Genomic DNA, 144,179 nt, shown 5'->3' on the forward strand with positions numbered 1-144,179 from the left:
AGTTCCAGTTTAAAACATTAATAACAAATCTGCTGGAAATATTTTTGGAATTTTAATTACTTTTAGAAAATATTATTAATAAACAATGAAACAAACAACTAAATAATATATAAACTTAAGAATGAAGCCACTTCATATGTTGGAAGAAATGTCATTTTAGTATTGCTCCACTTTAATCAATTAACAAATGAATGAATTAATCAATGAAATTCTGAGCCAAACCTGCACTGATTGCTGCATCAGTAACACATTACTTGGCAATAATAAAGACCATCCTAAAACCCACATTTCTAGTAATTTGAGATACCACCACTCCCCATCACCCCCCCCCCCCCCCCAACCCACATACATCACACACACACACCCAGCACTGATGCATTATTAAGAGGGTGCACTTCTCTTTGCACCCCTCTCCTAACATCACCGAAAATCCCTTCATTATTCATGTCCCGTGAACGCGCAGTGCTCTCCAAAATACGTATAGGATTTCTGCGTGTATTGTGCACGCGCTGACCAATGGCGGAGGCGCGAGCTGGGGGTGAGTGGGTGCGAGTGCGCGCGGGTGACGAGCTATAAATAGAGCAGCTCCCTCTTTATGGAGGAGCACGCGCATTTCATGCATAACGAGGTAAAGGTGGAGCAGGACAGTTCAGTTCATCTGCTGTAATTGTTATCATAAATATTATTCATATATAGAATATTATTATATATGAATAATATATTATTATATTAGGCTATAACTTTATATATGAACAACATAAGTATTATATGTTTATAAGAATTATTATTAATTAAGAATTATTATTAAGAATTATTTATTAATTATTAAGAATATTGATAATAAATGTAGGCTATTTATTATAAATATTATTACTATATAAAATATTACTATTAGGGGATTGATGGAAGATCCGTTTCAAAGCTCATTCTGTTTATTATTATTATTATTATTATTATTATTAGTAGTAGTAGTAGTAGTAGTAGTAGTAGTAGCATAATTATACATACACAGTCCCCTGTTTTTGCTGTACATTGAAGACATGAGATCAAAAGATGAATATGAGATCAGGATTTTGGCTTTCATTTCCTCATATTTACATTTAGATGTGTTAAGCAACTTAGAAAATGCACATTTTGATTGAACCCACCCATATTCTCAAGTGATCAAACATACTGATGTTTCTTGCTGCCCAGGTGTGCCCTGAATATCTACTCTTGGTTTGAGTGTTGGGTTTTGCCTTTGAATACTGCATTTGTTCTTAAAAAGGATAAACCAACATGGAGACAAAAGATCTGTCTATGGGGCCGTTTACACAATTTACACAACAACCTGCAGTGGTGGCTTGGCAGTTAAGGCTCTGGGTTACATATCAGAAGGTTGGGGCTTCAAGCCCCAGCACTACCAAGCTGTCACTGTTGGGCCCTTAATCCTCTCTGTTCCAGGAGTGCCGTATCATGGCTGGCTCCAGCTTCCTGACATGCTGGGGTATGTGAATAAAAGAATTTCACTGTGCATATGTATATGTGATCAATAAAGACTCATTATCATTATTAAAAATGGAAAACTTTTTATGCAGTTTGGCTGTTTGTTCCCATGACAACGGCTTATTGAGGCCTGAAAATGCAAACTTTTGAAAACGGGTTTCAAAGGTACAATTTTCTGAAAACGATGCTGTTATCATCTCCGTGTAAACATACAAAATCAAGAATTTGTGAAAACGATGACGTCATGGGCACGCGTATTACATGTTCAATCTATAAGCATGCACGAGAAACATTCAAAACTATGATGGTGGACTACAGGACTGTGTTTGTTCTGCATCGATACTATGACCAACGGAGACGCAGTTGTTACATACACCAAATTATTAACCCACATTTACGCCGACGAAGGGTATTCAAAATCTTATAATTATCTTTGTAATTGTCTGTTTTATCTGTATCCTTTTATTGCTAATAAAATATAGAAAGCAGACTGACTGCTAGTGTCTCACTATTTGATTTGTATTTTCCGATTTTGTTCCATTTTGGTACAATTATGGTCAATTATTAGTACTTAAAGATGCACTATTTTGATTTTTTAATTATTTAAAAATGTTCGAGCTTTGTTAACAGAATTCTTACCTGGAGCACAAGAAAAGCTAAAAGATGTACATTAAATTATATTACATTAGGGACATCTCAGTATTTATTAGCCGAGAAAAATAAGCCAAATCTATGCTTGACAAGTGTGAGTTTTCACAATTCCTTATTACAATGAATAAGTTTCCAAGTCTAACTATCGAGATTCTAAGTAACGTAGCTCATAAACCATTGAAATTATTTGAGAAATATAAATGTTATTGTGCTCCCCCATTTACTTGTATTTGTTTATAGAGCAGTCTTGCCTGGATCAGTATGCTGGACACGTTGACGTGAATGCTTATGTGCGCAGGCGTGTAGTGTTTATTTTCAAAGGGACATTGCCAACTAGTGGCCTGGCATGCACAATACAGCGTTTTTAGTCGTTTTCGTAGATCCATGTGAACGCGATCGTTTTGACAATGATATTGTTTGTACGCAAAAATTTTCAAAAACACAAAGGAAAACCATTTCCGTTTTTAGTACGTAATTGTTGTGTAAATGTACCCTATGGGACAAAAGTAAGCCATTTTGAAGTAATAATAAAACACTGGTGTTTTATTATTAACAACCAGACATGGAGCAGGACAGCCAAGGAAAACAACAACAGTTGATTACAGAAACATTGTGAGAGCAGTGAAGAAAAACCAAAAAGCAACAGTCATCACCAACAACCTCTGCAGAGCAGGGGTTAAGGTATCACAATCCACTGTTTGAAGAAGACTTTGAGAGCAGAAATATAGAGGCCATACCACAAGATGTAAACCACTCATCAGCAGTAAGAATCAGAAGTCCAGATTGGAATTCGCAAAGAAATACCGAGATGAGCCACCAAAGTTCTGGAACCAAGATTAACCTCAACCAAAACGATGGAAAGGCCAAAGTGTGGAGGAAAAAAGGATCTGCTCATGATCCAAAACATACAAGCTCATCTATGAAACATGGTGGAGGTAGTGTCAGGGCTTGGGCTTGTATGGCTGCTTCTGGAACAGGCTTACTGTCTTTATTGATGATGGAACTCATGATGCTCACAGCAGAATGAATTCAGAACTTTACAGGAATGTTTTGTCTGCCAATTTACAGAGAAATGCATACAATCTAATCGGGAAGAACTTCATCAAGCAGCAAGAGAACATTCCAAAACACACTGCCAACTCCACAAAGGACTTCATCAGGGGCGAAAAAGTTGAAGGTTTTAGACTGGCCAAGTCAATCACCAAAACCACAGAGCAGTATTTCAGGAGGAGACTGAATGGAGACCCCCCCCCCAAACAAACAAACAAACAAACAAACAAACAAACAAACAAACAGACAGCTGAAAAAGGCTGCAGTAAAAGCCTGGAAAAGTATCACAAAAGAAAAAACCAACAGTCTGGTGATGTAATTGAGTCACAGGCTTGATGCAGTTATTGCAAGCGAGGGATATGCAACTAAATATTGTGTGTTATGTAAGTGTTATTTACTTTCATTTAATTCAAGTCTTATCTGTTCCTATAATTTTGCTCACCTAAAAATTGGGCGGTCTTATACAAAAGGTTCTATGTTTTATGTTGTTTAATACAACTAGATGTAAATACCAGGAAATGAGAGTATGTATGCTGTAGCTCATATTTGAAAGAGAAAAAAAATCCTTTAAAGCATCATTTCAAATAGTAAACTTTACTAGCTAAAGAAACTAATAAAAATTAAAGAAGTAGAATTCCAAGCCCACCCCCCCAAATTTTATTTATATAGTATTGAAAAGAAGAAAACTATTTACATTTATATTCATATGATTTATATGCAAAGATCACAGTTTAATGTATGATGCATTATTGATATTGCTGCTCGTATCTCTTTAAATGGGATCGGTCTGTTTTTGTGCACGCGGATGAGAGAGAGAGAGAGATAGAGAGAGAAAGAGAGAGAGAGAGAGAGAGAGAGAGACTGTGTGCACACACAGAATGAACAGACACTAGAGGCCGTTATTTTTAGCCTCCATCATCGCGCCGTTTGTTTTTTTGCGCTTTCGCGTGATCTTTTATTATAATTATCATAATACCAATAATACTGCTAATAATATTTTTTAAACAATAACGAGTTCTTCAGATCTCTATGGCAACATCGACACGTCGTAGCATCATTGATCGGCGACGGGAAGGGCCGCTCTTATCGCATATTTATTTATTTCCCTGGGCCTCGTGCGCGCGCGCCGCGACGTTGTGGGAAACGTGAACGCGCCGGGCTGGAAGGCTTTCACCCACCCATCATGGATTAGTCCTCGCGCGCGCGCAAAAAAATACTACATCATAAGGTAAGATTGCTACGCGTTATAAACCATAATGATAATCATAATAGTTATGATGACAACCAGAGTAATAACAACAACAATAACAACAAGGACAAACGTGGTGTCAGAATGACGTGCGCGCGAGACGCAAGGATGAACCGAAAACGTTCGCGTGGAGGCTCTTTCTGTTTACCGGTAATAACGGTGCTCTTCTGGGAAACATATTTATATTATACATCATGTTACATTATATGCAGATAAATCTGGTCGCCCATCCTGGGGAAGGAAATGAGAAATAGAGAACCGCATCATCATTCAGCTCTTTGTCTATTTTTTTTTTTTTTTTTTTTTGCATCACTCTGCATCATCGATGCAAAAAAAGCGACGCTGAACGCTCTTTATGACGTCATCTCCCGCTATTCCCATTCTCGAGCTCACACAGGAACAGGAAGGAACTTGGTCACCGTGATTGCAGTGACGTTTCCAGATTGATTTCCTAACACTTATTTCTTTGCATTGCATTTGGGAGTGTTAGGGATGGAGCATACGCTTTTTGGAACGAACCAAGAATGTGTTCTGAACGGCTACAAATGCAGATACGAACAGAACGCATGGTATTCGTTTGTTTGTTTGTTTGTTTTTAAGAAAGCTTGCCAGAATGACTGACAGGGCGATTGGTTGACTCGGGATTCGGATGCAACAACATTTACGCAACTTTTACGCCAGTGAGCTGTCAGACATGAAGCTTGTGGGAACACCATGAATGTGACCACGAAGAAATATGAACTTGCTGTGTTGTGTGATGCATTTACCGTGTTTGTTCATTCATCCTTAGTAGCTGCCTGCTCAGAGGAGGTTTAAATTCAGCTACTAGTTTGTTTATATTTTGGGGAAAAAAACCCAACTAAATTAGTTAGAAAATATCGTGGACAATAATGACTCGCGTGAGCGGGATTAAACAGTTGAGATCAGTTATGAACTGGAATGATGTAGCTGAAGTCAAGGAACTGTCAGAGCCAGAATTCACACACCATGATGACATTTCTACATCTCGTTCGCACCCCCCATCCACCGCAATAGAAATATAATCCTGTTTGAATAGGGCTCATGGCAGAAAGCCCCTTATCATACGTCCTTCAGCACGCTATTTAAAACAAATATGGAAGTGCATAATAATTTTATATTTCTTTTGCATACATTAATTGATTAACTGAATTCTTTGCCCATAATATATATTTTGCCTGTAATTTATATTTTTAAAAAAACCACAACAACAGACAAACAAAAAACTAGCTTACTACGTTTGCAATTAACATAGCAGTTAAATCTTTCTCACTGGGTATCCAGAACAAGTCATAATTTTAGATTTTTCGGCTTTTTAACACCATTTTTTTGTTTTGAGCACAGACATACTGTATATTTATGATGTTTACACAAAATTAGACAGCCGACAAATCACTAGCAGATTTGTTAAATGGCTTTCATGCTTCATAAAAAAAATCCTTGTCTGTAAGTATAATTCAGCGTTAAGAAAGTGTGTAGAAGGAATTTTACAATAGCGTATTTCATTGTTTACAAACTGCATGGTTAGACTACACTAACAAAAGCAACAATTATACAAACGATGGGCAGGAATTCAAAATAAAACCTGATTTTTAGCTTCAGGTAGAAATTTTATTAAATCTTACTAAATGTTTTTTTTCCTGGTATTAGTTGTTTTGTCATGGGCTACAATAACCCTAGATGCACTTACCTTGTTTATTTATTTATTTTTTTAAAAACTCAGTGATTAATTTATTACGGCGACCTCCCATGTAGGCCATGTTGTAGGTGTACAATTACAGACTGGACCCCATCTGTTGCTCTAGACAGTGTCAGCTCCTGTCTCCCCTGTACACAGATGAAAACCACCACTTTTTCACAAATTATTATAAAAAACAGATATTTGCACCCATCGCTAAGTACCACCGACATTTTCTTTTGGATCGTTCTATGACTGAACACTGTCATTTCATTTAATTTCATTTTTATTTCATTTCACTTCCGTACAGCCTTTCTTAGGCCCTGGACTGTAAGTTGTGAGCTAATTTAACTTATTATCATTATGTTGACATAACAATTCATGATTTTAGGATATTTTGCTGTTACTTCGAGTTATCTCATTATTGCAACATTATCTGATTTCAACTAATATTATCACCCTGCAATCTAATAATAAGACAAATGTTTGGAATATTGCATTACAATTCTTATTCTGTATGCTGTTTACCAGAGAGTAAGTAAGCCAGCTGTCACTTTAATGGAATTCACTTTGCAAACTTGTTTGAAATAATAACACAAGTTAAAATAACGACATAATATCTTATTTCAAAGATTAAGTCAAACAATTGCATATTTTGATAACAGATTTAATTATTACATCAAAATGATGACATTAAGTAGAAATAATTTTTTCAAAATAAGACAAAATAAGGATGATGAAACAACACGTCATCCAATTAGAGTTACATTTACTGTTGTAGAACATCTGTGAAACAAGCTAGTTCTTGTTATCACTTATGTTATAGCGGCGATGAACAATAATTCCCGCTGTCTGTTATTTTCCCTCTCAAAGTTAATTAGACAAAAAAACCCTGCAAAGCTGTTTGAGATCTTGCTGACTGTTACAAAGTGCTGACACTGGAGACTCCTTACACATGTTAAATAAACATCTTACATTCACAAATGTGTATGTGTTAAATAACAACACTTTTTTATTATTATACTTCGTTTTCACAGTGAATGAGTATAACAAGCCTGTGTTCATCATATCCCATGATTCCCTGTACTCTGTTGTCCCTTCCCCACACTCAGTATTGCTCATCTGTGTATGGAAGCAACATTCAAGCTTTTTTCCTCCTTGTTTATCATATCAGTGCTATGTTTTGTTAGAAAATCCAGCCAATTTGGCTACCCAGGCTGAGCAGGATTGGGACATTGCAGAACATAATTAAATTTTTTTTTTTTTGGACCTCGCAGTTGCTCCAGAAACATTTAATTAACCCACAAGGTTCTGTTCACTACTTAGCAAAGGATGTCCCACTATCCCAGGATGTCTCTTTGGATATCACTTATCATATATTAAAAATATAAAGCACATGATTCGGAATGTAAACAAGAGCTTAAGCTTCAGGAACTGAACACACCGTTTGGTTTCATACTTGCAAATGTTTTTGCCTGTGTATAAGAAATATTTAAAAATTAATTTTCAGGTTTGTTAGGCAAATTGAGTCACAGAAGTTTATATGTAAATATGTAGTAAATAATTTGTAATGTTTATTTTTCAAGGCTAAATTTACCCCTCAGGTAAATAAAGAAATTTCTCCAAGGAGTAAATATCACAGGTAATATTCCTACAAGCTTTTTTTTGTTGTATTAAAAAAGACATTTATTTATGCAAATAAGGCTTCAAATAATTACATACATGTATATTTACATACTAAATTAAAACCAAAATGTAGTCTTTATGTATGTGTAGTCTAAATGACATCATAATGTAGTTTTTTTTGTTGTTGTTCTGATTATAGAAAAAAAAAACTGATTTCATGAAAAATAAGTTTAAAAAGAAAAAAGAAAATAAGTTTTCATTCATTTGGTCTAGTGTGGTTTTAAAGGTTCATAAAGGAAATGGACATTGATATCATAATGATAAATTAAAAATGTATCAGGAAAAAGTTCTCTCATTATATATGACATTATATATATGACATGGTGTGATTGTGCAGAGTGGGTGGAGCTTAAAGTCTTCTTCAGAATTGCTATGCTTAAGATAAGACACTAAATATATTACTATCAAGTTTGCTGTGTTTTTTTTTTAAATTTATTTTTACCACAGTGTATGAGAAAACAAGATATAGACACAGTTTATCAGAATAGCCAAGAAAGTAAAAAAACCAAAATCGCAATTTATACCTTTAGTGTCTTGCCTTAATACAAATGCTCAGTTTTGACTGGAACACAACACAATGGTTAATGCGTTTAGGGTGCAGCTGTGTCAGCATTTACATTTTTTATTTTTTTTTAAAGCAACAACCAGAAGGATAGCTTAATATAAACACAGCACATTTGCATTCCAAAAGCATTTGGCCAAAGCTTTGCATGACAACATGAATAATAAAAAGCTGTTATGTTCAGTAATGACTTGGTTTTGTAAGTGTTAAACAGTGAGGTGATTTTAATCCCTGTCACGTGACCTCTCTCTTGTCTCTTGTTTACAATCACACCTGTGCACACACACCTGCTGTCAGGAGGTTCCCCGTACTTGTGACAGGATTTATTTCAGGACTGTTTCTTTAAATACTGTTTAAATGTCCTTTAAAATTGACATTTCTTTATGGTATAAGCAATCCTGTCTCTCTCACTGTTTTGTGTAATATAGTTTAAAGGTTTAAGAATGTTTCTGTGATTTCTTTACAATCTCACTTTTTTCCATCCTGGTAACCAACGTACTTCCTGTTAAAACTTTCCATCTCCATCTGTCTTCAGTTTCACCGCACTACACTCTAAAGGAGTGTTAACTGCCACAACACTTTAATTAACACAACTTTATCCCAACACATCTCAAAGCACGGCATTCCTCAAGTCTGTATATTAGACCTGTTTTTTATTTGGAAAAATAGACCACTGGGCGCATGTTGACTCAATTTACATGCTTGTAAAAGCACTTCCAGTTATTTAAAAGGTGTCTATATGCCTCAAGATGTGAGGACACACATCTGGTTGGCAGTCTGCCCTCTGTTTATCCTGTCTTCTGAACATTTTGCAGAATCGACCTCTGTTTTGTCATAATTTGCACAAATTTGATTCGATTCATCGAGAATGGATGAATACAGGGATTTTTAAAAAATGTTCACTAAAATGTTTTTTTTTGTTCTATTTTATGTTTTAGGATTTCCAAATTTTGAGCTCTTTTAACCATGCAATAATGATACGTTGTTATATATTTTTTTAAATCACAGCTTATATTTTCCTAGTATTATATCTAATAATATTTCTAAAAAAAAATTTTTGCATTAGATGCAGATGCTTTTCAACTGTAAATAAACAGCAGCATCTTAGCTTAGATATACTGTATGGAATAAAACAATATGACTCATTTAAATTTAAAACGATAATTTTTTCATGTGTTGAAAGCTAAACTGTAAGCATGTTATGGTCTGAGTATTGTTACATTACAAAAGTCATTTACACAATGCTGACACTGGAGACTTCTTCCATTAATGATAAATAAACATCCCATTAGAGAAAACTTCAGCACATCAACAATTATATTGTTGTGTTTTTCTTTGCTATATAAAAACACATTCTGTTTATTATTAGACAAACTGTGCAAGCTGTTACTATGGCAATGATAACGCATTAACAGCACTACTGTCATAGCTGCTGTTATAGGAAATTAATCACCACTGTCTGACCAATCAGATTCAAGACTTGGTATACAGTACATCGGATTTATCGAATACACACCTGTGGAAAAACAGTACAGATTCACATTGAGAGCAGAGGAGACCGACACAGACACAACCTTTTATTTCCTCTCCTTTCATGAAAACAGCCACTGTAATTAACAAACCCCAATTTAGACACTCTTATTGTGTGTTTCGCTTTGATCTAGCAATCCTTTTTATTAAAGTGCTCCGGTGCAGGTGCCTTATTTAAAAAACAACAACAACAACAAAAAAACGTCCAGAACGAATCTCAATAAGCACGGCATATGGATACGACGCTGGCATGCCGCCACGGCTCACTTCTGTGGCCCACTTACGAGTACAGGGAGTACCAACCGAGCCTGATTTATTGCTAGACAAGACATTTTTAAAGGAGAGATTTCTGGTTTTATGCAACACAGTGAACAGGATGGTGCAGGATTTTACTCCTTAAAAACCTACTGATTTCCAGGATTTCAGATGACACCCTTGTATAACATCATATCAGAGGTGCCAATACTTATGGTTCAGATGTAATATTTATGATTTTTTTTATTCACGTGCAACAAAACCCTGAACATGATGGCTACAATTTCTTTTGCATCTTGCTAACTTTATCTAGATGACATGAATTTGCAGACCTCTTTGTTGTGAGCCAATAGAATGCAAGAAGACAGGACTATGAGGTCTTTGGTCATTAAAAAATGGAGAAGCAGCTAATTATTTAGTAACACCCACACCATGTCTCACTGTGTTTTGTTCTTATATACTATATAGTTTCATTTTGATGGCCTATAAAAGAGTCTTTTTAAATTACAGCAGCAGTTCTTAGGTAGAAATATTCAGTATTCATGTGAGATTATCCACTGAAGAATGACTGAGACTTGGATATAAAGCAGTCAAATGTTAAACTAAAATACCTAATACAGACAAAATATCTAATGCTTCACATCTTGGAATTATAGAGATCATGTGACAATGGTAGTTTAGACAAAAAGGCAAAATATAAAATAATAAAATGGATGTTTTAAAATTTATCCATGTTAATGTTGACTAGGTATTTATTTTAGCAAGTGCATATTTGAGAGGCTGAAAGTTCATACCTTCTTGATGTAGCATGTGGAACAGCTAGAAAGAGCAAGCAAGAATGGAAAGACAGAAAAAAAAAAGAACCAAGGTACTCAGAAAAACACGGTTTAGGTTTAACTATGGGAAGACCTCGCAATGAAACACAGAAACAGCAGGGTTTAAATGAAAAAAATGAATCTACCACAGAAACTGTGAACACAGTCAGGTAACAAGCCAATAACTGGACTAAAAAAGAAACAAAGGCACATGAAAATGTAAACCCAAAAAGTACTCAAAACAAAATGACATGAAAGCAGTGCTCAGAGGACGATTGGTGACACTTAACATGTTTAAATCTTTGATTGAATTAAACTGAATGAAATCTAATCAACTGGTCAAATTTGTATGCAGAACACATTAATCAGAAGTCCTTTCATTTCCGTCTCTTTAAATGTGTTTATTTACGACTCTGCAGCCAATCCCAAGTACAGGGTGGAGTCACGGAAAGAAACGTAAATGCAATACGTAGTGATGGGTAGAAAACTACCAATGAAACTACTTTGCAATTGTAACTTGTCACGCTACTCAATTTTAGAATAGCTAAACTATCACCGAATTACCATTTTGATAAAATAGCTATGTACAAATTAGTCGCTAACTACACTGAACCTATTTTGTCAAACTAAGCAAACCAGCTGTTACATTTTATTGTGCTAATTGTTTATTGCACGAAATAAAAATTTACATAATTTATGCCATACTAACAAGATTTAGCTTCTCAATTTGTAAACCAGTCTTCGTAAGAAGCAGTTAATGTTACTTAACTGTAAAACAAATATCATTATTAAAATGCGACATGTAAAGAGAGGTTTCACTCCTCTACTCTCGGTAGTTCAGTGTTTGTTTAAATAGCTAGCTAGCTAGCTAACAATAATGGATGTACGTTAATCAATATTAATGTATGGAACTGAATTAAATAGCTACATTAGGATCTTTGCTGCAATGTGAATAATAATAATAGTGCTTGTCATTCTTGCTAGCTAGATGCTAGCTACCTGGTGGAAAAGCAGCTTGTTACCTGAAAAGCTACATTTGTTTGAAAATATCTCAGCTCCTGCCATGCTACTAAAATACACAGTAGTTAAGCTAATAGCTGTAATGATCATAATAGAATTTGGAACATCTGGAATTATGCCTCTCCTGGATTCACAAAGCACCCAAATGTTCGCTCAGTGAGGAAAACTGAATCCATTTATATAGTCGATTGTTATTTTCTTTTCCATATTGCTTTTTCTCAGCACAGTGCAGCTGGGTTGTCAATGCTCGTTTCACTTCCTTCTCCTCCTCTTATCTCAGACCTCTCACAATTGCTCTTCATTATGGAGTCTTTAACTGTACAGCACCACTGGCTTAGAGTCAAGTCTTTCATTCTGAATTCTGATTAGTGAGAAGTAACAGATGAAATGGTTCTGTACATCATAGACACAGTCCACACTGTCTGCACTTAACACTTTGTCTTTGTTTGCAGAAATCCATTACATTTTAATTTGCTTATTTGATATAAAACAAGATCTTACAGTAGTGGGTGTTTTTTAAGACTAGTCCAGTTTGGCATAAAAAATGGCTCCTCCATCAAAAACTTTCATAGAGCAAGAATGGGGCAGTGTGATTCCTTCCCCAATGGGCCTCTATTAGAGCTTGTTGCAGTTCCTGTTTTGGACCACTAGGTACAATAATAACTCTATTGAGCCAAATTTAAAAAAGTGAGCAAAACAGTGTAACATCAACTTATATATGTCAAATAGCGACTTTTTTTTCTTTTTTTTTCTTTTTTTAAATCTACAGTCACTCAAAGGAGGTAATTAGTATTTCAATGGAATTAAAAATCTTCACTCTGCCACTTTAGAAAAAAAATTTAGCTGTTCTTTGCCAGGACTATGAAACATCACACAGTTATATAATGCAGTTAAAAGAAGGTGCAGACACATTTTTAAATAATGCAATATTTCATCCCAATGTTAAACTGAGACTTTCCATCCTGCTTGTTTCTGATTGCATAAGCAGTTGTGGTGTTAAGCTTCAGATTTCCCATCATGCACCACCTGCATGTCTTGCATAAGCAGTACAGTTGTGTGTCTGTTGTGTGGATGTGTTATGCAGATGCTGTAGTGGTAGTGTGTTAGTGTGCAGGTGCACACAGATCTGGGTTTTATATTTAGATGTTTCGATATGTGTCCTAAGGCTGCTGAATCAAATGTGTGTGTGTGTTTTCTGCGTCTCTGTCATGGTAAAAGCCTCTTGAGAGGTTCATTCAGGAAAACGGATGAACGTGAACAACCTTCATTGACATTTTCCACTGCTGGCATCAGTACACTGAGCACGCACATCTGCGCTCGGATTTTAAGGTGGACTGAGATAAATAACCGCATGATGTCACAGCGTGGGTGTGCATGAGAAAATGCTCAACAGCTTTACAGTTCTGCCTGTGGGTCTGTATCATTCTTCATCATTAGATAGATAGATAGATAGATAGATAGATAGACTGATAGACACATGGATGGATGGATGGATGGGCAGACAAACAGGTAGACGAACACATGGATGGATGAACAGACAGACAGACAGACAGACAGGCAGATAGATAGGTGGATAGAGAAACAGATGGTTAGATGAATGGACAAGCAGACAGACACAGACAGATAGATAGACAGACAAGAAGATAGATAGATGAACACACATACAGACAGAGATAGATAGATAGATAGATAGATAGATAGATAGAGAGAGATATATAACTGCATGATGTCTGATGGGTGTGCATGAGAAAATGCTCAACAACTTTACAGTTCTGCCTGTGGGTCTGTATCATTCTTTAACATTAAATAAATAGATAGATAGATAGATAGATAGATAGATAGATAGACACATGGATGGATGGATGGATGGACAGCTAGATGAACACATGGTTGGATGAACAAACAGACAGACAGATAGATTGATAGATATAACTGCATGATGTCTGTGGGGTGTGCATGAGAAAACGCTCAACAGCTTTACAGTTCTGCCTGTGAGTCTGTATCATTCTTCATTATTAGATAGATAGACACATGGATGGACAGACAGGTAGATGAACACATGGATGGATGAACAGACAGACAGACAGACAGACAGACAGATAGATAGATAGATAGACAGACACATGGATGGATGTACAGACAAACAGACAGGTAGGTGAACACACAGATGGATGAACAGACAGACAGACTGACAGGGAGATGAACACATGTATGGATTAACAGACAAACAGATAGATAGATAGATAGATAGATAGATAGATAGATAGATAGTGGTGCTTGAAAGTTTGTGAACCCTTTAGATCTTTCTATATTTCTGCATAAATATGATATTCACCAGATTTTCATACAAGCCCTAAAAGTAAAAAAAAGAGAACCAAATTAAACAAATGAGACAAAATATTATACTTGGTCATTTATTTATTGAGGAAAATGATCCAATATTACATATCTGTGAGTGGCAAAAATGTGTGAAACTTTGCATTCAGTATCTGGTGTGACGCCCTTGTGCAGCAATAACTGCAATTAAATGTTTACGGTAACTGTTGTTCAGTCCTGCACATCGGCTTGGAGGAATTTTAGACCAATCAGTACAACATCTCTGGGATGTTGATGGGTTTCCTCACATGAACTGCTTGCTTCAGGTTCTTCCACAACATATCTATTGGATTAAGGTCAAAACTTTGACTTGGCCATTCCAAAACATTAACTTTATTCTTATTTAACTATTCTTTGGTAAAATGAATTGTGTGCTTAGTGTCGTTGTCTTGCTGCATGACCCACTTTCATTTGAGATTCAGTTCATGGAAAGATGTCCTGACATTTTCCTTTCAAATTTGCTGGTATAATTTAGAATTCGTTGTTCCATCAAGCCATCCTGGCCCAGATGCAGCAAAACAGGCCCAAACCATGATACTACCTCCACCATTTCTCACAGATGGGATAAGGTTCTTATGCTGGAAACATAACGCTTCTCATTTAAGCCAAAAATTCTATTTTGTTCTCATTTGTCCACAAAATACATTTCCAATAGTCTTCTGGCTTGTCCACATGATCTTGAACTTTTTGAAGAGCAGTGGCTTTCTCCTTGCAGCCCTGCCATGAAAACCATTGTTGTTCAGTGTTCTCCTGATGGTGGACTCATAAACATTAACATTAGCCAGTGTGAGAGAGGCCCTTAGGTGCTTAGAAGTTACCCTGGGTTCCTTTGTGACCTCGTGGACTATTACACATCTTGCTCTTGGAGTGATCTGTGTTGGTCGATCACTCCTGGGCAGGGTAATAATGGTCTTGAATTTCCTCCATTTGTACACAATCGGTCTGACTGTGGATTGGTGGAGTCCAAACTCTTTAAATATGGTTTTGTAACCTTTTCCTTCCTGATGAATATCAACAACTATTTTTCTGAGGTCCTCAGAAATCTCATTTGTTCGTGCCATTATACACTTCGACAAACAAGATCAGACTTTGATAGATCCCTGTTCTTTAAATAAAACAGGGCGCTCACTCACACCTGATTTTCATCCCACTGATTGAAAACACCTGACTCTAATTTCACCTTCAAAGTAACTGCTAATCCTAGAGGTTCACATACTTTTGCCACTCACAGATATGTAATATATTTTCCTCAATAAATAAATGACCAAGTATAATATTAATAGAAAATTTTTTTTTGTCTCATTTGTTTAATTGGGTTCTCTTTATCTACTTTTAGGACTTTTGTGAAAATCTGATGACGTTTTAGGTCATATTTGTGCAGATATATAGACATTTTTTAAAGGGTTCACAAACATTCAAACCAGTATAGATAGATAGATAAATAGATAGATAGAGAGATAGAATGATGTATCATCAGAAAAATAGACAGACAAATATATAGATTTGTTCTCTACCGCTATTTTCTCCTGTCTTTCGTTTCCTTTCACTTTTTCATTGTTTATCTGCCTCTCACTTTTTCTTTCTCTTTCATTTTTTAGTTTTTCTTTTCTTTTGGTTTTTCTTGTCTTACTTTCAGTTTCTTACTCACCCACATTCTTTTCTCTTTTTTTTTTATTCACTTTGTCTTTCTTTCTTTTTTTTCTTTTTATTTAACATTTCCTGACTTGTTTTGGAGATCAAATCTTTATGAAATTGTTATAGGCATTGTAGTTATAATATTTTGTTATCTTATTTCTAAGCCTAATTGATCACTCACTTGAATTTTTTTTAGAAATGTTATAATGGAACGTTTGCCTATTGTATCTATTGTGTTCTGCGCACATTTTCATTACACTGGAAGGGGAAAGATTCGAAGTCTCCTGAATGATAATAATTAGTTTGTCGTTCTCCTGCAGGCTCTGAAAGCTGAACATGTCCACTCCGAGTGAGCTCAAGTCTCCGTGTGTGACGCGGAACGGCATGGTCAAGCTGCCTCCCCAGCCTAACGGCCTTGGCTCGGCCAGCATCACCAAGGGCACGCCAGCCGCCAAGAACCGTCTGTGCCAGGCATCTTCAGTCCCCCCGAGCCTGCCATACCACTTAGAGGCACTTCCCATGGCCACTGATGCCAGGCAGTACGCTAAGCTTGAGAGGCAGCTAGCCCTCGATGAGAAGGTATTAAACCGGCTGCTATGGTACTTCACCACAGCTGAGAAGTGTGCTCTGGCCCAGGTGTGTAAAACGTGGCGTAAAGTCCTGTACCAGCCCAAGTTCTGGGAGGGTGTGACCCCTGTCCTGCACGCCAAGGAGCTCTATAATGCGTTGGCCAATGGCGAGAAGGAGTTTGTGAGCCTGCAGGCATTCGCGCTACGCGGCTTCCACTCCTTCTGCCTGGTGGGCGTCTCCGACCTGGACATCTGCGAGTTCATCGACAACTACCCGCTGTCCAAGAAGGGAGTAAAGTCACTCAGCCTGAAGCGCTCCACCATCACGGACGCAGGGCTCGAGGTAAATACTGAAAATATGTCACAGTTCATATCTTACTTTTACTTATTTTATTTATTTATTATTTTTTACATTTTGCCATTGTGTGTAAATATGTGGAAAACACATAAAGCAACTTTCTTCAGTTATTATTATTATTATTAATAATAATAATAATAATAATAATAATAATAATAATAATAATAATAATTGTTTCGATTATGGAAAATATTATGTAGAATATTAATATACATGAACGTGTGTAACATATTGTCTTTCATTGTATAAATATGATTTTATTTTTGTTTTTTCTGTTTTTTTTAATAATAATTTTTTAATAAAGTAATTAAACACAGGAAATATTCCTTATTAGAAAGTTATACTGTAGTAATATTGCTCCTTGTAGTACTGTAGGAGTAGTAGCATTACATCATTGGATAATAATAAAAGAAGAAACAACCTGAAACTACATAATACACATAATATACAAAAAGGTAATGCAATAATACATAATGAGAAATAGTTTGTGACCCTGTTGAATTTCTGTATGAATGATCGGATCTCGGTTTAAGTCATAATAACAAATTAAAGTTCTATTCACGTCTTATTGTCTAAGAATGCCCCACAATAATTCTATATATTTATTGAACAATTATTTGCACTATTTTTCATCCGATTTAGTCATTCATGATTCCCATCTGTTAGCTGAGTGTAAAGTATCACTACCAATCTGCCTCCTATGAGACACATGAAGCCATCACATGTATATATATATATATATATATATATATATATATATATATATATATATATATATATAGAGAGAGAGAGAGAGAGAGAGAGAGATAGAGAGAGATAGATAATTTAATGGAAGCCCATCACATGTTTGAGATTATATTATATTACATAATATTTATTTCCATAATATTTTTGATGTAATTAATAACAAAATATTTTCCACTTGTGTGATATGAGCTCGTAATACGACTTCTGCGCTCTAAAATCTGAACTAAAAAATCATCCCCCTTTTTAAACAAGCACACAGCCACGGTTTCACTCGTCCCACTCGCCTCGGAGCTGCTGCTATTCTGAGGCCTGGCCTTCCGTTGTCATGGCGATCACTTGAGTTGTTAGTGATGCTATCCGTGCCGATTTTCTCTTGAATGTTCGCACTGTTCTGCTGATCAGTACCTGGACGTGTTACAGTTACCTAAATGACCCAGAGCTTGGATTGATCCCATGCTATATCTGAATCAATGTACCAGAGATGATCACTTGCTCCAAATAAATCTCATAATTAGGATTTAACAGCATGTCACACTTGAAGAACAAACACTGTTGCTTAGTGACAGATATCAGGAATTAGGCTTGTTATTGGCAATATTAAATGCAACAAAAAAATACATGTTCTCTGAAATGGAAAAGTCTTTAGGAGAGACATGTTTAGTTTTTCAGAAACATGACAATGTTTGTTGTCTTGTGAACTTCAAGAGAGGTAAAAATACAGAACCTGGTGAAGGAACAGCAGTTGATAGCTGGTATAGTGGAACAGGAACTAACTTGTTTCACAGATGTAAATGTAACTATAAACAGATAAAATTACAACATGTCATTCTTTGATTAAGAAAAAGTGTAATCATTAGAAATTGCTGTTGTGTAAGAGGAAGAAACACTTCAGAATGTATTGTTATTGGAAAACTTCTGCTTCATCACACCACCCTGTCGCTGATGATTGTCCTTTAATAATTTATTTATTTCAAATAATTTCAGGGAAAGCTTGCTCTATAGTTACAGCATCAAGGTGCATTGCAAAAGCATAGTTTAAACATACACACTAAATGAAAACTTTTATATACCAAAATAGAACAGGGACTATGATTTTTTTTTCTCTGGTTCTGGTTCTCTGGTTCTCCAGGCAACTACAAAAAAAAAATCTAATAGTCCAGGCATGAAATCTGCTTTTCTCAAGTTACCCAAGTTACTGATTTGTCCACCGCTGAATTAATATCAGGAAACACATTAAACCCAGATTAAAACTGCTCTTGACGGTCCCATATAACGTGAAATAAATGAAGAGTGTGTGAGTGTGATTAATCCCTGCTCTAAAACCAAAACAGTCACATTCACGTTTCCTTCCATGTTTATCTCAGGTGATGTTGGAGCAGATGCAGGGCCTGCTACACTTGGAGCTTTCGGGCTGCAACGATTTCACCGAGGCAGGCCTGTGGTCGAGTCTGAACGCTCGGCTCACGTCGCTGAGCGTCAGTGACTGCATCAACGTGGCCGATGATGCCGTGGCGGCTATCTCGCAGCTCCTTCCCAATCTGTGCGAGCTGAGTCTGCAGGCGTACCACGTGACTGACACAGCAATGGCCTACTTCACGGCCAAACAGGGCTGCACTACACGTACGCTGCGCCTGCACTCCTGCTGGGAGATCACCAATCATGGCGTGGTGAACATGGTGCACAGCTTGCCCAACCTGACTGCGCTCAGCCTCTCAGGCTGCTCGAAGATCACAGACGACGGTGTGGAGCTCGTGGCCGAGAACCTGCGCAAGCTGCGTAGCCTCGATCTTTCCTGGTGCCCGCGCATCACAGACGCTGCACTCGAGTACATCGCTTGCGATCTGCATAAGCTTGAGGAGCTCGTTCTCGACCGGTATGTGAGACAAAAATCATAAATGTGTTTGTGTAGAAAATCTTAACCTCAGGAATTGGACTTTAACCCTATGCTCAGATTAGCAAGTGTTCATTTTCTATGTACACGTGCAACATAACAACGTTTTAATTTCAATTGTATGCAAATTAGTTATGCCACTTTAAAGACAACAAATACAAACAAACTGGTGATTCGAATGATTCCTCGGATCAATCCTATGGCATGTGGGGTTTGACGTTTCTTCAGTTCCCCGCTCACAGCTTTAGTTCCTACCTCCAACTAGTTGTATATTAAGTTGTATATATTGTATATTGTCATTAAATGTCTGTAGAGAGATTATGAAGAAAAAGAAATCTTGGAAGGAAGTAACAGAGCTCGTCAGTGCTTTTGGTGAGTGCATGCAGCTAGTAGAGTTAGCACTTTAGAAGCTATATACAGCTAGTAGCAACTTGTTGCTTGCTATTTTGAAAATAGGGTCAGTCCTGAAAGGCAGGATCCTTTTAATAATTTGCAATTAAATGACGCTTATGAAAAAAATCCACTCTCGAAACAGAATACCAATAAATATCTGAAGCGATTGTTTTTTGCATGCTGTATAGACAGCAGTGGAAAGGAAGGAAAGGCATAATTAATCCTAACATGTGTTTTAGAAATTTGCTCCCGAAGCTCTTTGGAACAACAAACAAAATATTTATGTTCATGCATATTGCATACTAAGATAGTGAACATCTATTTGAGGCACTTGATCCTTCACATAATCTATAATTCATGTTTCCGATATTCCATAGACAACATATTGATAGATAATTAATTGGCACTCGATGGCACCACAGAAAGTTGTTTTTGAAGCAGTTTCTCATATAGTCCAAGTGTATATGAAGAAAATATGGACTTCTATTGAATACAGCCTGAAAGTGACTGAAGTAACTGTGTCATTTTTCGTCTTTAGGTGTGTGAGGATCACAGACACAGGCCTCGGGTACCTCTCTACGATGTCCTCACTTCGCAGTCTCTATTTACGCTGGTGTTGTCAGGTAATTACCGTCTAAACCAACTTAACCCTGTAATTAAAGCGAGGTTCTTTGTGGGTTCTACTACCGGTACTATTTAAATACTACTTCTACTATGTTTATTCATTTGGGAAATGGATTTTCACAAACTCAAAAGCAATAAAATAAAGTCCAGAGCTTGTTACAGATTTGTTGAAGTTTTGAGTATTCACCAACGGAGCTGAGTTAAGTGTTTGTGATGAGGCTTTAATAGTGAGGCTTTTAGACAAATGTGTGGGATTTGTTCATGTGGGCAGAGTTTGAGTAAAACAGAGGCGTGTCTGGCAATGTGATGTAACCACTATAATGTATATCACACTAAAAACATTGTATTGTTGCATCATATTACATTTGACAGCAAAGAAAAAGCTCATTGAGTCCGCATTTTCTTTCCCTGGATCGTTTTCATGCTTAAAGATTCATACTTGTGGTTAAAGGCAGTCGTCTAGACAATATCCTCCAATGCAAACCACACTAAATGCAAGTGATTTGCATTATATAAATGCATGAAAAATCAACTTAAGGAGGTTCAGAACCTGACCCTCAATACAAGGAACTTCCATCCATCCATCCATTTTCTGTACCACTTATCCTACAGAGGGTTGCAGAGGAGCCTGTAGCCTATCTCAGGGAACTCAGGGCACAAAGCAGGGGACACCCTGGATGGGGTGCCAATCCATGGCAGGGCACAATCGCACACACATTTACACACTACGGACAATTTGGAGATGCAAATGAGACTACAGTGCATGCCTTTGGACTGGGGAGAACATGCAAACTCCGCACATACAGGGTGGAGCCAAGATTCAAACCCCCAACCCTGGAGGTGCGAAGCAAACTGCTAAGCCCAAGCACAAGGACCATTTTCCACATAAGTGGATCAGAGTCTCTTAGACCAACTCTAAGAGATACAGCCCCAAGTAAGGAGAAACAAGTGCAAGATAATGAAAAAAACATCAGAGCAGTTTACAGTAGTATAAAGTGCAAGTACCCAGGAATCCTTCAAACGTTCATCACAAAGCAATAAGTTAAGCTAGTCTTGTCATCATATTTATTGATTCATTGATTCTTAGTAATCGCTTTATCCTGGTCAGGGTTGTGGTTAATCTGGACCCTATCCTGGGAACACTGGTGGTGAGGTGGGAATACAGTACATCTCAGATGGGATGGGAGTTCAGCGCAGGGCACCATGCACACACACAATTACACCTTGGGGCAATTTACGGTCACCAGCCATGAACAGGGAGCTTGATTTTAGACTTGAGACCACACACCATTTTATCACTAGCAGACTGTGGATATCAGGCCAGAACCTTGGTCCTCATATGTGCTGAAGAAGTAAAAAGAGGCTGGGTGGGTGTATGTGGGAAGAAGAACTGTCTGCTAATGCCCACCACTTTAGTTTCAAAGAACGCAGCCAGGGATGTGGGTGTTGAAGATGGAAAAGGATTAAGTGGAGGTGTTAAAAGTGGAGAACAGTTTGCATGTATTTCGAGTCTTCCTGTGGTAATCGTTGTTCAGCTGTTGCAAGAAGAGAAGGAGGATAAGAGGATAAAAATCCTGCACCCTATCTCAGGGAACTAAGGGAACACAGCAGGGGACACTCTGGTCAGGGTGCCAACCCATTGCAGGGCACAGTCACACACACAATACAGACAATTTGGAAATGCCAATCAACTTTCAACATATGACTTGGGGAGGAAACCAGAGTACTCTGAGGAGACCCCCAAAGCACCAGGAGAACATGAAACTCTAGACATGCAGGGCAGAGGCAGGGTTCAAACTCCCACTCTTGCAGGTGCAAGGTAAATGTACTAAGCTATCATGCCTGCAGCCCTGAATTCATTTTTCCATCCATCCATTTTCTGTTACCAGTTTCTGTGCTAACCCATCGCAGGGCACAATTGCACACACACTCCCATTCACACACTACGGACGATTTGGAGATACCAATCAGCCTACAAAGCATGTCTTTGGACTAAGGGAGAAAACTAGAATAGCCAGAGGAAACCCCAAAGCACGGGAAGAACAAACAAACTCCAAGCACAGGGCAGAAGCTGGATTTGTACTAACTAATTTGGCAAACATACTAACCTTTAAGCCACTTTGCTCTCCACCCTGGATCCATTTTTCATCTAAATGATAATATTGGTCTCTATTGTTCTCTCTCTCCTGTGATTGGCTGTTGGCTCTTGCTAGCCACTGTGTAGTTACACTTCCTTCATTCCTACGGTTTGGGAATTAAACATTCGTACAGGAAGGTATTTATTAGCATGGAATCGGCAATTTAGTAATTGTAATCAAAGTTCAGCAAACAGGAAGACAGCATTAAATGAGTATAATCTATATTCAGAAATTAAGAAAACCAGCGAGGGTCAAAACCAGAAAGTACAACGTGAAACTAAGGCTGCCTACTTATAATCAGATGCAAATCCACTTATTGTTTTGTGTCTTAATATCCAGAACTATAATATAATCTTAAATACATCAAATTTGTTTTTGTAAAAGCTAAAATATTCCTGGAATCCGTAGCTCTCAGATGAGGTTGAACTAGCTGTTAGTTTGTCGAGACTCATGCACTCATTTTCTTCCTCTCCAAAGAACAACTAAAGACTTTTTTTTGTTTGAGATTTACATACATGCAGAATGGGCTAGCTCTATGAATGATCTATGATTTCAAAAATGTCTTGATGGCATAGCACCACTTCAGCCTCGTAGGAATAAAACGTATTATTTGTACAGTGCCTACGTTCATAGTGAGCGCCAAATGTTGATCATCTGCTGTCACTCTGGAGGCTTGGTAACGTGATAACTACTGATGAGATTTTGAAACAAGACAAAGGAACAGGACAAACTCATCAACGTGAAGCGCAGAACAGCTGAACACTTTAGAGTAATCAACCAATTACAAGGCAGGGGCAGAGAACAGGGGCAAAACCTGGCATGGGCATTCGGGGCCATAGCACCGAACATTTTTTCTTTAGCCCTGAATAATTCTCCACTTGGAGGAATTTGTCACTACGCAAATAAACGTCAGTAAAAGAAGATGGCGGTGTTGTAATTGTATATCTTCAGTGAACGAAGGCGAGACCAATCAGATAGGGTTTACAGGAAAATACGTGGAAATAGTCATGTCTTATTGGCTGAAAGGTCTCAATTCTGCTAGCTCACACAGTAATTGTGAGGAAAAATGGATATATATACGCTGTTGTTTTTTTAACCAGTAAATGGGTTGAAACTGAACACAAACATCCTCTCATGCTGAGCAGGAAGGTGTTTAAATGTATATATGGGTTCATTAATATGTATAAGTTACATGAACATGATATGAGCAGATCATAAGGACAGATAATGTACTTTGCATGGCACTGTAGCAACTAAACCTATACAGTGATAGGTTAGTTGTGCCTCCCCTTGGCTAGCGACACCAAACTAACCTAGTTTCATGTTAAATAGCCAAAAAGTTTTATATTTTATCTAGGGCTGCAACTAACGATTATTTTCATAATCAATTAGTTGGCTGATTATTTTTCCGATTAATCGGATGGGGCGGGGGATTTATGCATTTTTTTTATGGATGCACAAAAAGTACTGAATAAAACTGCACTCCTAAACTAATAATAAAAACTCGATTTCACTGCACCTTGTGGTTTCTGTTACTCGCTGCCTTTAGACATATTATTTTACTTCTGTTTACTTTTCATCATAATGTTTTAATTACGCATTACAGATCTTATTCACACTACACTCTGTATCATGGTTTCTACACCGCGCCTGATCAGCAACGCAGCCTCGTTACTAACACATCACTTCCGTTATAATAAACGACAGAATCTACACGGCAAGTGTGCAAATATAGCATATAATGACAATAAACTTAAATTAAACTAAACCTTTCAAGCAGCTTGCACCAGTTTCCCCTGCCCCTTACACACAGTGGAACATTTTGGATACAAACATGTTTGTGCTCATGCAGCACTGTTTGATTTCCACGGTGTTTAAAATGACCCCCTGCCTTAGTGGACTTGGTGGTTAGACAATTTCTTCCTCAGTCACGTGACGATTTCGCCTCCGGCTGATGGTGACTGAGGTCATGTTGGGAATAAAAGGTAACGCTGACAGAAAGTAACCTCAAGAAAGTCATTGTTGGTGACTCTGGGTGTCTGCTAATGCTAGCCTGCATATGACTTCATGCACCGTCGACTAGGAAGTGGTTTATATTTCCGGTTAGTAAAAAAAACCCACTAGTGATATATTTGAGATGATATTACTATTATTTCTAAAATCCACACACTAGACGGTGGTGCAGAGTGCATGGTGTAAGTGTACAGTACTTCATTTGGGACACAACTTTAGGATTTACTCTCCAAAGCGTGTTTTCTGAACAGAAATAACATAATGAGTAAATCTTCACCGTGCTGCGCACAGAACAACTAATCGATAATGACATTCGTTGACAACGATTTTCATAATCGATTATTATCGATTTTAGCAATTAGTTGTTGCAGCTCTAATTTTATCAGCCTGGTAGTCCTGAAAACAGTGATAACACCCGAACCAAGTTTTATGATAAATTAAAACTTTTTTGTCCAATTTTCACATTTTTTAATTAGCCCTTACCAGCAAGAAAAAAAAAATTCATGCAAACGGTCTATTAAAATAGGTTTTAAAAAGTTTTTTTTTTTTGATGGAGAAGACGGATAATTAACAGTTCAGCTAACACCCTTGGAGGAAACAGGACTGAAATCAAAACAATGGCACGTGGCGGTGTAAACATAAGCAACAACATGAACTCAAAACCAAACAAATAAGAGCAGCTACCTAGTTAATAGTAACCTAATAATTTCAAAACATAAAACAATCGATGTTTAAATTTTTCTTTTGTTAACAAAGCAATATCTTGTGAGTATGTGTTTTATTTTCAATTCTGAAACCAAAAAGTCCAACAAAAGTATAAAATGGAAACATGGACCAATTATAAAAAAATACAGGGGATTATAGCAATTAATATCAACGTCTGTGTGTGTTTGTGTGTGTTTGTGTATGTGTGTGTGTAGGTGCAGGACTTTGGCTTGCAGCACTTGTTTGGTATGAGGAGTCTTCGTTTTCTCTCTCTAGCAGGTATGGCCGCTTCATTCTTTACATTTGCCAAGCTTTCTTTGTTTTTTCTTTCTTTCTTTCTTTCTTATTATAAATTTTTTTTCCTCACTGTCATTTGTTATTATTTTTTTGCTTTTCTCATGTTTTTTTTCCTTTTCTTTCCTTTTTATTTGCTTTTCTATTTTACTGTTTTTTTCACATTTAATTTCACTTAATTATTTTTCTTCAGTTTGTTTTGGGGTTTTTTTCTTTCCTTTTGTTATTCTTACTTTTTTCCCTCTTCTCTCATTCTTTCTTTCTTTCATTCTTTTGTTTTACTTTTTTCCATTGTTTGTTTCCTTTTTTGTGTTTCTTTGTCTGTTTATCTTGCTTTCACTCGCTCTTTCTTGTCTTACTATTTTTTAAATTCTTTTTTTCTTTCTCTTTGCTTTTCTTGTTTGTTTTTCATGCCTTCCTTTGTTCTATTTCTTTCTTTTTCCCAGTCTTTGTTCCTTCTCCCATTCTTTCATTATTCCTTATTGTCAGTTATATTTTATATTTATTTTTGTTCAGAATTCACTGCAGTAAGTTGCAAGCTGGAACACCAATTCCGAAAACGTTGGGACTGTATGGAAAATGCAAAAAAACAAACAAACAAAAGTGTCATTTGAAAATTCAGTTCACTCTGAACTATATTGAAAACAGATTATTAACACATTATTGGATGTTTTACTTTATGAATTTAATTTATTTTTTGAAAATATACACTCAAATCTGATTATTGCAACAGTCTGATGGTTGGGACAGTGGGCTGTTTACCACAGTATAACATCACCCTTTCTTTTAATAACACTTATTAATTGTTTGGGCGCTAAAGACACCAGTTGGTTAAGATTAGCAAGCGGAATTTCCCCCCAATCATCCATTATGCATTTCTTCAACTGCACAACTGTACGGGGCCTTCGTTGCCTTATTCTGCGCTTCATAATGCACTACACATTCACAATCGGAGACAGGTCAGGACTGCAGGCAGGCCATGCTAACACCCGTAGTCTCTGCTTATCCAGGCAGAATGTGGTTTGGCGTTTTCCTGCTCTGCATGGCAGCATATGTTGCTCCAATACGTGTACATATCTTTCTGCATTAATGTTGCACTTTCAGACGTGCAAGTTACCCATGCCATGGCCACTGACACTCTGACACACCCCTATACCATGACAGAGGCTGGCTTTTGGACCTGACGCTGATAACAGCTTGGATGGTCCTTTTCCTCTTTGGCCCGGAGAACACGACGGCTGTTTTGCCCAAAAACTATTTGAAATGTTACTCGTCGGACCACAAAACACGATTCCACTGTGCTACTGTCCATCTCAGATGAGACCGAACTCAGAGAAGTCAGCGGTGCTTTGACAGTGTTGATGTATGCCTTCTGCTTTGCATAGTAAAGCCTTCACTTGCATCTCTGGATGCAGCGGCGAATGGTGTTGACATGACAAAGGTTTATCAAAGAATTCCCGAGCCCATGTCAGGATATCCATTACAGACTCATGACTGTCTAAGACAGTGACGTCTGAGGGAGATCACGCGTATTCAGAAATGGTTTTCGGCCTTGCCCTTTACGCACCGAGATTTGACTGGATTCCTTGAATTTTTTAATTATATTGCACACTGTAGACGGTGAAATGTTGTTCTCAAAGTGTTGGATTATTCGTTGAAGCATCTGTTGGCAGATTGGCGAGCCTCGACCCATCCTTGCTCTTGAAGGACTAGGCCTTTTTTGGAGGCTCCTTATATGCTATGATTAGACGATTGCCTCACCTGTTTCACATCCTCTTCTTATTTCAACTTGTGACATCACTATTAGTCCTAAATTGCCCCTGTCCCAACTTCTTTGGAATGTATTGCATGCATCAATTTCAAAATAAACGTTTATCTTAAAAAAAACTATACAGCTGATTAGGTAAAACATCAAATACCTTGTTTTTTTTGTTTAAATACAAGTCAAAATACATTTACAAATCACTCCTCTGTTTTATTAGCATTTTCCATACTGTCCCAACTTTTTCGGACTTGGGGTTGTATACTACGCTACAGCTTTATTGTGCTTCTGCCTTTTATGTGCAGAATTATGAGCAGGAAGATCAGGACAGAAAGTGGCTCTCATGTGTGCGTGTTTGTGTCTTTCCCTGCACCAGGCTGCCCCCTGCTGACCACCACAGGCCTCTCAGGCTTGATTCAGTTGCAGGATCTGGAGGAACTGGAGCTGACCAACTGCCCCGGCGCCACAGCCGAACTCTTTAAGTACTACTCCCAGCACCTGCCGCGCTGCATGGTCATCGAGTAGACGATGAAGAGCCTGCATCCTCCTCAGCATCGAAAAAACCTTCCTCCTTCAGACGAACGAAACCAGACTGATGACTAAACCCCCAAAATCATCTTGAAACTCATGAGGGGAATCAACAGAAAAGGAAAAGACAGAGTCGAAGATGAGGCAGTGCAAGAGGAAAAAAAGTGAAGCTGGTCGGAATGTTCCAGATATTTCCGATGTATTCGCTGGCCTCGGCTGATGTGCGAAAGTGACATGAATGTGAGCAACATGATCCGAGGCGTCAAGCTTCCATCACAACCATCAGCCTCCATACATAAAACATGAACCATGAAGTGAAATAAAACTTTTTCTTTCATCTTGCCATTTTTTTTTTTCTTGGAGCAAAAATGAACTCCGGAATATCAAGACAAGGAGAAGCTACGAAAAAGGAAGAATGTGAAAGAAACTTTCCCTCTTTGCTATATTTACACTCCGTTTAGTGAAGTCGCCTCTGAGAACATAACAATACTCAAATTATTAGCCGTGATAATAACAGCTGCGTAGATTTTTTTTTTTCCGCGTCAGCGCTGCACGCTTCCTTACTTGCTCTTCGTTGTCATGCCGTTCCTCTTGTGTTCCTTCGGAAATCTTATTTTTTTAAACCGATATTTTGACGAGGATTACTGTGAAATGACTGCCGGGAACGTTTGGGAATAAAATACGAATCCAGATTTGATGAAGGATTGTTTTTTTTCTTTCTTTCTTTTTGTTGTTGTTGTTTTCGGAGGGAGTACTTCACTGTACATACACAGTAGATATTCCATCAAGCTCGGCCATTTTCTGACTTTTGGTGATTTCTGGTGTTGATGTTAGTGATGCAGGTTTTCAGTATCAATCCTCCGCTAACATGAAGACATGAAGACTTGTTGCAATGCAGCTGCTACTGTAGAACCTAAATACGGACAAAATGCATGGTGCAGTTTTCCATCATTTTAGACTTTACTTTTTTTTTTCCCAGCACAAAATAATATTTACTCAAATGTACGGATCGACGTGGAAACTGTAGATATTTATAACTCTCAATAACCACAGGCCTGCTTTCAAAACGCTCGTTTTTCAGTCCGGTTTGACAGTTTACACTGCGTCTGTGCCTCTCTCAGGCCATCACCAGGTACAGATACTGTATACACACACACATACACACATATATGATGCTGAAAAAGTTTGTACCCCCCAGCTTGGCTTTCAACACCTGTTACCCAACCTTCATGATGAGATTTTGTGCGATTAAATCCTCTCTAATGTTACTGTAGATAATAAGAGCGTGACGAAATGTAAATTAAAAGTACGAGATATATTTTTTATTTCTTTTTTTTTGAATGAGCAGCATTGAACATTTTTTTTAAGCTCTGAGCATGCTACACTCATGCTGTGTGGCCAAAAAAATATTTATTTATTTTTTTCTGTTTAAGTTTCTCACTCAGATGCTTTGTTTCTCGTTCTTTTCCCTCTTTCTCTTGAAGTTTTTCTCTTTTTTTATTTTAGGTTTTTTCTTTTTCTTTCTCATTGTTTTTCTCTTTGTTTTAGATTTTCTCATTTTTCTTTCTGTTCCTGTTTTCATATTTCCTTATTTTGTTATATTTTATTTTTCTTTCTTTCTTTCTTTCTTTCTTTCTTTCTTTTGTAATTCTTACTTTTTAAACTTGCTTTGTCATTGCTGATGACACTTTTGGATTTCCGACCATTTTTCTCTTCCCTTTTTAGTTTCCCCTTTTTTCTTTTACTTTCTAACTCATTTCATGGTTTTCTTATTTTTTTGTTGCTATTCTTACTTTTTAATTTTCTCTCTCATTGTTTATCTTTTTGCTTTTCACATTTTTCTTTCTTTTTTTTAGTTGTTTTTTGTTATTCTTACTTTTTTCTCTTTCACTCCCTCATTCTTACTTCCTCTTCCCCCTTTCTCTTCGCTTTTCTCATATTCCTTTCTCTCCCCTCTTCTCTATTTTCTTCTTCTTCTTCTTTTCCTTTTTTAATTTGTTTTTCTTTCACTTGCTGACTGTCTTCATCTTCTTTTCGTCCATATATTTATTTTATGATCAGAATTTACGCTGGGTTACGAGCAGGAACTACGTTACTGTATGATGAAATAAATGACGCTACAGCTTTATTATTTTTCTGCACAAAATGTGACGATTGTTAAAAACAAAACAAAACAAAACAAAACAAAAAAGACACTGTGACCCTGAGGCTTCAGGCACTTAAGGTCATAAACTGCTTTCCCTTAAACCTTTTAAACCTTTGTACTTTTATGACGACTCACCTTGGCAAAGGTCAAAGGTCAAACTCGGTACTAAAGCAAAATCGTACAAAACAAACCTGATTCATCTTCAAGCTCTGAGATTAAAATTTATTTATGTATTTTACTATGTAAGGTTAATTTATTTACTTAATGCGTATATTTATTTATTTATTTATTCACTGAAGTGAAGAAGATCTTCTACGGGGTTGCGTGGTTTTTTTTTTTTGCGTGATGTGTTTGATTCCAATCAAAGACGAAAGAGCAGGGAACATGAAGAGTTGCTTCTAAACGGCAGGGTTTGATTTTTTTTTTTTTAAATGATTTTGCTTTATTTTTATTTTTTAGAAACAAAAAAGCTGACGGTTATTTCTTGTAAGGAGCTACACTGACACATGGTGGAAGAAATTTAGGGAATTGGGAGAGTTTCTGCGCCAAAATGGATGTCCTGAAATGACTTTCCTCCAAAAGAATGTTTTAAGTTAATTTTTGGAGGTTAGCTTGGATCTAAAAATTTTAAAAAACATTTTATTTTAACCATGTTGCAGTATTTACACATCCACCAGCTCTCTGTATAGATGAGAACAGATGTTCTGTGGAAGTTCTTCCATTACGCTATCCCTCCGTTCAATAAAACAAAATACAGAGATACTTATTAATATATCGCTGAGGAAGATTCTATAAAAAACTCGGAGATGTTGTATTACACGTTAAAAAACAAACAAATAATGTAGTTTTCACTGCGAACCAAACTGTTTCCTGGAGCGAGAGTTTGGAATGATGGTGTTTAGCAGAACCTACAATATTAACTTTTCTTCTTCGACCCTAATCTGTAGCCTATATAAGGAAGGCTTGGGATCTGTTGAGACATGCCAAATAAATGTTTGTGGGCTTGATATGCAAAAAAAAAAAAAAAACCACAAAAAAACGATTAATGTCTTGAAGCGATGAATTGCACCAGCTGTGGATCGTTGAAACCAGTCCTGTTATGTACAATATTAAAGGACACGCTTACGTGGGCTATGTGTACGCGGCAAGCATAGCATCAGATGTGTGTTGTGTTTGGCAAAAAAACTAAACAAGTGTGCTGTCTACTTTGTATAAGCGACTTACAAACATAACACACTCGAATATACGCAGTTAAATTCTTATATAAAGTGTGTCCCAAACACTAGAGCTTGAGTTTAACAAATAACAGTAAATAAAAATTTTAGAAATACATATTTGTGTACAATGTACAATTTCCTAATTAGCATTTCATGGCATGGAGAAACAGGAAAGCTAGCTAATTGCCACATCTAGTTACAGTTGGGTGCAAAAGCACAATAGGATTTTGAATTTCTACATATGAGATGTGGGTGTGTCCTATAACAAGACTACATTCCAAAACATGAGCCACAATCAACAGAAAAATAATTTGAAAATAGTTTTTATCACCTCCTGTCAGACTCCAGACTTGATTTGCAGATGAAGTTTGTGACAGAGTTGTAACAGACATCAGGAATAACAGGCTACGATGATGCAAGTTACAATTTTAAGGTTTGACATGTTGTTTAGATGATATTAAAGTCCTTGAAGGTGGTTTTAAACCGAACGCAAGTTATTAGAGAATATTTATGTAATGTATAATGTAGAAACTGAAAAAGATCAACTATTTTAACCTATTAACATTGACAATTTGACATTTTGAACATCTGTCAAATGTCTTGCTACTTGCTAAATTGTAATCCTTGGTTTTCTAAAGCTGTGCAAACTTGTGTACTCAACTAACTTTTTAATTCCACGATCCAACTTGCACCTTGATGCCTGTTCATAGTGTTAAAACGAATGTCTCCCAATGCATTATGGGAACACACAGCTACTTATCCGGACCCTATGTTCACACTAGCAAATGCAAAAAGTCACTCGAGTCGACTGTACCTTTTCTCTTGTGGACGTGGCCTGTCCAGAATGTTTTTTTTTTTGTGTGTGAAATTGTAGTAGGTTTATATAACTAGTAAAAACAACTAGTTAAAGACAAATTACCAAAAAACCCACTATTCAGTTTGAAAACTGCTTGATATTGGTTAAATGCGCAGCTTTGTACGTGGACAGTCACGGTTCTCACTTGCTATTGTGAACGTCGGATTCAATTTGAATTAGGGCTGCATAGATACTAAACCTGCTATTAGATATCCATCTGACACCAACATCCTATACCAGGTGATACTATGTGGCATAAGTCACAAGAACAGCTCTTAGCATCCCTAATATGAACCCTCGAAAATACTGAAAGCTTATAGTACGTACACTAGCTAGCTAAGGTGTTTGGGACACGGCCATAATCTTTCTAGAAAAGCGCCAGATGCATGAATCTGTTCTATAGATAAGAAACCTGACCGACACTGTACATTTAATCGATCAAGCCTCCAGTGATGATGGAAGTCCACCGTTCGAAATACTAATACCAGATCTGCTCTTGCTCCCACCTCAAACACGTATGTAATTCTACATTGTAGACACTAATGTAATTACTAACTCTACCATTCTCACAGGGTCTCTGATGAAAGCTTCGGTTTTTTTGTTCATGGAGTGAACGCCCCATTGCGTGACTGTGGCTAATAAATGACGTCTGCCTCACACGGACCAGCTCTCGACATCCAACATTTCTCAGTCATCAACATGAAGTGTTTGTTTAGGCTTTAATATAAAAAAAAATTCCTGTAAGTAATGCTGTAGTGAAAGAAAAAAAAACGTTTCTCATGGCTGCAGTGCCTTGTCAGACATGCATTGTCGTTTTTTCAAAATGGTTTGGTTCCAGTCTGCACCGTTTTAGTAAAGGTTGTACAAAAGGAAACATGGCTCTGTGTGGTTGATTGATATATATACACACACATACACACACACACACACACACACACACACACACACACACACACACATTAATATCTATATTAAAAAAAAAAATTCTATTGCAACATGTCCTGAAGTGATTTATTCCACTTATACCACAGCAATTTCACAAAGATGACAATGTTTTATTTGTTAAATAATGATACTTTTCACCTCGTTATAGTTACAGCTAATGTTGTGGAAGGTCTGTGAAACAAGCTCCTGTTCTTACTTACATTATAGCAGCTATAAAATGTTCCCTCAGCAGTTTCTCTTGAATTTAAAAAGAAAAAGAAAGAAAAACACAGGTTGTAAAGTGTAAACATTGGAAAACTTGCAGTTACAAAACACTAAATTAAACACCCTTACCTTCACTCAGGATACACCAATGTACAGGTCAATAAAAGAATCCATAATTGACTAACCAATAATCAATCCTGCCAGAGTTGCTAATTTTTTTTTTTTTTTTTTTTTTTGCTGATTTTCATCGTGCATATGTTTAGAAATGCCCATAAATCAGCCATAAATTACCAAGCACCAAGGCCGTAACCGACCAAACCATTTGGTAATATCTATGTAATAAAGGCCCAAATATTTATATATACAATAAAAAAAAAAACCTTTATATTTAGGACCAAAATAACTATAGTAAGGTCAGTGTGTATTACAGTCCAAAAACAAGTTTGATTCGATGGTTTATTATATTTCAGATGTACTCTCTCTCTACCCCTAGGCAGACCTTTCACCTTATTATGAACAGATATACTGAATAATATGTTCCAAACAGTAGAGCAGACCAAATATCAATTACAAAACTTCCACTGCATATATATTGCTAACTTTTTTTTCTTACCCTTTTTTTCTGTTGTCCAAAAGAAAAAAAATTGTATTATTTGATTGTCTTTTCATTGTCATGTCTCTGTAAAATGACATGACTGTGTCAGCTAGCCAAACAAAATGACTTACAAAAAAAAAAAAATTCTCACCAAGTTGTTCCAAACCTGTATGCTGTTTTCAGTGTAACACAAAAGGAGGAATGTTGAAGAATGTTTACACAGCTATACATAAAAGCAGACCATATAACACAAAGCTCTCATATGGCCATTTACTCTCATATACTCTCATTTATTGGAGTATAGTTTTTACTGGAGTGTAGTTTTTAATGGAGTATAGTTTTTATTGGAGTGTAGTTTTTATTGGAGTGTAGTTTTTATTGGAGTGTAGTTTTTATTGGAGTATAGTTTTTATTGGAGTATAGTTTTTATTGGAGTGTAGTTTTTAATGGAGTGTAGTTTTTATTGGAGTGTAGTTTTTATTGGAGTATAGTTTTTATTGGAGTGTAGTTTTTATTGGAGTGTAGTTTTTATTGGAGTGTAGTTTTTACTGGAGTGTAGTTTTTAATGGAGTATAGTTTTTAATGGAGTGTAGTTTTTATTGGAGTGTAGTTTTTATTGGAGTATAGTTTTTATTGGAGTGTAGTTTTTATTGGAGTGTAGTTTTTACTGGAGTGTAGTTTTTAATGGAGTATAGTTTTTATTGGAGTGTAGTTTCTTATTAGAGTATAGTTTTTATTGGAGTGTAGTTTTTATTGGAGTGTAGTTTTTATTGGAGTGTAGTCTTTATTGGAGTGTAGTTTTTACTGGAGTGTAGTTTTTAATGGAGTGTAGTTTTTATTGGAGTGTAGTTTTTATTGGAGTGTAGTTTTTACTGGAGTGTAGTTTTTAATGGAGTATAGTTTTTATTGGAGTGTAGTTTTTATTGGAGTATAGTTTTTATTGGAGTGTAGTTTTTATTGGAGTGTAGTTTTTATTGGAGTGTAGTTTTTATTGGAGTATAGTTTTTATTGGAGTGTAGTTTTTAATGGAGTATAGTTTTTATTGGAGTGTAGTTTCTTATTAGAGTATAGTTTTTATTGGAGTGTAGTTTTTATTGGAGTGTAGTTTTTATTGGAGTGTAGTTTTTATTGGAGTGTAGTTTTTACTGGAGTGTAGTTTTTAATGGAGTATAGTTTTTATTGGAGTGTAGTTTTTATTGGAGTATAGTTTTTATTGGAGTATAGTTTTTATTGGAGTGTAGTTTTTATTGGAGTGTAGTTTTTATTGGAGTATAGTTTTTATTGGAGTGTAGTTTTTATTGGAGTATAGTTTTTATTGGAGTGTAGTTTTTATTGGAGTATAGTTTTTTTTATTGGAGTATAGTTTTTATTGGAGTGTAGTTTTTAATGGAGTATAGTTTTTATTGGAGTGTAGTTTCTTATTAGAGTATAGTTTTTATTGGAGTATAGTTTTTTTTATTGGAGTATAGTTTTTTTTTTTATTGGAGTATAGTTTTTATTGGAGTATAGTTTTTACTGGAGTGTAGTTTCTTATTGGAGTATAGTTTTTATTGCAGTGTAGTTTTTACTGGAGTGTAGTTTCTTATTGGAGTATAGTTTTTATTGGAGTATAGTTTTTACTGGAGTGTAGTTTCTTATTGGAGTATAGTTTTTATTGGAGTATAGTTTTTTATTGGAGTATAGTTTTTATTGGAGTATAGTTTTTATTGGAGTGTAGTTTTTATTGGAGTATAGTTTTTATTGGAGTGTAGTTTTTATTGGAGTGTAGTTTTTATTGGAGTATAGTTTTTATTGGAGTGTAGTTTTTATTGGAGTGTAGTCTTTATTGGAGTGTAGTTTTTACTGGAGTGTAGTTTTTAATGGAGTGTAGTTTTTATTGGAGTGTAGTTTTTATTGGAGTGTAGTTTTTATTGGAGTGTAGTTTTTACTGGAGTGTAGTTTTTAATGGAGTATAGTTTTTATTGGAGTGTAGTTTTTATTGGAGTATAGTTTTTATTGGAGTGTAGTTTTTATTGGAGTGTAGTTTTTATTGGAGTATAGTTTTTATTGGAGTGTAGTTTTTATTGGAGTGTAGTTTTTATTGGAGTATAGTTTTTATTGGAGTGTAGTTTTTAATGGAGTATAGTTTTTATTGGAGTGTAGTTTCTTATTAGAGTATAGTTTTTATTGGAGTGTAGTTTTTATTGGAGTATAGTTTTTTTTATTGGAGTATAGTTTTTTTTTATTGGAGTATAGTTTTTATTGGAGTATAGTTTTTACTGGAGTGTAGTTTCTTATTGGAGTATAGTTTTTATTGCAGTGTAGTTTTTACTGGAGTGTAGTTTCTTATTGGAGTATAGTTTTTATTGGAGTATAGTTTTTACTGGAGTGTAGTTTCTTATTGGAGTATAGTTTTTATTGGAGTATAGTTTTTTATTGGAGTATAGTTTTTATTGGAGTATAGTTTTTATTGGAGTGTAGTTTTTATTGGAGTATAGTTTTTATTGGAGTGTAGTTTTTATTGGAGTGTAGTTTTTATTGGAGTGTAGTTTTTATTGGAGTATAGTTTTTATTGGAGTGTAGTTTTTAATGGAGTATAGTTTTTATTGGAGTGTAGTTTCTTATTAGAGTATAGTTTTTATTGGAGTGTAGTTTTTATTGGAGTATAGTTTTTTTTATTGGAGTATAGTTTTTTTTTATTGGAGTATAGTTTTTATTGGAGTGTAGTTTTTATTGGAGTATAGTTTTTATTGGAGTGTAGTTTTTATTGGAGTATAGTTTTTTTATTGGAGTATAGTTTTTTTTATTGGAGTATAGTTTTTATTGGAGTATAGTTTTTTATTGGAGTATAGTTTTTATTGGAGTATAGTTTTTTATTGGAGTGTAGTTTTTTTAAATTGGAGTATAGTTTTTATTGGAGTATAGTTTATTTATTGTAGTATAGTTTTTTATTGTAGTTTAGTTTTTTTTATATTGGAGTATAGTTTTTTATTGCAGCAGAGCAGAATCAAAAACATCAAAGGGTGGTGGGGGGTTGGCCACATCTGATTTTTAACATCTATAGTGGTTACAAGCCAAGCAATATCACGGCACAGCTGATTCACATTTAGCCATGCCTACAAAACTCCACAGAGTGAGCTGAAAGACTCCACGTTATGACTAAACGATGAAAGAGTGCCACTAAAGTGCGGCGTGCACTCAATCTTTCAGTGATGCAGCTCAGCCACTGCAGAAAATCAGCTACCATAGACACACTAAATCCACCTCCATTTATACAGTGGCTTTACTTTTGTCCTAACGGAATAGCTTTCATTTATGGACTTGTTTTGAAATCGCTTTCTTATATGAAACGACTTTCACGAAATCCCCCTTCAAATGTTGTGTACTTGAAATAAATAAGTGATTTAAACTTGACAGCGTAAATCCGTATATAACGCCACAGTAACTCATCATCAACAATTATACAATTTATCCGTCAATTTACACAAATTCAGGAGCAACGTTAGGAGCAACGTTAGAAGCAACTAACTGCATTCCCAGGAGCACCAAATTTGAGTTGTAAATACTCCTACGAAAGATTTACGAATAAACTTGTTTGTAAACAGTGTGATTAATAACGCCCATTTATATAGCTTAAGTGTAGCCAAAATCGCAAAGTTTTACATTAACTCTTTCTATGAGTCCTGTAAATCTTTTTTTTTTATTCATGTGTATAAAGTGATAAACATTTTATGTTGTGTGTTTACAATTAAGATATTAACGTCAGTATTTTACGTTTTATGGAAAATAAACACAACGTGCAGTCAACAGTGACAATCATTTAATTGTAAATCAGTGGCGTTTAACATGAATATTAATATTTGTATCGAAGACATGGTGGAGCTGTTAGTACATGTTGCATTATTATTAAAAATAAAAAAACAGAGTCTGAAAAAAAACAACAACATGGATATGTACAGTAGCTTTCATGTAGTAAAAAAAAAAAATATATATCACAATTTCACAGACAGTGAGTATAAAAATGTGTACCATTGATTTAAAAACAGTGAATATGTAATTACTGCTCTACTTGTTTTGTTTTTTTGTTTTGTTTTTTCCTGTATGTCTGTCAAGACCTATAGAAACACTACACAGCTCGAGTTAAAAAAAAGAAAATACTTTTGGTGATATTGCTTTCCTTTCATTTCAACATATTTTTCACAAGCAGTAAAAATTAGCTCTGTTAGAAAATTAAGAAAAAAATGACACTTTCCAAAAATCGAGCACGGTAACAAAAATAGTTTGTCTAATTTTACTTTTCTTTAAAAAAAAAAGGAGAAATAAAGGGAAATAATTGCTCAGCATGAGGAAAAAGTAATTTCTCTCTTCCTACATACATTTCACTTCTATAGAACGTCCTCAGATCATCATCATTTTCTGTCTTTTTATTTTTTTCCATTTCCCCCCAAAAACCCACCCATAATATGGACACCTCTTAAAAAATAGACTCATATACGAGGTTTAAATGCAGAAATGTCTTTACGTCTTCACATCTGGAAGATAAATGTTCTTGTGATCACACACGCAGGACTGATGAATTGTGTGTGTGTGTTTAAAGCTGGCTCTCGGCATTGTTCTTCTCTGCTGTACCGTTCTCCAGAGTGAGAGCGGAGAGGCCCAGTCCGCTGGTGTTGCTCTCGTTCAGCCGTCGCACCCGGTACGTCTCGTAGTGGATGTAGTGAGTGACGTCTTTCAGGTCTTGAAGGTGGGACCTGTGGAGGGTAAATAAATAACTAACTAACTAAATAAATAAAGTATCATTACTTTTAATGTGACAACACTGAAGAAATGACACTTTGCTACATTGTAAAGTAGTGAGTGTACAGTTTGTATAACAGTGTAAATTTGTTGTCCCCTCAAAATAACTCAACACACAGCCATTAATGTCTAAACCGCTGGCAACAAAAGTGAGTAGACCCCTAAGTGAAAATGTCCAAATTGGGCCCAAAGTGTCAATATTTTATTTGGCCACCATTATTTTCCAGCACTGCCTTAACCCTCTTGGGCATGGAGTTCACCAGAGCTTCACAGGTTGCCACTGGAGTCCTCTTCCACTCCTCCATGTCGACATCACGGAGCTGGTGGATGTTAGAGACCTTGTGCTCCTCCACCTTCCGTTTGAGGATGCCCCACAGATGCTCAATAGGGTTTAGGTCTGTAGACATGCTTGGCCAGTCCATCACCTTCACCCTCAGCTTCTTTAGCAAGGCAGTGGTCGTCTTGGAGGTGTGTTTGGGGTCATTATCATGCTGGAATAATGCTGGGATCATGCTCTGCTTCAGTATGTCACAGTACATGTTGGCATTCATGGTTCCCTCAATGAACTGTAGCTCCCCAGTGCCGGCAGCACTCATGCAGCCCCAGACCATGACACTCCCACCACCATGCTTAACTGTAGGCAAGACACACTTGTCTTTGTACTCCTCACCTGGTTGCCGCCACACACGCTTGACACCATCTGAACCAAATAAGTTTATCTTGGTCTCATCAAACCACAGGACATGGTTCCAGTAATCCATGTCCTTAGTCTGCTTGTCTTCAGCAAACTGTTTGCAGGCTTTCTTGTGCATCATCTTTAGAAGAGGCTTCTTTCTGAGACGACACCCATACAGACCAATTTTATGCAGTGTGCGGCGTATGGTCTGAGCACTGACAGGCTGACCCCCCACCCCTTCAACCTCTGCAGCAATGCTGGCAGCACTCATACCTCTATTTCCCAAAGACAACCTCTGGATATGACACTGAGCATGTGCACTCAACTTCTTCGACCATGATCGACCGTGGCGAGGCCAGTTCTGAGTGAAACCTGTCCTGCTAAACCGCTGTATGGTCTTGGCCACCGTGCTGCAGCTCAGTGTCAGGGTCTTGGCAATCTTCTTATAGCCTAGGCCATCTTCATGTAGAGCAACGGGTCTTTTTTTCAGGTCCTCAGAGAGTTCTTTGCCATGAGGTGCTATGTTGAACTTCCATTGACCAGTATGAGGGAGTGTGAGAGCGATGACACCAAATTTAACACATCTGCTCCCCATTCACACCTGAGACCTTGTAACACTAACAAGTCACATGACACCGGGGAGGGAAAATGGCTAATTGGGCCCAATTTGTACATTTTCACTTAGGGGTGTATTCACTTTTGTTGCCAGCGGTTTAGACATTAATGGCTGTGTGTTGAGTTATTTTGAGGAGACAGCAAATTTACACTGTTACACAAGCTGTACACTCACTACTTTACATTGTAGCAAAGTGTCATTTCTCCAGTGTAGTCACATGAAAAGATATAATCACTTTTGTGAGATACTGTATATATATATATATAAAATAGCAAGAACTTGCTCCATGGACGTTCCACAGCAGGAAATGTAGCTATAAGGGGATAAAAAGCATCACATGCCGTTCTTTAATTGTGTTAGCAAATTGCTGTGGTGTAAATGTGCTGTGGAATGAAAGACTAACACCAATTCATGTCATAGATTCTTTTCCTATAACAGTACTTTTGGAAGTTTGCCAAAGATCACTTATTAAAGAATGGTGTTTTATACTTTTTTGTCCATTTACAGTTACGTTTAATGTTGTGGAACGTCCACGAAACAAGTTATATGTATATAACGGCTATAAACAGTTGTTCTCTCATTCTCTTTTTTCTCTCTCTTCAAGGTATAAAGGGGGAAAAAAAGCGTAAATTCCTCTGCCCTGATTGTTGTAAAGCGCTGACACTGGAGACTCTTTCCATAAATGTTAATCAAACGTCTCCTTACAGAAAACTACACTATAACAGCTACACATTTTTCAGATCGGTTTACAATAAGAGCTGTTACTGTAGAAATGTTAACATGTTCGATGGAAGTGCATTAAAACAATCCTGTGATGTGTTCAGTCACTCCTGTCCAAGCTGCTGTTATAGAAAACCTTCCGACCAATCAGAATCCAGAATTCAACAGCGCTGTGGTGTAATCTGTCACATCTCTGAGCTTTTAAATTGTATTTAATGGCAATAGTTAAAAAAAAAAAAAAGCCTCACAGGAAGATAAAGATAAAGTGTAAAGGTAAAAAAAAAGGTTGATGATAAAGTGTTGTAGAAAGAAATGTAATGAATTTATATTTAATTATTAAGACCAAAAAATTTGACTTACCGAATCAGAAGATCTCTCAAGTTGGCAAATTCGCAATGCTCAATATTTTCGACTGCAAAACAAAAAAACCAACAACAACAAAAAAAACAACAGAAAGATAATCAATACCAATGGTTAAGAATGATGGAAATAAATACTGCTGCTTTAGCTGCACTCTGCCACTAGATGGCAGTTTTGTATAAGACAAAAATAACCGTTCCAAAGTGGTGGTGATGATGAAGATGATTTATTATTATTATTATTATTATTATTATTGTTGTTGTAGTCGCAGAAGAAACCTTACCTTCGATGATTCCCCATTTGGTTTTCCGACCCAAGACCTTGTTGCCGTTCACCTGGTGCTCTTTATCTGTTCCCACAACCGCAAACGGGATGTTTTCCTACAAGAACCACCAAACACACACCGGCAATCAGTCTTCATCTAAAGGGAGTCACTTTTTAACCATAACGTTACAGTTAAATTCTAAAATTTTACACAAATGTGGAACTAGACAGATTAAGCATGCTTATGTCAAGTCCTGGACTGAAGAAGAAGTAAAAAGCTAAAACAAAAATGCTGTAACATTAGCTCTGTTGCATCGTATGTTGTTTCAAGTTTCGGGTTTTACTGTCATGCGCATAAAGAGTGCTGTAAGCCTCTATATACAATGCAATTCTTGTGCTACAGTTGCACAGCCCTGCAAATACTATGCAAAAATAATAACCCTTAAGTATTACAAAAAAATAACAATCTGTAAACACTGAACACAGAGACATCGTTAACCACTGTAAACATTGCATGCAATTGCAATGCACACAGACAAATTTCAACACCAACATATTGAAATATGAAGTGGTGGCAGTGGTGGCTTGGTGGTTAAGGCTCTGAGCGAGGTTACTGATTTGAAGCTCGGGGGTTCAAGCCCCAGCACTGCCAAGCTGCCACTGTTGGGCCCTTGAGCAAGGCCCTTAACCCTCTCTGCTCCAGGGGTGCTGTATCATGGCTGACCCTGTGCTCTGACCCTAACATGCTGGGGTATGTGAAGAAAAGATTTTCCCTGTATTGTAATGTATATGTGATCAATAAAAGACACATTATCATAATGAAAGTTTGAAATATCTGAAATGACCTGTGATAAAGGGGTGAGTGAGAGATCTAACGTAAAATACAGTACGTAAAATATTGACGTGTTTTTCATGTAAGCATAACACATTTGAATGTGAATAGACTTTTGAGTTAAGTATGAGTTAACTTTTCAGTATACTTTAAAATATTTTTAGGTTTGTTTAGTTTGTCAGCTTAAACATTTTGAGGTAACCCGCTATCGCAAGCATTTTGAGTGAATTGAATTGATTCGGTTTTACAGTATAGACCCAATTTTACTATTCAGCTTTTTTTAATTTTTTTTTATTTATTTTTTTTTATTATTATTCCAGATTTTTTTTGTGATCATTGTGGTAAAAAATGCTTGGTTTTGCTGTGGCTTTTTTTCAAAATTTGTGATGCAACTTGCAGAGTTGTTTTTTGCGGAAAGCTACATGAATTGGCGAAAATTGCAGAAAATTGTTTTGTGCGCTCTTTTGCAGTACTCATGTTTAACCTTTTGGCTGTACTCATGTTCGACGCACATGAAAAGAAGAGGGCTTTAGCTGAATGCGTGTTGTGAGGACGTCACATGATGTGTCTTGGTCCAAATCTGCTGTAATTTAGAAAAATTGCAAGTTCCTCCGAATATTGTTGAGTTTGTTTGATTTTGCGTTGATTTCTGTGAAATCCTGGAGGGACTGACTTCACAATTCAATTATATCAACAAACTGACTGTTGTTTAAATAACACCTCCATGTTACTTATAGCTATATACTGTAGTTAACTTTCTGTACATCCTCAACCATAAAATAAATCTGACTAAACACACTCTAAATTTTCACTCGGTTTGTATTAATGCGCTCGTTCTAACACGTTATTGTTTTGTTTGTGGAGATTTAACATTTGTTTAACATTTATGGAAGGAGTGTCCAGTTTTTTTAGTCTCAGTCACATGACCTCCATCTTCCCAAATCATGTGAAAGGTTTTTATGTGCCTTTTTTTGGAGTCCTCGTACCCTGATCTTGTTGTTGAGTATCCGATCCTCAGCGTCCTCGTCGTATTCCTTCTGTGGATAGACTTGGATGCCGTGGGTCTGAAGATCCTGTCTTATCTGCAAAGAGAGAAAGAAGCTCCTGGTGAGATTTACACAGATGTTTACACACCACACACACACACACCACACACATGCAGGTTCTCCTCAGGGTGAAATATGAACACTTCACTTGCTCTGGCTCAAGATGTGTTTTACAGCAGTGTGTGAGAGAGGGATAACACCAGGACATGACTCGATGTCAAGACACCAGGGACTGTGTCACACTGATGCTGATTTTAAACTAAAATAAAACACTGACAGACAAAATTGTGGCTAGTTAAAGCAGGAACAGCAACTTGGGTATAAAAATAAGCCACTTAACAGCCTGGAAGCTTCAAGTGGTCGCAAAAACAAATGTTGGCACAATGGGCCTTGTTTACAAATCTTTAAGTTTGTGTTTGTGTGTAAATGTTTTCGTATACACAACCCCCCCCTTCAAACTGACAAGATTTTCTTCATACTTCATATGTAAAGTAACAAATACCATAAATTACCAACCATGTTCACAGTACAGCTAGTTACATTTAACCACGCCCACAAAACTCCATAAAAGGCAGAGTGAGTGGAAAACTACAAAATTACAACTAAGTGGTGAAATAGTGCCTTGTAAAGCACAGAGTGCACTAAATCTTCCAGTAATGTAGATAGCACATCACCTACCACAGATTCCTTTTACAGGGTGCCATTACTTTTGTCCCAATTGAACGGCTAGTCTTACTTGTCTCAATTTATGTATTTGTTTTGAATTGCTTTCTTGTAACTCATTAACGTGGTACAACATATATGAGTTTTAAAAAATTTGCATTAGTGATTTAGACTTAATCCGTATTTAAAACCGCAGGAACCCATCAACAATTCCACGATTCGAAGATATTCACGTTACCTTGTTCGCAAACTCAGGAGCTCTTGCAGGTTACAAATGCTTTTCCCAAATAACTTTTCATGCATTTCTTGAGTAAATTCTCCTGCGAACGTTTTATGTATTAATTTGTTTGTATCCAGTTGGATAAATAAGGTAAATTTGGCACATCTCCTTTTGCTTGGGAAAAAATCCGCTGGCCGAATCTCGCAATGTAATGAGCAGATTTAGCTTAAGTTTTCTCTTGGGATCAATCGACATAATTGACTTTCTTTGTGGTGTCGTTTAGTTGTTAACACACAATGACAAACCTGAATAAACATACCAATGGAATATTTTAGAGGACCAAAAAAAAGGATGATTGATTAGCAAACAAGCTACATGTGGCATTGTTAGAATGTAATTTGTGCATATTATCATTTCTCTTAAGATCACAAGTTTGAATCCTGACAATGGCGAAATCATCCCACAAACAAAACTATAGCTAATTCTCTCATGAGAACCACAGATACACAAAATAGCACTACGATCATCAGTGAGGTTTTTAAAGCGATGCTATCATATGATATCATGATGATATATGTAATATATTCAACAATGCCATTATATAACATTGTGTAAACTGAATTATCAAGTTTTATCAGTGTGTGTGTGTGTGTGTGTGTGTGTGTGTGTGTGGGAGGCTCTTGGAGAGAGATGTAGTACAGGAGTACAGGGAGGCTTCCTCCCACACTGCATCATGCTGCTGGATTCATCGAGCTGTGAACGATGGCGCAGGTTGGACGAAAAAATTAAAAATACACAGGCGCACAAGTGTGTTCTGGCATTGTTATTAGTTTTGGTACCAAAATGATCCTAAAGCTTTTCAGAACCCATGACAGGACACTAAAGTGTATGATATCATTTCCCACCATGTGGAATTCTTGTGGGGAAAAAACAAAAAACCTCAAACTCAAAAATAAATAAATAAATAAATAAATAAATAAATAAATAAATAAATATTGAACCAATCCGTTAAGCTGTATGCTATAGTGTTGTCTCTCTTGCTTACACTGCAGAATAATACTGCTCAGGTTAACTAATTTTAGCTAGCTACAAGCTAGTGATGAATGGTTTCACAGATGCTAAACAATATTTAGGCTAATTTAGTGTTAACCTGTTGGCTGGCATGCATGGCAATACCAAGAAATTACCTTTTTACTTTTGAATGCTAAATAAATGCTTAAAAAAAATGCTAAAAAAAGGACATAATCCGGTCGCAGATGAAATTTTTATTTTTTTTTTAAACAGTATTTAATTGATTTCCTTTTTTTTTTGCTAACTTTTATGCTAGTTTTTTGTTTACTTATTCCAATAAGCAGGGAAAAAGAACTTGAGGATTAAGATTATTATAAAATGTAATTAATTTATGAAGAACATGAAAGGTGGTTATATGAATGAATCATTGCTCACCCTTTGCTTGAACTCTAGCCTCTCATCCATGGTTAGCGTGTCGGCTTTGGCGATCACAGGTACGATGCTCACGATCTTCCCCAGCCGCTTCATAAACTCCACGTCGATTGGGCGCAATCTGAGGTAAACTTCTGGTTAATGCGAGTTTAGCCAAAGATAACCTAGTTCATTCCAAGCATTTTTTTTCTAGCTACTGAGTGCTGGTTAATGCTAGTTTAGCCGTTGATTAGCATCATGTTATAAGTTAAGACATTCACATTTAACCCTCAACTCCTCAGCTGTATGTTTAAATTAAAATACGAAGTACCTCGTAAACGTACTGAAGATATATGGATTCTCGGAAGACTAGCAGCTCAATGCTGCTCGGAATATTTGTACAGGTATTTATGACTTCTGTTCTCTTAGCGCAACCTGATGCTCTACTACAAAGCCGATTTACGGCTCTCTGGTTTCCGGTAAGGTCAAAGGGTCAGTGAGGGCACTAGGGCCTACTTCAAGTTTCCATCTGAAGTCAGAGCTATTACAGAGCGAGGATTCGTAACCTCTGGATCAGCGGTTAAACGTTCCTGGCTGTAAATATAGTGCAGAAAGTGACACATACCGGTGTCCTGTGGCTGGCAGGAAGTAGACACAGCAGTGGACGCGGGTGTCTGGGATTCTTCGTTTCCTGTTAATGTGCAGCTCCTCCTTCAGATATTTCTCGTACTGCTCGTTGATGTACATGACAATGGGCTCCCAGCTGAGGAGAAGCAACACGTGGAAAATTAATATCATGAACATGTCGTCATGCTGTATGCTAGAAAGTATTACGAAAAACAGACGTGCTCAAGCTTCTCTCACCAGTTCTCGTTATTGATCTGGTCTCCGAATCCGGGTGTGTCGATAACCGTGAGCCTCATCTTCACGCCCTTCTCTTCGATGACTGAAAAAAAAAGCAGGAAGAGGTGGAAATTTTTAAAAAACTAATAGATTCTAGATTGGTAGTTCTAGTTCGTTGTGAGAGTACCATCCTGGTGGGGGACCCCAACCCGCTATTTTACATCTCACTTCCTTTACAGCCTTAATTTACTGTATGTATTCACGCAACAATATTACTTTCAATTTAGCTAACAAACATAGCTAGTCATAGCCATTTTTGGCGAATGTAGCGGACATGCTATGATGAAACGAAGTTACTGTCATCACCGTGAAGCTGATTATTTTTCTATTACAGCATGTCCGGAAGAAGTTCTCACTTACGTTAAAGTAGTTATAAACAAACAGCCCCAGTGGTTTTTACATCTGTCTGTGTGGAGCATCCATTATATAAAACAGCATTACGATCAACTGCTTTTATAGAAAGTTAATCAACACCTTCTGACCAATCAGAATCGAGAATTCAACAGCGCTGTGGTATAAAAATGTTTAACGTTATGGTGTGAGAATTTCTTACAGCTTGTTTGTTAATTTAAATACATACAAATTTGGCTCGTTGTTTATATGGATAACAATGATTCTGAATATTCCACACCGAACATCCACACAGACAAAGCTGCATTGTAGAAGAAATGTACTGGGTCATAACATACACCTTTACACATAGAATGTGGCGGAAACCATGATGGTGTATTCATATCTCTCCTCTCTCGGTTACGACACACGCCCGATATAGGTAAATATTTACATTAGATGTCAGGATGTCCTGGAGTGGATTTCTGAAGACTCAAGGGGGAAAAAAGCCCATAACAATCTTTTTTCCCTTACTACACTGTTTACGATTTGCTGGACTGAGAATTCAGTGAAACGAGGGGAGATCTTTGAGGGACGTATATCCTGAACCTCATATGATCTGAAACGTGCAGTGAAGCACGAGCACACAAATACAAGCTAAGCAAGCACACACACACACACACACACACACACACACACACACACACACACACGTTGTGTCCAGGATGCCTGGAGTCACAATGTCGGTTGCAGTTTATGTATTTTGCGTGTGTAGTAACCAATGACATATATATATATATATATATATATATATATATATATATATATATATATATATATATATTCAGTCACACGGTATTGATATTTACAGCCTGTCTGGCTGAAGAAATTATGATAGGCTAAATATTTAATGTATACACATTGTGTTACTATTGTTTAAAATTTTATATTTATTCATAAATATATATATATATTTTGCTCAACACATACATTTAATTAATTTTCTTAATAATCTTTTTTTATTACTTAAAATGCAGCCCTGCTTTATTTTGCTCCACTCTTTTAGCAAACCTAAATATTATGATACAAATTACATGCAGTGAAAATGTATTTAAATATCGTTATATAATATTTATTCTACATTGTTCACATCTAATTTTATTATTCGAATAAAAACAGAAACAGGAGAAACTGTGGTTGTAAGTTCCTGTCAAATTAGCTTGAAGATGTATGAATATAAATCTAAACACCTCTTAGAAATCCTGTCAGGTTAGCTCATGTCAGCTAGCTGAATAGCATCAGCAGTTCAGATTATAACCAATTCGAAATAATACAAAAAATAAATCATATTAACCATTACTCACAATGAATATTTTTGGATTCATATATTTATTACCTAAAACCTTTGCAGTGAATCTTATAAACCTTCAGTTCTTTTACAAATCCTGTCACATTAGTTCATGTCACTTAGCGATCTATGAATAGGACTAAACAACGCTCCTAGAAAACGTGTCAAGTTTGCTCATTGGCTAGCTAGCAAACGTTATCAATGAAGGTTAGGAATATTTTTGCTTTTATATCCTCTCAGAAATCCGTCAGGTTAACATATGCTAGCCAGCTAGCTAACATCCGCAGTAAAGATTGTGAACTTATGTATATTACCTACAATCCTCTGATATATGGCATCAAGTTCATCTTTAACCTTTACAGCAAATGTTAGCTAGCTGGTGAAAAATAATAGCTACTGCATTAAGATTATAAACTTTCTGAATATAACTTAGAAATCCTGTCACAGTCACTAATTTTTACTTAGGTTAGCAAGCAAACATTAGCAGTGGATATTATAATCAACAAAATATGACATAAAATTCCTCTCAGAAATCCAGTCAGGTTAGCTCATACTAGCTAGACAGTTACTGGTTTTAGTGAAGATTCCGACTATTATGAGTAAAAATCCTCTCAGAAATCCTGTCAGGTTAGCTTATGTTAGTTAGCCAGCTATCATTTTTAGTGAATACTATGAATATTTATGCTTAAAAAAATGCAATCAGAAATCCTGTCAGGGTGCTGTTTCATTTGTACTAGCTTCAGTCTGTGAGGTAAATAGCATAACCTAGAGCTAATGTTCCCTGCTAACACCACTAGTAATATATTTTCCCCTTCATAAAATGACACCTCCTTTTTTTTTTTTTTTTTTTTAATTTAGTCCTATTTGCCTGTTAAGAAAGGCCACATGCACTTAAAAACATTACCAGTGAGTAAAATGTTTTTCTTTTTATTTATTCTTTTTTTTTTTTTTGACCTGCTCTGTAATCTTTTCCAGCTGGCGGATGCTTCAAATGCTACCAGGCTAAATGTACCTCAAATCGGTTCTGTTTTATCTTGCTATGCTGTGTTATTTTAAAACCCACACAGAATCTTGTTGAAACTACTCACCACTGTGTTACTCAGTCACTTGTCTGCGAAGCTAGTGTCATATAAAGATAAATCACACCGCAGGACCGCTAATTATTGTAGGAACACACACAATACTTCCATTTAAAGGGTTAGGCTAGGGAGGCTATGCTATCTGCCTTTCACGCCACTTTTAAATTGAGCATGACGGCGCCTTAAGAAGTGAAATTCATGAAGGTACGTGCCTTTCTTTTCGGACGACCTAAAGCACTGAAGTGCATGATCATGTTTTCTTCTTGGAACTCTTAGTACTGTGGTAACCTCAAGGAAGCCTAAACTTTTCATTATACTTTGGAATGTATTTACACAGAATCTGAATACACAAAGCAAATGGTATTGGGAATAAAATGAATGAATGACTGTGGAGTTGGTCAGGAACAGTAGGAAAAGGGAAGAGGAAGAAAAACAACAGCATGGCCTTAGATAATAACTGAGTTTTGCCAAGATGGCCAGCAAGTTGACAGGCTTTACTAGAAGCTAGCTAACATTAGTACATGAGTTTATGATGTATAACAAGCTGTATGTTCAATGTTATAGATTTAAACAAACTAGCATGTCTATGTTGATGATCAAAAGTAAACACTACTATAAACTCTTCTAAAGTGATCATTTATTTACTGTTGTTGACGTGAGCAGCCATGTTCGCATGACATTATTCGCTGAACTCGAGAGTTGAGCAGACTTTCTGAGTGGGAATTCCGAATTGAGGGGGCGTTTTTGTCTCCTTCATTTTTTTCCCTAGTCAGAGATCAGAAATCTAGTCATTGAGTCAATGCATTTTATGAAACTACTGAATGTAAAAGAAGACACGGCCTCGTGGTCAAACAGACACCAGCTGTTATCTTAGATAAATGATGCCCTCTGTTGGACCGAGAGTCATCCTCTGACCCGCTAGATGAAAAATGGCCGCTTTGGCACTCTCTCTTTCTCTCCCAGCCTCTTTGACAGGTTTTTCTTAATGACAGCCACGGCCACATCTCTCTCTCGTTCTTGATCTCTGTAACTCTGGCTGAAAACTGCATGATTGATCTTTCTTAATCCGTCCCCCATTGCCAGCATCTTAATTTGTCTTTTCTCTCTCTTTCTTAATCGCACAATGTCCCAGGTGTCTGGCTCAGCTCCAAGTCAAACACCACAAACCCTTACATTCTGTTATGAGTCAGAACCAATGTTTTTTTTTAAACACAATTTCTTGTGGTTTGGGTTCTCAAAAGTGTTTTTTTTTATCATATCGATGAGGTGATATTCGAGCTACATTGACCTTAGGTGTTGTGAAATAAATCATTTTCGCCGCTGTGACATGACATTCCTGTGCACAGACACACACCATGCTAGCAGGAGGGTCAAACTGAGGCCACTGATGCTTCATCTTTATATACATATAAAACAAAGTATCACAAAGATGACAAAAACCAACTCTTTTTACTTTTCTAGTTTCATTGCATTTTACTTTTTGCATTACTTTTTAGCCTTTCACATTTTGGTTGCTCTTCCTTTTTTTTTCAGGTCTTGAAATGTGAATGCTACAAATGTGACGTTATCAGAGACAAAGATGTAAAAAATGATAAAATGTCATACTTCCTCGCAATTTAAATATTTCTGCAGCTCACAGACTCGTCATCTATGCAACAACGCATTGTTCCGTCATTATTACAGACCATTATCAACTTGCATGGCAGAGGCTCTCATGTGTATGTGACTCTTTACTCGCATGTTAATGTTCAATTCAAGAAAAAAGTCTGAGATCAAAACAGAGTTACTGAGTGTGTGTGTGAGAGAGAGTGAGAGAGAGAGAGAAAGAGAGACAGAGACAGAGAGGGTAGACTCACTGTGGCTGATTGATTGCAGGTGGACAGTCTTGGAGATCTTCTCCTCGTAATTGGGAGTGCAGGACTTACGGCTGACCTTGGATTTAAACAGTGTGTTTACCAGCGTCGATTTTCCCAGGCCGCTTTGACCTGCCAAAAGAGGACACAAAGCAGCTTTGCAATTACTTACACTCCTTACTACATTGTTCAGAGAAGCTCTAAAGTGTGTAATTTTAAACCATTAAATGTTTAACTTAATATGTTTGCTTTCAATTTAATACGTAAGAAATAAAACACTCTGTGTCATGCTGTTAAAGGAAAACAATCAGCAACGGGGAAGTGCGATGAAGCAGAGCTACTGTTACACACAACGGAACGTAATTTAAATGTTCCGTTTTAATTTGTGACAATATTGGACTTTGTGTTTTTGTGCAACAACTTATCATAGATTTGGTTTGTCATAATGTCTAAAAGTATCTTCTTTAAATTTCTGGTAAATGGTCTGCACTTATATAGTGCTTTTTTAACCATAGCAGTTCTACAAAGCGCATTACACTGTGTCTCATTCATCCATTCACACACACACACACACACACACTAGTGGTAGCAGAGCTGCCATGCAAGGCACTAACTTGCCATCGGGAGCATGTATCTTGCCTAAGGACACTTCGGCATGTGGAGTCATGTGGCCTTGGAATCAAACCGCCAACTCTATGATTAGTGGACAACCCACTCTACCACCTGAGTCACAGCCACACAGACTTTTTCCCATGTCACAATAGAAATTTACTAATTACCAATCATCTTATGTCATAACATTACCCCCCCCCCCCCCCCCCCCCCCACGCACACACACCCTGTACTCCTGGGATAACACCTCCTGTATTAGCAGGATTCTCTACAATCGAGTAACATCTCCATTTTTGTTGTTTCACAAGCCAATCAAATCTCGATAGATAAAACCAAAGTCACACCGAAGGAATTATGCAGATTCACCCAGAAATACGTCACACTGTGTGCGGGGAAAAAAATGCGCAAAATCGTTAAAACAGTGACGGATTTAACACAATTTAAGAACAATTTATGACTGGTTAGAGGACCAACAGGAAGTTCAGAATGAAAGGAGGTAGAAGTAACTTCCAAATTGGACACTGGGTAACCTGGCAAATGTTAGCCAATTAGTTGGCTAGCTACTAACATGGATATTTCAAGGCTTTATTTAAGTGCAATGTCCAGTTACAATACTGACAAAAGAAAAAAAATTCATTCAGTTTTACACAAACAAGGTCCAGGCTCCAATCCTGACCTGGATTCATGTTGAGCTCCAAGCTGAACACATGACTTCCAAGTTGCATGTCTAGAAATGCAAATCCAGTTTGAAAGTCATATCTGATGTGTCTTTTCTTTCTTTTACAGACTACAGAAAGTTAGTTGCTCACATCGGATATACCCAAAGAGTTATGTGTAATAGCAGTGGTGGTGCAGATATTAATTTATTTCCTTAGGAGGTTATTTAACAATCCCATTTTCCCTGAATTACACCAGTCATATCTGTACATTAGTATCACATCAACACTGTAATTATTAACACTTCAGATTTCCTAATCACTTCCATCCTGTCATGTCAGTACACTGTCACAGCCTCCACCTTTACACAAATAAATGTAGTGCTTAAACCCTGTCCAAGTTCATTTACAGGATGCCCTTTGACTCACTGTGCTATTAGACCAGAGGAAAGCGTGGGCGTTTATGGAGACGCCTGGTAATAACGCCATAACCCCCCCCCTAGATAAAACGAAGGTCGTTGCACTGTAATGAAGACACGGCCATGCAGAGCGCCGAGGCAATCAGCGACTCACATAAATCCCCCGTACTGCAAATTGTCAGTGATGTAACAGGTCAGGTCCAAGCGAATGCGTGTGAGAGGTTTATCTGGCGGCCGGCCAAACGCACCGATGGCATAAAGCCACAGGGAGCTCCGGTGCTTAATGACTCACTCACGCCAGTGCTCACGGACGGAGGGAAGCTATTACTGCAGAGAGATTCTTATCGAGACCCTCTCATGCACTTCAAAGCGGCTCAGCAGATCTGAACAGCTCCTCAAAAACGCAATTGCGAAGTGGATTCAAGTGAAAATTGACAACTGGTTTCAACTTTTCTTTTTTTAAACATTGCAGAACGCAGTGTCTTTAAACTTTAAGCTTATGTTTTTAAGTTTATTAATTGGTATGATATCAGAGGAGATGACCTGGGTCACTGCTAAGGAGTGATAGAACATTCTAGAAATAGGACTGAACTATAAACAGCTCCTGGACAAGGTCCAGGTTTGTTTCAACAACGATGAATTTAAAAAGAAATTACACAAAATGTACAACGCAAAATGGTGAACATGGACTAGGTTAAGACTATAGGACAAAGTGTTGGTGAAAACCGAGTCTTATTAGTGAGCAATTATGATGAATAAAATCAGAGAAAACAACTGCAGAGGATTTAGATGCCTCACACCTAAATATGATGAACTGCACTCTTGTGCACTGAGTAATTATGAATAACCTGGTCATCATGATGCCGTGAGTCTGTTAGATTCCTAAAGTCTAGAAGGATCCATGCTAGACACACCGCAGTGATGGCGTCTGAGTCATGTGTTGAGAAAAGTCTGTCTCGCGGCTATTCTGTATGACAACAGCCTGCCATTTACGCATGCCGTTTCCAAAGGTCACGAAAGGTCAGTTGTAAATTCACAGCATGTGTGTACTTGCTTGAGGTCAACTGACACCTGAAAGCACTTTAATGATCATCATCATCATTATCATCATCATCATCTCCTGCTATGAAGAACAGATTACAAAAGTGCTTCCTCCAAACAATGCTTAAGATCGGTACCAAGAGGAACTAACAGTGCTCAAGAGTAGGACATCATTTAGTATTAGAAATTGGACTGGATAAAACAATACATTTAGGATAGAAACACTTGGGGAAATGAATCAATGTTGAAGTGAAATGTTACTGTTGCAATAACAGCATGTCCTGAAGTATACCAGTTATTCCTCTTATAACGCAGCAATGTCTTTATTTATTAAATAATGAAGCATACTTTTTATCCATTTATAGTTACATTTATAGTTGTGAAACCAAGTCCGCTCCTGCTCTCACTTAATGTCATAGCAGCTATAAACACTTGTTCCTTCCACAGCCTCTCTATTTTTCTCTCTATCCTGAAGTTAATAAGAGAAAAAAATGCAGTGCTCACACTTTAGACTCCTTCCATAACTGCTAAATAAACGTCTCCTTACAGAAAATATCACCAAATTGACGAATACACGTTCACGTGGAGCGTCCGCCTTACAAATGAACCGTTCCTATGAAAACTGAAACGTATTAGAACTAGCACACTGATATGAGCTTGTGATTTGTAGCTGTCATTATAGAAAATGAAACCACACTGCTCGACCAATCAGAATTGAGAATTTAACAGCGCTGTGGTATAAAATGTACTACATTAAAAAAAGTTATTGTGAGTGTTTATGACATTTCAGCCATCTTTAGCATCGCGATGTGACCTTTCTGTGTCATTTCTTCATATTATACACAACATGACACATTTCCTGCATTTCCACATTTCCATTTTCCTCAGGAGGTCATCGCGGCGGCAGTAATACTTTCCACATGGAACGTAGCACGGCCTGTGGGATTGTGGGAAAACCGGAGGAGATTCAGCAGTTTGAGACCTGAGGCTACGTTAAAGGTCCTGCCCTCCACTTTGGAGCGTAATCTACTGAGACCCTGCGCCTCTTTGGTACTGCACTACTGTGTGTGTGTGTGTGTGTGTGTGTGTGTGTGTGTGTGTGAACCGAGGTAGGAAAATGAGAAAGTACAAGAAAAAACATGAGATTTCCTCTCTTCTCTATCCACTTAGCCACACTCTGAGCTCATCCTGTGTGTGTGTGTGTGTGTGTGTGTGTTGATTTCTCCTCACAGTGTATCTCTTCGAACCATTTACCACCTGACGCCCCATGCCCGTCGTCCCCCCCCACCCCACCCCACCGTCTGTTGCTCTACAGGGGGTCCAGAAACATTGCACACATCCCTGAAAAAACAATTCGACGTCTGTCTGTGGGACTGATAGGATTCTGAAAGGGCATTACATTTGCTGGAACTCATCCAAGAACATGAAAAGAAGTGCTATTTAGCAAAGCAAAGTAAATGAAGGATTAGCGTGAAAGCTAAATATGAGCTCTTGACCCCTTTTGATCATTACTTTTACAAAAGAATCAATTATTTTACAAAAGAATACCCTCATATGCCCCTTTATTACCCTCATTTATAACCTTTTAGCAATAGTCCTTACATTTGCAGGTAAGTACAAGTCATCAGAATGATGCTAGCATTTTTAAAAATGCTAGACTAAGCATTTTTAATACGCTAGCTGCATTCATCATAAAGAAACCAACCCTAGCAGTAACTCATTCAGTAATCCATTCGCTTACTTAATTTAAGTTCTGCCATAAAAACATAACAAAAAGAAAAAAATTCAAAGATGCTTCATACAAGGAAGAATTGCTAACATTGCTAACAAAGAAAAAATAAAAAAATCAAGGAATGCTTTAACAGGCTAACAAGTATGTGATAGCAACTGCTAACTGTATTGCGCTTTATTTTAATAGAAAAGCTAAAAAAAAAAAAAAAAAACCTAACATGGCTAGCAATCTCTAAATATACTTTAACAATGAAAGTATTTCTGGAAAATACATTAAAAGGCTAACTTAATAGCCTGTAGTAGCTAGTGATTAAGACAGTAGACAGTTGTAAGTTACATTCCCAGCACTACCAACCTGCCACTCCTGGGCCCTTGAGCAAGATCCTTAACCCTCGACTGCTCAGTTGTATAAAGGAGATAAAATGTAAGTTGCTCTGGATAAGGGCATCCGCCAAATACCATAAATGTAAATGCTAACTACAAGCTTAAGATAGTAGCAAAGTAACTGCTTACTAATTTAATTTGCATTATCTTAACTGTTCTGTGCTAAGAGTCCTCGAAAGAGACACATAAATGGCTAACAAGCTACAAGCTCTAGTATCAACAACTTATGAATGAAATGAATTTGTATATCTCTAGTAGGACACAGAAGTTGTCCAATATCCTACACACAGGGGAAGAAACACTAGCATTGCCAACAATAACAAGACCCAAGAAAATACTTTTAAAAGGCTAACCGTGAAGTAGTAGTAGTAGTAGTAAGCTAACTCTCGATTCGTTTACTTTGCATTATGCTAACTGTATTGCACAAAGAGCCTGCAAAACCCAAAACACTCAAAAAAGAAAATAAAATCCTATCAAAGCTGACATGGCTAATTTCAAGAGGAAAAAAAAGAAGTTTTTGTCTGATAGACAAGAAATGCTTTATAATATGAAGAAAAGTTAGCACAGCTAGAAATGATCATTAAGTAGCGCTGTGTACTGAATAAGTTCATGTTTGTTTTGCTAACAGACTTCTCAAAAGACTCAAGAAAATATGAAATAATACAAGAAAGGCAAGCAATGACTGCTAACTGCTGCATATTTTCCATTTTGCTAGCTGCATTGTGTTAAGAGTTCTCAATAAATGCAAAGAATGTATCGTGGAAGGAACACAATTACAAGCGAACATGTCTAACAATCAACCTGAGCCTGTTTTAGCTAATTCATTAACCTATTAATAATTTAATTTGTATTCTGGCCACTAAAATCCCTGAAGAAAATAAGGTGCTGAGCACTTTGAAGAAATGCTAGCCATGCTAATAAAGAATGTGGTTAATTAACAAGGCAGTTGATTTTCATTGCACTAACAGACTTTTAAAAAAGAAAGAATAAAATGCTAAATCATGCTCTAAAAGCCTAACAATGAGGGTGATGTAGAGGTTAATAAACTGCCGACTAATTTAATTTGCCTTATGCTAATGTTCTGTGCTCTAAAAAGACCCAAGAGCAAGTAGCGGGTCATTAATTAGCCCATTACTTAATAGACCTTTTTTTTTAAAAAAAAAAACAAAATCTGCTAAAAGGCCACTAAAAACATGAGAAAGAAAGTGATGCAAAGATCCTTCACACTATACCTGCTAACACTGCTAACAACACATGTGACTTGAAGGCAGTGAATGAGTTAATTAGCATTATGCTAACTGTATTATGCTAATTAATAGAAGAAGTAATCCAAGAAAAGATTGTTTCACACAAGAGAGAGAGAGAAAAAAATGCTAACAAAGCTAACAATGGATGTGAGGTAGTAAACAGCAGTGAGCTGCTGAATAATTGAATTATGCTAAAATGCTGCTGACAACATCAACAAAGACATGCTTCAGTCTGGAAAGAAAAAGAGAAAAGGTGTGGGATCTCACAGGGCTTCATTTGCATTATGCTAACCTGCTAGTGACAAAAGAAATTCCTCACAGAGGAATACAGCATTAGAACATTTTTTTAAGCTTTAAGGTTTGTTTGTTTGAGAGAGAGAGAGAGAGAGAGAGAGAGAAAGAGAGCGTGAGGAAGTAGTTCAGTGATAAATGAGGTCGAGAATAATTTCCAGAAACTAGCCGAGTCTGCATGAGTCACTGTTTGATCGCTGTTTCTAAGCAATGAAAGGGAAAGAGTGAAAAGAGGGGGAACCAAAAAGTAGAACCAAAAAGGGAGATGGTGGAGACGGTTCCTTTTGATATGCATCCAGAGCAGCAGGCGTGAAGCGTAGCACCATGCTAACAAGCAGCTGAAGCTGTAGCTATCACACTTCAGTAGAGCACAGCAAATCGACAGATTGGAGGAAAAGCTGTGTCGGAATTTTCTGAGGGGAATTCTGTATCAATGTACACTTTACAGTGTTCAAAATGCATTTCACAGATTTTTGGAATATTTCATTGTGAAAGGAAAATAATAACAAAAAAAAAACCCAACAACAGTACAGTGGAAGCATTAAAGGGGCAGTCTGTCATTTTTTAAAGCCATCTAATGGCCGAAAAGGGAAGTTTAATGACACAGAGAGTTCATTTCTGTCCAGAATAAATTATTTGTACATGCAAATAAATCAGATATACGGTGAAATGTCCAAAACAAAGCCCTGGTTTTACTACATTACTGTAAAATAGCAGTGTGGTCAAAGGTGCTCTCTGCTGCTTGGATCATGAATCACAGATGTGGGGGGGGGGGGGGGGGGGGGGGGAGAAGGAAGAAGGGAGTGAAAAGGGATTATGAAGAAGAAAGAAACAGACCAAACAACAAAAACAAACAAACAAAAATCTAGCAAAGGTAAAGAAAATAAAGTTAACGAAAGAAAGAAAGGGGAAAAAGGAATTGGGTTATAGAAAAGAAAGAAAGAAATGTAGTGGAAAATAAATAAATAAATAAATAAACTGAGGTGGAGAAAATGAAAGAATGAATGCATGAAATTGAGAAAAAAAAACAAAGAAGGAAAGATACTGAGGTAGTGAAAAAAAAAGAAAGAAATGGGGTTGTAGAAAAGAAAGGTAGTGAAAAATATTAAATACACAAATAAATAAATAAAGGTAGTGAAAAAGAAAGAAAAAAAGGAAGAAGGAAGGAAAGAAATGGAGGTAGTGAGATAAAGAAAGAAAGAAATGGAGGTAGTAAGAAAAGAAAGAAATGGAGGTAGTGAAAGAAAGAAAGAAAGAAATGGAGTTAGTGAAATAAAGAAAGAAATGGTGGTAATGAAATAAATAAAGAAAGAAATGGAGGTAGTGAAATAAAGAAAGAAAGAAATGGAGTTAGTGAAATAAAGAAAGAAATGGTGGTAATGAAATAAATAAAGAAAGAAATGGAGGTAGTGAAATAAAGAAAGAAAGAAAGAAAGGAAGTGGTGTTGCTGAATTATGTTTTAAATACGATGATTAAAAGAAGAGTCTACAATTTTGTGACATCATAAACTACAAGTGCAGCAAAACATTAATTGTAAACTATCAAATACAATCAGCTTCAGAATTATTGGCACCCTGGGTATAGATAAAAACTATAAACCAAATCCAAATCCCATGATAGTTTTCAGAAAAATGACTAAAAACTGAAGTTTTGTCTTCATGTGCTCTTTAAGGGACTTGCCAGAATGTCTCTTTATTTTCACACCAGAGGAGCGCCAGAAGAATGAAAAGCACAAGCAAAACCCCTGGCCAAGAAAAAAACAGAGGGAGAGGGGGAAAAAAGAGAGTGAGAGAGCAAGTGGGCTTGAATATGCTACACTGAATATGCTCCAGTCATAAATCCCAGTCCTGGACAGCACAACAATACTGCACGGCATTTAATTAGGTTAGACACACACACACATACACACTTCATACTGGGATGATCCTGAGCTCTGATTGGCTGGGAGTCAGTAGCATGGTGATCTTGAACAGGGCAGTCGTCCAGTAAAACACACCAGATTATGGCTAGGAGCTAAAGACGGAGAGACAATGCCTGGGCCAAGAACCCAAGCTGAGAGGCAGAAACGTCTCAGAGAGCCTAACACAAGTCCAGCTGTCTCCATTTCACTACTAACCTTTATTTCTTTCAAAGCAAGAGAGACAGAATGGAACCTCCGAAAGTCGGCGGGTTCAACTTTATGCACTGTCCAAGTTATAGAATTTGATTGGCTATAGAATATGAACTATACTAGGGGTGTAAAGCAATTACAATATCTGCATATGTTTACAATATGTGCATCTGTTTGTGCTCTGAATTTTCATAGAACACATTTAAGTAAATTCAAGTAAATGTATTCTATGAAAAGGTATACTTTTTAAATATAAACATTTCAATTCAAACTACCTGGAAAGCTGAAAAAGAAAAGAAAAAAAACAGACATTTTTCTTGGAATAGGTTGAATCAGCTCCTCTACGTTTCTACAGATCTTCTGTAGAAACCGGTGTGATTCATTTGTTGACATTTTGACATTTCCCCACACACTCATTTATCAAATTGCAATGAAATCTCTAATAAACAGCTTGCTGGAGAAGATATCGTTCTTACCAGAAACCAACAACAAGGGCTTTACAGTTTGAATAAACTCCTTTATGTCTAATCACTGTTAATGTTAGGGTTCGAGAAAGAGCTGAGCTCTAGACTTTTGCTTTATGCACGCCAAGCCAGTGTTTCCTGTTCACCTGCCACTGCAGTTCTCCTCCTTCCTGCCAACATCTGAGACTTGTGTTTACCTCAGAGTTACTCTGATCCATGCGTCGCTCACACACATGTAAAAACACCACACCACAGCATGCCTTTGTGGTCCTGTGCTGCTAATTTTCTCTCTGATTTTGTTTATCAGTATGGTAAATTAGCGATTTAGCCATAAAATTAGATGCAGAAACCTCCCTGACGTTGCTTAAAAAGTAAGCTTGTTGAGCCATGGGTTTGGCACTTTTTCACACCAACCTGGAAAGCATGTCTTCATCACTAGCAGGAAGCTATGACTCAACAAATCAGTTCTGAGCACATGTAGAGGTTTTGCTGTGTTTTGTCCATGATTGCAATACCACAGTGATTCACACCTTTGTGACTTTATGCAAATTGAAGTTATGAGGTCATAATATAGAATTTGCATAAGTCAAACTCATAGCAATGTATTGTTAATCGCGATCGAAACACATGCCAGTCCACTTGGCATTCTATATACTACTCACCGACCACCATGATGTTGAACTCAAAGGCAGACTTCATGGTCTTGCGTTTCATCTGATCTAGCATGGCCTCGATGCCCACGTAGCCGAAGAGGTCGCCACCTCTGATGACGCCCTGCGTGTTGGGCTCAACGAGGCAAGGGCTCTCCTTCTCAACTTCATGTTCCTCCTCCACTTGAAGCTCCACCTCCCTCTCTTCTTCCATCCGGACGGGCTGTTTCAGCTCCAAGTCCAGCTCCTGCACCGCCTCTGTGATCAGAGAAATGCGTTGAATGTTAGCGTAACATTTAGCTAAAATCATCTTTACAAGGACTGCATGATATAAGCATGCAAAAAAATATATAACTTGTTTAGGAACATTGTAACGTTTTCTCTAAATTGTTAGTAATATGCAGGATATGCGAATCGAAAACACTTCTATGTTCATGTTCCACTAGCCAGCTAGTTAGCTGCCGATAAATTAACTCATATTAATCACACATACAAACAACAGGGTAGTTTTGTATCCAAATCTCAGTTTTTGAATTTTATCAGTGCTTTATTTAACAGTAACTAAATAAACTTAAAATATAACATTAACATAACATTACCTAGTTAGTTAGCTAGCTAGCTTTGTCCACACAGTTTTGGTTCTATACCAGTTTTACACAGATGTATGCAGACGTATTGAGAAAAGTGAAATCAGTATGAAGCAATTTTACTTAATCACCAAGCTACATATATCGCTATTTTCTAGCACTTGCACTGTTCACAAGTTTAAGTTGCAGAGGAGATGCTGCTGTCAAGAATGATATCAATGGTTCTCAACCTTTTTCAAATTTTCGCAATTTCATTTTTTCCATGCTAGGCTCTTTTGTATTAACTTTCTCAGATGAGACTAAGTCCTCTGTCTAAAAACTTATCCATTTTAAATAGTTTTATCAGCATGTGGCTAACAGTACTGTACACTAGTATATCAACAGATGTCTCTGTTTGATGTGTGTCTTAGTGTGCTATGTATACTTATTATTTCTCATTTTTATGTACATCATAGTTCAAAGGATGACAATCCCGACTTACATACAGGTAAAATTAATTTTTCAAAAGTAATGTTCTAGAATTTCTATGCAGCCCCCCGGCGCCATCCACCGGCCCTCCAGCAGGCCACAGCCACCAGTTTGAGAACCAGTGCCATGATATGACACACTCAACAGTTCCAATCAGATAATTTTTTAGTTATAATGAAATCTTAGCTAGGGATTTCAAAGATAGTGACTTTCCTGAATGCTTATTTAATGACAAATCTTTAGTACCATGAAGATTTTTTTTCCATTGACTCTGCTAGCTATTGCAATAACTGTCATTTCAGCAAGTAATATAAGTGAGGCAAAGCTTTGTTTTGGACCTAGAAAGCAGAATCTGTGCGCTCAGCTATCTTCGGATAAGTTACACTTTCCACAGATCTCGGAGGGGCTAGCATGAAAATCACCTGCTACATGCAGTGAACTTTGCACAGCAAGCCAGAGAGAGAGGAATCGATCAAAAAAATGTTTTCTGCGGTTTGAGCTCGAGTTTGTTCAGCTCAATTGAGTGCACTTGACAGATCACTGACATATAGAACAGAGTACACTCTAGAGAGCTCGTCCTCTGAGGCACGGAAGCTAATCAGGCGGCTAGGCTGGCTTAGGCCTTACTGGGAGGCAAAAAATGCATGTGTTGATGCGCAAAAAAATGTTCAGTGTGGTAAGAGGATTGACAGATCACCTGAGGTTAGCATGAGAAATCAGAAAATTTTAACGGCATACATGGCTAGCAGCTAACAAATGAACACTATAAATTTAAGATTTGAGGCTACTTTTTTCAGTTGGCCATCACAGAAGTTGAGCTAGCATTGCAGAATTAACGTTCATCTGTAGCAGTAAAGTGTATCTCAAGATCGCCTAGTGTGCTAAGAGGATTAGCAGGCAACCATCATACTGCTAAGAACCTCTAAAGTCAGCACGCTAAAGCTTTCCAAAACAAATCCTTAGTTATATCACCTTATCCTCATGGCATCCTGGGAGGGTGCTTATATAATATACCATATAAGATTCTTTTTTTTTAACCCAACAAAGAGGAGACAATGTGGTCATACGGTCTAAACCTTCAAGCTTTAATCTGAACCACGAAACCAGCATGGCCTCAGATCACAGCTGCTCTTTAACCTACATACACACTGTGTCTCTGTGTGTTAGTTCTTATGTGCATCAACACACTGCAGGATGTGTAGGATGATCTGACAAGCTACCAGGAAACGCCTGCTGCTACTGGGCCTCCACCTGAACACACAGATAGTGTAACCTTTTGTGGGTGGGGCTAAATGTGAATCAGTTATGTTGTGAATACACTCAGTAATTTGTGTCTGATTGGCATTCGTCAACAAGCCCACAAACAAATCAACGAAACTTCAAACTAGTCTTATTGCTATTAATTAAAATGCATACTGTATGTACAAACATGCATTTTGGTTGATGTGCTCTGAAAAACATAACAGCACTAAACATTCTTCAGGAAAGAGCTTGGCCCCCCCATAGTTTCTTGAATCTCCAGTGCTAAAATAAAGTGTCAGAATCCAAACATGATTATCTGCTGTATCATAATCGCCTACCTCCAGGCACAAACCCGATGCTCATTAAATGGTCTAACGTCTCTGTCTCTGCCTGAGAAATGCGTTGTGGTGGAAGAGTTTTGACGTGTTTGTGCCTGGGGCAGTGAGGAAGTGAGGACTTCCTTGATAAGGCTTTGCTCATGCTGTTCACACAGGCCTGCTCACACATCCAGAGTTTCCTTTGTGTTTAGGATTGCGAGCATTCTAGCTAATGCAATACCTGGTGAATCAAATTGACGACAGCGAATAAGATGTTTTGTAATATCGCTCGGAAATAAAGACTCACCCTGTTCACTCAAGCATGGTGCGAAACTGATAAACAGGAAACACCCTGCAAGCTACAGTCTACTGTAGAGATAGCACAGATACTCTGTTCAGTATCAAGGATTCAAAGAGAAGAGTGATGGTTAGAACAGATATTTTCAGAGACATACCCTACCCATGTACCAGTACCCATGCTGAATACGGTTACACTATTTGCCACGCTGTCCCACGGTTCGACCCCGAGCTTGGGTTACTGTCTGTTTTCTGTTTCTGCACATGTTCTACCAGGATAGGATCCACAGCAACCCTGAGCATGATAGTGTTTACTGAAGATGGGTACCAAGAGTATCAAACAAAGACACACCAGGTGTATCTGAAACAAATTGCAGCTGCTCTGATAACTTGCTGCCTTCAGTTTGTACATCCATCTGTCCATACCGCTTATCCTGTACAGGGTCATAGAGGAGCCTGGAGCCTATCCAAGGGATCTTGGGGCACAAGGCGGGGGATACCCTGGATGGGGTGCCAACCTATTGCAGGGCACAATCGCTCACACATTCACAAAATATGGACAATTTGGAAATGCCAAGCAGCCTACAACGCATGTGCTTGTACTGAGGGAGGAACTCTGTGCACACAGGGCAGAGACAGAATTCAAGCCCCCAACCACACAGGTGTGATGCAAACGTGCTAACCACTAAGCCACCATGCCCACCCCTATACTGTGTCACAAGTCACATATCTATAAAGGAAGAGGTAAAAAAAACAAAAAACAAACAGTTTCAGATAGCCTTCAAAAGCAGCATATGTTCCCATACTACCAGATTACCAACATATGCCGATGATATTCACTTAACCTAACGCCCATTAGGCGAGTAAAAATAATAAAGTATCTTTGGGGAAAGTAGAGGGAATATCTGGTGATTACACCAACTATTTCTCACTAGAAATGAAATCTTAAGTAAAATTATTGCATTTCTCCACAAAGTGCTCCAATAGATAAGTCCCACCTGTTCAAATATGCCCCTTGATTCGGAAATACTTCATTTCGCTGAGGAAAAATGTGGTTGAATCTGCATTTCATATTCATTTGAGATTGGGAAATAGGAGAATATTATCAAAAAATAATAATTATTTAAAATTTTCTTTGCTTGTCCAATGAATAGGAAAAGTGACCTAGAAAAAATGTCCAAATTATTAAGCTCAAGACCTATTTTCAGAGTTAGTATTATGTGACAGAAAATAGGCACAGTTACTTGACCAGAGTTTCAGATTCAGATTAATAACCTGATTATAGAGATGCATCGATGCTAAATTTCTCAGCCGAGTGATATCGGCCAATACCGATAACCGATAGTTCTGCCTTTTATGCCTTCTTTTAAATGAATAATAATTAATTCCACAATTCTGAAAGAAATGCAAATAAAAACTTTATTCTCTCCATTTCAACAAGTTTTTTCACAGTAACTGGTCTCATAAACAGAAAAGACATTACTGTAATTAACACATGAACTAAATTCTGAAGATTAAAGTAAGATTTCTTAACTTAGTGAACGTTATTAATTCATATTAACATTGACTGAAATCTAAAAAAAAAAAACTCCTATTCGTCTGACATTCACTCACCACAAACAAAAGTATTTCTACTTCATCACTGAACATCAAACTGGTAATATATAATATCAACTTTTTTATATATTAACATTACCTGGATATGAAATATACTACTTTACAAATATATTTTTCTGTACAATATTTACTTTTTTTACATTTAAATATTTCAGTTTCATTTAAATTTCATTTCATTTAAATATTTCAGCCAATAGCGTGAAAAGTTGCCTTTATTGGCCGATACACCAGTGCATCTCTACCTGATTAGTATGGTGTCATACCGTATATTACAATAGAGGAAAAGAAAAAGAGATGAAGAATGTAGCATGTCAGTAATATAGGAAAAAATGGAGGAGAACAGATGTGGACAAACAGGGATCGTCTCAGACAGATGGGTTTGTGGGAACAGAGGGATGGCTTGTCTCCTAGATGCATGAGAAAGACAAACAGACTGACACGACGTGAATGACTGTTAAAAAAAAAAAAAACGAGCGCCTATGCAATTAAAGAGAAGAGTGAATAGTGGAACCGAAGAAGTGCAGGCCTGTGTCTGTGTTTAATCAGCCGCCGGTCGCTCTGCCTTCCGAGGACTGACACAAATCATACATGCCACAAGGAAGACAAACACAGTACAATGACAAACACGATGAGAACAGTCCAAGAACCACGTACCACAAGTTTACATCCAAACATCTGAAAAACTACTCGAAATCAGCAACTGTGTTTGTAAGGACACAAAATTTAAACTTGCTGAACTAGTCAAAGTAGTTAATGTTAGCTCAGAAAGTCAGAGCAAATGGTCTCACCTGGATATCAAACCCATTACCGTCCCATCCAACCCATCCCATCATCAGCAATTAAGCACTTTTAAGCACTAACTATGAAAATTTGTAACATAAATTGCTTCCTTGTGACGGCCATATTGGTCAACGAACGTCAGGATAAAATTTCAAGCCCTGACTAAACGCAAAAATTACGATTGTTATGCTAATCAGCTTCATAAATGGACTATTCCTCATTCTTCTTCATTTCGACCGTGCAATTGGTTCAAATATTAACCGATTATTATGCTGTATGTAAATGTATCTACTACATTTAGTTACATTTAGATGATGTCAACGAAAGATCGTTTGGTCTCAAAATTCAGGTTTCGTCACACACACCAATTTTCGTAATATTTAGCCTTTTTTTATTAAATTTTTTTATGTAAAGATTTTGATATTCGCATTTTAAATAAGTTTGAGAACATACTATAAATACATTTAACATTCAGCTTTATGATACCTTACGATATAAGTACTAAAAAGCCAGTAAAGGCCAAAATTAATGTAGGTGTTACACACACATATACTCATTTGCTGTCTTTGTGGGGACTTTCCAGTGACACAATAATGTAATAAAACAAATATAGAAATAATTAACTAATTAATACCCACATCTAAATCTGACCCTAAGCTTAGTCTCAGTAACCCTTTCATTTTAAAGTCTATAAAGTTTGTGAGGACCACAGCAATTGTGAGGACATCTGACACAATCCTATCATTGTGAGGACATCTAGGACTTATTGGTCCTCACACACTCATATACAGCAGGTGCACAGTGTAGGGTCACTCTAGTTACCTCAGGTGACCATGCTGTCTTTAACATATGATCATACTGAAAATAGAAAGAATCACTTTTACCCATTCCTATCAAAGTTCGCTCTCTATCTGGAGTTTCAATCTTGTCTGATAGCGACAGTCAGAGACGGACGTGTTAAAGGAGCTCTTTATCAGACTGTTTTCCTGGATAACTGGGAGAAACCACTTTGATGATACAGGGCCATAAAAATTATGAGTGACAGTCAGCTTGACGTGTCTCTGTTTTTAGTTCGGTACGTAAACAGAACATTGGAAAGAAGTATGAACTCACAATCGTGTACTACAACTCCTGAACTTGTAAACTCCAGTGTCAGTGTCTCTGGTAGCCTAACTCACAACCTTCTGATTGCTAGCTTTTATGTTGCATGCTTGGAAGTGGGAAGTCGATACTTGGAATTACGTAATATTTTGACCTTGGAACATTTAAAGCTACCGAAAAAAATCTTTTGTTAGCAACAAGCTATCCAGTTAAAGCTATTGGTAACTCTTGGGGGATAACTTTGACATTTATGATGTATTTACCTTCTCAAACAGCAAGCTTTATGTTTATAGATTTATAACCATAGATTTAATCAATTACTGTTGTGGTATGTTGATTGAGCTAAAGCAAACACTACTATAGTAGAGAAGTGGTACATTTGTTGATACATGTTGATACAACTCGGGGTCACCTTCCCAAATTTCTGTGTAGAAATTCCAACTTAAGAATCGAATTTGGCTTTTCTGAGTCTGAGGTCAGAAAGTTGCGAGTTTTATTACTGTCTACCCCTGATGCTCTGCTTCTGTTTGCAGTTTCTACACTTTCAAATCCACATGTATGTATGGTCCGACATGGATACACCAAAGATTTCCACTTCCTAAGACAGCTTAAGTCTCAGAGTTCTCATCTCAGGACTCATATTTACTCTGTATTCAATCTGCTCATACCTATGCTGCATTCGACTAAAACATGCAACTGGGAAAACCAAAGAAAATGGTCCTCAGCACGGAATTCCTACTCAGGAAACTCAGGACAGTCTCCTTAACCCTAAGTTCAGCCAGTGACATCTAATCAACATGGCTGCCCACAGCATCAACACTAAACAAAAGCTGCATTCAGAAGTCGGAATTTGGAATTACGTTATTTTCAAATGCAAGTACTTGTATTTGAACATAAGCGGTGCTACTTTTGTTGCATTCAAATTTGCAGGTTGGAATGGTGTCATTTTTCAACTCGACATACAAAGTAGAAAAATCACATGACCTCCACATTTGTCTTTTGTTATCAACGAGCTAGCTAACTGTGACGAGTGATGTATATTTGCCTCCTCAAAACTCAACGGTATAGTCAGTGATCTAGACTTAACAAGCCAATATGTACTGGTATACATGTTGAATGACCAAAAGGAAATACTTGTATGTACAGTAAAACTCATTTAAAGTGACGACGCACTACTTTGTTTTGCTTCTTGCTGCCATGTTGATCTGACGTCACTCCGTAAACGGGGAACAAACTCATAAATGAGAAGACTCCCTTGGAATTCCAAGTTGTTTTCTTTGTCTTTTTCTTGTCAGAGGTCGGGAATTACAATTTCCGGCTGCAACTAGTTTACTGTTCATGCTGATTTCACCTCACATCCTGAACCTGGAATTCTGACAGGTCTTCCTAGTCAGAGGTCGGACATTACGAGTTATGACCTTTATTCGAATGCAGCAAAAGCAACACTTCTGACCTTTAAACTGGGTATACTGTATATTTGCCTTAGCTTGATTAACATGCAGACATATTTGTATGCTAAATCTGTAACACTGACTCCACAGTTCGCTGTTTTGAAGATGAAAATATACACCACGCAGTACAGTTATCCAGCTAGCTTGTTCCAACTTTGTAGCTTGAAGGCACGAAGCTCGCAAATAACATAATTCCTTGTTCTGACTTTCCACTTCCAGGTTAAGTCAAAGTTAACAGCATAAGTACTGTGTGTACACTTGTACACAGTAAAGATTTATAATCCCACTATTCGGTGTCACCCAGAAGAGGGTGGGCGGCTGTGGCTCAGGTGGTAGAGTGGGTTGTCCGCTAATCGTAGGGTTGGTGGTTCGATTCCTGGTAGACGTGACTCCACATGCCAAAATGTCCTTGGGCAAGACACTGAACCCCAAGTTGCCCCCAATGGCAAGTTAGCACCTTGCATGGCAACTCTGCTACCATTGGTGTGGGTGACTGAGAGACAGTGTAAAGCGCTTTGGATAAAAGCGCTATATAAGTGCGCATTTACCAAGAGGACAAGCTCCCTTTTTGAGGCTGGTTCCTCTCAGCGTTTCTTCCTCACATCGTCTCAGGCTGTTCATTAGTGATCTAAATCTATATGCAGATTTCTGTAAAGCTGCTTCGTGACAATATGTATTGTTAAAAGTGCTCATTGAACAAAAACTGCATTAAATTGAACTAGCTCAGAGAGTCATGCTCCTGTGAGTACAAACAATTGAAGAAGATTCCTTTAGGAATTCCCATTCTTCTGACGCTATGTTAATATGCTAACACCACCTTTTTATGCTAATCCAGTCCTCAAAGTACAAACAGTCTTAGCTTAGTGTTTTCTAAAAAAGAAAAAAAAATCCACAAAGGACAAATTTGAACCTGGAGCAAAATGGAAAATTTTGAAGTATGAAAAACCTGCATAGTCTTTGATTTGATTTTCGAAAAAAAAGAAAAGAAAAGAAAAATCCCCACTGATTGTATAATCCAGTCCAAGATTAAATAATTTATGCAGCTTGCTGATTAAATCACAGCCAAATCAACCTCTTTTGCTATAAAAGCGATAAACCGAGACGCTAATGACTTGGAAACGTGTTTATCCTTTCTGCTGGAGTTTTAGTACATTTTCCATGAATGAACTGCATGTGATCGTAAGATACATGCAGGAAACTACCCATAATGCTCAGCAATGTTTACAGCTCTCACAAATCTGCTTCTTCAAATTGCTAAACAACAAGGGAAAAAATGTGATAAAATCTCAAATAAAACTAATGCTTCATTATGTGAAGACCTCCCCTCCCCCTGTGTGTGTGTGTGTGTGTGTGTGTGTGTGTGTGTGTGTGTGTGTGTGTTGCTGCATTGTTATCAGCATGCTCAGCCATAAGCAAAACCCCAGAGAACAGACAGAAATCTCACAGGATTCTTACCTTCTCTCATTCACAAATCCACTCCTTGTGAATCAGCAGAGGAAAACAACCTGCACCACACACACACACACACACACACACACACACACACACACACACACACACACATACACACACGAACACCACAGGCACTCTACAAACACACACACACACACACACACTCCCAAACTTTTTCTCCTCCTGTTTCTGCACAAAAAACTTTGGTGTCCTGCTCTGAGAAGGTGCACTGAGTGTTAAGTCAGCATGCCACCTCCTGCTCTCTCTCTCTCTCTCTCTCACTCTGAGAATGAGTGTGTGTGAGTGTGTGTATGTGTGTGAGAGAGAAGGAGGGGGTTAACGGCCAAAGCTGTTCACGCTCATTCACATGCAGATTGCCAAGGAGCTCACACTAATCCAAAAGAGGACTTCTCTTCTCCTCCACACCACTCCTCCCCCATGTCATCCCTCCTTTCCTTTCCCCACACTCGTTTGCGTAGTGCCAAAGCCGCTGTCGCTCCCCTGATGAGCACGGAGCCAGGCGAATGAGTAATTGTCCTACAAAAGCAATTACTTATAAAAGTGCAATTTCTTTAAAGACGCTCTGGAAGTCCACGTGGAAGTTGGAGAAACATTTGGATTAGTAAACATCTATGCTGATGACCAGAGCTGAAAATCAAAACTGATGTTCTGTTCACATGGAGAACTTTTAGATCAGAAGTTAATGTTCTGACTCAAAGTTTTAGTGCTGGAACATAATCTGGACCTCTTACATACCCGGATATCGATACTGTGTAAAGTATTTCCTACACTTCTCTGAGATATTGAGGTTTTTGTGATGTATGTTTCAATAATACTACAAATTTCATTGAGTTACATTTTTCATTTACCTTTCCCATTTATTTATTTATTTTTTTGTTTACAATTACTCACCGTTTAGTGTTATATTTATTTTAAATGTATTTTAAAATGCATTATAAAAATATTAAATAAGTTTTTACATTGAAAAAAACCATTAATTTTCAGTGTTAAATAATTCATTTTATAGACAAAAATATCTTCAGCATATCAAACACAATTGTTATTCATTTAAAATGTTTAATTATTTAAATGTAAATATTGTAAAAAAGAAAAAAGTATTTAATTGTTTTTATTACCCCCTCTATATTAGTTTCTTTATTAGTTTATTAGTGTTAAACAATTTTCTTTTCCATAGACAATTTAATAAAAAAAAATGTAACATAGTTTTACAATATATCTTTAAAATTATTCAAATTTTACAGATTTTATTTTTATTCTTCCTGCTCCTCAGTGTTAAAATTGTTTTGAAGTTTTTATAGACATTAAAAAAGTATCATTAATCATTATTATTGCTTTAATATATATATATATATATATATATATATTCATTAAAACAATATTATATATATATATACATATATACATATATTTTAAAACAATTTTGTAGTGTTAATTTTTTTTTTCAGACATAAAAGTATCATTAAATACTTTAAAATCTTTACAGTCCTTATCTGATTGTACTGATTTCTCGTTTTCAGTGTTAAATTGTTTGTTTTGTAGTCATGAAATTAAAAATATAATTAAGCTTGATTTTTAAATCTTCAAAATTGTTTTAAAAATTGTGTAGACATCAAATACAAGTATCATTAAACACAGTGTTTAATGAAAAGTATTTATTAAACATAATTTCATCCATACATCCATTTTCTGTCCCGTTTATCCTTACTGGGTTTCGGGGAACCTGGAGCCTATCCCAGAGGGCATGGGGCACAAGGCGGGGTACACCTTGGACGGGGTGCCAATCCATAGCGGGGCACACTCACACACACATTCATACACCCATTCATACACTACGGACATGCCACTTTTTTTGGACATGCCATTCAGTCTATAATGCATGTGTTTGAACTGGGGAAGCACGAGGAGAACGTGCAAACTCCGCACACACAGGGCCGTGGCGGGATTCGAACCCTTAATCCTGGAGGTGTGAGGTAAATATAATTTAATACATTAAATTTATGTTAAAAAAAGTAACTTTTTAACTAGTAAAATTTTTACTTTTTTTTACTCTTCCCTCATTTTCTATGAAAAAATATTTCTTCCTCTACACTTATGACACTAAAAGTATCATAAAACACAAATTTTCAGCTTTGTTTTATGCCACACTACAGTTTTGCTAGACGTTTCTTAGCAAACCTATATAACCTGATACATCCTGAACAGTGATACGATATTTTTGTCATAACACCCATCTGACCACAAAAACCCTGCTGATTGAGTACCAGGAAGCAGAGATGTCGCGGGCTTCAGGCCTTCAAAATTCCTACATCTGATGAATAACTTAAGTTAACTTTAGTGACATAATGACTCCTTTTAACTTTCCTCTAAATTAACATCAACAACAACAATCTGCAAAGAGCACAGGGCATTTTAAAAATTAGCACTACCATTTTTTACTATGTTTTAGTGGAACAAAGTAGAACAAAAATCAGGAGGTTCTAATACTATCAACAAAAAGAAAATAGAAAAAGACAACAGTGCCCCTTCGCTGTAAATAGGAGCTAGCAACACTTCATGCTAGCAACATTTCCTTGCTAGCAGCTACACACTGAACAATTTGCTAAAAACCACAAGTAAAACTTGTAAAAACAATACCAGTAAACCTACAAGCATCTTTACTAACACATATTAGGAGATTAATCAAATTAATATACATTTGTGTAATAAAAATATGATCTCAAAGCCTCAAAGTAAAAGTTCATATTTTCTACATGCCGTATAAGCATTGTATTAGCACCCACCTATCAAGAAAATAGCAGTCATTTGATGAGTACCTAATGTTATTTTCATTATAATGCATAATTCACTATTAAGTAGAATTCTGAAAGCTAATACTGCCATTTAAGGAATAACAGACCCCCTCGTAAGAAGACAAGTGTGTGTGATGTTGTCCATGTCACTTTGGAGATTCAGTACTCAGCCCTGACCAGGCAACGGTGGGCCTGTGGGAAAAAATCCTGCACTGATGAGTTGAGGGGTGGGTGTATGTGTGTGTGTGTGCGTGTGTGTGTGTGTGTGTGTGTGTGTGTGTGTGTGTGTGTGGCGAGAATAAATATCACCACTCTTTAACTGTTTCAACATGAAGTGAAACCAGGTTCATCTGTGCAGCTTCACGAACTGCGTGCTTGACTTCACACACACTTTTTCGGTCTGTCTATAAACTTCCACTGTCCTTATATGATCTGGAAGAGAGTCGGCGCCTGAGTGCAGCCATGTATGGATGCTGTTTTTACCCTATAGGAAGAAGAAGAGCAAGAAGAACAATAACGTTCTCCTTCTCCTCCTCCTCTTCCAGACGGGCCCCTGAGACAGAACTATAGAGCTCACACTGAGATGCAGAAAGGACAGGGTTCGTTATCGGAATCTCACGTTTTTGTGAGATGCACGATGAATAATAACGATCATAGATGCCTTTTTTGCTTTTAACACATACACACACACGCAGCTGAAATGAGAACGGCACTTTCACAACTATTGCAAGTTTGAAGAAGAAATGAAAGTGCAGAGTTCTTGCAAAAAAAGAAGCAAAGATTAACTTTGTGAAGCAAAAAACAGAAATTCATGGTCATTTAAAAGAAACGAACAGAGAAACAGAAATGAAAGATGTTTGTTCTTTACCTTAACTGATACGTGCTGAGGATGTCAGTTATACAGGCCGTTTATGTGAGTGTGTGTGTGTGTGTGTGTGTGTGTGTGTGTGTGTGGTTGTGTATGACCACAGATATCACTCTAAGTGTGATGTGGGCCTCTCGTACACTCTCTCTCTCTTCCTGGTTGCATTTTTAACCAATTCAGTGCCAATTTAATTTACTTCTCGTCACGATATTATTAATATTACAATTACATTCTTCTATGAGATAATCCGAGGTACAAGACTCAGGGTTGCTAGATCTGCATGAAAAAACCATCCTATACAGAAAGAGACAAGCTTACAACGTCACGAAATGACATCTGTTTTGAGTCTCAGAGCATTACATTTCAATCATCATGACTTACAAGTGAGACACAGAGGAAAGTCCAGGAAAGTTGTTTAACAGCAAAACTGTCAATTGCTCAGAATAAATCATCCTGCTTCCACTTCATGAGACAGATATGAAACCATGACCTGACTTTCAGGTCCTCGATGAGGGAGAACCAGGAGGCATGGAAGGCTCCAGAAGATGCAGAATGCTAAAAAAAATTGTCGATGGAAAAATGACATACAGTGAGTGTTATATGACACGACTGATTTGGGGCAATGATAACAATTCATTGCTTTAGTCTCAGGAACTGAGTCACACATGGGCTCTGAATGCTATTTCTGCTAAATCTGTGGTTAACTGCCTTTATTTAATAACTAATACAGCTTTTGCTTTCCAACTGCCTTCCACTTTCTAGACAGGATCAAGACGCAGATATATAGAAATTAAGAACGCGCTATAAAAACTCTAACAGGAAATGAACAGAGCAAGAGGAAGTTCATCGTCAGAATTCAGGAACTCTGAAAAACCATCTCAAACCCCGAAGACTTGTCTTCTGCTTATGCACTGCTGACATTTACACACTGAGATTCTCTCTGAAAGAAAACATTCAACACACAGCACACAAAGGCCACATAATGAAGTTCTGCACTCAGTTCATTTGTCATCTGTTGGGGTACAAACGTCTCGTAATGCAAATGTTAACTCTGAGAACCGACTCAAAGGTCAGATTGTGAATGTAACACTGATTTCTGATTCACACTTTATGAAGAACAAAGCACGACGGTGATGTTAGGGGAAAATAATCAACGACAAAGTTATTGTTACCACAGCAGTTAGTCAACGGTTACAATGTTTAGTTATTAAAGAACGATATCATATGTTTATAGATACATTTAATGAAACGACGTCCCTGCAGTCACTTATGTTATAGCAGCTTGTCGTGTTACCAGGAATCCGCAAAATGTAAAAAAAAAAAAAACACGTTACAACTTTGTTACAAAGCGCTGACACTTGAGACTCCTTCCTAAAATGTTAAAATTATTGTCAATAATAGTTATAAACATATGAATATGCTTATACAGAGCGTACTTCAAACTGTCCCTGTTAACTATCTGTTACTATAGAAACGCTGAACAAACGTGTTAATATAAACCTGTGAATTGCTTGTAGAAAATTAATTGAATTAAGAATTCAACAGACTCCAAATGTTAGCATTATCAGCTCAATTTGGTCTACGTTAGCTAGCTAACTATCTAGTTCACAAGAACTTCCTGCACAGCCAATATGGGAATAAGTCCTAGTTTAGTTTAGCTAAATTTTATTTGTACGTAAACACGTTTCAAGAGAGCGAACATTTCGCATGTAGACTTCTTACGGAACTTCACGTCCATCATACATGTAGCTAGTCAGACTTTTACAGTATCTCACAAAAGTGAGTACACCCCTCACATTTTTGTAAATATTTGATTATATCTTTTCATGTGACAACACTGAAGAAATGGCACTTTACTACAATGTAAAGTAGTGAGTGTACAGCTTGTGTAAGAGTGTAAATTTGCTGTCCCCTCAAAATAACTCAACATACAGCCATTAATGTCTAAACCACTGGCAACAAAAGTGAGTACACCCCTAAGTGAAAATGTCCAAATTGGGCCCAATTAGCCATTTTCCCTCATACTCCCTCATACTGGTCAGTGCAAGTTCAACATGGCACCTCATGGCAAAGAACTCTCTGAGGATCTGAAAAAAAGACCCGTTGCTCTACATGAAGATGGCCTAGGCTATAAGAAGATTGCCAAGACCCTGACACTGAGCTGTAGCATGGTGGCCAAGACCATACAGCGGTTTAACAGGACAGGTTTCACTCAGAACAGGTCTCCCCACGGTCGACCAAAGAAGTTGAGTGCACGTGCTCAGTGTCATATCCAGAGGTTGTCTTTAGGAAATAGAGGTATGAGTGCTGCCAGCATTGCTGCAGAGGTTGAAGTGGTGGGGGGTCAGCCTGTCAGTGCTCAGACCATACGCCGCACACTGCATCAAATTGGTCTGCATGGCTGTCGTCCAAGAAGGAAGCCTCTTCTAAAGATGATGCACAAGAAAGCCTGCAAACAGTTTGCTGAAGACAAGCAGACTAAGGACATGGATCACTGGAACTATGTCCTGTGGTCTGATGAGACCAAGATAAACTTATTTGGTCCAGATGGTGTCAAGCGTGTGTGGCGGCAACCAGGTGAGGAGTACAAAGACAAGTGTGTCTTGCCTACAGTCAAGCATGGTGGTGGGAGTGTCATGGTCTGGGGCTGCATGAGTGCTGCCGGCACTGGGGAGCTACAGTTCATTGAGGGAACCATGAATGCCAACATGTACTGTGACATACTGAAACAGAGCATGATCCTAGCATGTATTCCAGCATGATAACGACCCCAAACCCACCTCCAGGAGGAACACTGCCTTGCTAAAGGTAAAGGAAGCTGAGGGTGAAGGTGATGGACTGGCCAAGCATGTCTCCAGACCTAAACCCTATTGAGCATCTGTGGGGCATCCTCAAATGGAAGGTTGAGGAGCACAAGGTCTCTAACATCCACCAGCTCCGTGATGTCGTCTTGGAGGAGTGGAAGATGACTCCAGTGGCAACCTGTGAAGCTCTGGTGAACTCCATGCCCAAGAGGGTTAAGGCAGTGCTGGAAAATAATGGTGGCCACACAAAATATTGACACTTTGGGCCCAATTTGGACATTTTCACTTAGGGGAGTACTCACTTTTGTTGCCAGCGGTTTAGACATTAATGGCTGTGTGTTGAGTTATTTTGAGGGGACAACAAATTTACACTGTTATACATGCTGTACACTCACTACTTTACATTGTAGCAAAGTGTCATTTCTTCAGTGTTGTCACATGAAAAGATATAATCAAATATTTACAAAAATGTGAGGGGTGCTCTTCAAGGCAGTGGTGGATGAGAACATTTGCTGAGCCGTGATAGAAGGGCCAAGAAAATAGGGCTTGGGGATCGGTCAATTATGAGACCCTTTATTGAGATTTCCTTCAAATTTGGTAGCTTTGAAATGCTCTGTATGACCTCAGGGGCTTAGAAAACAGCGTGCACGAATTCTATAGCAAATATTATGTAATAGTAATTATTAATGCTATTATAACATTATTATAATGTGACGTTATTATAGCACGATAATTTGCCATATTGTTGTACTTGTGCATGCTATATTAAAAGCAAGTTTTAGAAACATGCTGATCATCTAAAAGCGAAGCATGGCCTTTGATGAAGAATAAGTAAAAGACAGAAAAGAAAGAGAAGATACACTGAGCTCGCTTTTGACCCGAAATGACCACTAAATGTCTCCGTTGCCACTCAGCTTTAATGTAACCCGCATGTCAGCCCGATCGCTGTTGATGCCAGAGAATGCATGGATGCCAGAGAAATCTCCTAAGGCAAGTGGTGGAGTATCGCTTTCCTACTCATCAACCATCATCACCACACAGGAAGAGGTTCTGGACACGGAGGCTTCATTTAATGAATGCATCTTAACCTCGATTTAATCTTCACACAGCAGTTGGAGGGAAAGCATTCGAGACCATGACCCCGAGTGTGTGTGTGTGTGTGTGTGTGTGTGTGTGTGTGTGTGTGTGGGTATGTGTGATATTAGTGGTATTACGAGGCATCATTTAGACCATGAGTCAACTTTTCTGAATTGTAAAGTGACCTTGCAAAGTTATCATTATTAAATAATTCTTATAATAATTTGTATTTCACAATGATAATAATTATTAAAGGATAATTAATGTAATTTTCAAAGAATAATTAACAACTACAATATTTGAACAATATTAAATTAAATAGTATTATAGTAATATTGTATTGTTATTATTATAGTTAGAATAAAACTTAGATGATGTTTTTTTTAAAGAAGGGAGGAGTCAAAGTTAGATAAAAAAATGGAACAAACATATAAAATGAAACATAAAAAAATATTTGTTATGTAAAATAATATTTGTGACATCAAATAAAATAACATTGGCTATTTTTCATAGCAGAGAAATATTTTTTTTAAAGGGGAGGGGTCAAAGATGAGTACCTTAGGAAACTGGACTGAAAATAAAGCATTAAAAATGGAAACAAGCATTAAAAAAAAAAAGGGAAAGTATTAAAATATTATACAATAATAATAATAATAATATTACTTTATTATATAACACTACTATATTATATTTTAATACTTTACTATAATATATAAAATAACAAAAAATATGCTAAATTCTTTATAACCCTGAATTTTTACAAAGGGGGGCGGAGTCAAAAAATCTTTTATTAAAAAGGGGAGGGGTCAAAGGTGAACACCTTAGGAAACTGGACTGAAAATAAGTATATATATTTTTTCTATACAAAAGTAAATAATATGAAAATATTATACAGTAATAAATATAAAATATTTTTAAATATTTAATTCATACTATTTATATTATATTATAATATTGACGTTTTATGTTGTATTATAATTACTTATTATTATTACTTATTTTATTTATAGCGCAGGATGATTTTTTAAAAAGGGGGCGTGGTCAGAAATCAGCACGAAGCCGAGCATGCTCAGGAAATAGGACTGAAAATAAAGAGTTAAAACAGAAACAATCATCGAGTTCATTCAGCACACAGTCCAAGCAGATGTTCAGCTGAATCTCAAGAGGAGCTCCTGTCCAAAAACACGTTTACTTTTACTTATTTGCTGAAAAAAACAAAATGGAAATGTTTCTCAACTACTGATAAGCGAATGTTCTGAAGGAGGCGCAACAGAACCATCAGCAAAGCAGCACACATTTACAACTTGTGTCAAGTTATGGAAGACGTGAACACACTTTTATATCAAGTAAAAAATAATAATTTTAAAAAACAACAAAAAGTTTTTTTTATTGAAACTGATCTCGACGCTTTTCCTGTTTCACAATATTTAGGCGATTTTCCAAATTTCAGACGCAAGCATAAAAATGTCTGCATGAAATTCACACAACATTGACTCTCCGGTAGAGAATGTAGTTCTATAATGTCCTCCAAATGGCAGTGTGTGTATGTGTGTGTATGTATGTGTGTGTGTGTGGGATGAAGACACATTGACTCACCCTGTCCAGCGTTAAGAAGAACTGCTTTTCCTCTCGGGCCGGCCCTGCCTTCTGCTTCTGATAGGTACAATGTCCAACAGAAAAAAAATCTATCGCACACGCACAACACAACACGGCACACACACCTACTGAACACACCCCATACACGCACACACACGCTGGGATGCACGCTGACACACACAGACACACAAGTACACTCTTTCCCATACACCGTGTTTTGCCTTGTATTATGCGTTCTCTCCGTTTTTACAGTAAATGAGTAAGTGTGAGCTGAGTAATGCCGTATGTCAGGAGAGGAAGTGGAGCAGAGCGAAGAACACACACACACACTCTCTCATACACACACATACACACTCACACTCTCTCTCTGTCTCTCTCTCTGTCTCTCTCTCTCACTCTCTCTTTTCTCTCACTTACTTTTACAGCTGAACAGCACCAAGCTTTGTGTTTCCTTCACTCCCTCACTGGAATTCGTCCAAACTGGCTCTAAGTTAGCGGTGGAACGATATGAAAAATGATTCAAGGTACAATAACCAACCAAAAATATCACGGTTCTTTGATATATCATGGTATTTGTGTGTGGGTTTTTTTTTTTGTCCTCATAATCAATGTTTTACATTATTTGCTTGTAATATTTCATTATTTCCTCAATCTCTGACTAGTTAAAGGTTCTAAACCTTCATGCTGAAGTTCTACTTGTCAATGATTTAGACAGAGAAACCCAACATAGGGAGCTGTAAAGAACCCTATATAGTGTTTCCTTAAAGGAACAAACTAAAGAACCACTAATGGTTCTAGATTAAAAACAAAACAAAACCATAGAAGGTCTCATAGAATGTGTAATGGTTTTAATGGTTACAATGGGAATTGTATTGGTTTTAATGGATACTGTAATGGTCCCTGTGGGTCTCTACTAGTAATTTGCTGTCTTCTATTGGTGGCATGTTATGTCTAATGGATACCATTTTAATGGTATTTGTAGTGGAAACCATTAGAATTTCTGTGACATTTTCTATTGTTTTTTCTTCCAAATGACAATAGAGACAATTCAAAAGAATTTTATTTTTCATTTTATATTTTCTTCAGGTTGTTTGAGGAAATATGTAAGATCGCCGAACTTATAGATCCCTACATAGAGTTTAATTATTAGAGAGGGTGCCTAGACCCCCCCTTAGTACCCAGTAAGGGTCCAAGATTGACCCCATATTTCTAAGATAGTTTCCACCATAAGCATTTATGTAATGTTTTTATTGGTATGTTTTTAAAGGTTCTTCAGTTTGTTCCTTTTGGGAAACACTTAAGGGTTCTGTATAGAGCCTTACTTAGGTTTTCCCTATTAGAGAATCACTAGCAGAGCGCCCAAGGGTTCTAGATTCACCCCTTTTTTCTAAGAGACGTGACACTATAAGCATTTTTTCTATCGTTTCGTCTTTTTTATTCTTCATCTTCCCATCCTGCTCTGCTTTTTTTTTCTTTCACTTGGTTAGCATGAAAAAAAAGTGAACCGTAAATTCTTCATAAAGTCCATTCAAGGTGCAACGTTACTCCACATCATTTTAAAAACAAAACAAATATATCAGTTAATCCTTGCTAGTTGTTTGCTAACACATTTCAGGAACAGTGATATCTTGATATCTTGATAAACGCTTGATTAGTCAGTAGTCACTTTTCCAACATTCACAACACAGCTGATTTATATTTAGCCACGCCTACAAAATTCCATAAAAAGGGCAAACGACAAAATGATGATTAAACAGTGACTAAGTGCGGCGCGGGTTAAATCTTCCAATAATGCAGCTCAGCCATTGCAGCTAATCAGCTACCAATAGACCCACACAAACAAACAATATCTTCTTTTATAGGGCACCATTACTTTTGTCCTAACCAAATACTTAGTCTTGTTTGTCTTCAAGTATGGATTTCTTTTGGAATTACTTTCTTATCTCAGTTTCACAACATATCACAAGATGATTGAAATAAAAGTGATTTAAACTTCACAGAGTAATCCGTATATAAATTCGCAGTAACTCGTCAATGATTGTACAACTTAAAGCTGATCACTCAAGATTCACTTTATACGTAAATATACACAAACTCAGAGGCAAAACGTAAGATCCAGTTGTCCATGAAAAACCGGAATAAGGTAAAAAACTGGATGTCCATGAACACCGCATTTTCTTGTGTAAGTACTCCTGTAAATGAGAGAATAAACTGTTAATCTATGAAAAGAATTTAACTTATGCTAGCTAACATGAATTAAACAAACGAGGACCAGCCATTTATTTATAAAATTCTGAATCCTGGCTTAGGAAAGTTAACAAGAGAAAAAAAAACTAACAATGAATTAAATTAGCTCGCAAACTAATTTTGTTGTGACACTTTTTTATTTGTTTGTTTTATTTTCGCGACGGTGCAAAAATCTTGAGTGTCAACTTTCAACATTGACACTTTTACATAGAAGTTGAACTACAGGAATTCAAACCTCGAGCATATTTTTGTACAAATGGACTAAATGCCACAAATTTAGCTGAACAATGCAAAACCATTTGTTGTTTGGCTATATTTAATTTCACAACAATACCATTCTTCCTTTAAACTCTAACATCAGTTGAAAGTGACATCCCCAACATTAAAGAGATAAACAGACCTAAATCATTAATGTATGTGGCTTTGCTATTATGACGTATTATCAGATAAGCAGGATGCTGAACTTTCCGGAAAGCCAAAACACGCTGTACAGAAGGAAATGGCCTCTTTCGAGCACCACACAACCTCCATAACCCACTCCATAATCTGGTGTTTCAGCAACATGTAGTGAGACCTCAACCTACAACACAGGATCTATGGGATTTTCTCCTATGACACTTTTCCAGGACTCGTTAAAATTTCAAATATAGTATTGTCTCATCGTGACCTCTTCCCACTGAAACATCCTGTTTCTGAGGAACCTTTTTTGTTCTACATTTCTATTTTTAATGCTGCTCCTGCACAAAATGTAGGCATAAAAGGTTCCTGTTTACCTCCTGTTATTTTTATTCACAGAACACCGTTTATATAAAAGGAGAAACATGGAATATTTCGGAGCATGCTGTTACAGGAAAATAATTAACACAGCATGGTGTGATAAAGCGGAGTCATTGCTACCATCCCAAAGCTCATTATTTCCCTTTAACAGTATGTTATGAAGCGTAATATTCCTCTTATACCACAGCAATTTGCCAACGTTAACAATGTTTTATTTATTAAAGAATGCCATGTCGTACTTTTATCCATTTATAGGTACATTTAATGTTGGGAACATACACAAAAGAGGCTATTTCATTCAGGTTCAGGCATTGACGCCACAGATCTGAACACTTTTCTCTGTTGGAAAATGTAAAGTTACAGCTTTAACCTCTGACTGTTGTGCTGACACTGGAGACACCTTCCATAAATGCTAAATAAACATCTCCTTCACCATATCAATGATTCCACATCCTGTTTACTCCATTTTTCTGGAGCTTTCAGGGTACAAGTCCTCCTAAACAAGCGCTTACTACAGTGCAGAAACGTATAACGTATTAGAACAAGCGCATTAGTATAAACCCCATGATTTATAGATTAAAAAGCGTTTAAATTGATCAAGCTAACTAGCTAATATAATGCTACTAGAAATTAGAATGAGGTAAGCAGAGTTGAAAATTTGTTCGCTGTTAGCATGAAATTGAATCAATCTAATGAACTAACTGCTAATATGGCTTAATAATCTTGTCAGAAATCCGGTCAGGTTAGCAGTCTACCCTAAAAGGTAATCAGATTATTTCAGAAATAACTAATGTTTGTAATAAATACTATAGAAATTACAAATCTTTTCTGGAACATAGTTGTAATGACACAAACATTCACATTACCTAACTGTTCACTGTACAACTTGTTTAATGTTGGTTACCAATACCTATGTTAGCAAGCTAAATAAAATGAAACAAAGTAGGTATGTTAGCTAAATTAGCCAGCTGGCTGAAGCGCTGGTGAGGGAGCTTAGATCAGCGTTAGGTTTGTTAGTGAAAATGAATCGATATCTTGTTGTTGTGCTAGTTTCACCTTGGCTAACAGTTGGCTAACTTGTAAAAAAAAATACCCAGTGTGTGTTAGCTAGCTAATGTTTACTCAGTTTATTACATTATTCACACTTTTTAAAAAATTTAATTTCACAGCACTCTTATTTCTGCTCAATCTATGTCTTCACAGCGACTGGATATTACCTCAGATCTACAAGACATAACATGCTACATGCAAATCTTGCAGCCAGTTATAAAGAAAAAAACCAAGAAAGCATATCGTTTTACAGACTCTTTCATATTCCATTAAGGCCCTGTTTACACTAGGGTGTTTTCATTTTAAAACGCATATTTTTTGCTATGGTTTAGAACTGCAACAACTAATCGATAAAATGGATAATAATCAATTATGAAAATCGTTGTCAACGAATCTCATTATCGATTAGTTGGTCTCCAAAGCACGCTTTGGAGAGTAAATACTAAAGTTGTGTCCCAAATTACCTACTGTACACTTACACTATGCACTATCGTCTAGTGCAGTGACCCCTAGTGGGTAGTGGTGTACTTGCAGAGGGCCAGTAGGAAAGTTTTAAAAATGTTTAAATAATATATTTTTTTGTTAAATGTATCAAAACATATTCAAATGAGATGTTTTAAAATTAATCAGTTTGGTTATTCGTAAATATCACGTTAGCTGAGCTGACGTTGGATTGTTGGATTTATTTTACATTTATTTACAAATGAACTGATAATTTGAAAAATCCTATGAGTGGTAGAGAAGTTCAAGTGTCGCACTGATGGATAAAATAAACAAAAGATAATTCAGAGAGTCAAATGAAATGTCACACCAACAATAAAATGTAAAAAATAAAATCTTGAAATGTTTTGATTTCATTTTAATGTTAATATTATTAATGTTACATATTAATAAAATAAAGTAACATATATAGAAATGACTGTTTAATATATAGCCTATAATTGCTGTGGAGTGAGGGGCTCCTTGTGGATTGTTCAAAATATGCTAGGAGTCCAAAGCTCACAAAAGATTGAGAACCACTGGTCTATTGTAATATAATGACAAATGGAACACATTAGTTTTTTACTAACCTGAAAGTTTGCCCCCATCCAATTAATTGAAAAAAATAATCGGCCAACTAATCGATCATGAAAATAATCATTAGTTGCTGCCCGGTTATGCCTGTTGTCTACACTACTCCAGCATTTTTGACCCTTGAAAACGGAGACTTTTGGAAATGCCGAAGACCCCGTTTTAGTTTGAAATCTCCGGGCGCGTGTTTCAGTGTAAACAGACCAAAATGAAGATCTCTATCTACACTACATCTTTAGGGCAGGTGACTGAGTCTCATGGCTTCTCATATCATTGCTATGCTGATGACACCCAGCTCTATTTGTCCTTCCAGCCTGACGATCAATCCGTCTTTGCACATATCTCTGCTTGCCTGACATCTCGGACTGGATGAGGGAACACCACCTTAAGCTCAACCTGGCAAAATCTGAGCTTCTCGTCATCCCAGATGAGGATGGGTTCCCTTCTGAGTCGGGTTCCTCTCAAGGTTTCTTCCTCTTAAAACATCTTAGGGAGTTTTTCCTTGCCACCGTCGCCACTCAGTGGCTTGCTCAGTTGGGATAAATTCACACCTTTAATATCTGTATACTGTGTTGATATTTCTGTAAAGCTGCTTTGAACGTGTACAACATCAAGAAAATCAGACCCTACCTCACTGAGCAGGCTACACAGATACTAGTCCAGGCTCTTGTTATCTCAAAACTCAACTACTGCAATTCACTACTCTCGGGCCTCCCAGCCAGCTCCATCAAACCCCTTCAAATGATTCAGAATGTGTCTCGTCTTCAGAACGAGCGTCTTCAGATCGCCTCGTGTTCAACCAACCCAAGAGAACCCATGTCATACCCCTCTTCATCTCCCTCCACTGGCTTCCTGTAGCTGCCCGCATCAAATTCAAGGCCTTGATGCTCACATACAAGACCTTGTCTGGAACAGCACCCTCCTACCTCAAATCTCTCCTGAAGGCTTACGTTCCCTCACGCAATCTACGATCAATCCATGACTGACGCTTAGTAGTACCTACTCAGCGTGGCACAAGGTCCCTTTCAAGAACATTTAAACTAACTGTTCCTCAGTGGTGGAATGAACTTCCAGCCTCAATCCGGACCGCAGAATCTCTCACCATCTTCAAAAAACAGCTAAAGACCCACCTCTTCCGTGAGCACCTAATCAACCCATAAAAATAAATAAATAAATAAATAAATAAATTTACTCTTGCACTTACACCTCTACTCTGTGCACTTTGCTTCTCCTGGAACTCAATTAACGGATCTATGGTAGCAGTACTTGTATTGTTCTCTACTTGATATATCGCTTTGATTGTATTTTCTCATTTGTAAGTCGCTTTGGATAAAAGCATCTGCTAAATGAATAAATGTAAATGTTAATGAAGACTTTTGAAAATGAAGGCGTGGCTTCACCCACATTTGCCCCCTGATTGGGTCTTCTGGATCATTGCATATCCTTCCCTGATTCGTGAAGCCCCTACCATATGACCATTAAGCTACCTTGATCGTATACACAACAACAAGGAGACTGATCCGCAAGCTTTGCTGACATTGTTGTCATTCTTAGCATCCATTGTGCTGTTCAGTTCTGTATTTTATAATACTGCAGCTGCCTACATGCGCAAGACGCAAAGCTATGATTAGAGAAATCGCTAACAAATCTCATTTCAAGCGGCGTAAGCCCTACATGGAACGCCGGTTTTGGGTTAGACCAAAAGAGAGAGGACAATGAAACCGAGGGAAAATGAGCGAGACGTGTGGTGACAAGGTTTCTTCACCCAGAAGCCATTTGAGCAGTCCACATTAAGAGCAGCAAAAAACAACCTACGTTTAAAAGAAACGATATCCCTTATTGTTTTATTTCATAACGAGTGTATGACTGCTTAAGTGACCTATGCACCCGTTTATACCATGATGTATCGTTTATGTTTGCACTGCAATGTGCCAGTGTACTAATGTCACAAATAAAGTGAACTATTTGAATTTGTATGGAGTTTGATTAAGTACACGCTAGCCGTTATTATCCATATTTATAAAGAAAAAACATTCCAAGGACAATAGAATGACTAGAAAGTAATAAACCCGATGTTTAAAAAAAGACATCCTTGCTTTTCCTCGCCATCATGCTCATTGTTGTACCTGCAAACGACTAGCAACCAACTTCCTGTTTATACTTATGCGCATGCCCAGTGTGCATGATTGGTCATGTGACATGCCTTTTCGGTCGTGTAGTGTGGACGGAGATCGTTTCTGAAACACTGCGGAAACGGTGGTGTGGACGAGGATCGTTTTCATTTCAAAACCTCGTTTTAAAGGGCCCGAGTCCAGATTGTGTTCCGGTGTCGGCTCCAGTCTGTGTTAAAAATAAAAACCAAGTAGACATGGATTCGTTCATGTGGGAAATATCATTAATCGGAAAGCGGAAAACTGGCAGCTAGGCCACAATTTTTAAAGCCCCCATGTTCTGTTCCCTACTTCAGACTTCAGATTGAACCAGGCTTCTAGAAATGAAATAATACAACAGTAAAATCTTTAGCAGTCTCGGTTATTACCGCTATCCAGAGCCCTGCATAAGTATTCATCCCCCCTTTTCATGTGAAACCCCGAAATTAGTTCAAGTGTGACCCGTTGCCACCAGAAGTCATATAATTATTTGAATGGAGTCGACCTGTATGCAATTAAAGTGTTTGATCTATAAATACACCTGTTCCAGGAAGAGAACATACCTAAACAAACAGCATCATGAAGTCCAAGCAGCAATCCAAACAAGTGTGGGACAAAGTTCTGTAAAAGTATTCATCAATGTTTGGTTAAAAAAAATCCCAAACATCGATCAGATGTCGACATTACATCCATTATTATCCATCCATCCATCTTTTATACCGCTTAATCCTTTTCAGGGTCACGGGGAAACCTGGAGCCTTTCCCAGGGAGCATCGGGCACAAGGCAGGGTACACCCTGGACAGGGTGCCAATCCATCGCAGGGCACACAAACACACATCCATTCACACCCTACGAACACTTTAGACATGCCAATCAGCCTACCATGCATGTCTTTGGACTGGGGGAGGAAACCGGAGTACCCGGAGGAAGCCCCCGCAGCACGGGGAGAACATGCAAACTCTGCACACACAGTGCTGCAGGAATCGAACCCCCGGCCCTGGAGGTGTGAGGTGAACGTGCTAACCACTAAGCCACCATGCACCCATTAAATCCATCATTAATAAAAAGAAAATAAGACCATGACTGCTGCGAGGCGCCATTATTCAAGGGGTCATGGGTGACGCTGAACACGATGCTATCACCATCATGCTTCATAAATTCCAATGAAATCAATTTAACTTCCAGACACTATAAAACATGGAAAAGTTTTGTGGTGGTGGGGGTGTGGGGTTGGACACTTACTCAAGGGACTGTATGTACTATTTAAGTTGTTAATAGACCTGCAAAAATCCTTATAATGTACACACGCCATGTGAGAGTGTCTAAATGATTATAATATTTATAAACACTAATATCAGAGCCAATCTTTTTTTAAGGACTCCCTTAAAGAAAGCCTGGTGTGGGAATGTGTATTCTCAACAGGTGTCAACATGTAAACATGGCTGAGCAGGTCAGGACGCGCGTCTTAGTATGTTCCCTGCAATACTAACAAAAACACAAAAACACAGAGATGAGATTGAATCACACATGCCCAGAGCAATTAGCAAACAAGCCTAACAACACATTTCCCAATGCTTCCATTATGTGCTTTATCTAGCAAATAGAATTTCCTGTATGATAAACATTCCACAAATGTAAATTAAAACGCTCTCCTAAAATGTTCTCCTAAAAAAAATCTCATGAATGTCTATGTTTTTTTTTCCATTTCACACTGATATGATTTTTTCAGCCAGCAAAAATAAGCTACGGAAAACATGAACACAACCCTGGGTGACTCAGATGGCCGAAAGCCCTGAGCCATCTGCTGCGCATTTCGAATCGAAGTCCTGAGATGACGCTAAAGAGAATCTCTGTATTGTGTGAGTACTCAGGCCCCAGGGTGTTCCCCTGTCTCCAATGTCCACGTCTTTTGACCCCCATTAACAGCACAAGGTCTCACTTGTAGCTCTGATCCATGCTAATGTGGAGAAAAAGGCGTTCCGGATCAGCTGGGTTGCCAGATCAGCAATTCCCTTCTCACCCACCCTTGTTCCCTGATGACTGAATGCTTGTGTAAGGGTCATTCGGGATCAGACTACTGGTGGGATCAAACAGGAGACTGGGCCCTGGGACTAGCCCAAAGAAAGTACAATTACTTTACAAAGTCTAGTTTTGAATCATCTGTAGTTTACCAGAGTTGTTCTTCCACCTAACACTTTTACTCACTACATTTCAAAAGAAAAAAAACTTTTAAATCAAATTTTCAATCATCGCTGTATTATCTCTATATAATCATATCATTGTAACATCTATCTTCTAATTTTGTAGCTCATGAACTTTAAACGAAATGGAAAATAATATATTAATTGTGCAATTTCTTGCTTCACCAGGCATTTAACTGACACTTAATTATTGTTCTCTTTATCCTCAGTCTTGTTTAAAATGCTCTGAATCATTCGGCATGTCGTGTAAACTCCTCTTAAATAGCACATAATTAAATGATAAACAAAGAGATTGCATACCGCTCATTTCAGAACACAGACACATAACTGCCTATGTCTCAAAGAATAAAAGAAAACACTGTTCTTTTCAAGCGTGTTAATGAACTCTTTCGCTGCCCCCTAGTGGTGAATACAGTCACTGACACGATCGTAACCTAAATGTTATTTAGGGATTATTCTCAATGTAATAAGCATGTTATGAGGCACACATTCTCCTCCTTTCCTGCACTGTAAGTTTAAAAACCTGAGTTTGGTACTCCTGGATCCTTTCTGTTTGATCCTTTCGTGTTGTGAAAGTGAGTGTGTTTTGTCCTCTTGTTGGAGGCACATCTGCTGTGTGACCTGCGTTTCCTGAGCTTTATGCACTTCACTGGAGAAAATACGATGGACAAGACACACTGTGCCTAAGCAAACAGCACAGGGGGTTAAAGGAATGTTTGTGTGTTAAAGAGAAACGTGTGTGTGTGTTAAAATAGTGTCTGAAATACATCATTTGGACTTACTGCGGGATTGTGGGATTTCAGGAATGGACTGGACGTTACACTGTGCTTTCATAACTCTGTGAATAGTGTGCTATACAGTATAAGAATATAATTAAAACAGTTAAGATTATATAATTTGCTCTATTTTCATTGGTGTTCATAAGGCTACAAGACACCTTCATAACAACTGACATAAACCTACATTAATATTCACATGCATCAGCTGGCATAACAGCTGCTTTTGTGACAATATATCAATGTCACATTGACATAACCGTTCATTCAAGTTGTTGACATAAGGTTGTGTTATGACACTTTTCCAGGTAAACCTACATTACAATGTCATGACATACCAATTGACTCTGTTATGTCAGGGTCACAGGGTCAATTGTGGGATGTCAGGTAAATAATCAAAAACACCCTCAATCTAATTAAGGGTCAAGGAAAGAAAATATAAAACTCTGTCATTACATACTTAAGTGATCAGAGAAAATGGGCATCCCAAACATTCTCTACTGTGGCGAATTCATAGCAAACCAATCTGTTCTGGCTCCAGGTCATCCGAGCTACCATCTCTCAGGACCAACTGGTTCCAAGTCATCCTGAAACATTTCTACTGGATCCAAGTCATCCACAAATAATCCTAAAAATAATCATCCACAAATAATCCTTTTTCAGGACCCGTTTGGGTCCAAATCATCCAAAAAATAGTGACTAGTTTGAAGTTATTCCAACATATACCTACTAAATTCAACATATCCGTACTGGTTAAGGGTCTTCCCTAACCATCCCTATTGGGTCAAATTGTTTAAAGTATCCCTGTTGCATTCAAGTGATCCCAAACAATCTACTGGGACCTCGTTCTTCTAAATTATCCCTATCCCTACATCAACCTATCCCTACTGGCTCTAGGCCATCCCAAACTATCCCTATCAAGTCCGAGTCATCCCAAACTATCCCTACCAAGTCCAAGTCGCATACCATGACATCCCAAACCATCTTTATTGGATCCAAGAAATCTCAACCTATCCTATTTCTTTTTGACCCAATTTATTCCAAACCCTCTCTATTGGTTTGGCCAAGTCCTCCCAAACTATTCCATTTTGGTCCAAATAATCCTAAACTATCCCCTATGGGTCCAAGATATTCCAAACCATCCCTATTGGGTCAAAGCTATCCTAACCTATCCCTTCAAACGTTAGGTCATCCCAAACTTTCCCTGTTGGTGCCATGTTGTTCTAAACATCAGGTTTGTGTAACATTCCAACATATTACTTGTACTGTCCAATGTTGGTAGGAAATTTTTCAGCAAGTCCAAATCTTTAAAAATGCCAGAATTACAGAGACTAGATTCCACAAGTTAACAATTTCTTGCCTATTAGAGTGTAACATTAGCTGAAAGTGTGAGATGCTTGCCAGAATGAGTTTGATGATCTGGTTACTTTTCCAGCCTGGAGCAGCTGCTCAGCTAGGTGGGACAGCCAAGCTGCCATTCACGTCTTGGCCCAATCTGCTGACAGTTTCCATTCCTCGGGAAGTAGTAGGGAACTTGATACTACCAGAGCACAAGGCACCATACCTTTCTGACAACTTTCCAAGGAACGAAATGCACACCTTTATCTGCACATCTTCAACAAAAGTGAAGTAACTCTGAATTGTGCAGTTTAATTTGAAATCAACTTATGGACCATTTGGTATTTAGTTAAACTGCACCTATTATGCTTTTTCAGATATTACCTTTCATGCAGAGTGTTATAAAGTTGTTTGTGAATGTAAAAACTCTGCAAAGTTTCAAAAATCAAAGCGCATGACAAACGGAGTTATTGACTCCCAAAGAAAGAACCGGTTCTGAACAGCTGAAACAAGTCGTCAGTAATTCCGGACTTACCTCCTGCACAAACCTATGTAGGGGTGTAACAAAAATCTTGCATCTGGTCTTCATTGGCTGCTCGTGAACAATGTGCAATTTGACTTGCCCTCAAACACTACAGTTGAGGTTGTGTCCTGAAAAATTTAGGTTCATGTCTAGAAGACGTTGTTTTCTGCGCTGCGAAAGCAAAACCACTTTGTATGGATTCCCAAAGGATGAGGATGTAAAGCGTCAGTGGTTAGAATTAATATTTAAAATGATACCACAGCAGTTCAAGTTCGCAGTCAACGCTGGATTTGAGAAACGATTATTCATTAAAGATTCGGCCGTACCCACTTTATTGGACCATCTTGCGCCTCTGGATCACAACCTGTAAGTATGATTAATTATTTATGTATATATTTTCTACCGAATATTCCAAATACGTAGTTTTGTGTTGTATCTGTGTACAGCCAGTGCACAGCGGTTAGTCTGTTAATTGTTAACCTCTCCTAACCGGCTAACTCACGTTATTGTCAAACTACATATAAACTTACCACTGAGAAATGTCCTGTTCTCGTCATGCTTGCGATTGTGGTTCAGGTTGATCTTCCGAAGTATCATTATCAGACTCAGGCTCAAACTGATAAGGTGAAACCAACGACATTATTACAGAGCTGAAATGGTAGTAGGCGTTTCCTTTCCGACACACGCTGTAAGTGGTAGACCAATCACAACAGACTGGGATATCTAACCAATTAGAGTAGTAGGCTCTCTGAAAGGAGGAGTTTAAGTGAACGAATCCTTGAACGAGTCGTTTGTGAGAAAAAGAGGTGATGCTGCAATGTAAATTATGAGAAAACTAAAGTGCATGTAAACCTATTGTATGAGACCTTTAAAACAAAATTAGACACGTTTAAAAATTTTAGGTTTGGAAGAGCAGGAAAGAAGTTTGAAATATATGGAATTCTCAGTCACACAGACGCACATACCAGCAATATTTGCACAAGGTGGTCCTCCACGGTCCGTGGGTCAAATGCATTTAGCCATTTTTCTTTCTAAATCTAATCTTTACTTGTGTTCTGTTTCACAGCATAATTCAGCCACATAATACATTAACAAATCATGATTTCATTTGTTCATGATTTGAACAAATCATAAAGACCTAAGTGAGCTGAAGTAAGTAAGAAAAATCAGAGTACTTCACAATATTGGCTAGTATCCAAATTCCATATAATGTGTTTTTTAAAGCCCAATTAAAACAGTTTTGGCAAATATAAGGCTTAACTTAAAGGAGCTATTAACTTTTAATGATTAACAAAATGTATAATGAGTACGGCTGTAGTAATCTGATGGTGATTAACCTAATAATGAATGACATTAATACGTCTTACATCGGAGGGCATAACTGTTTCCTGTTCGGAACAGATTTCTCCCTGTAAAGCGGACAAAACAGCTTCATCCTAATTCTGTTTCCATGCTGGAGTGACTAATTGGTCAAGGACCCATGGAGCTGGAGCCTTCCTTCCCTAAAAACAATAACAGGATCCCACCACCAGATGCACGGAGTACGCCAACCCCCAACCTCCCAACCCCCTCCTTCCTCCCACCACAACTTTTTGGTCAAAAGATTCAGTTTCCACAGCCTCACCCTTACACCACTCCCTCTTTCCAAACACAAAACAGGAGAAAATGAATCGCCATCATCAGCCTGGGGCTGATCCCTTATCTTATCACACACTGCTCCTTCTTTCATCTACAGTTCTTATCTGCAGGCAGGAGGGCACCTGAATTGGAAAGGGACTATCAAAGGTGCTGTAGAGGCTCGATTAATCTTCCTGTGAAATGAGCATTAGCTTCTTCTTCTTTTTCTCCTACCCTGGAGAGAGCTGTTCCTTATAATATAGCTTTCATCTGAATAGAAATCATTTACATGCACAAAAACAGGGTTAGTGCAGCTTGCTCAGTTGCTATTAATAAAGTATGCTAATGAAATGGGCAGTCTTCCAAGGCCAAGACTCAAGGCAGTCTACAAAAAGAGCTTGTTTAAGATGTTATAAGAATTGGTGCTTGAGCTTAATCCCGTGACTGAAAGGCAGTATTGAAGGGCACAGGCAGGGGAGTATTTACTTCATCAACATTCAATAAAAACAGATTTTTTTTCCAGCCTCCGTACAAAACACTGCTGGTGTGTATGTGAAAGATTCAGTCATGAAAGAGCATTTTTGTTCTCAAATTTCCCTTTACGTGAGTAATTGTGCTACGTGTAATTAAATGGTTATTTGTTTGGTTCAGTTTGTTTTGCATGTACAATGCCGCAACTGTATTTTAGTTGTTGCTCCTGGCAACATTGATGTAAACTAGAGAGCAAAAATAATCTGATAAATGAAGTGGAGCCTTTTGACTGTTTTTTTTTTTATCCACTCACTCCTACTGAGATTTTTCAGCTCCTGCCACTAACTGATGGTGCTCACCCGCAGAACTTGATTATCTATTCATATGGTTAGATTCCTCAAAACAGAAATAAATAAATAAACTCTGATAAAGTCATATTTACAAGTGGGAAACCGTGGCTTCTGGATTTTGCATGACTGTTCATGTTTGACGCTGGTGAAAATTGGTGAATTTACTAGTCTGGTTAGGTTAGCTTTCAATCACTCCTTTTACTCACTTGTTTACAATGTTAGGTTTCATTCGCTAGGTTAGCATGAGTCAGGGCTTTCAGAAGAAAAACTACCCTCTGGTAATTTATCAAAAAAATATGTTCATGATATGAACATATTATATGTTTTCAAGTATCAAATTCAAACCATTGTGTAGTTCATTCATCACGTGACCGCCCCATTGCACTCAGCCTGTGATGTGATGAACAAACAACTAGAACCCTCGACCCTAGAAGACTCGAGAGGTGAACTAATCATTTCTTTTTCCTGTACTGCATGGTGCATTGCCTATGGGGCGGTCACTGGATCTACGAATGACTCGAACCCGAAGATTTGAGAGGTGAACTAATCATTTCTGATTCCTGTACAGAACCTATGCAGATGTTGCAGCGGATGCGTGGTCAACACAAAATGAACGAATCACTCTCTGAGACATCTTGTTGTTCCTGAGTCATATTAAAGATTCGTTCAAAATGAAGGAATCGTTCATTAAGGACACATCACTACTAAACTACGAATGAAGAGAGCGAGAGGTGGTAGCGAGAAAGCTGGTGAATGGGAGAAAGAAAATGTACACAAAAGTTGGTAGTTGTATGCTCTTGATAACTTTACCTAACGTTAGTAAGCTGTTGTCTTAACCTGTCGATAACGTAAGAGCTACGTCACTTTGCACTGAGTGTTCCGATTGGTGTCGAGGCTTGGTCTACCATTAGTAGACAGCTAGCCAGCCAGACCAGCTAACTTTACTATACCCTCGTAAGGGCGGGGGGGGGGGGGGGGGGGGGTTTCATACACTAGATTACCTTTCACTCACTAGGTTTGATTTTACTCACTAGATTACCTTTCACCCACCAGATTACCTTTCACTTGCTAGACTGCCTTTCACTCACCTGATTACTTTTCACACACCAGATTACCTTTCCCTCACTAAATTACCTTCCACTCACTAGATTACATATCACTCACTGGTTAGCTTTCACTCAGTAGATTACCTTTCATTCACCAGATTTCCTTTCACTCACTAAATTATTTTTGACTCACCAGATTACCTTTCACTCACTAGGGTAGCTTTCACTTGCTTGATTATATTTCAATTGCTAGGTTAGCTTTTGCTTGTTAGATTATTCCTCTTATTTGTACCCATTTTTGTTAGCTTTATTTGGGGAAAAGTCATATTCTGCTGCATTTTCATGAGGAACAGTACATTATCTCAGGAAGTCCTACATCAGCTGTGTAAGCACACTCCTTCCACACCTGTGTTAACATTAAAGATCCAGCTTATCTTTTAATGTTTATACCCTTGGCAGGGTTTATAATAGCTTTCCAAACTGGGGAAATACACATCCTCATTAATGTGCATGTGTTTCCTTTCTTTCAGGGAGAGCCCCAACGCAGAAAAGAAAAAAAAAGATATATATATATATATAAGACAAGTATCGTACACAGCCTCAGAAACAGATGTCCGTTTTGACGAGATGAGGCTGCTGGATATAATATAAGAGTTAATGAATGTAGGCGGCAGATTGTGAATGACATTCCGACAGTCCACCCGTGATGTCGTCTGGAGCATTGAGAACATCAGGTGATGCTGTTTTATTAGCTCCAAGGCCACGTTGTACAAAGACATACTTGTTTACAAATAAACCATTTAAAAAGCTTCTGTAATAGGATTTCAGATTTTAGCAGCCGCCCAGGAAACCTCTTTTTTTTTCTCTGTGTAGCACAATACAATAAGTGTGTGTGTGTGTGTGTTTGAGACAGCTGCAGCAATGTAGGAACTGACGAGCTGTGTGTTTCCTAGCTGTAACTCAATATATCTGCTGGAATCTCGAAACTCATTACATCTCGTCGCCAGAGGCAGAAATAAGTTCATAAAAAGTGTACGTACATCGTCTATAGGAAATCGTGTCAAATCCACCGTTTTTGTTCTAGGTGTGGTTTATCAAACACATAAAGAAATCGAAAACAGCGAGAGAGGGGAAAAAGATTAAAGTACCAAAATGTTTGCCTTCTGAGCTTTTCCCATCAGCCACCAGTCAAGTACTAAAGGTTCCAGTTAGATGGTTTCTGATCAGCAGAGATGAATTGTATTTGTGGGCGGGGCCAACCGCATTGCTCGCTGCTGATTGGTTATGCAAATTGCATCACAAAACGTGGGATGCAATTTTTATTTCACAAAATTTTTCAAAAATACATATAATTTATTTATTTATTTATTTATTTATTTTGCATTTTTTCCAATACAGGTTTCAATTGCAATCTCAAAATGTTATGCAATTTAATGTTCAATTTATTTAATTTTATTTATTGAATATAATTGTTATTAATCAAAATAATTTTCTGATCATCTCACAATGTTACTTTCATTTGTTCACATTTTCTGCAATATAGCTTTAAATTAAAATCTGGTCATTTAATGTAACAGAAATTTTTACTTTTCAGGTTAAAAAAATAAAATAAATATATATATATATATATATATATATATATATATATATATATATATATATATATATATATATATATATATATATATATATGTATATGTATATGTATATATATATATATATATATGTGTTTATATATATATATATATATATATATATATATATATATATATATATATATATATAATTTCCCAAATAGAATTGTTATTAATCAAAAATAATTTTCTGGTCCTTTTATGGTAGTATTCTTGCAACGTTACTTTCCTATTTTCAAATTTTCTGCAATACAGATTTTATTATATCTGATTAAATTCATAATTTAAAAAAGTGTATTTATCCAACTGAAATGTTATTAATTATAACTGATCATTTTTAGTAAAATCTTTATAATGTTAAACCATTTGCATAGATTTAAATTAAAATCCTTTTAACTGATAATGCTGCTGATTTTATTTTTGTGTTGTTATTGTTGTCAAAACCGTTTTTTAAAAACCATTTTTAAAAAAAATTTAAAACTGAGGTTTTGTTTCAGTACTTTCACTGCAGTTTATAGAAATGGTTAATCAGACAAAGGAACAACCCCTGTATTCTCTACTCCCTGTGCATTGTGGGTATTCTGTACATTTAGACTAAACCATACGCAGTGTAAGCAGTGCATTGTGGGATTTTATGTGACAACACTCCCATAGTAATAATGCACTGTGTAGTCAAATGGTAATTCAAGCCACTACAAACTTCTTCTATCTTGAACCTCATAATGATGTTGTCATGGCGATTGTTCCTATAGAAAATGAACTAGAACTGCACATTTTGTTGGTTCCTATTGGTTTTGGATCTATAGAAAAACTCCCTTGTATAAAATAATATAAAATAGCATCGGGTAAAAATAAGCACTGTACGTTTTCTTCTCTCAAATGTCAGGAAGTCGTGATGAAAAGAGTTTTTCAGTGACAAGCAGAGGCCAGTCATTTCATTTCACTGTGGAAAAACAAAACACGACCTTCTGTGTTACAACATTTTCAGGAAACTCAGCCTTGGTCACTGACATGATCTCATAATGTTTACAGGAAGAAGATGGTCTTTTTTTAACAGAAAAAGGTTGAACATACAACAAAAACACACATTTCCTTCTTTACAGCTGGGACTTGTAGTATCACCCCTGTCAAACAACGCATCACACCTCTCTTATTAGCCTTGAGTCACTTTGAACCTTCAGTATGAAAAGGCACTTCAGCGTTTATTGTTTCCTGTTTATTAAGATATGGTGCCTTTGAGGCTGATAGGGACTCGGGAAGAATGTCAAGTAGCTTAAACGACGGGGCCTGAAAAATAAGCGCTTTAGCGTTCGAGAATAAACAGCGCGTCTGCATTGTTCAACCCTCACCCGGCAGCCACCATTTCTGTTTAGACTTTTACGCTAGCAGAAATCTAAACTGCAGCAGAGTTCATTTATCAATGTCGCGATAATTAAGATAACCTTCTTTCACAAAGGGCACGGAAAAACGCAGAGCAAGTAGAACGCTCAAGAGAGAGACCAAGACAAAAGACCAGACTCCAACAAGAAAGGAAGCTAAATGATTGTGAATAAAGTTCAGCACATTGCTAAGAATGTTATGTTTTCGCCTCACTGTAATACCAAAACAATGAGTGCAAGAACCTCCATGTTGTTTTGGGTCACTTCCTTCATTAAGCGCATATTTCACGATGAACTGTCAAACGCTCAACAGCGACTAGCAGACGGCACCTACAATCAGTGAGTCATGCCTGAGGAATGGCGGGACTTGTCGTGACGCTGTGGACCCACTGATCCAGTTAACGCAATGATGGCGGGCACGGCTGCTCTGATTACAGTGTCTCGTGTGTGATTACATCCGTGATGGCCAACGTGAGCCCACCATGAGGCCTCGCTGTAATGATGTTTAGCACGATTGCTAACTTGCAGAGCTTTCTGCTCTGAAGAGTGCTGAGGTTTCCATCAAACCTGAGGACAGAGATATAGTTTTTAAAAATCCAATAGCATGATTAGCTAAAAAAGGAAGATGGTGTTACAGGTTCATGGGAAGATTCGCTCAAGTTAGAACTGCTCTACTTCCTATCGAGTGAATGTTACAGAAAACATTCAAATCATTATAAAATATCATAGTATGTTTTTAAATGCCCAAGAAAGATGCAGTTTTAAACGTGCCAGGATATCTCTGTGTGATATTCATGTCTTTCTGCAATCCCAATTAGCTAGCTGGCTAGTTAGTAATCTGACTGTTGCAGGGTGGCAGAATCATAATCATGTTCTCAGAGATTTATTTAACAGCCAGTCACAATAAACCAAATATTGCCATAACTACTGAGATTTGTATCATCACCAACATTAGCACAGTTATCTAGCTAGGTAGAGAGTTTGGCATGCCAATTCTGCAGGGTCCCATGTCATTATCCTGTAATAATTTGCATATTAATTGTGATAGGTTCAAATTGTTGACAATTTGGTGTTTTTAACTTGTGGGTGTGGCCAGTCTCCCGTGCTTTGTTTTTTTTTTTGTCCCGATGAAAACAGTAGTAGCTATATATAGCTTTTAAAGATAAATTTTAAACTTTTAAAGATACGTTTTAAGCTTCAATGCACTCATAAATGCATTCTTACATTGTTTCGTTCTAGCTTTTTTGGCAGATCAGCAAAACAAGCTAAATCTACTAGCTACATACACTCACCAGAGGCTGTAATAATCTCCTTCCGAGTTTAATTGTTCTTTAGAATGTCTCTATACACTTTATACCCTTCCATTTTCAAAATAATTCCCATTCCCATTTTCAGAAAATATCTCAGTCCCCACGGGAACAAAACAACAACAGCAAAAATCAGCACAAGTGTGTAATACATAAACATCCATCCATACATGCATCTTCTATACCGCTTATCCTTACTTCAGGGTCACGAGGAATCCTGGAGCCTATCCCAGGGAGCATCGGGCACAAGGTGGGGTACACCCTGGAAAGGGTGCCAATCCATCGCAAGGCACACTCGCACACCCATTCATACTCTACGGACACTTTGGACATGCCAATCAGCTACCATGCATGTCTTTGGACTGGGGGAGGAAACCGGAGTACCTTGAGGAAACCCCCACAGCACGGGGAGAACTTGCAAACTAAGCAGATTCCTAAAAGAACTGCAACAGGCATCCATGACCATATCCACCATTGAGGTCACCGAGGTCTGTACCTTGGTATTTTTTTACAAGGTGCATATTAAAAGTCATAAAATAATTGCCTAATAAAACTCTTTGGTGCCGTAAAGATCCTACAACGAAAATTCACCTTCTCAGGTGACTGCTTGCTTGAGTTGACCAATTAAATCGGTTGGGGGGCGGGCTTTGCGCTCCACTGTGCTGGACTATGACAACAAACCAGGCATGGAAGGCACCTTAATCTGCCGTTATGCAGAAACTGGAGAATTTTACTGGTCGTCTGCTTGTAGTTCATTGCCGCAATTCATCCCCACCAGGTCAGACATCATCTGACAAATAGCTCCTGTGCGTGGTCACGCTTCCTTAAACAGTGCCCGTCCATCATGAGTGAATTAACTAGCTAGCTGCCAGCTAACATTAATTCCATCCATCCAATTACGGACTGATAATGATATGCATTTCTTTCATATCAGTTTGTGTAGGGTTGAAATGCATGTTAAAATGACGAGGTACCACTACATATTTATTTTCATTGCAAGATTATCCTAACCGAGGCCGGTGACATTTGCAAATAAATATCCATTTACCCGGTGTTTCCTTTCTTACTGAGACAGACGAAAATGAAAAGACTGCATCAATTAAAGCTCAGCTTTGGGAAGGGAAGCAACAGGGGACTAGATGAGACTGAGAGAAAAAGAAAAAGAGAATATGATGGAGATGAGAGAGGAAGAGCAGTACTACCCACTGTGCCCAGAATATGATTAGCATGATGTTACTGTGCAGTTTAACACAAACAAAAACTGACCTGATCTCATTCAAACAATGTAGGCCTAATTACCACAGAGATATATGCTCTTTGGTAATCACTGTGAAGCCTATAGGTTTAATTTAATTTCATAAGTATACTGCCATAATACAGTATAGTACTATTGTATAGATATCATTTTGTATAAAACACATTTTTCCTATGTTCAGACAACATTTTTATAATTCAAATCCAAAATGATGCAAAAATCAAACACAAAGATTAAATAAAGGTGCTTTTAATTTGACTAAATTATTTTTACTAAACTTTGGCAGGAGACACAAGTGAGGAGTTACAAAGAAAGGGACAGGCAGTGTATACAGACGGAGAGAGAGCAGAAAGAGTCGAAGAGGACGGAGAGAGAGAAATGAACAGAACGATTATAATGTTGAAGGAAGAGAGACAAGAAGAGATGAGAAACAGGGAGCAGGTTATGGAGTGCAGAGAGATACGGAAAAAGAGGCTGAGAGAAGGCGCACAGGAGACACAAAAGGAAAAGACTCAGAGAGACCACACAAGCAGAGCAATACTGGAGTAGACCAGGCTGAGATGAGAGGTGATAGAGCTGATGTCAGTCAAAGAGACACATTTCTACACGAATTTGATCCAGCCCACTGACATGGTTTTAAAGCTATTATAATCCAAGATCTTAAAATGCACACATGACGATAAGGGAAATCAATATTTTTTTGCCCCCCCCCACACCCCGCTAACTTTTTCAGGTTTTTTAAACCCTGCATATGGCCATGCAGGCATGTACAGGTGTCAATGGTAAAAAAAGAAATAACTAAAAATGAACGAAAAACGTACGTTTTTTTCCCTTCCCACACAAAAATGGTGAATGTTTCCATGGAACTTCATTTTCAGTGATCTAAACTGTTGTTTTCAAAAATATCCACATACACGTCGAGTCATCTTTTCAATCGAAAAACCTAATGAGTCTTTTTTATGAATGATGACATGCCAAATGATTGCCAAGGTTTGCGTCCTGGCTCATAAATGACTCGACGTTACAGCCGGAATATTTATGGCGTACCGCAGTAAATTCTTCGGACTGCGCCTGTCACGCTGTTGATATTCCTTGACTGAGTATAAATTTGTGATTGAAGTAGCTCCTGAACTGGAGGGTGATAAATCTACAGCAGAAACACGCTTTGGCCTGCACTAGATCACAAACTCCAGACCGCGGGCACACACTCACTCACAGAGCCGCAGTCCTGCAACGTTTTATCAGAGGAAAAATGGGGAAGGATCAGGAAAACGCCACGGGGTGAAAAGCCGTAGAAGAAGCACTCATTAATGTTGGCATCCTGTAAATCACAAGCAGGGTCCAAGCACCTGAACCATGAGCTCATCACTGTCACGTTTGGAATTGGCCTATTACTTTTTAATGCAGGCAAATCTGAATGGCTGCTGCCTTTCACGGCCACGGAGGTCAATTTTACATTTTGAAATACAATTAAAACTCATTTTCTTTTAAATACACTAGCTAAATGAGTCGATATTTATTCCGTCTCCTTCTCCGAGATCAATTTATCGTATGATAAATAAAGCAGTTAATACCACGGTGCTATTGAATTCTGGATTCCGATTGGTCAGAAAAGTCTAGATTAATTCTCTGGCAGTATTGCAGCTGCAAATCGTTTCTATAGTAACGGCTCATTCACAAAGACGTGTTTAAAAAAAACGTGTATAAGCATCAAAATGGTGACTTTTATTCAACATTTGACGGTGATGTTTATTTAACATTTATTGGCCAATCAGAATCAAGAATTCAACTATTATGGTATGGAGCTAGGAACAGTAGAGTTAGGATAATGTCAGATGTTTCTCTCAAAGAACTGCACACTTAAAAGCAAGACAAATACAATGTGACTCTTACTGTATTACTCAGATATAGTGCTTTCTGCTATGTTCAGACCTCTCTTTATTTCCATGGAAGTGATCCGATCGTCACGACACGCTCCAAACATACCGAATTATCCACACCAAACACTCTACTTTCTCTTTTTTCCTGCTCCATTCGCAAAACTCCCAAAGCTGAGTCCTTCTGCGTGGCTTAGGTACAACGTGTGTTAATAAATAATAGCACTCTTAAGCCCACTTGGCATGCGTTTATTTAGGAACTGCTCCAATTTCAACAAACCTCTTTAAAGTGCGCAAAGAAAGTCAGTTGGAGCAGGACATGGGAACTTCGGTGTTCACAATGGCCTTCGTTTTTATAAAAGCCTATCTGCTTAAGTTAGAACGTCCGGGTCGTGACGTTGTTCTGTCTAAACCGGCTCGTCTCACATCCGCCGTGCCATGTGCGCATACGTCCCCCTCAGGCAGGAAACAGTTTTCCATCCAAAATTAATTACTCCAGTCAAATTGTCACATTTTTCATTACCCTTCAAAGTTTCCAAAAGCATGTAGGCTTGGAAGAATTCAGGCCCCAGGGGACAGATTTCAGTTAAATACTTTGGGTTTTTGTCACTCTCGCAGGATTATACTCGATATCATGATCAAAGAACGCCACGTTTGTCACGGTACACAGCGGGTTTGTTTCCACAACAAAAGAACAGCATGTTGATGAGGCCAGGAAAACACACAAGAACTGACACGGGGCCAAAGAAAATGCATTAATGAAAATCTGTTAAACTGACAATATGACACCAAAACTTTTGGTTAGAATCCAGTAGGGTTCAAAAGTGCCAAAAAGGGAGCACTCCATGTAATATTTATTTCTTTTCTTTAACCCTTTCATGCATATTGTCCACACTCATGGACAGCCGATTAAGCCTCTTTTTTGGATATAGTTTAGTCAAATGTTTTATATAATATAAGACGTAAATCACCTCAAAATAACTTGAGTACCTCTGTAGCTCTCTAGACTAATTACTGTTGTCAAACTTTAGTAACTTTCCACATAAAATAGAAAAATAACTAACAAACAAAAAAAATTCAAGTAACAAAAATATTTGTTCCAGACTCCATTGAACACCTTAGATTTAAAAAAAAAAAAAAAAAAAAATTATTTTATTTTATTTTTTACCTCTTTGCATGTAGCACTCCTAAACTGTGTAAATGTTTGTAGATGTGAATGTTACAACATTTTGGACATGGGAAGATTCATTTATTTGATATTATTTCAAGCATATTGTTTTAAAACTCACGGACAATCTGTTTACTTTTTAATATTTGATATTTAGACAGAATTCAAATTCTTATATCATGCCATTTTAAGTTGAGAAAAAAATATGAAGAATCTGCTTATATGTATATTAATAATTTATGGACAAAATGATTATATATATAAGAAGATTCAAAGTAATCAAGAATGTATTGATTATTTTCTTATAACACCGTTTCCTGAAGTGTTTTATTCCTCTAATAATACAACAATTCTAATTTTTCTATTTACTAAAGAAAGACACGCATTGTTATCCATTTATAGTTCTATTTCATGTTGTGGAACGTACGCAAAACAAATTAGCTCCTTAGTTTGCTAGTTACAGCAGCTATAAACACTCGTTCCCTCACCACCCTCTCTTCAAGTTAATAAGACAAAAAATAAAACGAAATAAAACAAACAAAGTAAAAAACCCTGCAGCTTGTCAAGTTACAGAGAAGTGTAAACTCCCCTGTCCTGGAAAACTTAACATTGCAGCTTTACCTTTGACACTGATACTAGAGATCCATCTGTAAATGTTAAATAAACATGAGAGTTTTGTAGTTTTGAGGTTTCGTGGTAAGCTGCATTTTGTTTTTTTGGTTTTCTTATTGTCTTTAAGAGAGAAAAAAGAAAGGCTGGTGAGAGAACGATAAAAGGAACTACTGGATGTTCCACAACATTGTGTAACTATAAAAGGATTAAAAGTGCAATAATAATAATAATAATAATAATAATAATAATAATAATAATAAATTGTTGTGCTATAAGATGAATAAAACAATATTACAATGCCTTGTTATTGGGAAAAATCAACTTCCGTGTGGGAATAGTAACTCACACTTCATCCCACCAGGCCGTCATTGATTACTTTCCTATAACAGCACAACACAGAGAATTTTATTCCTTACCTAGTCATAGTATATAAGGTATATTGGATTTGTATCTGTTTTCTACAAGTTTTCTTAAAGATTTGTTTTAAATAATGTGTACATTTATACTGGACTCCATTGTAGGTGTACAGCTCCTTTCTCATGGATTAATTCCCTTTTTTTAAACCCAATGGAAGTAGTTATCCTACAAACCGCCTCCCAGGAATCCGGTAACACGAGGTCACAGGACCGCAATGTTGTTCATCTTTAACGAAAATGGGTCCCAAGCCATGCTACTTTCCTATAACACAATATTCCGCTTGTTGAACTGTTACGAGATTCACTTCGGTTCAGCCTGAGCATGAGTGTGTGAAATCAGCCGATGGTGGAATAATGACACAAACAGAATTTATATTCAGTGAAAAACAGATGAAGAAGAGGTTGCTCATTCCACAGCAAACCCACAAAACTGTTTTTGGCCTGAGGAGCTCAATCGTCAGGCTCGTCTCTCAGCTAGTCACCATATTTCTGCAAGCTGAGAGGATTACTGGAGGTCAAATGTGACCCACGGGGACATTCTTTCCTCTTTTCTTTTTCTCTCTCGATCCCTTCTGTGTTAATCCTCACTCACGCATTCTGATTTAATGCAGCCAGCGTATTCTGAAACCTCAAATTGGATTTATATTAAATCGTTCCCTTACAGAAAGGTCAGATCTACGACTAAGTGTATCATGGAGTTTTAAAAAAGTGCACTCTTAAAAAGAAAAAGAAAAGTTTCTGTGGTAGTAACATCAAGGGTGCATGTTTTATACCTTTATAAAACCTTTATACCAAGTGGTATTTTATTTCTGAGAGAATTTTAATTCAGAGAATAACACTAACTAGGGATGTATATCATGATACTTCTTATATTTCTAAGATACACAAGCAATAGTGTTTTTAGCATTGTGAAAAACTGAAAATCTGTGAATTTGGTGATATTTTTCTTTAATGGCTAGAAAAATAATTTAGACCTTATAAATTACAAATTTGCAAAATTTTCAAGACAAAAATGGGTACATGAAGTGAGTTATTAACAGTTTTGTATATTAAATTCTATGTAATAACATAGATGTTATTATTCAAAGCAAGTATTAAAAGTTTTCGTTTCAATGCATTTGATTGCTGCAAGCTAGCTTGCTAATGTAAGTTAGTTAGCATTACTGTTTGGGTTTTCCACACATATCTGGCAGGCTAGCTGTAAGTTATACATGTATCATAAATTTGTCAAAAAATATATAAAGGAAGTGAACTGTGAGCATTTTTCTATCTGTATCCTTTGTGAAAATGTATGCACCATTGCCCATTCAGCTGAAAATGGGAATTTAAAAACCCCCATAAATATCACAATAAAGTAAAAAATAAGGTAGAAAAGTTAGTCTATCAAATGACTGATTATGTAGGTGACATAAGTCACATGTTTCTGCACTATATATAGATATATATAAACATAAGCATGGGCGTAGAGGACGCATGCAATGTTTGGACAAATGAAAAAGCAAATGTTTTTATACAATTCCAACAAAAGCAAACCACAACATCAACCATTATAGCAACAAAGTGTACTGCAGATGAATAAATGAATTTGAAATTCTCCATTATGCTGCCGTTTTGCTGCTTTTTTCTTTCTGTAAAGAGGCGAGAAACAGTCGTGGCCTTTGGGTGTTGTATCTTTTTATGTCATCTGCAGGATTTTCACACTAACAGTTGAGGTATATTCAGTCACAGACTTTAACAGCAAAATTCATTCATAAATTGTGAAATGTTTAAATGGAAATCTAGCTAATGTGCATTGCATCATTTTCAAATCTCATATTCAACTCGTATACAGAAATTCACAACAATTCACACGAGCATATGAAAAATTTTATGTTAGGATTGGGGCGAATTTAATGTTTGTACCTTTTCCTATGAAACTTGCCAAAATCCAGCTATAATGCTGTATTTCAATAAAATTTGTATGAAATGGAGTACGAGATCAGCATGCAGTTACTGCCAACAGCTGAATAGTCATGACACACTCACACACTTAAACATTGGAATCTGGATTCACTCATTCTTTGGAAAACATGCACCAAATTGGTGTTTACATTATGGCGGCTACATGTTTATTACACAAGAAGCGCTTTTGCTTGTTTTGGTTCACATTCTTAGCAGATAATATGATAAACAAGCCCAAAAAATGTCCTCCAGTGTCATCCTGTACATTCCCTTCCAATTCCTAATCAATCTCTTACAGCCTCGGGTTATAGACTATCATCTGCTTCTGGAGAGAAGAATCAGAATTTTGGTTCACAGAAAGAACTCCCAGAGTGAAAAAAAGAGCGTAGTAAATGAACCGCCATACACAGCTGATAAGATTGCATTCACCGGCGAATGTTGTCTTATCGGCTGAGGAAACACATTGCTCCAAAGTGAGCCGAGATATAATTGGAAATGGCACCAAGCCATGACTAACAGGACGGAGAACAAGGTACAGTCATGATCGCCGACCTGCTTGTCAAATATTGCACTAGATGAACTGCTCTGTCGGATTTTTAAATCCATGGGCTTCCCAATTACAAAGAGGAACAGGCTGTCTTTAATATGTTTGCAGTGCAGACGTTTCAGTAGCCGAAGATCCTTCAGACTTTGTAAGCTAAGCTGGAGGGGGATAATAGGGGGGTGGCCTAAAACATCTGCTAGGGAAGAATTTACTCCTTAAACCACTGTCATTAAACGCAAAATAAATTGTGCCGCATAAGCAAGCGATCAGCCTGCAGACAAGTGGGGACATGATGCCAAGAAGAAGAAAGAAAGAGCAGGATATTTATGGTCATTTTCTAAAATTACTTTTTAGCTGTAAAGGGTGTATGTTTCAGTGCACTGGCTGCACGTGGACCTGACTCAACCCCCTGATTTGCACACATGCTAAATGCTCATCTAGGGGGTTATTTTACCCACAATACTCTATACAATGATGTGCATTTTTAATTCCTCATTTTTGTTTTTTCAGGGCAAAAAGTTAGGGCAACCAATCCTAATGGGTTACGGCAACTTTGAGCAAGACAAGTTATTACTCTCCTGTATTTGTTTGTTGCTTAAAAGTTTGTGACATTGTTACTATAAAAGTTACTGATCAATTTGATATCATTCCTTCTACCACAGCGCTGTTGAATTCTTGATTGTGATTGGTCAGGAGCGCTCGCTCAAATTACATTATTGTAATAGTAACAGCTAATTCACAGGGACTTGTATGGAGGATGTTCTACTATATAATCTAAGACTAATATTAAACTAAATGCATTACAAATGTGTGTCATTGTTGATATGGTGAAGTTGTTTAACATAACACTCATGGAAGGAGTCTCTAGTGTCAGCACTTTTTAACAGTCTATAAATGGATAAAAAGTACTGTACTGTAAATGGATGTACTGTAAATGGATAAAAAAAAGTACAATTTGGCATTCTTTAAGAATAAATAACTGGAATTGTTGGCAAACTGCTGTGGTAAAAACACTTTGGGACATGATGTTATTGGAAAATAATCATCTCTGGGATGGTAAGAGAAACTCATGCATGGCATGCTTGGTAGTTCATGACCAAGATCTTATTCGGAAATTCCTACTTGTTCAATTATTAACATTATGTGTTATTCTTAATATCGTTTGTACTCAAGATGTTAAACAAACCAGAAATGATAAAATTCCTGTAGGGAATTAACTCTCCATTATATGTTTCAGTGCACTTTAATAGTAGGTTTAATGGTATAGCTCTCTGTTTAAGAAAGGAAAGGGAGGAAAGCCCTTTGGCTAGTTCTTGTTTTCATCCGTTTTTAAAAAAAAAGTTTTTTATTAGGAAGCAAAACATCTTTGAGTCAAAGGAAGTCGGAGCAAAACAACAATTTAGGCAGGGAACATGAATTAGCAAGACGTTTTTCATCTTTATGGTCAATCGTAACAAACCGTGATGCATTTTAAAGGCGTGTCAGTAACAGCACTGCATCTCCGTAAACGTAAGCAGATCCTCTTCAAAATACCTTTGAAATGTAGATATAAGTGCAGAGTGGTCTCCTGTATTGAATGCCAGAAAAATCCTTTCTTTTATTTATTTAGTAGTTAGACGACTGAAGTTCGGAAAACCCCTAAGGCACTGCCAGTAACCGATTTTACACTACATGTTTTGTATGCTCACAATGAACAATAGCTGCCTTATAAATCTTAAATGGCTGGATCAGACACTCTCAAAAACCTACAAACTGTCTCTTATTGTCAGAGACCAAGAGTGGTGTAATTAGTAAAACTATCAGAGCATGTACTATGAAGAGACAGACTGTAAAGCCCAGTGTGATCAACATGCTGGGGTTTGAGCAGCTGGTTAAGGATTTCCACAAACCTCTGCATGACAGAGCAGATAACTGCACTTGTCTTGGAGTTTACATTGTGTGAGGAGTGGCAAGGGTAGGGGGGAATGAATAACCTGTTTTTCCATGTTATCACGGGAAGTTGAGGAACATCACCGCATGGTGATAAACAATGGGTGTGAGTGATTATATTTTTAAAAATAATATATAAATCAACTCATGGAAAAAGAAGATGTGGCATTTCCCGTCGGTGCAGCAGAACATCTGCTTGCGTTGCATGCCCAGATATTTAAGCCAAAGAGGAAAACCAAAGATACCACAGAGCAAAACCTCGGGAAACACATGACCCACGACATGTGGTACACATCACTGACATCTGAGATTGTTTCAGACTGAGAGTTGGAACAAGCACATGTCCACCCATAACCCTACTGAAATCCAGGGACAGCTTTTCCAAGTAGTGTCTAAACCCCCTCCCCTTACCTTCCTTTGATAAATCATCCAAGGCAAATGAAGGCATACCACGAGAAAGTATGTCAAAGTAACTATGTCAAAAAAATTGCTGCCTCAATGTTAGCGTAGTCCTATAAGTTGTTGCAGGATAAACAGCACGTGGAGGGTCTGGGGCTACTAAACAATGCCAGGCACTCATAGAGATTCAGGAAAACACCCCGTGCCTCCCATTCCAGGAAAGGAGGACGGAGGGAGCAAACAAAATGGGAAAGGAAAACACACACCATGTGGGAAAGAAGCACATTTCCTCCTTCGTCCAAGGTGAATGATCTTGCATCCTTTTCTATCCTCCCAATTCCCGTTGTCTAATCCCATTTTCAACAAACCTGAAGCAAATCCACACCTCCCACGCATGCTGTTCTAGTTCTAGATAACCTCAGCAAGCTCTCACCGCTGCCTGTATTAACTTTGCCTTTTTACAAGTTTCATGATGCAGCTCTTTGTTAGCACATCTTGTTTTCATCAGCAGCTTTTCAAAGACCCAGATGTCCTGACCCAAGGGATGCTGCCAGAACTGTAATTTTGCGCACTCGGCCGCTATGTCTCTACTCCGCTTCCTTTGATGTTCCTCAGACCATGGCTGAGTTTCAAACAGACAACATATTTATGCCAGTCAGACCACAAAGCCGGTAAATTACAGTTTGTTAATGCTTCCGATGGACGTTTTTGAATCTTGCTGATCCCCATGCTGAACAGGGATGTGGGCCGTGGCAAGGCTCAGGCTGCACACCTGAGTGGCTGTTCAATAAACAGGCCTGACTCAACAGCCTACGGCGGGATTCTGCTTTGCTGTGGCTGACAGGGTTCCCTGTACAGGATAGGCAGTGATGACAGGCCTCCCTACACTGTTATCACTGTTTGCACTCGGCTATTTGTTGATATGCCAGGAATTCCTCTCTTTCTTTTTGCCTCACACTACTTTTTTTCCTATTCCCCTGCTGGATGGTAAAGAGATGGATAGGAAAAGACAGCTGTGGTGAAAGCAGCACTTGAAGCCCTGCTTCCAGACCTATCCAGCTTTGTTTATTTAACTAATGGTATTCCCTATGAAGGAAATATTTTGCGCTTTAAGTAAATGCTAAGTGCAGGCTCCAAGAAAATCATTTGTATTGTGCAAAGGTTAAATAAACATATCATTTAAAAAGTACTTCAACCAAACATTGGTGAAAATTAATGCATGTAAGCATTATGAAAAACAAGATTTAGTCAACCCCAACTAGCTTTTACTCATTGTTAGATTCTGTTTGTCTCCTTTAGAGAATACATCAACCGAATGTGGTCAGTAATAAATAAAAGCTAGTAACCACAAATTAGCATATCTGCTTTAGATAACACTAGCACAAACATTATAAACAAAGCATACCTTCTGATCTCTTCAGCTCTTTGCATTGTACTGGTGGAGACTCTTTCTTGATACCATTCCTGAGGGGGGTGACAGAGCTTGGGTGGGGCTTTGGTGCTTTAACCTCCACTCTGGAGAAAGAGGCAATCCTCTGGAGAATGGAACCCACACTGTCTTTGGCTTGAGGCTCATTTTGTGCAGGACTGCTGCTGATGTTCTCCCGTGTGGGTGTAGGCGATGTTGCAGGAGCAATCTGGACCATCTGAGGCTGCGAGACCAGGTTAAAGCGAGGGGTCTGGGCAGGGGACAGCAGGACAGGGGACTCACTTATGTTTGGCACTGGGATGGCTCCTGGAGGGGTGACCAGCTCTCTTTTCTCCATGTTGGAGGGGTGAAGCATGGGTAGATCTGCACTGTCTAAGCTACTGACAGAAGCAGAGGTGCTTTCAGATATAGAAGGGCTGATTGACACTGGGTGAAACCTTGCTGGAGGTTTAGGTGGCGCAGGGCCCTCTGTCTGGGGTCTGACCACAAGGTTGTCGAGATCAAGAGGGAATTTGTTGAGCCGTGCAGGCTCTTTGGTTTTAGGTGGCTGGTGGTTGATGGGTGAATCTTTCCCAACGTGGCCATTGTTCTGGAGACGATATGCATTCCAGGTAACAGCAGAGCTAGGGTATCTTGTTCCCGGGGACACTACACGTCTCATTCCTCCACTCTCGGACATCTGGAGGTCCAACGAGGGCATGGAGCCATGGCTGATACCTAATGGCTCTGTGGGGATCACCAGAGGACCCTCCAGCTCTGAATGGAACATGTTCCCATGGGAGGAAAACTTCTTCAAGGCAGGGCTGCTCAAGCACTGGGATTTGTACTCACCTACTCCCATGGGACTCTGTGGAGGGCTTGTGTAGGAGCTCATTTTGGAAGAGGCTTGGTACTCCAGGCTGGAAGAGGAACTGTGAAGGCTATCATTATCACTACCAGGACCCGAAGATGAACTGAAGCCATTTGGGTTGAATTTGTTCTGGAAGGAGGAGGCACGATTGATTCCAGTGTTAGAGGTGATAGTGGGCTTTCCCATGGTGCCTCGGTTAAAGGACAAACTAGACACCATCCTATTCTTTATGGATGGGCTCTGAGCAGGACTGGAGCTGAGACTGATCCTCGAGCGATAAGTGGGGGACATGAGACCACCTGGACTCCGCACCTCATTAGCTTTGTTGAGGATGGAACTTGGGCTGATGGGAGATGTGACTGTGGAGGCTGGAGAGAATGTGGGGATTTCATCCACATCATCAATGTCAAAGGATCTCTTCAAGGCTGTGGTGAAAAAAAAAAAAACATGCACAAATTAATACCTGCAATATTTCCTTCATATCTTGTTGGAGGTTTATTGTGCAATAGTAGTTCAAACGGTGTTACAATGTTAGAAATCAGTTTTATATTGGCAGCAAATAAACTGTTTTCTGGCACTGCAAAGCGTGAATCATAATTTCCATTAATGATATTTTTTTACATTACATTTGCAAATGACAGGACTTTTTTCATGATAACGATATTCAGTCTACTCTTGTCTGTGTATGTCACACTCATTAATTTCTCATTCTGAAATGAAAATGAATTACATGCAGGGAGATAAATATTAGACATAATAAAAAGCTCTTGTACTGCTCCTTTGCTTGTTTTTTTAAAATAATTTCAGATTCCGTTTGGGGCTAAAATTACTCTCTTATCGTATGGTACTACTTCCTTGCTGCATGATAAAGAGATGGAGGGGAAAAGACAGCTGTAGTGAAAGCAGCACTTGAAGCCCTAAATCTTAATAAACGATCCTGAATGACCTGTATGTATATCATTAATTACTGGGTAATGGTAATATGGATCAGTGTATGCTTCGCAAATAAAATAAAATAAATTAGAAATTTTTATCATATCTTAAATGAAATTTCCAGAGTGCACACAGAGTCAAGAGAATAGTCTACAGATTTACATATGTACTTCCAGGTCAACTCTGGTCAGGTCAACTTCCTAATTTAGTGTGTGCCAAGAAAAACAAACAATAAAATAAAATTAAAAAGCTGCTCCCGTTTTCATAATGAATGTATAAACACAATGTTCACTCTAATACTTATTTCCGAAAATGTTTTTTTTATAGAAACTACAAGGTCAATTTGTTTAAACAGACAGCCTAACTAAATATTCCTCTGTCAGATGCATTGTTAAAGGTCGAGCCATAATTACAACGTGGTCTGTTTGATCTCACTTTGAGGCTGCCATGACATCATTGTATAAAGATAGTTCAGGATTCATGCTAGTTTTGCAAGATACAAAATAAATCACAGTAAAGTAACATGGACCAATCACTTAAAGTGCTTTTTTTTTTTTTTTTTTACTACTGCAACAACACAACCATGCTGAGATAAAAATAACAGCCGTGCTAAGACATATAATAAGTACTGTATGTTTAGTGTGCTTTGTTAGGCCTCTCATAGATAATCCTGGGGCAGCTGAGACTATTCCTGATGTGCAGAGATTGAAAAAGGAGCCATAAGACGTATTGTTGATTGGCGAGATCAAATGGTTTTAAATGAACACGGTTCATTTAAACAATTTGAGCAGCAGAGTACAGAGTACAGAAAAGCAAGAATAAACACCAGAAAATAAATGCTGAATATGAGTCCCCAGTGTACAGTGGGTCTGAACTGTAAGTCTACACCTGGAGCATGTAAATTGCAGTGACACTGAATAATCCTTTCATTCCAACAGCCTGTGCAACAAACCCCAGCGCAAACACGGCTTTCCAGCCTTTCCCTTCGCAAAGAGTGGACTCCTCGTGCACAAAGAGCCAATTCACGGACGTGGTGGTGTCGCAGGCTGAGAGCTTGGATTACGCCTGCCTTTTGACATGACCCAGAATTCCTTTAGAGGACAATAAGACTGTCCTGGGATCTCTGCAGCAGACGGCATGTGGCTAGAAATATTTTGCATGGGCACCGGATCTACTCAAGGCAACAGCTGAAGTGACTCAACAGCTGATGCTTTAAGAGTTTGTGACTGCATTTGTGACTGGTACTTTCACTCTTACTTGCTCTCTTTCATCCAGAACAATGAAACCGAATACCCTGATGGCTCACTGGTTAGAAATTTTGTTGGTCTTTCAGGTGTAGTTATCCAGCACTGTGTAAACGTACTACTATCAGGATAGCGCTACCTTCCATCTTGAGTAACAGTCCTGATTTGGATCACTATATACCAGAGCTGCTGTGGCATTTCTCCCTGTAGGGTGCACTGCCAATTAGAGCCACCGTCAAATCACTAAATCAAATCCCATTTCACACCCTCCCCTTGTACATCAAGTAAACCACAGCCCCTTTGTTTCAACTCGCCCATCACAAGTCACACAGCTAGAAGAGCTAATCGGATTCCAGCAGTGGGAATGCTTTTGTTCGGCAGACACACGTCTGTCTGTTTGTGGTGGTTACACATACTGTTATTCCCTTCAGGGCTGCAAAGGGCACCATTAATGAGTCTAATAGAGTGCAAGTGAAGACACTGTATATAATCTTAAAGATGGAAAAGTGCATGCTGCTTTAACTAACTGCTTTTTCAAAGAGTGTGAGACTTAAATGGCTCACAGCCCAACAGGCTTCTAACAGATCTCTCTCAGAGTAGCACATGCAAGTGTAAACTTGCACTCCCTTTCGACCAAAAATAAAGAGGAGCTGGTATCAGGTAATTACTGGCACCCTGTCAAAGACTCAGGAAATAATTATGCTGGCAGCCAAGCGCACCATCATTGCCGCTCTGGGCTGCACACTCTCTCACAGGGGCCCGATCCTCCTTGCTTACACGTGGAGAAAATAAATCTTTCTGGACTTGATAAAAATTTCTCACTCCCCTCCATTTCCGCTCCATGGTATGACTTAGCCCGTTTGACTGAGACGCCTCTCTGTGCTTTACCTGCAGAATTGCGATAGACTGGTATTGATGGCATGCTTCCCATAACGTCAAATAGCTCACATTCCATAGTTAAAGGAGTGTCTAACTCTAGTACTGAAGAGCTACAGAGCTTAAAAAAGAGTTGAATTCTCAGAAGTGTTCTTCAGTTTCTCACTCTCGCAGAACATTATGACAGATGATTCCCTCCACTGAAGGAGCTCAAAATCTTTCACTATCCAAAGAACCCTTGAGGAACTATCTGGTGAAGCTGCTCTGCCCCAGATCAGATAAATTTGCTGTGGATTACACAATAACACAAATCTCTACACTATTAGATAAAATGTTTCCTTAAGAGTTCTTCAGTTTATCCCTCTTGGAGAACACTATAACAGAGGGTTTTCCTATGAGAGAGGATTCCAAGTAAAAAACATAACTATCTGAAGAACCCTTTAGAAACCCTTTTATTTTGTCTTCTAACAAACCAAATTAACACCAAATTAGCCCATGAAAGACTTGGTAATTAGCAAATGAGTGGAATCAGGTGTGGTAAATGAGGTAGAAAGCTAAACAACTGGAACCTGGCAACGTAATGATAGCTGAGTTGCCAAAGAACTATTCTCTAGTTGCCACAAGAGCCACAAGGGTTCCTCAGCATTTTTTCAGATTTGTGTGCTTTTTTCAGTCCACGAAAGCTTTGCTAATTAACAAATTAATCGAACCAGGTGTGATAAATGAGGTAGAATGCTAAATGATGGGAATTTGACAACAGTGTGATAGTTTCCAAAGACCTGATCTATGCTGTTGAGCTTATTTGACCCTGGGGGTAAGACCTATCTGATGGTGGGTTAAACTGCATGGGAGAAAAAGCAGATTCACATCACTCTGCAGTTGGCAGACAGACAGAGCCAATCCCCTTGGTGGTTCCTGACATACGAAGCTTCTCTGCAAAGCCTGTTAAATGCTGGCAAACTGACACGACAAAGTACAGAGCGTGGTGGATTGGGCTGTCATGCACAGCTTTTATGGGAGGTGCCCCAAGGACAGAATCAAAAAGATTCGCTCGCGTTTGTCATGCGTCCGCCTGGCTGGAGAATCATTTAGGTATTATATTATGGCACATACTGTTCAACAACTCAGGTCTTTGGTTTGTGTATAAGTACTGCATGCTTCACGTGGAAGGGCCTTGTGTGTAGCTAATGGCTGCCCAAGGGAAGAGCTGCAAGACAGAATCCTGGGGAAATCAAGCAAAAGCGGAGCATGTGGACATCTGGCTATAAACTTGTATGATCCCCAAGAAAGCTGACATTTGTAATCACTTCCATTCCTCATTGCTGACACCACAGCATGTAATACATTTACACAGGGGCTACATATAACAGATTAATTCCCTATATTGAATGTCAAAACATCTTCCAGTCTTCCAAAAAGTCTGGTCAGCTTGATTTACTACTACTAAACATGCAAAATAGCCACAATTCCTATTATGAAGCGTATGGACGTTGAGCATCTGGGAAGTTCTGGATGCTTCCTACAAACAGAGATCAGTGAGTTGGCCAGGCATGGAGGGGCATGTCAGGACTTGCGATGGAAACACCTCTCATCTCTCCCTACCACATTCCTTACAGGTACACACTGACGACCCCTTCGGTACATGGCTCAGGAGACCACCTCTGCTCCAGCACATCTGGAAGTCAAATTCCGAGCTGCTATTTGCAGCTCTGCAGCGGTGCAAAAGAAAGGCCAAGCACTTGCACCCCCAGGGGCTACAAAAAACTTTCACACTCTAGAAGACTCTGTCACACACACTAAATCCTCTGAAAGACTGTTGACTCTTTCTTTCCTCTTTTTTTTGGCTCTCTGACAAATTGCTCTGAGTTTCCTGATGGGCTAACACAGGAAAGCTGCATTTACATGTTACGTGTGGAGTAACATGTCGAAGAGTGGTAAGCGGGTTCAGAGGTTGAAGGACTAATGGGTAGATTAGCACCAGAGCCCTCTGATGAGAACTTCAATTTCGGGTGTTTATACAAGGTATGATAACCAAACAGCGGCCTTTGAAACTCAGGAAGCATTCATAAATCACCATCATTGACTAAATCCCGAAAAGGGTTTATCTAATCTTATTTTCCCTCAATGACCTTTTTTCTGGGAGACAACAGCTTGGCATGCACTTTGAAGCAGGAGACTGAATGCAGCTTGCCTAGTCTACAGTGATGAAGAGAGGCAGTTTACCGTAATTACCTCTGCAATAGCCCAGCCGTAAACACACACGCTTTCACACACACACACACACACACACACACACACACACACACACACACACACACACACACACACACACACACACACACACACCTTTATACTATTTAACCCCTCAAACCTAGTCTAGCTTTACTGGGGCCCCAAAGTCTACCAAAACTTTGTGGTGAGGAATGCATTAACTGAATTGGGGGGGAAAGGTAGGCCAGTCATGTAACCTTTTTGTTATTTCATGTTTTCAGACCTCTGGGTTAGTGAGCATGTGATCTTTGACCTTTAGGAATTACCAGGTCAGTAGTGCAGCCACTGAAAACATAGAATCTTTATAAACTTAATGTTATGGTCTTCTTAAGCACTGTTTGGATGGGATAGGATTTCTGGACATATCTGCTGTAGGGCTTGATCATGATCATGACCATAACGTACAGTATGTAAGGTATATCTGTGTATGCGTGAACTCACTAGATGTGTTGCTTCTTTTTTTTTTTTTTTTAAGTTCTCCATATTTTATCCTTCTTGGTTTCAGTTTGGAAAATAGTGAGCTCTTCTGTAATCTGTTTATACTGAAGAAAAAGTGGTAAACTTCTTTTCTCACAGAATATAACAGGATCTTTAACAATGTCAATTCAGATCAAACATTTAATACCTGGTTTTATTTCTACTGGTCATGTTATAGAAGGTAAAATATGGCGGACTCTTTCCATATGTGTCCACATACATTCCATAAAAAATGACGGATTTAGATGGCACTAAAATCTACCACCAGTGATACTAACCTCTAACTAAAAGTGTCTACAGACTTTACTCTCAATTGATCATTTGATGAGGCACACAACTACAAAGACCAACATAAAGGCACTACATAGCTCACCACACATTCCAAAACATTCCACTCATGTGTACAAGATACGGGAGGTCCGTCAAGAGTGAACGAGCGCACTGTATATCCTAGCTCAAGCACCAGCCAGTACACTGGCCCCTTGTTCAAAAGTGACCCTACTTGTCCCGTCTTGAGGTGAAGCTGACAGAATGCAACGCCTCTCTTGTGGCATCTTCAACCACTAATCGCATGGTTTGGGTGTGAGAAGATTGCTAACCAAAGCAGAAAGACAGAAAGCCTTTCAACATGGAGCTAAGTGGTGGACATTACAGAAGGTCCTTTTTGACGACTTTACAGTTGTCCCAGTGGATGGTCTTTGAATTACCATTCAAGAATCCCCAGAGCATTCATCAAATTATCTTTCCAGACATGTGTTTATGCAGTCCGGTAAAATGAATCCTATCCGAATAAGTCTTCGGACTTGACAGCACAAACATTTTGCGACCACCAAAATAAGGCATTCAAAGTGTCACGACAGTAAAGAAGGCCCGTAACGATCACCCCTCCAGAATCAGAGACTCCATGTCTCCAGTGGCCACAGTGGCATTCCTTGATGTTATTACAACTCTGGGGGGTATGAGAGCTCATCTGATATGTTTGTTTGCTCTGCAAAAGCTTGCTACTTCAACATTCTGCCTAGTTAAGAGTGGCACTTTGTATGCATTTTGCATAAACGTAGCTAAGATAAATGATGAAGAGAAGTCAAGCAAAACTATTACGATGCTTATCACGGTAAACAATTCGGAGGAAAGTCCAGCTTGCTCATGATCACATGATCATGTAACAGTGATGGTGCTGACAGAAATGTGATATTCAACAAGTCTCACAATACAAAATGTCCCCAAGAGCAGCATCAGTACACCACTGAGACCCTAAATGAATACTTAGATATTACAAAATTATAATAATGATAATATTATGAGCACGTCAAACCTTTTATTCCAAGGTCTTAACCTTAATTTGTTTATCTCCTCAGATCAGCACCTGTCTAAACACTACAATGTTGAGAGACAGAGGCTATTGTTCTGAGAACCCTGCTGGGTGCCGGTCCATGACGAATCTTACCAGGGAAGGTTTCTCTCTCTCTTTTCCACAAAAGTGTGTATGCGTGTATGTGTGCGCATGTTGAATCCAAAGGTCCTGAACTGTTCTGAACATAGATCTACGGCTCTAACATGAGGAGGGCTGGTTTATGGGCTCGGGAAGTTAATTACAGTCCCATTCTGGTGGAATGTGTTTCTGCTGAGGCTTCATGTAGAGCTGATCTTTTGTTGTTGTTGTTGTTGTTTTTGCAGTTCTAATTTTGAAGACCTACAAAAGTTGTGTGAACAGCATGAGCATTTTCACCCTTGTGAGAACAAGAGCATAGACTGTGCAGAGATTGTTTCCTATCATCAAGATTCAAGCACAGACCACACAAGGCAGATGCATGCCATCTATAAACAGTTATTAGTTTAATGAGAGAAAATTAGACTGCTTAATTGCCAGGAAGTCTTTTTTGCAGGCCTAATGGATTCAACAGAATGAAGTTCAGTTAATTACTCCTGAGGAAGGACAGAAATTGATTTCCTACCTAAATAAAAACGAATTTAAAGCACATCCGCTGAAGTTACACACCAGTGTGCATGGAACTAATAAGCACTTTATACCATCCATTTGTGCAATTAACATTTAAATGCAAATAGTAAATCAAAATGGAAGTCTTCATTGCATGAAGTGTGCCACACTCACCCTCAAAATCCGACAATATCCCCTCGAGGTGATCATTTACAGACATCCTGATTTTATTCAGCGAAGAAAAATAAATAAATAAAAAGTTTCGCTCCTCAGTTATATAACCGCAATGACTTTTTTTTTTGTGCTGAAGTTTACACACTCGCACACACACACACTCTCTGCTCTCTCCTCTCTGCTCCCGACGCAACAAGAAGAAATATCAAAGTTGCGCTTCTAAGAGACTTCGCCTTACATCCACGCGCGCCGCTTCCTCTCTGAATTGATGGTTCGGTCGCAAACGAATCGGCTCTTTCTTTAAGGAGTCGTTTGTCGAAGGTGTGTCGATTGAATGAATCGATTCGCGATGGGGGAATAAAGAATCAGGCGTTTTAGTAAAGTTGTGTCGCGATCACGCGAAAATTAAATCGAGATCATGAGAAAACAAGAAAGAAAAAATTATTCATGCATGGCCGCTTAGGGATTCCGTATAATCCTGTATTTTTTTCTTGTAAATATGCTACAGTTGGCACATGCTTGACTGTAATTATCTTACATTGCATATTTTTAGAAATTAAACTAATTATAGATGAAGCTTTTAGACTAAATGTGATGTTAAATCACAGCAGCTTTAATTACACTTAATATACTTCAAAAATAAGATGATTGTAGTAGGCTAAATGAATTGTGAGTTTACTCCAGTGTACAGGGTTGCCAGATTGGATGTAGTGAATGTTGCTTTACATTTCTGAGAAATAAATCTTGAAGAGTTCAATTCGGTTAAATAGGTTCGTTCTGAAGTATTCTTCCATCCATTTTCTGTAGACTACCGCTTATTATACAAGGTCCCGGGGAACCTGGAGTCTATCCCAGGGGGCACTTGGCAGGGTACACCCTGGACTGGGTGCCAATCCATCGCAGGGTACAATCACACACCCATTCATACACTATGGACACTTTGGACATGCCAGTCATGCATGTCAGAGGGAGGAAACCGGAGTACCCGGAGGAAACTACCGCGGCACAAGGAGAACATGCAAACTACGCACACACAGGGAAGCGGCGGAAATCGAACCCCAGACCCTGGAGGTGTGAGGCGGACGTGCAAACCACCGTGCGCTGGTTCTGAAGAATCGAATCCGTAAAATGAATCGTGGTGAGTTTTCCCCACTGTACACGGTTGCCAGATTGGATAACCCAATTCCACATGTTGGAACTCTAATTTGTCGAAACTAATCCAATCTTTAATAAACGAAAGTTAAATGCAAAAACACAACAGAATGTCATTATTGTGTAAACAAAACAAAAATAATAATGATAACCAATTGGTTATTAATAGCTTATTAATAACTGTTAATAGGTTATTATTAATCAAATACTTAGGCTAATGAAATATATAAATATACAAATTGTAACTACACATATATTTTGCATATTTAGCTTACAAAGTAAACTCTAACTTCTAATAATCAAATTCTTCTTCTTCTTCTTCTTCTTCTTCTACTTATTATTATTATTATTATTATTATTATTATTATTATTATTAATAGTAGTACTAGTAGTAGATACATAGGCCTAAGTGACAAAAAAATTTTTTTTTTTTTCAAGCTAAATCAGTGGATATTTTTTTTAAATGACGTCTACCAGTCATTAGGTTTTCCAGCCTGATGGCTTTACAAATAATCCAACATGTAGATAAAACAACCAATTTGGCAACCCCCGTTGGGGCCCAAACCATCCCACCTCTACCCTGAGGCCGCACCTGGGAGGGGTTTTTGAAAGAAAAGAAAAGAAAAACTATCACTTGGCAGCAGCCAAATGGCATCATCGTGAAGAGCTTTTAATCTTTAAATAACATCAGCCATGAAGCATCTTGAATAGGCTACAGGTACATGTAGGAAATAAAAAAATAATAAATAAATAAATAAATAAATAAATAAAATTACACAGTTTGTGCCACCATTTTTATCATTAATTTTTAAAACATTAATTACTTAAACATTTAATTATTTATTTTATCAATCTTCTACAATAATCTTCCCTCCTAGAAATATTGTTTAGTTTAACTGTTTAATTTAATTTAATTTAATTTATCTTGTATATTAATGATTTATTGCACAATGTTTTCTTCATTAGGCTACACTTACAAACTCACCTATATAGCAGTATTAAGTATTACATCTCCTAACAATAGATTTATTGTGTAGCAGACAATATAAAGTTGAGTTTCACACCCCAGGACAAAATGATGACAAAAGGATGTAATTTACACCATTAAGCCCTGTTCACAGTGGGATGTTTTTCGCAGCAAGTTAAACGGTCCGTTAAACGCCGCAATGCGCTGAATGAAAGTGTCAATTCACTCCCTGACTGTAGATGGCGCTTAATGAAAAGCAGAAATACCCCGGTATACAAGGAGGTGCTGCACAGCTTTCCGTTTCTGACACCCGATTATCACTGAGAAGAAAAAGAGAGCCAGTATTTACATATTTATGCTGTTCACACTTTTTCTGATGTCACTGAATCTCATTGGTCAGCCAGTTTTGAAAAATTTTATTGGTGCTTTGGGGTGGCTGTGGCTTAGGTGGTAGAGCAGGTTGTCCACTAATCGTAGGGTTGGCGGTTTGATTCCCAACCCACATGACTCCACATGCCGAAGTGTCCTTGAGCAAGACACTGAACCCCAAGTTGCTCCTGATGGCAAGTTAACGCCTTGCATGGCAGCTCTGCTACCATTGGTGTGTGAATGGGTGAATGAGACACAGTGTAAAGCGCTTTGGATAAAAGCACTATGTAAGTGCGCCATTTACCACACCACACCTTTTACGCCTGGGTGTGAACACTCCTATTAACAGCCACTGGGGCGTTAAACAGACTGTTTTTCGTACTGTGAAAATTGTCCCGGTGTCAACAGGGCTTCAGGACATTTTGCTTGGAATTAGATCAGCATAATTTTTCTTTCATTATCTCACATAGCAAGTCAATTGTGAAAAATTCTACATAACAAATTCAAAAGTCAGCAAATAAATATTTTAAAGCTATTTTTCTGTTGAGTTTGCCTTGTGTTTTGGATTGTTGTCTTAACCCACAGTTCAGTTTTCCTAGGAAATTTTTCATGCAGTAATCATAGGGGGTGAAAATGTTTGCAGTCAGCAATATCTGATCAAGCCAAATGCAAAACATAAAACAAGAACAAAGAGAAAGGTAGCTTTAATCAATCATCGCCTCTCTCTCTCTCTCAATGTTCATCATTTTCTTGTAACACCACATCTGGAATTGCTTTATTCGTTTTAATCTGCAGTGATTTACAAATTTTTTAATCATCGAAGAACGACGTCATACTTTTTATCCATTTATAGTTACATTTAATGTCCACAGAGCAAGTTAGTTTCTGTTATCACTTATGTTAAGCAACTATAAACCGTCCTTCTCTTGCCAGCCTCTCTTTTTTCTATCTCATTTAAAGCTATAGGACCAAAGGGCACAGCTCGTCATATTACTGACAAATGGCACTGGAGACTCCTTCCATAAAAGCTAAACATTTTCTTATAGGAAATTTCACCATATCACCATATCAACAATTACACACAAGTGTTTATTTTGAGCGACTGCCGTACAAGTCCATGTAAATGAGCTGTTACTATAGAAATGAGAACACCTTCTGACCAATCGGAATTGAGAATTCAACACTCTATGTACATAGACAACTGAGGTTGTCTAGTATTACTATTGGACAATGTTTGATGTATGTTAGAGATAAAATGATCTTGTTTAAAGAAATTATCATAATCTTCAGTGTTATTTTTGGATAAATGACTTAATAAAAACACATCTTTAGACCCTGATGCACTACTGAACTCTCACTGACTCAAACACTAAAACGCAAAGGCCATCAGACAGTTTGAAGCAGCACACACCCTTTACAATCAGTTAATGTCCGTGAAACAAACACAGCTGGTGCAGTGCGAACACACAACCTTTAAACACTCAATTTCCTGTGCACTGCATTTGGCTGAGACCGTCACCTCGGCTCACATTTCTCCAAATCCAGCAAACAAAGCATCTCGTGGTAGGGGGGGTGGTAGATGTGGTCACATCCTGGGCGTCTCAATATCGCACCGATCAGGGCTAATCTGGAGGAATAGAAAAACTTGGCAGTAAAGTCAATTTTATTGTAAGCTGAAAAAAGCTTTATGGAGAAAATCTGTAACATTTTAATAAAAATTGCATTATTTAATTATTATTTTAGATTGTGAAAAAGAATGAAACAAGAACAGTTCTGGGTACTGGAGCTGATACTGACGTATCAATAATAACTTTTTTTAATCACCACTAATATTAAAAAATATCAATGCTGTGTGTGTGTGTGTGTGTGTGTGTGTGTGTGTGTGTGTGTGTGTGTGTGTGTGTAAAAGAGACAGAAAATGTTAAAGTGATTATTTCATGTTCCACTTATTTATTTATTTAACATACAATTCATTAAAACCATCACTATGGAAATTGCAAAATTCCCATTTTTAAAAAATACAAATATTACTTATATTGTGGATCAAAGACAAACTTTACATAAGGAATAAAACACTCATCAGGCTGTCATGCTGATACAGGAAAATAATCAACGGTCCGGTGGTGTGAACACTTTTCTGGAACTCAGTATGTGTGCCTTTAAAACCCTCGATATTTTCTCATTACTTCCTTTGGTGTTTTATATGTTTACAACACATGCCGTTAGAGTTCGAATCCCTCTAACTGCATCTCTTCGAGCTTCTTTCTTTTTGTGTTTTATCATGATTTTTTTTTAAGTATTTGACCTCTTTTAATTTCTAATTTCTTTCTGTAAACGCTTTAATGAGTTAGAAAGTGAACTCATTAAACTGTGAAAAAGCCTGCATCCCACCATTAAGACAGGGGTTCCAAAAACTTTTGGGCAAACAATTACAAGCACTGACCATGAATATATTGTATTCCAGTTTTACAGTGTAATATAGGACTATTGCAACAAGCAAGTGTGAAAATTTACAGTATTACTAACCTTATGGTAAGATTTGTAAATCCATATTCAATAAATGTTTGTGTATTTTCATGTCCATTCTACTGACTTTTGTTGTTTCATACTTGTTGATGTGGTAGAGCAATTGGAGAAACTTTTCCATTTTTACTGCTGAACTCCTACACTAGTATCCAGACATACTGGATAAACATGCACTTTTTTATTTAACCTTGTTTGGCTTGTTTAAATGTGATATTGTAAAATAAATTTATGAAACAGTTTTACTTGAATTTAAATTATATATCAGAGCTGAAATCTTTATCGTGGGTTTTCAATCATATGCCGATAGAGTGAAAATTTGCACAACAAATGGCCATTTTCAACTCTAGAATTTTGTCAAACAAAAAAACTAATACCAAACAAAACAAAACAAATGTGAAATTCACTATACAGAAATAGAGAGGTATATTTCACTTCATTTTTAAGTCCAGGGGGCACAAATATTTGCCACTAACTGCACACACACAGAGGCTTCCAGCCCTTTAGGCCATGCAAAGTGAAGAATGAGGAATAAATAACGGGGTGTGAATGTGCGTGCACGAGTGTGTGTGTGTGTGTGTGTGTGTGTGTGTGTGTGTGTGTTATCTTGGATATAATCGAGGACTGGAGAGACAGCTGTAGGAGGAAGCCCAGCATGCTTGGCTGAATCTGGGCTTATCTTGCCATCCTCTGAACCGATCACTGAAGTGGGCAATTAAACACAGGGCTGTGCATGTTAAGTCAGGCATTTTAACAGTACAATAGGTGACCTTTGACCTCTGGCCTTACCTGCCCTCGGGTCATATTTTCACCCAGGTATGCATATTCTAGGTGTTATATTCTGGTCCAAGAGGCTAAAGAAGGTGGATGGATGGATGGATGGATGGATAGATAGATAGATAGATAGATAGATAGATAGATAGATAGATAGATAGATAGATTTCTGGGCAGAAAACATGCTAGTTATTAAAATATATAGCTACCATTAACTATGGTAGCTAGATAACATGATTGTAACAAGATTAGCTTGACAGCTAGCTAACAAGCTAATTTTAGTGACCAAAGAATTTACAGTTCATATACTTTATGGAGCTAGTTACATCATCTAATCTTTTATTTTTTTATTATTATTTTTTTTTTAGTTTAACACCAATACTTAAAAAGAAAATAAAAATTATGCTAGTTATAAAAAGAGTTTATGGTGCGGCTGGATTTCTGGATAACAAGCATGCTAGTTAATAAAATGCTTCTAGCAAACACCACCTAGGTAGATAACACGCTGACATTAGAAGTTAAAAATGTTTATGGTTTATGTGCCTTATGGAGCTAGATTGCTTTCCCAGCATTTTTAATATTTTATTTTTTAATATAAAATCACTTTCAAAAAACAAAAACTCTAGTTGCCAAAAACATTTGTAGTGAACAAGCTAGCTAATTAACAAGCCAACACTAGAAGTTAATACAGTCTATGTTTTTTTACTCAGCTAGCTACCTAGCCACTTATAAAGCTAATGTTTGATGATTAAAAGACTGCATGGTGTATACAATTTACAGAGTTGACATATTTTTCTCAACAGTTTTCATTAAACATGCTAGTTAGCAAAAAAGTTTCCAGCAAACACTAATTAGCCACCTAGCTAGTTAGTTAGTTAATGTTAGTTATCAAAGAGTTCATGCACATTAAGAGGCTAGCTAGCTTTTTTAACACTACTGAGAGTGCAAAATAAAATTTGAACATACTACTTTTACAGTCTATCAAAAATCACCTACCCAATTTAGCAAAGAGCACTTCAAGCATTTTTGCTAGCTAGTGGATGAATGCAAAGTTTGATAAAATAAACTAGCTACCTACCTAACAAGCTAACATTTAGTGATCAAAAGAGTGTATGGTTGTATACTTTACTGAACTAACCATACAACTACATAAACAGCAAATATGCTGGTTCTCAATAATGTTTCTAGTAGGCTAGTTAGCATACAAGCTTACAAGAATGTAAGTTTTTTTCCCACTGCTTCATGGTTTTACTTGCTGTTAACAGTGGCAAGGTGTGTATTATTTATATACTTTAAGGAGATCGATAGCTTTCTTAACTATCAAAAACCTGACTTTAACCAGCTGTTAGTGATGGAATATGCTAGTTATCAAAAAGCTTTCTAACTAACACTACCTAGCAAGCAAGCTATCTAGCTAGCTTTCTCAGCATTTTTATTTAACATCACCGATAAAACAAACATGCTAGTAATGAAAAATGTTGCTGTGAACCACTAACTAGCCTGCTGCCTACCAGTGATCTTGCTAATAAAAGCATACCTTAAAAGTGTATTGCTTTAAAAAAAAAATACACTTAGATGACTAAGCTCAAAGGGAAGTCCGTTGCTAAGTAGTGAACTGAAGATGAGGTTAAACTAAAGGACAGAAATAACAGCAGAGATTGCGCCTCTCTCGGCTTGATATCTGGCCCCAAAGTCAGCATGCAGTGAAAATATACTTTTCCTTTATTCCCTCAGGCAACCTTTCCTGCCCTGCGATTCTGATGCCATCATTGTATCAGTGCTGTTGAATTATTCAACGGCGCGATGGGAGCCGGAGTCTGCCTGGAATGGGAGATTAATATTTGTCACGCTTGCTGCTAAGCGTGCCACTGACCAGACTGGCAAATGCAATCTGATCAAAGAGCACAGGAGTGTAGTGTGTGTCAAAGTGTATTCCTACTATGGCATTCTCGCTCACACACACACACACACACACGCACACACACACTCACACATACTTACTTTCCAGATCATTCTCTGGCTTTTGCCTGCCGCAAGCCAGTACATACCGCAAAAAAGACAGATTTTCCCAAGATCCAATTACATCCTCTGCTGAGACAGAACTCCGCCTGATGTCCCAAGGCTTATTAATCAGTTCAGAGATGTTTCTTGTGTGAATGTGATGTGTGTTTACACTGTCAGTGCTTCGTATATATACACTGATCCTCCTGAGACCTGATGAAAAACTCATATTGCACATATTCTTCAAATCAACAACAAAAATATAACTAGCAAGCAAGCAAGTTGTAATTATCGCTTGTGGGTGTGGCTTTTCCAGCATCCCCCCCATGAGAAAGAGTAGTAGCTATATAGTATATAGCTTCTCAAGCTAGCTAGTTAAACAAAAATGATCATGTAAACATTGGTTGTTTTATTTACATGCTAGACTTAGCGTCATTTTCAAATTAACAAGCTAACGCTACAAGCTGCGTACACTCACCAGAGGCACCAACAACCTCTGCTACTTCCTTCCAAGCTTTATTTTTCTTCATAACACATTTAATAATAGGACATACTGTATGTGACAGGATAAGATGAAACCGCAGTAATAAGTTTTCCTAATTTCCATAGAAAAAAAGTCTCAGTTCAAATCTCGCTTAGCACTTTCACTAAAATGGCGGCTGTGTGTTATACATAGAATGTACATAGAAGATGAACGCTTCCTGTACGGTATACCATAATAAGGAAATCTGAAGGTATTATATCCAGAATATATTATTTTCCAGCATGGATGTGACAAGTTTATTTTTAAAGAACAAAACTTAACCTGATTTTATGATTAGTTTTCCTAATCAAAATCAACAGTGTTATACATTTAAAGTAATGCGCAAGCATTTTTTCCTACAAAATTTTGCTCCACCCCATCTGTAGTTCTCACTGTGATAGAGTGTGATAAGATTCCAGGCAAGCATTTTGACACGTTACTCCAACATCATTTACAATGGAAGGGTTTTGCAAATTCTTCAATCTAAAATCTGTTACAAAATTATTATTTTTTTAAAGAAAGGACATTTTTTCAGAGAGAAATGTGTGGTTATTTGTGTGGCTGTGATAGCGATTGGATATAACAGGAACATGTATACTATGCTGTCAGAGAGTGGGGGAAAAAATCTTCAAAAAAAAACTGCCTTTGTAAGACTTTCTCTCGTATATCTCATTCTCACACCTTTATTCTTCCATTGTAATGTTTGTGGTTTTAAATTATTTATTTTTTTTCTAGTTGTGAAACATTTATTGATGGATGAGCATTCAACATCTGCCCTTAGAATTTAATTATAAGTTTATAAGTTTGCAGTAAACATGTTTTCTGTTCTTGTTTTTTATTCTTATCTGTGGTAATCACACTCACAGTACAGTTACAGTGGACAGGGACTAGGTTGCAAAAAAAACAAAACAAATTGGAATATACCTTGGAATACCATTCCGTTGTGTAGGTATCTAGATATGGTTCTCCATTTTGAACTCCTTAATAGAAATCAGAAATTCCCTGCTGATCCACCAGCAATGGACTCGACCCTTTCTAAAAGAAATTAATCAGTAAAGGCAGCTGCATGCCTCTGGCATCCCTTTTTAGCCACATGCATCCTTCATGACCTTGTCCAGCCCCAGCCCTGAGGCCTGATCTCTTAATTATCAGGAACGTATGCTGCATTACAAGGACACAGTGAAGCGTGGCGAAAGTGACAGATCATTCACGAGGACTTGTACATCAAACGTTTGAACATAAACAATTTCTCTAAGGAGACTTTTTCTGTAAGGAGATGTTTATTTTGAACACTGAAGGAAGGAGTCTCCAGTGCCAGCACTTTGTAGCATTCAGAGGCAAAGTAACTGTAAGTTTCCAGAAGGGTTTACTCTTTGCGGTTTCTCTTTAACATGACGAGGTGTATTTTTTCCATCCTAATGACTTATTACCTTATTTTTAAAAAAGAGAGTTTATTTCATGAGCTAAGTTTACAACTGTGATAATGTAAGTGAAAACTTGTTCCACAACATTAAATGTAGCTGTAAACGGATAAAAAAAAGTATGTAAATAAAGTAATTGTTGTGGTGTGAGAGGAACAAAACACTTCAAGATGATTTTCCACCAAAAAATGTCTGGGTTAAGCATATAACCCTGTTCCCTGAGAAGGGAACGAGATGTTGTGTGAGCTTCACGCTGTGGGAAGTGCCCTCGCACGTGACCGGTATCTGAAGCTTGTGTGACATCATGCCCATTTATAGGCTTGCCATGATCAGGTGACGTGGCAATTAAGCGTGTTACGTAATATAAAAATGGTGCTTGTGGACCGCACCGTCAGCCTCTGTTATCTGAAGCAAAGACCCAATTCACAGGCATGCCCCAGTATGACAAAGCTACGCAAGTTCTTGTTCCCTTCTCAGGGAGCAGAGTTACATGCATAACCCAGACTTTCCCTTTCAAAGGGTACTCAATGTTGCATGAGCTTCATGCTGTGGGAACCAGAATACCCACTCCGTCATACTGAGGTCATGGCCTGTTCCAAAGATCCGAGCCCAAGGGTCACCGCAAGACACTCAAGCAACCCCCCTAGTGGAATGAGCCCTTATGCCCAGAGGTGTAGTGAGACATTAGCGATTGAGATTGCTTCCACTATCCAATTACAGATACGCTGCACTGGACACTGTAGGTGCAAGTTCTCTTGTTTCAGTGTGAGGACCAGAAGAGGGCAGAAAGCCTGCAATACTTCCGGTTGGACAGCAGATGTAGGCACTTTAAGAATATAATCTGGCCTAGGATATAGGAAGGCCTTGGCTAATCCAGGGGCAAATTCAGTGCAGGAAGGGGCAACAGAGAGAACTTGTAGATCTCCTACTTGCTTGAGAGATATCAGGGCCAGCAGAAAAGCTAGCTTTAGAGTCAGAAGTTTCTTTGAGGCTCACTCTAAGGGCTCAAATGGGGCTCAAATGAGAGACCTTCTAGGACCACAGAAAGGTCAATGGCTACAGTCCTGGAGTTCTTACAAGGACGTTTCTCAGTAGGGTTAGCTCCTTCTACAATCTGGGTCTACTTGGCCACCATTTCGTCCAGCCACACCACTATTGATGTAGCCTCTATGGGGCAACATCCTCTAACATCGAGGTTTATGCGTTGTCTGCAGATGTGCCTCAGACGCATGACACCACACATAAATCTCAATGTTAGAGGATGTTGCCCCATAGAGTGAATGAATGCCTTTTATTGTCACTATACATATGTACAATGAAATTAAGAGCCACTCCTTTTTGTTCCGTGCAAACATATACATTCAATACACAAGAAGAATAAACAGATAATACACAGATAAATAAATAAGATAAATAAACAAAATAAATAAACAAGATATACAATATATGCAAGATATATGCACGATAGATAGATATTAGGGTGGATGGCGGAGGTACTATGAAATGCACAGTTTGAGACAATATATACATATGCTGTGGACTCAGTACATGTGTTTGTTTATCATGGTAATAGCTTTTGGGAAGAAACTATTCTTAAATCTACTAGTCCTTGTTTTGATGCACCTGTAACGTCTCCCTGAGGGCAACAGATTGAACAGATCAAAGCCAGGGTGAGAACTGTCCTTAATGATAGTTTTTACTCTGCTGAGGCAACAGGAAGTATAAATATCCATCAGGGAGGGGAGAGGGCAGCCAATGATCTTCTGTGCTGCTCTTACTACCCTCTGAAGCCTCTCCCTGTCTGCTGCGGTGTAGCTACCATACCACACCGTGATACAGTATGTCAGCAAGCTCTCGACGGACGAGCGGTAGAAGATCAGCAGCAGATTGGAGTCCAGATTGTACTTCCTGAGAACCCTCAGGAAGTGTAGCCGCGTTTGAGCCTTCTTGATGACCGCTGTGATGTTGTCCGTCCAGGAGATGTTAGCAGAGATAAGGACGCCAAGAAACCGGACGGTGTGGACCTTCTCTACACACTCCCCATTAATGAAGAGGGGGGCCAGCTCCGTGTTGTGTTTTCTGAAGTCTACAATAAGTTCCTTGGTTTTCTTGGTGTTTAGAGTCAGGTTGTTCTTTGAACACCAGGCTGCCAAGTTTAGGACTTCCTCTCTGTAGGCTGCCTCCTCTCCTTTTGAGATAAGTCCGACCACTGTGGTGTCGTCAGCAAACTTGATGATAATATTATTGTTGTAGACTGGTCTACAGTCATATGTGTACAGACAGTACAGGAGGGGGCTCAACACACAGCCCTGTGGAGAACCTGTGCTCAACGTGCGAGTGGAGGAGAGGTGGGGCCCGAGTCTCACTGTCTGGAACCGGTTGGTGAGAAAGTCCTTTATCCAGGCACACGTGAGGCGGGGGAGGCCAAGGGTGACCAATTTGGTGACGAGAATGTCCGGAATTATTGTATTAAAAGCCGAACTGTAATCCACAAAAAGCATCCGTACGTAGCTCTGTTGCTGCTCAAGATGTCTCAACACGTAGTGGACAGCTACGGCGATAGCATCCTCTGTGGATCTGTTTGCACGATAAGCAAATTGAAAAGGATCGAAATCTGGGGGGAGGTAGTCCTTGATGTGCTGAAGAACCAATCTCTCAAAGCACTTCATGATAACTGGAGTGAGGGCTACAGGACGATAATCATTCAGGCTAGTGGTGGGCGATTTCTTTGGCACTGGAATGATTGTGGCTGATTTTAGGCAGGACGGGATGACTGCTTGGGCCAGGGAGAGATTGAAAATTCTGGTAAAGATGTGGGCAAGCTGGTGGGCACATGATCTGAGCACGTTACCAGGTACACAGTCTGGGCCAGCAGCCTTCCTGGGGTTCACTGCCAGAAACATCCGTCTAACATCGTGTTCCCTCACAGTAAGTAGAGTGGTGCAGGAACCAGAAGGGGATGGAGGCAGGGCTGGACTGGTACGGGGGCCAGATGAGGGTGGAGGTGGGGCTGGAGCAGATGAGTGCTGTTGTTGTGATGTTTCAAAGCGAGCGAAGAAGCAATTTAGCTCTTCTGCCAGAATCGCACTCAGGACTCCTGTTGTCGCCTCACGGCCTCTGTAGTTCGTGATGTTCTGTATACCCTGCCACACCTCCCGTTTATTTTTGCTGGACAGGTGGGACTCTATGCTCCTCTTATAGGCCGCCTTAGCTTCCTTAATACCGCCTTTCAGGTTGGCACGGGCAGCTCTGTACAGAGCTCTATTACCAGACCTGAAGGCAGCGTCGCGGGCTTTGAGTAGTGTGCGGACCTGTTTGGTCATCCATGGTTTCTGGTTTTGGAAAACCCGATGTTTTTTTCCACAGTCACATTTCCGATACAGAACTTGATGTAGTCCAGTACCGTTCCTGTTAATGTTTCTAGCTCTTGATGTTCAAACAAATCCCAGTCTGTCTGTTCGAAGCAGTCCTGTAGTTTGCAGAATGCATCATCAGGCCAGGTGGTAACAGTCTTTATAGTGGTCGTGACACTGCGTCTGAGGGGGGTGTAGGCAGGGGAGAGCAGGAGGGAGAGATGGTCTGATTGGCCGAGGTGGGGGAGAGGTATGGCTCTATACGCGTGCTTGATGTTGGAGTAAACATGATCCAAAGTGTTCGCCCCTCTAGTAAAACACTTAACATGTTGATAGAATTTCGGGAGTACAGTCTTCAAGCTCGCCTTATTAAAGTCACCTGCAATTATGTGAACACCGTCGGGGTAAGCCCTCTGCTGCTCGTTTATGGTGTTCAACAGGAGAGAGAGCGCCGTGTTCACATTGGCATCAGGTGGAATATACACAGCCGTGATAATCACCACTGTTAGCTCTCTCGGTAGAAAAAAGGGCCGACATCTTACGGACATGTACTCGAGGTCAGGTGAACAATGTTTGTCTATCATTGTTCCGTTGTTACACCAATTCTCATGCACATACATACAGAGCCCCCCCCCTCTGCTCTTACCGGAGTCCTCAGTCCTATCCCAGCGAAGCATAGTACGACCTGCTAGCTGCATGCTAGCATCGGGTATCCTCGGATGAAGCCAGGTTTCAGTAATAATCAAAACACAGCAGTCGCGAACATAGCGATTTCCAGCTAGTTGTAATTCCAAGTTGTCGATTTTATTCACTAGGGATCTGGCATTGGAGAGAAACAGGCTCGGTAAAGGTGGCTTGTGTGGTTGTTTTCTTAGCCTTAGCATAATACCGGACCTGCATCCCCGCTTTTGCTTCCTCTCCCTCCGCCGTCTGCGCCGCCTTCTGGACCCGACAACAATCCACGGAGAGCCCGGCAATCTCGCTATGTCGTCTGGGATGTTGTGCGTGTGATGAAACATTCTCGTAATAGGTATGCGGTGTTTATCCCCAATATCCATAAGGTTCTGACTTGTATAGCGGATGTTCGTGGAACCGATAATGCTCAAACAAATAATAAAGAAATAATACAAAAACAATGAAAAAGAGCACTGGAAAGGAGAGCCGTGAGCCGCAGCAACTGTGTGCGCCGCCATCTTGGTTGCCAGTGTGTGTGTGTGAGGCCACATCAATAATAATTTTATCTTTGAGAACCATATTCGAGCTGGCCAATAAGGTGCTACTAGCAGCAGACATAGACAGTCTTGGCAAACTCTCGCTAGAACTTGGGGGAGCAGAGCTTCCTGGTTGCCCGGAATGTACATTGCACTCACTGACAAAAACTTTCCCTCCACCCAGCGAAGAAATAGTTGCGCCTGCCTGAATAGGTGGCGCGAATGTAACCCTCCCTAGTGGTTGATATAGGAGACCACTATTATGTTGTCTGTCACAATTAACACATGGCGAAAATAAAAGAATTTCAATACTAGAAATATGGCCCGCATCTATAGGCGATTTATATGGCATTCCAGATGAGGGCCGTTCCAGAGACCGCGAGCTGGACAGCCGTCTAAGACCGCACCCCAGCCCATGAGGGAGGTATCTGTCATTTTCGTCTCGCGATAAGGAAACACCCCTAGAGTGTGACCCAAGGATAGAAACTGGGGACACTTTCAAATTCTCAGAGCATGTAGGCATCGCCGCGTGACACTGATTAATCCCAGAGGTTTTGTCCTTGGACGAAACCCAGACTTTTCAGCCACCACTGAAATGGTCTCATGTGCAATAGGCTCAAAGGTATGACATTGGCTGCTGCTGCTGTAAGCCTCAAAAGTCTCTCATAGAGACTGGAGAGGATGCCCAGATACAGCTTTATCTTGCTCAATGTTGATAGGATTGACCCTACCCATTTTGGGGAAAGAAATGCCATCATCATAGTTGAATCTCATTTAACCCCTAGAAAAGTAGACCTAAGCACTGGAGAAAGCATACTTTTCTTGAGGTTCAACCTGAGACCCAAGCACTTCATGTGGGTGAGAACAACATCTCGATGTTGAATTGCCAGTTCCCTGGACCTAGGTGCTAGGTCATCCAGGTAGTTTTGTACACAGATGCCCTGGAGTTGCAAGGGATCCAGAACGACATCCATAAACTTTGTGAAGGTGCGAGGGGATAAAGCTAGCCCAAAGGGAAGTACCCGATATTGGTGCGCATTGCCTCCAAATGTAAACCTCAGGAACTTCCTGTGACAGGGCAATATTTCTCTGTGGAAATATGTATCTTTTAGATCTATCATCACAAACTAGTCCTTGAGCCGTATACGCTCATCTTTTTTGCAGGCCAGGAAATAACGGCTGTGAAAACCTCCCTACCTCAGGGAATGGGGTACATGTTCTATGGCCCCTTTGTCCAAGAGGGATCTTACTTCCTGCACTAATGTTGGGCTCTGCTCTGTGCAACTACTGTGTTGAGCACACCCCTGAACCCAAGGTTGGGAGGTCGAGCTCTGAACTGGACCCGTTAACCCTTTTCTACAGAACCCATGGAGAACCATGGAGACACATTTGGCAATAGTTTCCACGCTGCCAGATGGTCTTTTAGTGACGTTAACTGTTCCACATTCTGTTGGAGGGAAAGTATCAGATTTTTGTTGCCCTGTGAAAGGTCGCTGACCAGAGAAGACTGAAAACTTGGGACAGCCTTGGCTAGGGGAGGCTCTACAGTAGTGCTGGGGGCTAACTGCACAAACAAATTCAAGTCCCCTGATACGTGCCTCCGCGGCCCCTCAGGACCGCTCCTTCTTTGCCTGCTTGGCTTTTATGATCATTCTCAGATCAGGCCTATTAGCAGGCTATGACTGTGGCCACCCAGTCCCCCTGGCTCTAAGCGGGTGACGCAGGTCACCAAACTCGTCTTCTGTGCCTCCCTCCCACTCAGCAGGTCTGCTTGGTAGAATAATCCAATATCACGGGGTTATAAATATGGTTACTGTATGGTTTTCCCCAGAAGCGTGATATTTCATAATGCACTTATTGTTTTCTGCAATGTGAAGATTTATTTTCACTGCGGTGAAACTGCTCGTCTAGCCTGCTACAAGCCACTTCCTTTTCCCTGAGCAGGTCTAGATTTAGTTTTTCAACTACCTTAGTAATCACTTCAAGCAGCTCTTTAAATGGTTGAGAGCTTCTCTCAGATTTTGGTGCAATGGCACCCCCTTCTGTCTCCTCAGAGTCAGAGAGGGTATTTTTTTTTTTTGGCTTTCCATAACAGAAGAAGGCGTCCAAAATCTGGCTAAGAGCCGGACCCAGAAGACAGAGCAAGAGATAGAGCAACGCTCATCTCCAGTTCCTCTTCCAGATCCATACGAGATCCCCAGGACCTGAGATCCACTTGGTGCTGAAACTCAACTCTCTTTAGCCTAGAAGAGAGCGAGCCGTGAGCAGCGCTGCCTAATTTTAAGGCGTTCACAATGCGCACAGTCAGACCTCTCGAGGCTGCCCTGCTCCAACCATAGACACTTCACAGAAAGTGTGTCCAACCCCCAACCCCTCCGTGATGAAATGGGAGCAAGGCGTGACACACTTCCTGAATTCTCTCTCACTCATACTTTTCCCTCTCTTTTTTTAAAGGGACAGAAAAGTAAAGAGGTTTTTCTTTCTTTTTGTGTTGAAAAGAGAGGAGAAATGAAGAGTCTTTTTATGAGCATTACACAAATGACCAACATGCAGCCTCGCTGAAGATAATAAGGCTGATGGCATGGTTCAGAGGTGCTGTTTTTATGCAATGCGACGTGCTTAATTGCCACATCACCTTATCACAGCAGGCCTATAAATAGGCATGATGTTACATAAGCTTCAGATACCGGTCATGCTTCCCACAGCATGAAGCTCACGCAACGTTGAGTTCCCTTTGGCAGGGAATGCCCGGTTCTTATTCAATTCCTAGAAGAAGAAACGTAAATGCTTAGAGATCGGTATCGTTTTGTTGCCATGAAAACCTGTTATGGAAATTTCATAAACAACATTAAAAGAGACATAAATATTAAATATTTTAGAGATTGCTTCTTAAAATATCAACAAAATGAGAATATTGTGACTGTGAATCAATGACCTTAGGAAGAAAATGTCTTTTTCTTGGTGGGTTCAATCAAATGGATCTCTACAATACAGAATAAACAGCTAAAAGTTACATACATTTGGGAAATTATGTATTTATATTGTTGGTTCTTACAAAATTTTAAAAGTGTAAAATCACCTCTCACGAATGCTCTCTCCTAAGCAACGTTCAAACAGTTCGAGCTGTAATGACATAATTACGTTTCTCTTATTCCACCTGCATAGTTATACAAAGCAGATCTGGAAAGTTCCAGGAAGCTGTAAGGGTGCAACTGCCAAAAAAACCTACGTCACACCTCCAAAACACACTTTACCTCGCCTGAGTCCAAAACAAAGCGTGACAGATGTGAGAAGTCATGGCGGTGTTGTACAAAACACTTGTCAGCTCTCAGCATGATCTGTCAGCTCTTGTCAGCCTGTACCTTACCCCGAGGACATGATGAGTCCAAAACTTCTCACACGACTCGGCTTTTAGACATAAAGAACGCTGCAGGATGCACATTTCTGCAAAGTTGTACATGATTTAACCCTCTACTGCATGAATTACTGCATTTATATCAAAATAATATTTTTGTGGATTTGTATGGATTTTATATATATATATATATATATATATATATATATATATATATATATATATATATATATATATATATATATATATATATATATATAATCCATACAAATCCACAAAAATTATTTTTATATGTAATTTTTATGGATTACTTGAACTAATTCAAGTAATCAAATAATATTTTGTTGGTAAATTGGTCAATTGTTGCCATATGGTGCAATGGTGGAAAGCATCATATAGTCACAAATAACACAAAATATATGAGATTACAATTACAATTCCTGCATTTTCCAGACTACAACTTGCAGAGTTTTTTTTTTTTTTTTGCCACCTAGTCAACATGTAAACATTATATCTTCTAGAAAGGAATTACAGTTGTAAAAACTTTGGATAGATTTATTCACTCAAAATACATACAAAAATTAGATCCAAACATGTTTAGGGTGAAGTATCTGTTTGATTCTTACTCTTGAATTCTTAATTCTTTCTCTTGAAACATAACATTTATAAGGTACAATTGCAAAGTGTTTGAAATGACAACAGTTTTAATTTAACTTTAAATGTGAAAAAAATATAAATATACTATTAGAGAAAAAATGTAAATATACTATTAGAGAAGCCTAGTGTCTTTTTTACTATGTAGACCTGTTTCAATTCATGAACGCATATACCACAGTTCCATTATCGCATGTTTGACCTTTTTACCATTACATTTTACCATTTAATAAAATGCTCAAAATATATACATTTGTTTAAATGGCAAAAAAATAAATGTTAACTGATCTCAGATAGTGTTTAAATTTTTCACTTTAAGTACTTTTGCCTAAATATTGAAAAATTAATCAAATTATGAGAGCTCTTCAATGACCTTCCCCATGTCATGTGATTGCAGAAAAGTGCAAACAGCACATCTGACACTGCATTTTTTTTGTTAAGTCATAGTTAAAGCTCATATTTTCCAGTTACACAGGAAAATAGTAATTTTGTATTATAGCCTATCAAAAATTCGAGATAAATGAATTGTTGCCATATGGCAACATGATGCAGTAAATTCATTTACCTGACTTAATTAGTTCAAAAGAAATATCTTCATATCAGTAGAGAAATTAATACAGTTTAGCCAAATTGGAATTATTTAATTGTAAATAAAAAGCATGATCTGGCTGACAGGAAGTAAAAATGATGAATGATTGATATCCAGAGATGATGACATTGAACATATGTCGTCTTAAATGAAGTAATGACATTTGTCTGAATATTAATCTGAATTTTTTTTTCCTGTGTCATACAATTTTGCGTTCTTAAACGAATTCCCCGTAGAACACTTTTAGTACACTGAGAACCTTTTATTATCCAATGAACAGTTATAGATCCTTTGTTATAGGTATTATGTTAGGAATAAAACGCTCCGTGTCATGCTGTTATAGAAAAATAATCAAGTTCTGGTTAGTGCGATGAAGAGGAGTTACTGGTACCCGCCCAATGTTGATTATTTTATTCTAACACCATGTCACAAAATGTTTTATTACTTTATATCACAGCCATTTTGTCAACAATTACTTAAATAAAGAACAACACAGCATCATTTTGTATCTGTTTATAGTTACATTTAATGCTGTGGAAACAAATTAGTTCCTGTTATCACTTATATTATAACAGCTATAAAACTTCCAGCTTTACCTCTGGCTGTTACAAAGTGCTGACACTGGAGACTCCTTCCACATATGTTGAATAAACCTCTGCTTATGGAAAAACGTTGAGTGAGCTGTTACTCTAGAAACGTTAATGTACTGGAACGAGGGAATTAATGTAAACGTGATTTACACTTGCACTACTGTCAGAGCTGCTCTTATAGAAAATGAATCAATTTTTATTATTTAAAAAAAAATTCCATATCATGAATATTCACAGCATTTTATAGAGGATAAGTTTTGTATGTTTTTTTTTTTTGGCTATAAAAACCATATTAAAGAACAATTCAAGGGTACTAGAAATGATATTAGCCTGAGGTAACATCTCATAGTACAGCTCCCTGCTTCCCTCTACTGGTATCTGCTTATTCTGTGGCCTGTGTGTGTGTGTGTGTGTGTGTGTGTGTGTGTGTGTGTGTGTGTGAGTGTGTGTGCGTGTGTGTGTGTGTCAAGTGTTAGAAAGAAAGACAGAGGGAGAAGGAAAGGGTAAAGGTATTTCACTCTTACTGGGTCTGCTGCACAAGGGAACAGGATGATAGATGAGCAGCTCACCAGGATTGAGTAGGAATCATAGAGGAGCGAGAGAGAGAGAAAAAGAGAGAGTGAGAGCGGGAGTTTGTGTAGGTGAAAGCAAGCGAAGGTGTGTCCTCCAACTAAGGTCAAGTTCTGATGTTAAAGACAGTGCATGCATTTTCAGAAGAGGGGCTCGCAATGATATTAAAGGTGCAATATATCATCATTAACATGCCATAAGCACTAATAAGGGGACATTATATATATTTACATGATACAAAGAGATGTCTCAGCCAACACGTGATATAAATACTTGAGATGACGTACTTTTAAAGGTACAACAAGCATATCTGATGACTTATTTAAAGGTGCTGAAAAGGAAATGAAGAGGAATGCAGGAAAATGCAATTAAAGGTGCAATAAGTAATAAGCATTAAATGTGCAATAAACATGTCTGACAGTTGAAAACCAAATCAAAGAAAAATACAGTCATTAATTGACAAATTTTGACATTGAACTGAAATAATTTTCTAGGAAAATACAATTAAAGGTGTAATAAACATCTCTGGTAACATACTTCAGGGTCCTCTAAACAAAATTTAGGGAAAATCCAATTAAGGGTGCAATAAATATGTCTGATAGATGCTAAAAACAAAATCAAGAGAAAAAATAGTCGTCACTCTACAAATCTACATATTGAACATAAATTGTATGGGAGGAAAATGGAATTAAAGGTGCAGTAAGTATCTCTGATAGCATAAAGATGCTAAAAACAAAATCAAGGGCAAATTATTGTAATTATTGTACTATAATGTTATTCTTTACTTGTTTTTTAAAACACTTTTTTTATAATATATTTTATTTAAATATCTCATTATTGTTGACTTTTCTGCATTGTGTTTATACAATTTGCAAAAAATATATAATTTTTTTTTTAAACTTCACACTACAAAGCATATATAGATCAAAGAAGTAATTCTGCAATAAGCCATCTATCTTGCTTGTGTATGTGTGTTTATGTGTTGTTAGCCGCACATGAACCATAACCGTAGCATGAACAGCTGGAACAGCTGGCAGCTCTAACAAGGTGGGCTCGTGTGTGACGGCGTATTGAAATAGTCACTCACTGTTTGCACATATTATGACGAATTGTGTAATAATAACGTCCCGATGTAGGCGACAGCATGGAGGCGGACATGACGCACGACATCAATCCGTTCACCCATTTTAATTAAATACCACGACACGTCAAGCTGCATCACGTACATGATAAACACAGGAAGTGAGTTGCATTTATGTAATGAAATATCCATCTCCATTTTCTCTCTTAAAATGTCACTTTAAATGAATATTGACTTTTTTATTTATTTATAAATTAATTATTACGTCTAATTCTTTGCTTTGTTACTCATAAAATTGTTGCCACAGACTTTTTGGTTCATAACGCATATGAAGTGTATATTTCTTTTTTTTCATAGATGACATATAGGAGGTAAAAAAAAAACATCAGGAACATTTAGCAAACTCTGTCTGCGTGGGCTGTTAGCAATACATTGTAGCATGAACGAGGAACAGCTGGCAGCTCTAACAAGGTAGACTCGTGTGTGATGGCGTATTGAAATAGTTGCTCGCTGTTTGCACGTATTCTGACGAGGTGTGTGATAATAACGTCACACTGCAAATAAGAGCAAACAAGCAGAGGACTGAGAGGCAAACGCAAGACGTGAAATCAATCCGTTCCATCGTTTTAATTAAATGCCAACATGATACATAACGCACATTATCAGCTCACCCTCTCGCTGAAAAATTGTCCAGTAATTCATCTGCAATGCGTTCACATTTTTCAGGAATAGCAATAATATGATCCAGGTTGTAATACACCGTGCTAAAAACCCCTACACTTACAGAATTAAAATGTCATTATTGATTATTTATTGTAGTTTTTTGTTTTTTAATTCAGGCCAATGACTTGCAATTCATTCTAGCTATATGCGAGTCTGAGTTAGATAAATATAGTTGATCAGAAAGGCTCAAATTCAGAGTTGAGTTAAACACCAGTCCCTCCAGGTTTTCACAATTTTGCGATTGCAGAAATGAACGCAAAATCAAGCAAGCTCCATAATATTCGGAGAAGCTTGCAATTTTTCAAAATTACCGCAGATTTACCACAGATTCAGGCCAAAACGTGTCATGGGACGTCATCACAACATTCAGCCAAAGCCTTCTTCGATTCACGTTCGTCTAACATGAGTACAGCTAAAAGGTCGAAACAATTTCATGCAATTGAAAGTTTGCCAATTCATGTCTTTTCTGCAAGAAAAGCACTAAAAACCTGCAATTTTGAAAAAAAAGCCACAGCAAAATCAAACATTTTGGGCAGCAACAACGACAAAAAAACTCCTGTAAAATCCTGTACGGACTGAAACACACAAAGCAAGGCTACAATGCGGATATTGCACACATCGATATTCAGACCTCAAACGTAACTCCAGACTTAAATTGCGTGAGAGTTACGCACACAGGATGGATTTTGCCCAAAACAAGGGCGTGTCTTAATAGCATACGATTCTGAATTTGAACATGAACATAGATTTTTCTTGCGCAATATCGGTTTGAGTGAGTCTAACGCCACTGCCTGACAGAATGATGTAACTACATCTAATATGTCATGCTTAAATTTAGGTTTTAGCTTTAAAGACACCAACATTTTTCATAGTAATCCCTATTAGTCTACAAAGTATTTTTTTAAATGTTTTTTTCACAACGAGGAGCCTTGGATTTTTTTCAAGGACCGAATTTTTAAAGATAAACTTATGAATTAACATACAATGATCTGTAAGTGTAGCAGATGAGTGCATGGTCAGCTTATCCTTCATGTTTTCTTTGGAAAGTGGAACTAGCAGAAATGTTAACGTTATTTTATTAATTCAACAACTCAATTGTTTTTGAGTGATTCTACTTAAGAAAACATGTACTCGTGAAGAACATACATTTGGAATAATCTGAATGTGAAGCCCAGAATATCAGTTTAAGTGATATAAGTGAGTAACCTGACTCTGAATACATGTAACTTTCCTTTGTAAACACTGATGTCAATTTTAGTTGTAAGTCGCCCACTCTGAATAGAACCCAATGTGTGTGAAGTTGAAGAACCAGGAGTTTACTTATAAGGCATATAAGCAACATTTTATACTTACCATAATCAAAGTAAACACTTTATAAAACATTATACAACATGGGATTAGGATCTGATATCATCTAGTCCTTCAATACTCAGTGTTTATATGTGTAGTGGAAGCTGCATTTAATATTATTCTGCCATTTGTTGACCTTTATGTTTTGCCTGTGGGATTAAGCAGTGCTAAAACAGTCATAATGAAGCGTTTGACTCCCCCCTAGTGGAGAATTTCCCAGCTTCTGAACCCTGAACCAAACCTGATCCATGAGGATCCACTTTATCTATCTAAAAATAACAGAGGAGGAAAACAATTATATATATATATATATATATATATATATATATATATATATATATATATATATATATATATATATATATATATAGGCAAGTTACAAGATTAATTACTCATCAATTAATAAATAATTATTAAAGTATAAAGTTTATTGTATAAACTACATTATGTAAACAATATATTTACACAAATAATATGAATGACTATTTATGTCATCCGGTAATATTAATAGTGTAATGTATTAATTAACACTTAATGATTATTCAATGATCAATAAATACATAATTATTGCATAACATTTAAAATAGATGGCATGTAATTAATTTTTATTTGAATTATTATTTGTTAATATAAATCATATTTCAGATCAATATTTAAGTGTAAGGTTAAAAACTATAATGAAATATTAACTCAATTTTTTCTTGAGAAGATTTGAGATTTTTTTCTGTTTATCTTTTGATCAACTTGCTTTTTAAATGTATTTACTAACTCTTACTAACAAATTAACAAAGATTTAGAAGCATTTGTTTTTCTTTTAAATGTATGTGATATGTACAGTTTTACATGATTACATGTAAATGATTACACAATGACAAATTAATTGCCAGAAAATAAACAAAACTTGCATAATTGTTAAAAAAATGCAATGTCCAGTATTTTACATAAAACAAATCAACTAAAGTATAGTTCAGTTTGCTAATAATTACTGAAATTAAATATTTCTGTTAAATGTATCTACATGTAGGATGTTTCTGCAGTTTGGAGGTGAACAAGTGAGCAAACAAGTGCTAAGTTCAAGCTTTAAGCAGCATGAGGACTTGTTCGATGGATTTTTCCACTCACACTGTGTTTCCAAACTCTGTCCAGGATTATAAATGACTTAGTTTCCTTTCGCGCAGACTTATAGGCATGGAATTTGTCTTTAGATGAAAAAAGATGTGTCAATAAGCCCAGTCAGCGGAACTCTTGATTATTTTTATTGATTTTTTCCCCCCAGGTAAACAGCAAGAATGAGATATTTGTTATGAACTTTCGACAGATTTTTTTTTTTTTTAACGAGCAAGGACATCATGCCTCTGAAGAAATATCGTCGAAGCATTTCTGTAATGCAGGAAGAGTTAAGGTTATTGTTGTTTATAAAACAACAATTGTAAGGTGCTGTTATAAGAAAATAATCAACGACCGGTGGTGTGATGAAGCGGAATTACAGTTATTTTCCTAAAATAGTACATCCTGTAGAGTTTTATTT

At 37.9% G+C, this 144,179-nt stretch overlaps 2 protein-coding genes across 6 annotated transcripts; one reads left to right on the forward strand and one right to left on the reverse strand.

The window, feature by feature from the left end:
- The first annotated feature begins 4,064 nt into the window (after positions 1 to 4,064).
- On the forward strand, positions 4,065 to 28,733 carry fbxl16 (F-box and leucine-rich repeat protein 16). Its single transcript, XM_017453612.3, has 6 exons — positions 4,065 to 4,414; positions 16,331 to 16,922; positions 19,049 to 19,557; positions 20,507 to 20,591; positions 25,664 to 25,727; positions 27,881 to 28,733. Exons 2-6 carry the CDS (start codon positions 16,347 to 16,349, stop codon positions 28,027 to 28,029), a joined length of 1,383 nt encoding a protein of 460 aa, XP_017309101.1. The 5' UTR covers positions 4,065 to 4,414; positions 16,331 to 16,346; the 3' UTR covers positions 28,030 to 28,733.
- Positions 28,734 to 37,777: 9,044 nt separating this feature from the next.
- On the reverse strand, positions 37,778 to 119,710 carry septin12 (septin 12). Of its 5 annotated transcripts, XM_017453563.3 has the most exons (11): positions 119,446 to 119,710; positions 110,658 to 111,956; positions 60,722 to 60,967; positions 51,107 to 51,235; positions 46,455 to 46,536; positions 46,216 to 46,353; positions 45,615 to 45,732; positions 43,226 to 43,321; positions 41,427 to 41,523; positions 41,144 to 41,195; positions 37,778 to 38,725 (listed from the first exon to the last, which is right to left on the reverse strand). In XM_017453563.3, exons 1-11 carry the CDS (start codon positions 119,489 to 119,491, stop codon positions 38,566 to 38,568), a joined length of 2,463 nt encoding a protein of 820 aa, XP_017309052.1. In that variant the 5' UTR covers positions 119,492 to 119,710; the 3' UTR covers positions 37,778 to 38,565. The 5 variants fall into 5 exon arrangements, with proteins under 5 accessions (XP_017309052.1, XP_047007005.1, XP_017309071.1 ...); XM_047151049.2 differs by lacking the exons at positions 110,658 to 111,956; positions 119,446 to 119,710 and adding an exon at positions 102,299 to 102,365; XM_017453582.3 differs by lacking the exons at positions 110,658 to 111,956; positions 119,446 to 119,710 and adding an exon at positions 79,174 to 79,484.
- Positions 119,711 to 144,179: the final 24,469 nt, after the last annotated feature.

This window comes from Ictalurus punctatus, chromosome 2 (genome assembly GCF_001660625.3).
Source record: "Ictalurus punctatus breed USDA103 chromosome 2, Coco_2.0, whole genome shotgun sequence".
In the NCBI taxonomy this organism is placed as follows: Eukaryota; Metazoa; Chordata; class Actinopteri; order Siluriformes; family Ictaluridae; genus Ictalurus; species Ictalurus punctatus.

Coding starts and splice junctions, on each gene's coding strand:
- fbxl16 (XM_017453612.3), top strand. CDS start 16,347: ATGTCCACTCCGAGTGAGCTCAAGTCTCCGTGTGTGACGCGGAACGGC. Junction 16,923..19,048: donor TCACGGACGCAGGGCTCGAG/GTAAATACTGAA, acceptor TGTTTATCTCAG/GTGATGTTGGAGCAGATGCA. Junction 20,592..25,663: donor ATTTACGCTGGTGTTGTCAG/GTAATTACCGTC, acceptor GTGTGTGTGTAG/GTGCAGGACTTTGGCTTGCA.
- septin12 (XM_017453563.3), bottom strand. CDS start 119,491: ATGTCTGTAAATGATCACCTCGAGGGGATATTGTCGGATTTTGAGG. Junction 60,968..110,657: donor AGAGCTGAAGAGATCAGAAG/GTATGCTTTGTT, acceptor CTCTGATCACAG/AGGCGGTGCAGGAGCTGGAC. Junction 46,354..46,454: donor CAGATCAATAACGAGAACTG/GTGAGAGAAGCT, acceptor GCTTCTCCTCAG/CTGGGAGCCCATTGTCATGT.